A 144,179-nucleotide genomic window follows, 5' to 3' on the forward strand; every position below is an offset into this window, starting at 1 on the left:
AAACTAACACCATGTTGGCAAACTATTCAACTGTGGGGGATGCACACTCATACCTTGCAGCAAAGGGTTACTGGATCATGACCAGGAGTGATTGTTCCTTCTGGTACACCATGAGAGTAAAGGGCCAGAGCCATCCTAGGTGAGGCCAGCACGGAGTGGAGACTGAATCTGGCACCTCCCTGGTCTAGGTGGCTCAGTAACACCCCACATCTACTCAGTAAGCTGTCGGGGACCCTAACTTGGATATGTCTGACAGCGGGAGCTTACAATTACATTAAGCCACAGGCCTCCGTTACAGTGCATCTTGTCAGCGTGGCCTGTTGCTGGTCCTGCCATACACTGTGGTAGCATGGAGCAGGAGAGGTGTCGTTCTGGGAACATAGGGACAGGAGGAGGCCATTCAGCCCCTCGATCCTGTGTCGCCCCTCAATTAGATTACGACTGATCTGTATCTTAACTCTATCTATCCGACTTGGGTCCGTAACCCTTAATACCCTTTCCTAATAAAAACCTATCAATCTCAGTTTTGAAATTTTCAATTGACTTCCGGCCTCGACAGCTTGTTGAGGGAGTGAGTTACAGATTCCCACTATCCTTTGTGTGAAGATATGCTTGCTGACTTCACCCCTGAACGGCCTCGCTTTAATTTTAAGGTTGTGCCCACCTTGATCTGGACTCTCCCCACCAGAGGAAACAGGTTCTCTCGCTCTACCCGACTGAATCTTTTAAACATCTTAAACAGCTCGATCGGATCTTCACAAGCTGAGCCTGCAACAGGAGCCAGGCTGTCTGTGGGCAGGGTCAAGCAAAGATGGACCGTTTCTCCAGAGGGGCCCGGTCAGAGGGTGAGCCAGAGCTCGGTGCTTTGTTTCAGCGCTTACACCAGCAACCAGTTTAAGGGACCTTGGAACAGATCTGCAGCTCAGCTGTCAGTCCGGATATCAAGTGGTGCAGGATGGACGTTCCACCTGTTGCCACCTTTGTTTCCGCTCCGGCGGTGAGCTCTTCCAGGCGGGCAGCCAGCTTCCAGCGCCCCGCCGGGATTTTCGGTGCCGGTTTCGGCGGGGCCCGGGAGAGGCGAGCCGGTGTGTGTAACGCCCCTGGTTGTGACACCGGTTCAATTTTTGGCTCCCGCCCGATCCGTAGCGCTCCGTAGAGCCCTATGCTGGGCCTGCTTGTGAAAGCGGGCGGTTCGAGCTCTAGCGGCTGCAGTGAGGTCAGTAATGTCGACCTCAGGTAAGTGTGATGGTTTTTTAGTCTATTTCTTTTGCAATTTATGTTGTGGTGGCTTGAATTATTTATTGGGAGAGTCAGTTTTTGGTGGGGTTTTTTTCAGGTTTTAATTTTTCTCCCCCAGGACTATTTTAGAGTGTTCCAAGGTCAGCTGTTTAACTCGGGATTTTCGCTTGCTCAGCCAGCCTAACGCCCTAAGAGAAGTGTACAACGCCCCTTAGCGCTGCGCCCCACACTCAGGGCCCAGCTGATCAATTTTGCTGACTGAGACGCAAACTGTTCCCGGGCGCTAACTTTACCGCCCTGTCGCCATTACCGTCGCGAAATGAGCAAAACCCAAAATCCAGCCCCGATAGTATTGGAAAAAAATGAGGGTGGCAAAATGTAATTCAAAAAGCTAAATACTGGGTCTGAAAAGGTCACAGCAAAGTCTAAATCAGATTTTCTTCCAAGAACACAGTGGGAGGACTTCTGTTGTGGGAGGGCGTTGGTCACATTCCCTTTGGTGTGAACTTATAGAATAGTACAACGCAGAAGGAGGCCATTCAGCCCATTGTGCCTGTGCAGTGCCTTAAAAAGAATAAGAGGCAAGAATAAATATTGAAATATTTCAAAACTCTTGCGGTTCAAGTGCATTTCTTGACGGCGTGGAAATAGAGTTCAGTGCAAGACAAGAGAAATAATGAGAAGCAAAAAATAAATAGCTACCATTTAAGAAAATTACTTGGATCTGTTGAAGTGTGAAATAACACTGAGTGCAGATCCTTTACAGGTGGTAGTATGGAGCACTTGTAATGTGTCATCAATGATGAGTGAGGTTCATTGAACTGTTTGGAAATCCCATAACATATTGTTACCTCAATACCACTACTGTGAAGCTTATGAGCGAAACAATGACATGAGGCAAAATTGGAATATTACTGTTTGAAAATGTGAGTTGTGTAATCATGAGCAGCATTTCTAGGCTCAGCGCTGAAAGCAAGCTACATCCATAACTAGATTTTCTACTGAAAAATTCATGAAGAACGAGGGGTGTGTGGGCCCAAGGGAATAGCAAAGCAAAAATGTATTTAAATGAAATCACAAATTCAGAAAAGTAGGACATAATTTGTTAGGCAACTGGTATTATCTCTGGAGATCCACAGAAATATTTCTGCAGAAGGTTCAGTAAATGAATCAACTATTTTACTGTTTTGAGGCCTTTGAGTACTTCATCTCATAAATCTTATACAAAATATGGCGCACATAACAGAATTAAGGCCTCGTCTTTGGAACTGCCTGACAGAGGATGCTCCTCCCTGCTGTCGCCTGTTACTGATGCAGCAAACTGACAGCTGTGAGGACCAGTTCCCAGGCTGGCAGACGTTCGCACAGTGGGACGAGCAAAGAGGCTGGTAGCAAAATAAAATTAGGGCAAGCCAATGGATTCTAGCCGTAGATTGAGACAGCGGATCCAAGTTGTGTACCAAATGCAGCATTGAAAATCAGGCCTGTGCAATGAGCCAGCATTGGAGGGAGTGCAGAGGTCTCGGGAGGGTTGCAGAGCTGGAGGAGGTTACAGAGATTCTGGCCTCTTGCACATCACCGATTTTCATCGGCCCACCATTGGTGGTTGTGCCTTCAGTTGCCGAGCTTCGAAGCTCTAGAATTCCCTCCCTAAACCCCTCTACCTCTCTAAGCCACAGCCCCCATCCAAAGATGTTCCTTAAAACCTTTCTCTTTGACCAAGCTTTTCCTCACCTATCCTAATGTCTCCTGATGTGGTTCGGTGTCACATTTTGGCCGATAATGCTCCTGTGAAACGCCTTGGGACATTTTACTATGTTAAAGATGCTACATAAATGCAAGATGTTGTTGCCCGTGGCTGCCCATGTCCTAACTCACACCAAGTCCCGCTCACCCATCACCCCTGTGCTCGATGACCAACATTGGTTTCTGGTTAAAGAACGCCTCGATTTCAAAATTCTCATTCTTATTTTCAAATCCCACCATGGCCTCGCCCCTCCCTATCTCTGGAATCGCCTCCAGCCCCACAACCTCCCGAGATAACTGCGCTCCTCTAAGTCTGCCCTCCTGAGTATCCCTGATTATAATCGCTCAATCATTGATGGCCGTGTCTTCTGTTGCCTAGGCCCCAAGCTCTGGAACTCCCTGCCTAAACCTCTCGGCCTCTCTACCTCTCTTTCCTCCTTTAAGATGCTACTTAAAACCAACCTCATTGACCAAGCTTTTGATCACCTGCGCTAATTTCTACTTATGCGACTCGGAGTCAATTTTTATCGCCTAATACCCCTGCGAACACCTTGGGACGTACCATTACGCTAAAGGCGTTACATCAATATAAGTTGTTGAGATAGGGAGGGGGCAAGGCTATGGAGGATTTGAAAGATACTCAGTTCTACCTCTGCAACACTTCTCTCGAACCCTCCACAACCTTTGTATTATCAGACAGTATGTCTGGCATACAGACCCCGATATTGACTGGGGTGGGTTTCATCAGCTGGGGGTGAGCCGGGTGGGGGCGGGGTATTTTGGTCGGGTTTCCCCGCACGCTGTGGAGTTTGACTCCGCGGAGTGTGTCTTTATTTTTTACAGCACCCTGCCCGGAAGTCGGCCAGATTGGCAGGTTTGGCTCGCAGTAGGGTGGGGGACGACTCAGCAGGCCATGAGAGCAGGTAGAGAGCCTGCTGCTGTGTTAGTGGGAGTGGAGGGCAGGGGTCCGATCCCCGACCCCAGGGGGGGTGTCCGATCCCGGGGCTTCCGATCCCCGACTCCAGGGGGAGTCCGATCCCGGGGCTTCTGATCCCCGACCCCAGGGGGGTGTCCGATCCCAGGGCTTCCGATCCCCGACCCCAGGGGGGTCCTATCCCGGGGCTTCTGATCTCTGACCCCAACGGGTGTCTGATCCGATCCCCGACCCCAGGGTGGTCCTATCCCGGGGCTTCCGATCTCCGACCCCAGCGGGTGTCTGATCTCAGGGCTTCCAATCCCAGACCCCAGGGGGGTCCGATCCCGGGGCTTCCGATCCCCGACCCCAGGGGGGGGTGTCCTATCCCGGGGCTTCCGATCCCCGACCCCAGTGGGGGTGTCTGATCCGGGGCTTCCGATCCCCGACCCCAGTGGGGGTGTCTGATCCGGGGCTTCCGATCCCTGACCCCGGGGGGGGGGTGTCCTATCCCGGGGCTTCCGATCCCCGACCCCAGGGGGGTCCTATCCCGGGGCTTCCGATCTTCGACCCCAGCGGGTGTCTGATCTCAGGGCTTCCAATCCCAGACCCCAGGGGGGTCCAATCCCGGGGCTTCCGATCCCCGACCCCAGGGGGGGGTGTCCTATCCCGGGGCTTCCGATCCCCGACCCCAGGGGGTGTCTGATCCGGAGCTTCTGATCTCTGACCCCAGGATGTGTCCAATCCGGGGAAGGGGCTGGGGGTGGGGGTTCCAATCCACAGGGGGTTTTTGGATGGGGTTGGTCTGATGGTGGGGCGGGGGGGTGGCACCCAATGGCAGGGCAGCAGGTAGCTTGGGGGCCAGATGGACACTCTCCTGATCCTCCTGGCCTACAAGCAGTGCTGTGAAGCACTTACCTTCTCCCCGAAGCGTCCTCGCCTCCCTTGAGCTGCCGGGATTCCCGAGGCCTGGGGAACCCAGCCGGCCAGAGTTAAACAGGTAAGGCTGATTAACTTTGAGGCTGCCAGCCTCATTATAATATTTAAATGACCAGCCCGCCTCTTGCGAGTGGATTGGCTGCCTGCCCCCTATTGGCCTCTATTGAACCCAGAAGTGGGTATGTTGAAGGCAGGTTGAGGTTGTGCTTGAGATTTAAAACATTTTTACATCTCACCTGACCCCAACCCACCTGTTGTTAGAGGTCAAAGTTCTGGTGCCATCAAGCTGTTGCCTTAAAATCTGTTCCAACTCCAAAGGTTGATGATACATCAAACTGTGCTAGTTCTTCTAATATTAGTGTCAGCTGTGGCTCAGTGGGTCGCACTTATGCCTCTGAGTAAATAGTTTATGGGTTCAAGTCCCACTCCAGAAACTTGAGTGCAAAAATCTAGGCTGACACTCCAGAGCAGTGCTGAGGAAGTGCTGCACTGTTGGAGGTGCCATCTTACAGTTTAAATGCTAAACCGAGGCCCTGTCTGCACTCTCAGATGCACCAAAAAGACCCCATGGCACGATTTTAAAAAGAGCAGGGGAGTTCTCCCCGGTGTCCTGGCCAATATTTATCACAACATCATCACAACAAAATCATCATGTCATCATAACAAAAACAGATTATCTGGTCATTATCACACTGCTGATTGTTGGAGATTGCTGTTTGCAAATTGTCTGCCGTGTTTCCTACATGTGATATATTCACAGAGCACAGCACACACAGCTTCCTAACATGGCAGGCAGCTCTCTCGGAAGTCTCCGGATATCTGCCTGGGCTGTTTATTATTAACCCTGCACTTGCAGTACACAATACGTCCACATCCACAGTCTGGTGCTACAGACATTATACTTCTCCCTCCTTAATGAAGAAGCCATCATAACAAACATCATACATAACTTTCATGTTTATACATAACACAGGATATGGACTTATTTTTTTCCATATTTATAAATTTAACTTTCCCACTTGTTTTCTGTTTTGAAGAGGATACCTTCGCTCTCGAACAGAACCTTCCAAACATGGTGTCAATTTCAAACTCATTCGAGATCTATCCTGAGGAACTTTTTTCTCCACAGAATTTCCTTGATTTTCATTTGAACACACTCTAACTTCAGGCTCTTTGTTTTCCTGACTCGGACTCAAACTTTCATTCTGATTCTCTTCTGGATTTGTTTCCAGTATATTGGATTTAGGATTTGCTACTGGTATATCAAAACTATCTGATGAGTCAGAAATAATTGAATCTTTCCCACTTCAACTCCTTCCATGTCTGTAGGTAAAATATGATCAATATGAACAAACCTAACTGTCCATTATCAAACATCTTTACCAAATATGTGCGAGGACCACATATCTTCACTATTCTTCCTAGTAACCACTTTAATAATTTATGGTGATGGTTCTTCACTCTCACCTTCTGGTTTAATTTCACTCCTCTCTTTTACTCTACCTCTATCATGATTCTCTTTCTGTCTTAATTGTGTCTCTTCTACGGACTGTGCCAAATTTGGCTTTAACAACAAGAATCTGGTTCGAGGCTGTCGTTTGAGAAACAACTCTGCTGGTGTTCTATCAGTAGTTGTATGAGGAGTATTTCGATATGTAATCAAAAAATTAGCCAATTTGTGATCCAATGACAACTGTCGTCTCCTTGGATTTGGATCTAACATTAGTTTTATGAGGGCACGTTTTACAATTTTTACAGTGCGTTCTGCTGCACCATTTGAAGCAGGATGGTATGGTGAAACCTTGGTATGTTTCACACCATTTTTGCTCGTGAATTGTGCAAATTTTTCTGAATGAAATTGTGGTCCATTATCCGAAACAATTTCTTCAGGGAGGCCAAATGAAGAAAATAATTTTTGCAAAATGACCAATGTATAACTTGTTGTTATTGTCCACATTGGAAACATCTCAACCCACTTCAAATGGCTATCAATCACAATGAACAATTGTTGTCCTTCAAACACAGCAAAATCAATATGTAGCCTTTGCCACACCCTGGGAGGCTATTTCCATGGCTGTAATGGTGGTGGTTGCTTGCTTACCAATTGACATGTCGTACACTGACTCACGATGTACTCTATATCTTTATCAAGACCTGGCCACCATAAATAACTGCGTGCAAAACACTTGGTCAAGCATATTCCCAGGTGCTGGTGATGGAGGTCTCCTAATAATTTGGACCTGGATTTCTTTGGTATAAGCACTTTTGCACCTCACATGATACAATCTTTATCGACTGATAATTCATTCCTACGAATGAAGAATGGATGTGTATCTTTATCTGTTACCTGGTTTGGCCATCCATTTGCAATATACTCTTTCACCTTTGACATAACTGGGTCACGTTTGGTTGCTCTACCAATCTCTTCAGCTCTGACTGGCAGTTCATCAGTGTATGAAAAATAAAACACTTCTTCCCTATCGGGTGTAACTTGTGATGGGGAAGGCAATCTAGACATTGTATCAGCATTACTGTGATCAGCTGATCGTCTGTATTCAATATCATATGTATATGCTGAGAAAACCAAAGCCCATCTCTGCATTCGGGCTGCAGCTAATGTTGGAACTGGGGACTTTGGATGTAGGATTGCTGTTAGGGGCTTATGGTCCGTAACGATGGTAAACTTATGACCATACAAGTATTTGTGAAATTTCTTGACCCCAAAAATTAATGCCAAAGCTTCCTTTTCAATTTGCGCATAATTCCTCTCACTGGCACTGAGAGTGCATGAAGCAAAACCAATGGTTTCTCCTCCCCACTACTTAATATATGAGAGATTACTGCCCCAACTCCATATCACATGCTAGCTTCATTTCCTTAGATATGTCACAGTGAACTAACATGGTGCTTTCTACCAATTTGCTTTTACACTCCTTGAATGCTGTATCGCATTCTTTTGACCACTTCCAATGGACCTGTTTTTTCAAAAGTTCATTCAGTGCATGTAATACTGTAGCCATATTTGGCAGGAACTTCCCATAATAGTTCAAAAGACCCAAGCATGAACGAAGTTCAGTGACATTCCTGGGAGTGGGTGCATTTCTAATTGCATCCAATTTTTCCATGGTTGGATGTAAACCATCTTTGTCTACTCTGTACCCTAAGTACTCCACTGAGTTTTTAAATAACTCACACTTACGAGCAGATACTCATACTCTGTGCTTCTCTAGCCGTTTGAGGTCTTCATTCAATATGTTATTATGAATTTGCCTATTTGGTGCTGAAAATAATATGTCATCCAAATAACATACTACCCCTTCAATACCTTGCAAAATCTGGTTCATCACCCCTTGGAATATGGCAGGGACGGAAGACACTCCAAACAGTAGCCTATTAAATTGATATACGCCTAGATGAGTACTTCTAGTCAAACATGACTTGGACTCCTCATCTAGTTCAAGCTGTAAATAGGCATTCGTAAGATCCAGTTTTGAGAAGATCTGACCACCTGTCAGTGTTGTGAACAAATCTTCTATATTCGGCAATATATTGGGGACATTACCTTCTAGAACCTGGTTTACGGTTACTTTATAATCATCACACAATCTTACCTTACCATCGGACTTAGGTACAACGACAATGAGTGTAGCCCAATTACATAGATCTATCTTAGAAATATTGTTCTCAGTCTCTAGTCTTTTGAGTTCTTGCTCAACTTTCTCCTTGAGTGCATAGGGTACGGAACGTGGCTTGTAGTAAACCAATCAAGCGTCCTTCTGTACCCTGACACTCGCCTTGAAGCCTTGGATCGGACTGCCCGATTCGCAGAACACCTTCGGATACTGCTTGATAACCTCATCCGTTGATGAAAATCTCGCTTCCACACAGAAAATCTTACTCCAATCCAGCTTCAGTGAGCTCAACCAATTTCTTCCTAGTAAGCAGACTTGTCTCCTTTCACTACTATTAGAGGCAAGTTCTGAAATTGATCTTTATATTTCACCGGTACGGTGATACGGCCTACTACAGGAATTTTCTCTCCCGAGTAGCCTCGCAGCTTTATCTTGGATTTCTCCAGTTGAAAATCACGCAATTTTTCGCGATATAGTGACTCCGGTACTACACTCACGGATGCACCCGTGTCGATTTCCATTGGTATCTTGAATCCCGCAACATCTATGTGGATTTTGATGCTTTCCGAATCGCTGTCCGTTAACCTCGTGCTCCTGATGACGTGTAACTCTAACATCTCCTCGTCCTGTTGTTGTTCTTCCATGCTATGTAGTCTCTTGGGATTTCTACTCATAGCTTTGAACACTGGACTCATAGCTTTGTTAGCTGGTTTACCCTTCAGTCGGCATGCCTTCGCAAGATGCCTAGTCTTTCTGCAGAAGAAACACTCTGCCTTCACGTATGGACAACTTTGAGCAATGTGTTGTCCCAGGCACCTATTGCACGACTTCGACGCTCTGTTAGAAATACCAGTTTCTGAGACTTTGTGCCCCCACCGTCTTTTACTTTGAACCTGCAGGTGATTTACCTCGGTTGACTGACGACCATAATTATTATTTAATTCTCGGGAATATTTTCCGGCCATGCTCATCGACCTTGCTGTCTGACAAGCAATCTGAAGAGTCAAGTCATCTGTCATCAATAACTTCCTTCTGATCGCATCATTTTTCATCCCACAAACAAAACGATCCCGTAATGCTCGATTTTGAAAGTTTCCAAAATGACAGTACATCGATAGCTTTTTTAATGCTACGATGTAATCACTGATACATCCATCAGACTTTTGATTCCGAATCCCGAAACGATAGCTTTCAGCAATTTCTAATGGTTTGGGGTTATAGTGCTGCTCCAGCTTCATTAAAATCTCTTTAATCGTTGTGTCCTTTGGCTCGTCAGGCACAAGCAGATTTACAAGGGTTTCGTATAATGCCGGACCTGCCTTCGATAAGAAGATCGTTTTCTTACGTTCCAACACAGCCCGGTTCTGGACTGCATTGTCTGGAACTTCGATTATATAATTTGCAGTGAAATACATTTCTAGCCGATCCACATACACTTTAAAACGTTCCCGGTCGTGTCTATATTCACCCAAATATCCGATTACACCTGCCATTTTAATCTCTAGCTGTTCACACTGTGTGTTGTATTTTACCTCGGATTTTTGTAGCTTTTTTCAAAGACAGAAACCCCAAAGTCTTTGTCGGCTGGCTGAATCCTTCACCAATAAAATTTCAGCTTTAAATCATCCAAAAAATCCCATCTTCCGTCACCAAATGTGATATATTCACAGAGCACAGCACACACAGCTTCCTAACATGGCAGGCAGCTCTCTCGGAAGTCTCCGGAAACCTGCCTGGGCTGTTTATTATTAACCCTGCACTTGCAGTACACAATACGTCCACATCCACAGTGTGGAGCTACAAACATTACAAGCTTACAGACATTACATTATATTACAACAGTGACTACACTCCAAAAGTACTTAATTGGCTGTAATGTGCTTCAGAACATCCTGAGGCCATGAAAGATGCTGTATAAGTTATTTTCTTTCTATAACATGGCTGCTGTAACACTGCCAGCATCAAGTACATTGACTGTTATGGAGAGGGAGGGGTTGATAAATGTTCTCAGGATAATGTACAGCCATGGTCTGAAAGAAAAAAAAGCTTGCTACTGTCTGACAGCCAATCCTTCTCTTAGCTCCACCCTCCAAGATCTCCCTCTCCATTGCCAATTTTCTTCCATCTCTTTACATTAAGCTCTTCCGGCCTTTATCATCATAGGCAGTCCCTTGGAATCGAGGAAAACTTGCTTCCACTCTAAAAATGAGTCCTTAGGTGATTGGACAGTCCAATATGAGAACCACAGTCCCTGTCACAGGTGGGACAGATAGTCGTTGAGGGAAAGGGTGGGTGGGATTGGTTTGCCGCACGCTCTTTCCGCTGTCTGCGCTTGATTTCTGCATGCTCTCAGCGATGAGACTTGAGGTGCTCAGATACACTTCCTCCACTTAGGGCGGTCTCTGGCCAGGGACTGCCTTAACAGTATGTTAAACTTTCTACTAGGCACTTTACAGCCTTAAATTTGCATTGAACAACTTTGGACCTTAACCACAGCTCCCATTTTCCCTCAGACTGTAGGTACTGGAGGATGACTGCACCAGAGCCACTGGGACTGGAGGAGGTGTGGGCTGGTGCTCGGACTGGGGGAATCCCCTATCGGTACATGTTGGGCAGAGGGGTCCACACCTCTGGAGTCTCCCCGCCTTTCTTTCACCACATTCCCGGGCCACGGAAGCCTTCTCCTCTTTGCCTGATTTTCCATGCTTCCCTCCCCCTCTGCTATTCTCTGCTGTAACCATTTACAGCTCCTCTGGACCCATCACTTTTGTCTTTTATTTACTCCTGCCCTCCACTCTACCACGTCCCTTTCCCTTGTATTCTTTTTCCCTGGCAGTACTTGCTTAAAAACTGAATAGTTCTGACAAAGGGCCATTGACCTGAAACGTTAACTGTTTCTCTCTCCATAGATGCTGCCTGACCGGTTGAGTATTTCCAGCATTTTCTGATTTAATTTTGAACAGTCAGTGAACTGCCATAACTCTTACACATTGTGCCTTCCTCTCCTCCTTTACTTCCTCTCCCCTTTCTGTAAGCTGCCCTGGGATTTTTGCCACATTAAAGGCACTATGGGCTAAAATTTCACCACCCTAACATGTAGAAACATAGAAACATAGAAAATAGGTGCAGGAGTAGGCCATTCGGCCCTTTGAGCCTGCACCGCCATTCAATAAGATCATGGCTGATCATTCCCTCAGTACCCCTTTCCTGCTTTCTCTCCATACCCCTTGATCCCCTTAGCCGTAAGGGCCATATCTAACTCCCTCTTGAATATATCCAGTGAACTGGCATCAACAACTCTCTGCGGTAGGGAATTCCACAGGTCAAGAACTCTCTGAGTGAAGAAGTTTCTCCTCATCTCAGTCCTAAATGGCCTACCCTTGATCCTAAGACTATGTCCCCTGGTTCTGGATTTCCCCAACATCGGGAACATTCTTCCCGCATCTATTCTCTCCAGTCCCGTCAGAATCTTATATGTTTCTATGAGATCCCCTCTCATCCTTCTAAACTCCAGTGAATAAAGACCCAGTTGATCCAGTCTCTCCTCATATGACAGCCCAGCCATCCCTGGAATCAGTCTGGTGAAACTTCGCTGCACTCCCTCAATAGCAAGAACATCCTTCCTCAGACTAGGAGACCAAAACTGAACACAATATTCCAGGTGAGGCCTCACCAAGGCCCTGTACAGCTGCATTAAGACCTCCCTGCTTCGATATTCAAATCCAATAGCTATGAAGGCCAACGTACCATTTGCCTTCTTTACCGCCTGTTGTACCTGCATGCCCACTTTTAGTGACTGATGAACCATGACACCCAGGTCTCGTTGCACCTCCCCTTTTCCTAGTCTGCCGCCATTCAGATAATATTCTGCCTTCGTATTTTTGCCCCCAAAATGGATAACCTCACATTTATCCACATTATACTGCATCTGCCATGTATTTGTCCACTCACCTAACCTGTCCAAATCACCCTGCAGCCTCTTAGCGTCCTCCTCACAGCTCACACTGCCACCCAGTTTAGTGTCATCTGCAAACTTGGAGATATTACACTCTATTCCTTCATCTAAATCGTAATCGTACATTGTAAAGAGCTGGGGTCCCAGCACTGAGTCCTGCGGCACTCCACTAGTCACTGCCTGCCATTCTGAAAAGGACCTGTTTATCCTGACTCTCTGCTTCCTGTCTGCCAACCAGTTCCCTATCCATATCAGTACATTACCCCCAATACCATGTGCTTTGATTTTGCACAGCAATCTCTTGTGCTGGACCTTGTCAAAAGCCTTTTGAAAGTCCAGATACACCACATCCACTGGTTTTCCGTTGTCCACTCTACTAGTTACATGTTCAAAAAATTTTAGAAGATGCGTCAAGCATGATTTCCCTTTCATAAATCCATGCTGACTTGGTCCGATCCTGTCACTGCTTTCCAAATGCATTGCTATTTCATCCTTAATGATTGATTCCAACATTTTCCCCACTACTGATGTCAGGCTAACCGGTCTATAATTACCCGTTTTCTCTCTCCCTCCTTTTTTAAAAAGTGGTGTTACATTAGCTACCCTCCAGTCCATAGGAACTGATCTAGAGTTGATAGACTGTTGGAAAATGATCACCAATGCATCCACTATTTCTAGGGCCACTTCCTTGTGTACTCTTGGATGCAGACTATCAGGCCCTGGGGATTTATCGGCCTTCAATCCCATCAATTTCCCTAATACAATTTAACATAATAAGGATATTCTTCAGTTCCTCCTTCTCACCAGACCCACTGTCCCCTAGTACCTTCGGAAGGTTATTTGTATCTTCCTTCGTGAAGACAGAACCAAAGTATTGGTTCAATTGGTCTGCCATTTCTTTGTTCCCCATTATAAATTCACCTGAATCTGACTGCAAGGGACCTACGTTTGTCGTTACTAATCTTTTTCTCTTCACATATTTATAGAAGCTTTTGCAGTCAGTTTTTATTTTCCCTACAAGCTTCCTCTCATACTCTATTTTCCCCCTCCTAATTAAACCCTTAGTCCTCCTCTGTTGAATTCTAAATTTCTCCCAGTCTTCAGGTTTGTCGCTTTTTCTAGCCAATTTATATGCCTCTTCCTTGGCTTTAACACTATCCTTAATTTTCTTTGTTAGCCATGGTTGAGCCACCTTCCCAGTTTTATTTTTACTCCATGCAATTTTTTTCACGTTAAAACAAATTTTTATGTCCTAAAAATAAACTGCTTAAAATTCCACAAATCTTCAGGATGTCAAAATATCACCACTTTCAGAAATGCCATAACTAGAAAAATGTACCGCCTAAGTTTGGCCGTTTGGCACTGCCGTACTCGCTTCGCTAAACACCGTTTTGAAAAACCTTGCGTTGCAGCTTCAAGAATGTCGGTAAGTAAGAAGACCTACAAAAGAGGTAAGTTGAATTTTTTTTTAAACATTTTCAGCAATTTTGTTGGTGGTTTTGTGAATGTTTTCTCAAATTTTACTTTTTGATTTTTGAAAATGTTGGGTTTTTTTTCCCCTTGTACTTTTTGCAATATCGGCCTCGTGGTAAAGTTGGAGAGGACGGCGTTTTTTAAGGACGGGGATATTTTTTGGCCAAACTTACCCCATTAATAAAATGGCAAAATTTTTCTTCTTATTTTTTCACAAAAATGGCGCTATTTGTCAAATAAGGAGCCATGCGAAATTCTAGCCATCTGTACATTCAAGTTGCTGTTGCTGAAAATTCAAAATTGAAGATTTTCTTTTGTCTGAATGAGCACTGAACTCTGAACTCTGTACCTGTAGTGGCCTGACTTAAACCAGTTGTGGGAAGTTCACCAAATTTCTTTTGAGGTCAAGGACTCAGAGTTTTGGGAAAATTAACATTACAGGGATACCCAGTACCAAAACAAAATGGCACTAGGACTGTCAGTTATATACCTAAATTATTATTCACAGCACCGCACGTACTGAGGGAGTGCCGCACTGTCGAGGTACCATCTTTTGGATGAGACGTTAAACCCAGGCCCCGTCTGCTCTCTAAGGTGGACGTAAAAGATCTCATGGTACTATGTCGAAGAAGAGCCAGGGTACTAAACGTGTAGTATTGGCCAAAAATGTATCGCTCTATCACATCACAAAAATAAAAAACAGATTATCTGGTCATTATCACATTGCTATCTGTGGGAGCTTGCTGTGTGCAAATTGGCTGCCGTGTTTCCCACATTACAACAGTGACTACACTACAAAAAGTGCTTCATTGGCTGTAAAGCGCTTTGGGATGTTCGGTGGTCATGAAAGGCGCTATATAAATGCAAGTCCTTCTTTCATTTTTGTGAACCAAACATATGGGCATAACATCTGCATCTCTTCAGATTTCATCACTGTCCCCAATCTGTCTCCTCACTGACGCGGACTATTAATAGCTAGATCTACTAATGCAATTCAGTCTTGCAACATAATCACTTGATTATTAAACAGCAAATATTTTTAACCAAGAAAAGCTGATGCCATGTTGCATATAAATAACACATTTTTGATAGTTCAGTGCACACGCCCTCTGGTTCTGCTAATGATTTAACAACACACTGATCTCTTAACATCTTCGGTTTGTGTAACTGCTTTGAACTATGCATGAACAGATGATGGAGGGAGGTGTTCAGAGCCTCTGAAATCTCAGTTTAAGGGCATATTAGTCTTGCTGATTTTAAGTCGCTGTAAAATCTACACTTCAAAAATGTTTCATTGGTTGTAAAGCGCTTTGGGGCTTCTTGGGGTTGTGGAAGGTGATCCATAAATGCAAGACTTTTCTTTTTAAATTCTTTCTCTTCTTACCATTGATGTGATTTGTCTGTGTTCAGGCTGGTTGCAGGCTATCTTCCTTAAACTTGCATTTGATGCCAAGTGTTCTGTACCCTGCCTCGAATAGGCATGTGTGCCATGCTCATCACTGTCAAGCCAGGCTCTCTTTTGGGGCCAATCGCACTGTGATCTGACTGCGCCAAAGTCTTTCTGTGAATTTGTTTTGTCCTCTATTTTAATGAAGGCATTAAAGGTTACTGGTGTACCTTTTTTTTAAACTTTTACTACCAATTTTCTAACTTCCTTCCTCTTCTTAAGATGCTGATTCATGCTGGGCGACAATTGGAAAATCATAGAATCATAGACATGTACAGCACGGAAGGAGGCCATTTCAAAACAATCCCAACAGTGCCCGGTTGCTCTGCACTATCTCTCAAAAGTTTGTCACCATTCCCCGCCTGCTCCACGACGACATGCAAGCCATGATTCTGACCAATGGGTCCACCACAGACCTAAACCACATCGGACCGGGGTCAAGCAGGGCTCTTCTCGATCTTCCATGCTGCAATGCTCCATCTCACCCTCAGTAAACTCCCCGCTGGAGTGGAGCTAAATTATATAATAAATGGGAATCTGTTCAACCTCCGCTGCCTCCAGGACAGATCCAGGGTCATCCCATCCTCCGTCATCGAACTACAGTACGTAGACAACGCTTGCGTCTGCACATTCTCGGATGCCGAACTCCAAGCCATCGTCAATACCTTCACCGAGGCACACTAAACATCCGTAAGACAAAGGTCCTCTATCAACTTGACCCCGCCACACAGCACTGCTCCCCCGGTTATCAAAATCCACAATGAGGCCTTGGATAACGTGCACCATTTTCCATACCTCAGGAGCCTAATATTAGCAAAGGCAGACGTCGCCGTCTTCAGTTTGCCTGTGCAGCCTTCGGTTGCCTGAGGAAGAGTATTTGAAGATCAGGACCTCAAATCTGGCACCAAGCTTATGGTCTACAGGGCAGTAGTGATACCCACCCTCCTATATGGCTCAGAGACGTGGACTATAAACAGCAGATACCTCAAAACGCTGGAGAAGTACCACCAATGCTGCCTCTGCAAGATCCTGCAAATCCATTGGCAGGATAGGCGCACCAACATCAGTTTTCTCGCTCAAGCCAACATCCCCAGCATTGAAGCACTGGCCATGCTCGATCAGCTCCATTGGGTAGGCCACATTGTCCACATGCCTGACACAAGACTCCCAAAGCAAGCGCTCTATTCAGAGCTCCAACATGGCAAGCGAGCCTCAGGTGGGCAGAGGAAATGCTTCAAGGACACCCTCAAAGCCTCCTTGATAAAGTGCAACATCCCCACCAACACTCAGGAATGCCTGGCCCGTAACCACCCAAAGTGGAGGAAGAGCATCCTGGAAAGCACTGAGCACCTCAAGTCTCATTGCCGAGAGCATGAAGAAACCAAGCGCAGGCAGCGGAAGGAGCGCGCGGCAACCCAGGCTCCCCACCCACTTGTTCCTTCAACCACCGTCTGCCCCACCTGTGACAGAGACTGTGAGTCCCGCATTGGACTCTTCAGTCACCTGAGAACTCATTTTTAGTGTGGAAGCAAGTCATCCTTGACTCCGAGGGACTGCCTAAGAAGAAGACGATTATCTCACCTGAGTGACCTTTCACTTCTGTGACAGTCCCAGCAGCATGCGCTACAGAGCTGAGCAAATGTTCTTGGGATGATATATAAAACCTTTGTCCTTGCTTTGTTCTTAGAATGTGGGTGGCACTCGGCACGGCTGTGATAGTTGCCTATCCCTCGCTCGCCCTGAGAGGATTACGAGTCAACCACACAGGCCGGAGTTTTTACCGTGGAGTCGGGTCGGGTGCGTGCGGGCCGCGCAACGAGTCGGGAACGAGATGTTCTGCTCAGCGCGTTCTTCAGGGTGACTTTAACATAATGGCCCCACTTAAAGTAGCCATGAGCGTTTCATGGCCCAATAAATTGGAGCGGGTCTGATGACATCATCGATGATTCGTTTCCAGCGCATATTTAAAGCACACATCTCATTTGAAGGTTGGTAGAGGAGTGTGCAAGGTGAAATAGGAAGGTCTGAGTACTGTTCCAAACTATCAATGATGGATACTCAAAGGCAGGGGGTTATAGCCCGATTTTCTGAAGCATCCCTGCATGTTCTGATGCAGGCAGCGAGAACACACAGGGAGGGCTTGTTCCTTGCAGCCATGTGCAAGTTACCTCCCAAAGACACCGAAAGGGCCTGGATAGAGATCACAGAGGAGGTCAGCAGCAGGGATGTGGCGAGGAGGACCTGGATTCAGTGCAGGAAATGATTCAATGATCTCATGAAGCAAGGGAAGGTGCGTACAATGCTACGCTCACCCACATCCTGCTGTGCTGTCACCACAACCTTCCCAAGCCTACTCCTGCACGTCATTTCTCACTCCAACCTACCTTGCATGTCCACCCATCCCTCTATCTCTGTGTGCATATTCACATCCCCATCTGACTAACCACCCCCGACACACTCCCTCATCCTAATGCAATTATAAAAGAAAGATTTGCATTTATATAGCACCTTGCACGACCACCGGATGTCTCGAAGCGCTTTACAGCCAATGAAGTACATTTTTTTGGAGTGTAGTCCCTCTTAAAATGTGAGAAATGCGGCAGCCAATTTATGCACACAAACAGCAATGTGATAATAACCAGATAATCTGTTTTTGTTATGTTGATTGAGGGATAAATATTGGCCAGGACACCAGGGATAACTCTCCTGCTCTTTTTCACAATAGTGCCATGGGATCTTCTACGTCCAGCTGAGAGGGCAGACAGGGTCTCGGTTTAACGTCTCATCTGAATGACGGCACCTCCTGCACTGCAGCACTCCCTCAGCACTGCACTGGCATGTCAGCCCAGACTTTTGTGCTCAAATCTCCAGAGAGGGACTTGAACCCACAACCTTCTGACTCAAAAGCAAATGTGCTACTCACTGAGCCGCAGTGGACACATAGCAAGTTACACCAGCGAAGGAAGCCATATCCACCTCATAGTCACCCTCTACAGATGTAGCTCATCCATCACTCAATCCATCGCTCTCACTCAAAGATAGAAAGAAGAAAAGTAAAAGTGGAGGGCAGAGAAACCCAAGGCAAATTCAAAAAGGGCCACATTACAGCAAAATTATAAAGGGGCAAAGTGTGTTGAAAAGACAAGCCTGAAGGCTCTGTGCCTCACTGTGAGGAGTATTCGTAATAAGGTGGAAGAATTAACTGCACAGACAGCAATTAACAAATATGATATAATTGGCATCACGGAGACATGACTCCAGGGTGACCAAGGCTGGGAACTCAACATCCAGGGGTATTCAACATTCAGGAAGGATAGACAGAAAGGAAAAGGAGGTGGGATAGCGTTGCTGGTTAAAGGGGAAATTAACGCAATAGTAATGAAGGACATTAGCTTGGATGATATGGAATCTGTATGGATGGAGCAGCGGAATACCAAAGGGCAGAAAGCACTAATGGGAGTTGTTGTAGGCATTAGGCACCTGCTGAATATATCAAAACACTAGGCATTAGGCACCTGCTGAATATATCTAAACTCATATAGGTTTAAAGTGGCCACATATAAAATGGCTGCCCAAGCATGATGGGAACTCCGTTAGTCAAGTAATGAACTGGGGCTGACCGAGCAATGACCGAGCAATGACCCTGTGAGGCCCACTACCGGGAATGCCTTGGCTCACTCACTTGAGACAAGATAACTATAAACGAATCATTATAGTACCTGATGTGGAATGTCCTTTGACTAAGGACTTCACACAGCAGAGCCTGAGGAACAGAGATAAGGGTGGGGGGGGGGGGGGTGCCCACCTCACATAACGAGGTCATTAATCAGCCCGAGCTGACAAAAAACGAACATACAGCCCCTGAGGTATCAGGGGAATTCTATTGGGTTAAAGAAACCTATATGTAATCTATAATCATTATGATTGGATTGTGTCCAGCCGAAGTGGGCTGAGTAACTGTAAAGAACTATTGTAAAACAAATAAATATCGATGAATTTCTTTGTTCGTTGGAGTAGAGTGCCTGGAGTTAATCAGAGGCTCTCTCCCCCCCAGCAAAAATAAAGGCCGCTTTGGCGTTGGAACCGACTCTGAGTGTTGAGTGATTCTTCCGAGAAAACATTCACGCTAACAGGAGTTGCGTACAGACCACCAAACAGTAGTAGTGAGGTTGGGGACAGCATCAAACAAGAAATTAGGGATGCGTGCAATAAAAGTACAGCAGTTATCATGGGCGACTTTATTCTTCATATAGATTGGGCTAACCAAACTGCTAGCAATATGGTGGAGGAGGATTTCCTGGAGTGTATTAGGGATGGTTTTCTAGACCAATATGTCGAGGAACCAACTAAAGGGCTGGCCATCCTCGACTGGATAATGTGTAATGAGAAAGGACTAATTAGCAATCTTGTTGTGCGAGGCCCCTTGGGAAAGAGTGACCATAATATGGTAGAATTCTTTATTAAGATGGAGAGTGACACAGTTAATTCAGAGACTAGGGTCCTGAACTTAAGGAAAGATAACTTCGATGGTATGAGACGTGAATTGGCTGGAATAGACTGGCGAATTATACTTAAAGGGTTGACGGTGGATAGGCAATGGCAGACATTTAAAGATCACATGGATGAACTTCAACAATTGTACATCCCTGTCTGGAGTAAAAATAAAACGCGGAAGGTGGTTCAACCGAATCCAAGGAAGAGGCATATAAATTGGCCAGAAAAAGCAGCAAACCTGAGGACTGGGAGAAATTTAGAATTCAGCAGAGGAGGATAAAGGGTTTAATTAGGAGGTGGAAAATAGAGTATGAGATGAAGCTTGCTTGGAACATAAAAACTGACTGTAAAAGCTTTTATAGATATGTGAAGAGAAAAAGATTAGTGAAGACAAACGTACTCCCTTGAAGTCAGATTCAGGTGAATTTATAATGGGGAACAAAGAAATGGCAGACCAATTGAACAAATACTTTAGTTCTGTCTTCACGAAGGAAGATACAAATAACCTTCCGGAACTAATGGGGGACCAAGGGTCTGGTGAGAAGGAGGAACTGAAGGAAATCCTTATTAGTCAAGAAATTGTGTTATGGAAATTGATGGGATTGAAGGCTGATAAATCCCCGGGGCCTGATAGTCTGCATCCTAGAGTACTTAAGGAAGTGGCCCTAGAAATAGCGGATGCATTGGTAATCATTTTCCAACAGTCAATCGACTTTGGATCAGTTCCTATGGACTGGAGGGTAGCTAGTGTAATACCACTTTTTAAAAAAGGAGGGAGATAGAAAACGGGTAATTATAGACCGGTTAGCCTGACATCAGCAGTGGGGAAAATGTTGGAATCAATTATTAAAGATGAAATAACAGCGCATTTGGAAAGCAGTGACAGGATCGGTCCAAGTAAGCATGGATTTATGAAAGGGAAATCATGCTTGACAAATCTTCTGGAATTTTTTGAGGATGTAACTAGTAGAGTGGACAAGGGAGAACCAATGGATGTGGTGTATTTGAACTTTCAAAAGGCTTTTGACAAGGTCCCACACAAGAGATTGGTGTGCAAAATTAAAGCACATGGTATTGGGGGTAATGTACTGACGTGGATCGAGAACTGGTTGGCAGACAGGAAGCAGAGAGTCGGGATAAACGGGTCCTTTACAGAATGGCAGGCAGTGACTAGTGGGGTGCAGCAGGGCTCAGTGCTGGGACCCCAGCTATTTACAATATGCATGAATGATTTAGATGAAGGAATTGAGTGTAATATCTCCAAGTTTGCACTAAGCTGCATGGCGATGTGAGCTGTGAGGAGGATGCTAAGAGGCTTTAGGTGACTTGGACAGGTTAGGTAAGTGGACAAATGCATGGCAGATGCAGTATAATATGGATAAATGTGAGGTTATTCACTTTGGTGGCAAAAACACGAAGGCAGAATATTACCTGAATGGTGGCAGATTAGGAAAAGGGGAGGTGCAACGAGACCTGGGTGCCATGGTACATCAGTCATTGAAAGTTGGCATGCAGGTACAGCAGGCGGTGAAGAAGGCAAATGGTATGTTGGCCTTCATAGCTAGGGAATTTGAGTATAGGAGAATGGAAGTCTTACTGCAGTTGTGCAGAGCTTTGGTGAGGCCTCACCTGGAATATTGTGTTCAGTTTTGGTCTCCTAATCTGAGCAAAGACGTTCTTGCTATTGAGGGAGTGCAGCGAAGGTTCACCAGACTTATTCCCAGAATGGCAGGACTGACATATGAGGAGAGACTGGATCGACTGGGCCTCTATTCACTGGAGTTTGGAAGGATGAGAGGGATCTCATAGAAACATATAAAATTCTGACGGGACTGGACAGGTTAGATGCAGGAAGAATGTTCCCGATGTTGGGTAAGTCCAGAACCAGGGGACACAGTTGAAGGATAAGGGGTAAGCCATTTAGGACTGAGATGAGAAGAAAACTCTGAGAGTTGTTAACTTGTGGAATTCCCTACCGCAGAGAGTTGTTGATGCCAGTTCATTGGATATATTCAAGAGGGAGTTAGATATGGCCCTTACAGCTAAAGGTATCAAGGGGTATGGAGAGAAAGCAGGAAAGGGGTACTGAGGTGAATGATCAGCCATGATCTTATTGAATGGTGGTGCAGGCTCGAAGGGCCGAATGGCCTACTCCTGCATTTATTTTCTATGTTTCTCTCCCTCCTTGCAGGAGAAGAGGGCCCAGAACTAGCGGGAGAGGCAGAGAACTGAAGGTGGTCCTCCCGTATTCACCCAACTGACACCAGCAGAGGAGGAGGCCTGGTGATATCGCGTGTTGCCGAGCTGCTGGCAGTGGGAGATGGAGAGAGGGAGACCTCCCCAGCAACCTGGTGACAGAATTACATTTCAGACAGCCACATGGCATACAGCGGTCAGTCATAGGGTGACTGATGTCAGCAACCAGTGAGAGTTCTTCATATGCATACTGGTAATGTTACCCATTCTTAACATAACACTTCTAATTCTTCTCTTTACTCTCGCGCAGGTCCATCAAGTGCCCACCGCCCCACTGTCCAGCCGCAGGAGGAGGATAACTGCTCAGAGGTCTGAGGGTGCACCGTCAGCAGACCCAAGTGCATCGAGCACCAGCGCAGATACACACACCTCAGTGGGTCTTGTGCGAGATAGAGTAGAGTTGTCACCTGGTGTCTCACAGCAAGAGCAGGTGGTGTTAACAGGGACAGAAGTGGAGACTCCTCGCTGGAGGGCGCAGACACTCCAAGCTCTGCTGAGCTGCATGCCGATGCTGAGCTTTGGGGGCATTGAGAAAAAGGATGATCCTGGAGGGGCAGCAGCAAATGCATGAGTTTCTTTTCAGCTGCGATATTTGCAAGTGTGCAGAGAGTGGAGGACTCCATCTCCAACATGAACACCACCGTGTCACAGGCGATGGCGACGATGTGCTGTTCCATGGAAAGGATCGCCACCTGCATGGAGCAGCAAATGCGTCACTCACATGAGCACATGCTAGCTGTGGACAATCGATAGCAGGCACTCATAGATCTCCTGTCTTGGAGGGATATTAATAAAGACTCGGGCCCTGATCGCCCCACTGCTGTGCAGCACGGTGCTCTTCAGCTCCGTGCTAGCGGGGATGTGTTCGTGACCCCTGAGAGGGATGATGGTGAGAGGAGACATGGAAGTGGGGGCTCCCCTCAAAGATCTCCCACTTTTCCCCCATTGTCTCCCCCTCAGTCAGAGTCCCAGATGCTGCCTCGGATCGCTATTGCCATGTCTGTCCCTGCACAGTCGCAGGAGGAGAAAACTTTGGTGGGGCTCTCACAGGATCCAAAACCCAGAGGACGTCCGCCAAAAGTTTCTAACCAGTCGCAGCAGGGGAGTGAGCAGCCGACCTCTAGTTCTACTGAAGTCATAGGGATTGCATCTTGTCGAAGCTCTCAGAAAAGAAAAAAGACACAAAAGTAGATGCACAAGGGTATGTACATGGGTGTATGAACAAATGTTGGTGTTAAGTTTCAGTTCTTTTGATGACACAGATACATTTATATCTTTGCACCACTTTCTGGTCTTGTCCATTTTTGCCTGTGTAATGACTCAAGAGCCTTGTTACTGTAAACTGCGTCAGGTATAAACCTGATCCAACTTTATTTGCGCCCAAAGTACCCGAGTGACATAGTACCACGCTGAAATATCAGTGACCTTGCACACACGCATACAGCCCGATCACCTCCGACAGTGGCGCCCTCTGGTGTCTAGTGACCCCAAGCATCAATACATAACAGCCTGCTATTTTGGAAGTGGCTTTGTCGCTTGGAGTGAATGGTGAGAAATTACTTAGCCTTCAGCGCTGGGAGTTTGGGTGAGAGCAATGGCTTGGTCAGTGTGGGGATGCTTTATGGTGTTGGCAGGAGTGGGGGAGCTTAGTACAGCATGTGGCAGTCATATGGGGCATTGGAGCAAGTTAAATAAATCTGGCAATGATGAGGCCATTCTGGGCAGCAAGGTGCGCTACACCTCAAGTTCCTTCTTCTCCTAATCCTCGTCTTCCACCTGCTCCTCCTCTGAAGAGTCTGTGTGCTCTTCGTCTTGCTCCTCCTGCAGCACTATGTTTTGCAGCGCGGGGCAAATGACAATGATTCTGGAGACCTGGGCTGGTGCATACTGAAGGGCTCCATCAGATCTGTCAAGATATCTGAAGCACATCTTCAGCATGCTTATTGTCTGCTCTTCTTCTTCTTCGTAGGCAGTCCCCCGGAGTCGAGGATGACTTGCTTCCACACTAAATGTGTGCTTTCAGGTGACTGGAGAGTCCAATGTGGGAATTACAGTCTCTGTCACAGGTGGGGCAGACGGTGATTGGTGGAATGGGTGGGTGGGGAGCCTGGGTTGTCGTGCGCTCCTTCCGCTGTTGACGCTTGGCTTCAGCTTGCTCTCCGCGAAGAGACTCGAGGTGTTCAGCACCTTCCCGGATGCTTTTCCTCCATTTTGGACAGTCTTGGGCCAGGATTTCCAAGATGTCAATGGGGATGTTGCACTTTTTTAAGGAGGCTTTGAAGATGTCCTTGAAGCATTTCCTCTGCACACCTGGGGCTCGCTTGCTGTGTCAGAGCTCCAAGTAGAGTGCTTGTTTTGGGAGTCTCGTGTCAGGCTCATGACACAGCTGGTGGACATATGACTCTGATTATAACTCTCCTTGGCTTCAGTACTTGGCGTCCTCAAGGGTGTCATGAGTCACATCTTCAGTGGATAGTCCTTGTTTCCAAGCAACCGCCCGGTAAGTCTGTTTGGAGGTGCAAAGAGCTGAGGGAGGATGGACTGGCACAGCCTGAAAGAGTCATTACAGCTGCCAGGAAATCTGGTGCACACATGCATGATCATCTTTTTACAGTTGCAGACGAACTGCACATTGAGGGAGTGGAAGCCCATGGGGTTCACAAACACTCCTGGCTGATGAGGGGTGCCTTTATGGCCACATGTGTGCATTCAATGACGCCCTGCACCTGTGGGAAGCCAGGCAGAGCCGCAACACTGGCTTCATCAGTGGTAAAGTTCACATAAGTGGCTGACTTGTGAAACAAAGCATCGGTCACCGGGGTGATGCATCTGTGGGCGGCCGACTGCAAGATCCTGCAAATGTCTCCTGCAGATCTCTGGAAGGTGTCTGAGGTGAAAAGGTTGAGGGCGGTGATGACTTTGACAACTGCGGGTAAAGCGTGTCCACCAGGATCTCTGGGCAGCAGGTCTTGTTCCAGCAATGTGCAAATGTCTGCGATGATCTGGCACAATAGCCTGAGCCCCCTTTGGCACTGCTGCTCTGTCAAGTCCAGAAAGCCCATCCTCTGCCTGTACACCCTGTGTTGAGGGTATCGCCACCGGCGCGCTGCAGCTCTGTGCTGACTCCCTCTCCCCTGTGCGGCAATTTCTGGGATTTTTTTCTGCCGACCCCTCCCAAACCCGCCTGCTTGGCAACGGAACAATTCCGGCCATTGTGTGGAAATGAAGTCACGTGTAGGTTAGGTTGGATAGGGGTGGCAGGTTACGTTGCTTGAAGGGCATTAGGGAACCAGTTGGTTTCTTTCACCAATCCGGCAACTTTTGTGTCATTTTCTTCTGCTAGCACATTTTAAAAATGCAAATTTCATATCTTGCCCAGGTGGGATTTGAACTCACGGCCTGCAGTGTTGTATTGTCTATTACCACAATCATTAGGCAACTGCACTCAAACTTCAGACTCTGAGAATAATGATTCTTAAAAGGGGCAGTGAGATGAATCGTTAAACTGCTGTCTGTCTTGGTTCTATCTCCACACACAAGCCAACATGTTGCAGAAATCAGCCAGGACTTCAGTTTGTCTGGTTGTAGACTGGATGTCTAAGGTATTTGAGTGGGATGTCCAGGATTCTTAAAAAATATCATTAGGGCCCTTTTACGACCTCAGGACATCCTAAAACGCTTTACAACCAATGCAGTACTTTGTAGCCACTGTTGTAATGTAGAGAAACACAGCCACCAATTTGCGCACAGCAAGGTCCAACAAACAGCAACAAGATAAAGCACCAGATAATCTGTTTCAAATGTCCGTTGAGGGTTAAATTTGGGGCCAGGACACTTCCCCAGCTCTTCTAAAAAAAAGTGGCTTGAGATCTAATACATCCGCCTGAAAGGGACAGACGGGTCTCGGTTTAATGCCTCATCGAAAAAATAGCACGTCTGTCAGTGCAGCACTTCCTCAGCACTACACGGCGTGTCAGCCTAGATTACATGCTCAAGTCTCTATCGTTAGACTTCAACCCACAAGCCTCTGACTTTGAGGCACAAGTTCTACCACTGAGCTAAGGCTGACTACACAACTCTTTTCCTCCACGCATTTATTTTCATACCATGCCGCGGTGTAGTAACTAACATTTCCGATGAATTTTCAGCAGCTGCTAAGCAAGCAGCAAAAACCTAGTCACAATCAGATCCCTTGTCCTGTCCAAATTCTAAGCTTAATTTTTTTTTAATTCATTCTCGGAATGTGGACGTCGCTGGCAAGGCCAACATTTATTGCCCATCCCTAGTTGCCTTTGAGAAGGTGGTGGTGGGCCTTCTTCTTGAATCTGTGTGGTGAAGGTGTTCCCACAGAGAGTTCTGGAATATTGACCCAGTGACAGTGAAAGAACAGCAATGTATGTCCAAGTCGGGATAGCGTGTGGCTTGCAATGGAAATCTTAGGTGCTGGTGATCCCAAGCTAAAATGTGAAGTTATCCACTTTAGTCAGAAAAATTGAAAAGCAGAGTATTTTTTAAATGGTGAGAGACTGGGAAATGTTGGTGTTCAGAGGTACTTGATGGTCTTTGTACATGAATCACTGAAAGTTAACGTGCAGGTACAGCAAATAATTAAAAAAGCAAGATATGTTGGCTTTTATTACTAGAGGATTTGAGTATAAGAGTAAATACGTCACTGCAATTATATAGGGCCCTGGTGAGACCACACCAAGTGTATTGTGTACAGTTTTGGTCTCCTTACCCAAGGAAGGATATACTTGCCATAGAAGGAGTACAATGAAGGTTCACCAGACTGATTCCTGGGATGGGGGGATTGTCCTATTAGGTGAGATTGAGCAGACTAGGCTTATAGTCTCTACAGTTTAGAAGAATAAGAGGTGATCTCATTGAACCATATAACATTTTTACAGGGCTACACAGGGTAGATGCAGGGAGCATGATTCATTTGGCTGAGGCGTCTAGTACCAGGGGTCACAGTCTCAGAATAAGGAGTCACCCATTTAGGACTGAGATGAGGAGAAACTTCTTTATTCAGAGGGTGGTGAATCTTTGGAATTCTCTACCCCAGAGGTCTGTGGAGGCTCAGTCTTTGAGTATATTCAAGACAGAGATTGATAGATTTTTGAATATTAAGTGAATTAAGGGCTATGGGGACAGTGCAGAAAAGTGGAGTTGAGGTCGAACATCAGCCATCATGGCTGATCTCATTGAATGGCGAAACAGGCTCGAGTGGCCCAATGGCCGACTCCTGCTCCTATTTGTTATGTTCTTGGGACAGAAATTCCGGCCTCTCGGGTCCGTACGGAGTGTGTACGGAGTGTGTATGGACCCGGGAAGGCATCGCAAAAACCGGTTTTCAGTGCACCAGCTCCCCATGGGAAGGACACACCAGATTCACAGTCTACTGGGAATTCAAAATTTCACACATTTAATTTCAGCTTCTGCTTTCTCTCGCTGAATCATTGACAACACGGCTGCTTTAAGGGAAGCACTGAATATAGATGGTGGAAAGGCTGTGAGTTGAGAGGTTTCAGTGCAGTCTGGTGTTTGGGGATTAAGTGTATCCTGGCTCTGGGCTAACTTTAAAAAGAGCGATTAAAAATTCTCTTTCTCATGATGAAATATTCGGCATAAAAGTTTTCATCTGATGTGAATTTTTTTTTAGACAGAACTCAGATCTTTTGAAAACCTTACGAGTCAGGAATAAGTTCATGGATGCAGGGAAACTAGTGTACAGAGAATCTCTTTAGATGTTGAAATTAGACTAAGTGTGTTGGGGATTTGGTGAGCTCCTGGTGCAGACCGAGGGTGCATCAACTTTATGAGGACTGCACATTAACATGCAGACTCAGCTCCAACATTGTTTTATATTTATCGATTGCAATCTTAATGACTTGAAGACTTTGTGTGCAAAGGCACAAGCTGGGCTGCCAGTCATTGTTTGAGGCCTTCTAACCTACCACTAGGTACTTAGCATCTCCTCCTTCTCAAACAAATCTCTTTACCCGAAGATAAGTTCTTTCCACTCCGTCTCTGGAGTCCCCAGTCTTCTCTAGCTCTCATCCTCTGTCATTTTTTAAGCATAAGTGAACCTTGAACTCAAGCCAAGCAAAACAAGGCTTGGGTACTTTATTATCATCATAGGCAGTCCCTTGGAATCGAGGAAGACTTGCTTCCACTCTTAAAATGAGTCCTTAGGTGGCTGAACAGTCCAATACGAGAACCACAGTCCCTGTCACTGGTGGGACAGACAGTGGTTAAGGGAAGGGGTGGGTGGGACAGATTTGCCACATGCTCTTTCTGCTGCCTGCGCTTGATTTCTGCATGCTCTCAGCGATGAGACTCGAGGTGCTCAGCGCCCTCCCAGATGCACTTTCTCCACTTAGGGCAATCTTTGGCTGGGGACTCTCAGGTGTCAGTGGGGATGTTGCACTTTATCAGGGAGGCTTTGAGGGTGTCCTTGTAACGTTTCCTCTACCCACCTTTGGCTCGTTTGCCATGAAGGAGTTCCGAGTAGAGCGCTTGCTTTGGGATACGCAAGCCTTCATTTTTCAATTGATTTCGTCTTAATGCTTATCAAACTCCAAATGGGTTACCGCTGGTGTCAAACTGATATAGAATCAGACAGCACTAAAGGGGGCCATTCGACCCATCATGTCTGTGCCAACTCTTTGAAAGCGCTCTGCAATTAGGGACCCACTCTTGCCCCATAGCCCAGCAAATGTTTCCTTTTCAAGTATATATCCAATGCCCTTTTGTGAGTTACTGTTAAATCTGCTTCCACCATCTTTTCATGCAGTGCATTCCAGATGATAACCACTTACAGTGTAAAAAAATTCCCTTCATTTACCCTCTAGATTTTTTGACAATGATCTTAAATCTGTGCTCTGTGGATATCGACCCTTTTGCCAGTGGAAACAGTCTCTCCCCATCCAGTCTATCAAAACCCTTCATCATTTTGAACACTTCTATCATATTTCCCTTTAACCTTATCCCAGCTTCTCTCGTCTCTCCACGTAATTGAAGACCCTTATTCCTAGCACGATTCTGTTAAATCTCTTCTGCACCCTCTCCAAGGCCTTGACATTCTTCCTGATGTGTGCTACCTAGAATTGGACACAATACTCCAACTGAGGTCTAACCAATGATTTATAAATGCATGCATCAGAATATCTAAGGCTGCATCATCTAGCGTGGAGGCTGTAAATCTCCAATTGTCTTGCCCCGTCTCCTGAAGGTGCTGACCTATGCTGTTGGAACTGAACCCAGGTTCCTTGCTGATCTCCACGGGTTAGTAGATGCCAGAGAGGGCAGAGAACGATTATATTTTATGCCCTCCAAAAGGTATCTGTACCACATTACTCTTCAGCACCATCCCACCGGCTGGAGAAGCAAGACTACCAACATTCTCGAAGGACTGAGTATTTTATGCCCTGCAAAAAGCATATATGCCACACCACTCTTTCGTGATTCCAGCCTGGGGAGCAGTCATCCTGAGAGTAATGTATTACCATTTCCAGAAAGAACTGATTTGCTCCCAGCTTTTTGATTGGGGCTGTGATCGGTCCTTTTTTCAGACTCCTGGAGCCATTAATCATACCGACTGACAGTAAACCAATGATTCAAACATCTCAGGTGAAAAGGCACCTCTCCGTTAAAAGGGCTGTTTGGTTTGATTAAACTATCTGAAACTGCCTAACAATCTTGGTTAAAATGTTTCACTTAAGGTAGTTAAGTGAAAAGTAAAAAAATCAATGTTATCGACCTACTGTGTCCTTAACATCACCGCCATTTTGGATCGAGGAGCCAAGCAGGCCAGCTATCCCAGCATGCACTTGCCACAGTACAGTAGCAATTCATATTTTGAGTTTAAAAAAATGCATGCTTTAGACAAAATAAAAATGAAAAAAATAATTAATCCTACTCCTTGAACATTCTAATGCAGACAATTGACTGCTTTTTGACAAAGCTTCCATTCATGAGAGACCAAGGACTAGAATTTCATGTCAAAGGTTTGATTAACTAATCCTCGGAAAGTAAAAGTCATGTACAGTGATTAATAGTTATGAAGTATCCATTAAAAAAAGACTTGTATCACTCATGTCAGCAGCAGTACAGTTAGATACTGCAGTAGGAAGAAGATGGGATTGGAACTCCGGAAGGATGAGATCAAATGGATCAAAGATTTTCCTCGTCCAAACCGATCTTGTGATCAAACACTTCCAGCTACAGCACAGGTAAAAGAAAGAAAGACTTGCATTTATATAGCGCCTTTCACGACCACCGGACATCTCAAAGCGCTTTACAGCCAATGAAGTACTTTTGGAGTGTAGTCACTGTTGTAATGTAGGAAACACGGCAGCCAATTTGCGCACAGCAAGCTCCCACAAACAGCAATGTGATAATGACCAGATAATCTGTTTTTGTTATGTTGATTGAGGGATAAATATTGGCTAGGACACCGGGGATAACCCCCTGCTCTTCTTCAAAATAGTGCCATGGGATCTTTTATGTCCACCTGAGAGGGCAGACGGGGCCTCGGTTTGACGTCCCATCCGAAAGATGCCGATGCAGAGGTAAGATGCAGAGTAATTCTCTCTCTCCATTGTCTACTCTCCCAGGTCAGGTGCGGCACAGGTAAGATGCAGTATAAAGCTCCCTGTCCAATGTCTACTTATGGCGATAGTTTTGGGCCTTTTGGTTGACTGGTAGATGGTGCTGGACAGCCTCCTGTACCCACGGCAACGAGATGGCCAGGATTTTGAGGCCCCGGTTTGATTTGCACTGTGCTGGCGAGCTGCGGGGCGACAAACGTGCATCTCCACGCAGCTCGCCGTATTCAACAGTGGTCAATACTGGGCCGCCCCGGCCGACAGCGAGGTAAGTGTAGTGATGGGGGAGCGCGATCGGGAGGGGTGGAGGGGGGGGGGGTGTGGGAGGGGAGAGTCCCAAAGTGGCAGCCAGCCCAGACTTTGTTGTGGGGCTCGGAGGAACAATCCTGCTTCTCCGGCCCCCAAAACAATCATTTCAAAATTTCCTTCACTGGGCCTCTTCGGCTCCATCACCCGCTGAGCACAGCGCATGGATCCTGGGACCTCATTTACATGTTGAAATGGGCCTACTGCCTAAAATTGGCGGGCGCTTTGGATGCCCACTGGTCGGCCCGTTTCAAAATGGAGTCGGCCGCATTGTCGGTGTTACGGGACGGTAAGTCTGCAGACACCATTTGAGGCCATTACTGCCCTGTTAGTGCCAGTCACGACAAGTTAAAATTGACCCAGGAACTCCCAGGTCAGATACAGCGCAGGTAATATGCAAAAGTAAGCCCCCTCTGCACTGTCCACTCAAGAATTCCCAGCTCAGGTCCAGTACAGATAAGTTGTCGAATAAAGCTCCCTTTGCATTGTCCACGCAAGAATTGTCCAGGTCAGGTACGGCTCAGGTAAGATGCGAAGTAAAGCTCCCTCTGCACTGTCCCATCAAATAGAGGTGCCGAGATCTGTGCTTGAAATATATATTCAGTAATAGAGTGAATTTACAGCGCTGGCAGACTTTGCACAGATGATAATATTCAGAATGTTACTATTATGCACAGTATGGAGACCTTTCAATGCTTAACATTCTATCCCGTTATGCTTCCCATTGTCTACATCCAGGATCCGGCCTGCCCTCGACAACTCAATCAGATTCTGTAATGAATCTCTGATCAGAAGGCAGGCCATTGAAGATCTCATCAAAAATATTTCGGCATCATAGATTGTGTGACTGGGTGTTCAGAATCTCTTTCAGTCCCTGATTTTTCTGGCTGCTGTTCAAGATAAATTTTTTCTCTCCTGAAAGGATTGAGTCTTCATTGGGGATACAGTTCCACAGGTGACGCGCATGTTGTGGCCCCTTGGACAGATGGTCATTGATCATGTGCGAGCCTTGATATTAATGTCAATGAGCTATTTGGCCGCACCGGGCATCACAGCTAAACCCCATTGTGTCTTTAGTCAATGGTTAAACAGCCTCATGTCCAGCAGTGGGGATTTGGTGAGCAGGACCAATTATCCCTTCTCTATCCTACAGGCCCTGAGTTGAACTTTAACAGCATGGTTGAAATAAGGAATCTCGGCACATAAACGGGGGATTGATCCCAAGACCGGCCTGCTCCCTGATTCTCACCAAATAGCTCACTCAGCCACAGGTGGAGCCCAAGGTCCCAGCTTTTTAAGCAGCTCTTGGAAAAAGTCAAAATAGAATTCAGAATAAATGTCTGTATAATTCTGTCTTTCAGATGCGATCTTAAGCAGACGTCACATCCATCCTCTCAGCCGCACGCAAAAGATTCCACAATGCTACTCGAAGAAGAAGCCGAGGAATTCTTCCTAGTGTCCTGGCTGTTACATATGGAGAAAGAGTCAGACTGAACACTGTGAGCTCAAAGTAAAGTGTGACTTTAGCCTTTTATTGCAGGTCTCCAGAGTGCCTCTCCAACCTGTGAAGCCTCCTTAAATACCTGTGCTCCCAAGGGATTATGGGATCCCTTGGGACTCCCGGGGATGAGCCCTCTGGTGGTTGTACAGAGTAAATACAAGTATACATATATAACAACACTCTCCTGCAAAGTCAGTAGTGTAACTATTTATAATGTGAGTCGATCTGAGTCCCTTCTTGCCCTGGTTGATCGTCTCGGTGTGAAAGCTGGTGTTGTTGAATCATTTGTTGGGCCCTCGCTGGGCTGCTGTGCAGCTGGCCTTGCTGGGCTGCCTGGTATGTTGGGCCCTGCAGGGCTGCTGTGGATGATGGGTTCTGCTTCGAGGTCAACCGTGGTGCCGGTTGCCACTGGTGTGTATGTTGGGGGATCAAAAAAGGTAGTGTCCAAGGTGGGTTGCTCAGGATAGTCCGTGAATCTGAGTTTGATTTAGTCCAAGTGTTTCCAGTGAATGAGTCCATTTGACCCGAAACACCCTGCTCCCCTCTTTGGCCACGACAGTACCGGGAAGCCACTTGGGACCTTATCCATAATTTAATACAAATACAGGATCATTGATTTCAATCTCGCATGACACATTTGAGCTATCATGGTATGCACTTTGTTGAAGCCGCCTGCTCTCTACCTGTTCATGTAGATCAGGGTGAACTAACGAGAGCCTTGTCTTAAGTGCTCTTTTCATCAGCAGTCCAGCAGGTGGGATCCCAGTGAGTGAGTAGGGTCTCATGCCGTAGTTAAGCAGGACTTGAGATAGGCAAGTCTGCAGTGAGCCTTCAGTTACCCCCTTCAAGCCTTGCTTGATGGTTTGCACTGCTCTCTCTGCCTGACCATTTAAACGGAGCAGATGTGACATGTTTGGATCCCGTTACGGGTCATGAATTCTTTGAACTCAGCACTGGTAAAACATGGCCCGTTGTCGCTCACCAGGACATCGGGTAAGCTGTGTGTGGCAAACATAGCCCGCAGGCTTTCAGTAGTGGCAGCGGACGTGCTAGCCGACATTATCTCACATTCAATCCACTTGGAGTACGCATCTACAACCACAAGAAACATTTTACCCAAGAATGGGCCTGCATAGTCGACGTGTACCCGAGACCACGGTTTGGAGGGCCAAGATCATAAATTTAGTGGCGCCTCCGTGGGTACATTGATTAACTGCAAGCATGTGTTACATCTGTGAACGCAGGACTCTAAGTCCGCATCGATACCGGGCCACCACATGTGGGATCTGGCTATCGCTTTCATCATTACGATGCTTGGGTGGGTACGGTGGAGGTCATTGATGAAGGTTTCTCTGCCCTTTTTGGGGACCATTACTCGATTGCCCCACAGAAGGCAGTCTGCCTTTATAGACATTTCATCTTTGCGTCGCTGGAACGGTTTTATCTCTTCCTGCATTTCCACTGGGACACTGGACCAGTTCCCGTGAAGCACACAGCTTTTGACTAGAGATAATAAGGGGTCCTGGCTTGTCCAGGTTTTGATCTGCCGGGCAGTGATGGGTGATTGCTCACTCTCAAATGCTTCTATAACCATGGCTAGATCTGCGGGCTGCGCCATTTCCACCCCTGTGATGGGCAATGGCAGCCTACTGAGAGCAGTTTTCTGTGCCTGGCCTGTGGTGGATGGTGTAGTTGTATGCGGACAACATGAGCATCCATCTCTGTATGCGAGCCAATGCGTTGGTATTTATCCCTTTACTCTCGGAAAACAGGGATATAAGTGGCTTATGGTCAGTTTCCAATTCGAATTTTAGCCCAAACAGGTATTGATGCATTTTCTTTACCCCATAGACTCACGCTAAGGCTTCTTTTTCAATCATGCTGTAGGCTCTCTCAGCCTTAGACAGACTCCTGGATGCATAAGCAACCGGTTGCAGTTTCCTGAAATCATTAGCTTGTTGCAATACACACCCGATGCCATATGACGACGCTAGTACCAAATGCTTACATGGATCATACAACACAAGCAATTTGTTTGAGCATAACAATCTTCTCGCCTTTACAAAGGCATTTTCTTGGCTTTTTCCCCAAACCCATTCATCCCCTTTTCATAGTAAGACATGCAGTGATTCCAACAGTGTGCTGAGACCCAGTAAGAAGTTACCAAAGTAGTTCAGGAGTCCCAGAAACGAACACAGCTCCGTCACGTTCTGTGGCCTCGGTGCGTTCTCGATTGCCTCCGTCTTCACATTGGTGGGCATGATGCCGTCCGCTGCAATCGTCCTTCCCAGGAACTCTACTTCAGGCGCCAGGAAAATGCACTTCGAGCGTTTTAACCTGAGCCCCACGCGGTTGAGTCGACTAAGAACCTCCTCCGGGTGCTGCAGATGCTCGACTTTGTTCCGACCTGTGACTGAAATGTCGTCCTGGAAGACCACAGTGTGCGGGACCGACTTCAGTAAACATTCCATGTTTCTCTGGAATATCGCCGCCGCTGATCGGATTCCAAACGGGCATCTGTTATAAACAAAAAGACCTTTGTGCGTGTTGATGCAGGTGAGGGCCTTCGATGATTCCTCCAGTTCCTGCGTTATGTAGGCTGAAGTCAGATCCAGCTTTGTGAACGTCTTTCCTCCCACCAGCGTTGCAAAGAGGTCGTCAGCCTTTGGTAGTGGGTATTGGTCCTGCAGGGAGAAACGATTGATGGTTACTTTGTAATCGCCATGGATTCTGATGGTGCCATCTCCCTTGACGACTGGGACGATAGGACTAGCCCACTCATTGAACTCGATTGGGGAAATGATGCCCTCTCTTTGCAGCCAATCTAGCTCGATCTCTACCCTTTCTCTCATCATGTACGGTACTGCTCTCGCCTTGTGATGGATGAGTCGCGCCCCCGGAATTAGGTGGATCTGTACTTTTGCTCCTTGGAAATTCCCAATGCCTGGTTCAAACAGCGAAGGAAATTTGTTTAAGACCTGGGCACCCGAAGTGTCGTCAGCAGGCGATAGTCCTCGGACGTCATCCCAGTTCCAGTGTATCTTTCCCAGCCAGCTCCTGCCGAGCAGCGTGGGACCATCACCCGGTACCACCCAGAGTGGTAGCTTGTGCACCGCTCCATCATAAGAGACCTTTACGGTAGCACTGCTGATTACAGGAATCAGTTCTTTCGTGTAAGTTCTTAGTTTTGTGTGAACTGGAGTTAAGACTGGCCTTGAGGCCTTGTTGCACCACAATCTTTCAAAAGTCTTTTTGCCCATGATGGCTTGTGCCCGTGTCCAGTTCCGTTGACACCGGGAGTCCATTTAGTTCAACATTCAGCATTATTGGGGGACAATTCGTGGTGAATGTGTGCAACCCATGTACCTCTGCCTCCTCGATCTAAGGCTCTGGTTCGTTGTGATCTTCCGTGGATCTGTCCTCCTCTGCAACGTGGTGATTTGCAGGTTTAACAGGCTTTGCAGCTCGCCTGCACACTCATTGGAGGTGTCCCATTGTTCCACAGCCCTTGCAAACGTACTCTTTGAATCGGCATGACTGGAAACGATGATCACCCCCGCAGCGCCAACAAGGTGTTAATGGCCTTGCATTCATCACCCTTGATGGTGGACTCTGAGACATCTGCGGATGTGTAGCTGCAGGCATGTGTGACCTGCCCTGTACGTTACGATTCGAAAACAACATCACTTTGTTCACAGTACTTGTAGCAGCACTTGTGTGCTGAGAGATTTGCTTTGTATTGTCACTGGTGGCAATGAACGCCTGGGCTATCCCTATGGCCTTACTCAAGGTTGGGGTCTCTACAGTCAAAAGTTTGCGAAGTATGGTTTTGTGGCCAATGCCAAGTACAAAAAGTCTCTGAGCATGTGCTCCAAATGTCCTTCAAATTCGCAATGTCCTGCAAGGCGTCTTAACTCGGCGACATAACTCACCACTTCCTGGCCTTTAGCCCTTTTGTAGGTGTAGAACCAGTACCTCACCATCAGAACACTTTCCTTCGGGTTCAAATGCTCTTGGACCAGTGTGCCCAAATCGTCGTACGATTTCTCCGTTGGTTTCGCTGGAGTGAGCAGATTCTTCATGAGGCCATACATTGGTGCCCCACAGACAGTGAGAAGGATCGGCCTTCATTTGGCAGTGTTCTCTTCCCCATCTAGCTCATTGGCTACAAAGTATTGGTCGAGTTGCTCCACAAAAGTTTTCCAATCATCTCTCTCTGAGAATTTCTCCAGGATGCCCATTGTTCTCTGCATCTTTGGGTTCGCTATCTGTATCTTGTTATGGATGGAGAAATAGTCAGGCTCAACGCTCTGAGCTCAAAGTAAAGTGTGACCTTTGTCTTTTATTGCAGGTCTCCAGAGTGCCTCTCCAACCTGTAAAGTCTCTTTAAATACCTGTGCTCCCAAGGGATTATGGGATCCTTTGGGACTCCAGGGGATGAGCCCTCTGGTGGCTGTACAGAGTAAATACAAGTATACATGTATAACACTGGCCAATATTTATCCCTGAACCAACATTGCTAAAAAAGGATGATCTGGTCATTTACTGCCTTGCTGTCTGTGGGACCATGCTGTGCGCACATTGGCTGCTGCGTTTCCCAGCATTACCACAGTGACTACACTTCAAAAGTACTTCATTGGCTGTGAAGTGCTTTTGAGTCGTCCTAAGGTTGTGACAGGTGCTAAATAAATGCACATTCTATTTCTTCCTTTACAACACGTAACGTTGTACATTAGATGTACAATGAAATGAATGAAAACATTTTTGGGAAGACAAATAAGCACTGTGACCAATCTATTTTACTTGGACAAGTAAGGAACGTGAGGTAAATGTATGCAACAACCTTCAACACTGGTAGTCTTTTCAGAGTACCATTTATTATTCATCTCTTTATCTATTAACGAGTGGTGCTCATTAAGAGAACATTGAGAGAGAGCGAGCTTGTGTTTTGCCTCCAGCGACAGCAGTAAGCTTGCCTTAGGTCAGCTACAGTTTGGGTCCGTTGATGTCGAGAAGAATCGGAGGGGGAGGGCGCGGACAGTGTTGCAGAGCAGCAATAATCAGACTGGATTCCCTTTCTAATTTTGCACAGGATCCCTGAGCTGGGGGAGGGGAGACAGCGCATCGATCCATGTTGGAATGAACACGCAGGTGAATGTCGAGGGAGGACAGGATGAGGCTTGGCTGTGATGCACGCTGCAGTCGGACAGCCTGCTTATACTCGTGCCTGTTAAGATACCGGGGGGTGGGTGGTGGGCGAGGGGGTGTGGAGGGGGGAGCAGAGGGCGGTGGGTAACCACCAGTCAAGAAACTGCCCTAATATCTCCTTATGTGGCTCCTTGGGGCATTTTACTACATTAAAGTCACTATATAAATTCACATTATTGTTGTTGTATCCCAGCCAGGGTTAGCACCTTCAGGACAGGAGCGGAGGAACGGTCGGAATGTTTTTCATTTAAACGACCATTCATTGTCTTATTAAACAAATATTTGACTTTCTTCGAGGTGGGAAAAGAGCTGTCTAAACTTTCCTCATGGTGATGTCGCCTGAAGTTAGGCAAGTGTTTCTGAGTGAGCAACACCGTCATGGTCTGCATTTACAATCATGGTACTAGTTGGCTAAGCACTTTTTTTTCCTTCAAAAACGTGCCCAGTACATTCTTGGCGTGATTAGCAAAAGAATAGAAGGCTGTGAATTCAAATCCCAATCCAGAGATTTGAGCATATAATCCAGCTTGATAATCCCAGTGCCGTACTGTAGGGAGTACTGCACTATCAGAGGTGAGACGTTAAACAATCTGCCCTCTCAGAACTAACTGTGTTAGTTCTTCTAATATTAGTGTCAGCTGTGGCTCAGTGTGTAGCACTTTTGCCTCTGAGTCAGAAGGTTGTGGGTTCAAGTTCCACTCCAGGGACCTGAGCACAAAAATCTAGGCTGACACTCCAGTGCAGTACTGAAGGAGTGCTGCACAGTCGGAGGTGCCGTCTTTCGGATGAGATGTTAAACCAAGGCCCTCTAACATCTCAGGTGGACATAAAATTTCGAAGAAGAACAGGGGGGTTAATCCTGGTGTCCGGGCCAATATTTATTCCTCAACCAACATCATAAAAAATAGATTATCTGGTTATTATCCTATTTCTGTTTATGGGAGCTTGCTGTGCACAAATTGACTGCAGTGTTTGCTACACCAAAACAATGACTACACTTCAAATGTACTTCATTGGCTGTAAGGCACTGGAGGGTGTTGTGAGGTCATGAAATGTGCGATCGAAATGTAAGTTCATTTTGTCTTCTTGTACAGTAATGTCTGGAATTCCAAAATCAAGCCAAACGTTGTATAATATATCAGTCCTATTAAATGTTATCAGGACGTGATAGCTTTTAATTGTCTTCTGCAGGAAATAGGCAAATTAAACAAAGCAGAGAATTTTTAAATCATCTTGTTTCTATCTGGTATTCTTCTGCCATGAAGAGAGAAATGCTGGAAATTGGGAGCAATTCAATCAAGATTCGAAAGAGAAAAGTTAACATTAAATTTCAGCTGGGTCTCTTCAATAGTTCTGATAAAACATTTCGCCTGAAATGTTGAACTGTCTTTCCACTTCAGATGTTCACAGAATCAGAGAATGATGCAGCATGGAAGGCCATTTCGCCCATCCTGCCTGTGGTGGCTTGTTGGTCGAAATATCCAATCAATCCCACTCCCCCGCTCTTTCCCCATAGTCCTGCAAATATTTGCCTTCCAGTATTTATCCAATTCCCTTTGGAAAGTTACTATTGAGGCTGCTTCCACCATCCTTTCAGGCAGCGCATTCCAGATCACAACAATGCGCTGTGTTACCGATCCCTCTGCCACTGGAAACAGCTTCTCCTTATTTACTAGATCTAAACCTTTCATAATTTTGAACACCTCGATCAAATCTCCTCTTGACCTTCCCTGCACTAAGGAGAACAGCCCCAGCTTCCCCAGTTTCACCACAGAATTGAAGTCCCTCATCCCTGGAACCATTCTCGTAAATCTCTTCTGCACCCTCTCTAAGGCCTTGTCATCCTTCCTAAAATGCGGTGCCCAGAATTGAACACAATACTCCAGCTGGGGTCTAACCAGTATTTTACAAAGGTTCAGCATAATGTTCTTGCTTTTGTGTTTCATGCCACTATTAATAAAGCCAAGGAGCCCATATGCTTGTTTCTCAACTTGGCCTGTCACCTTCAAAGATTTGTGTACATATACCCCGGGTCTCTCTGTTCCTCCACCCATATAAAATTATACCATTTAGTTTATATTGCCTCTCCTTCCTTTTTTACCAAGATGTATCACTTCACACTTCTCTGCATAAATTTCATTTGCCACATGTCTGCCCATTTGCCCAGTCTGTCCGTATCCTCCTGAAGCCTGTTATTATCCTTCTTATTTTTTACTCCATTTCCGAGTTTTGTGTCCTCTGCAACATTTGAAACGATGCCCTGAATACCCAAGTCCAGGTCATTAATATATATCAAAAAGAGCAGTGGTCCTAATACCTACCCCTGACACACCACTCTACATTTCAGTACAATTCCAGCATTTTCTATTTCATTTCAGATTTCCAGCTTTCGTGTGTTTTTTAGCTGCAGCACCTCTGGCCAGTTTAGCTCAGTTAACAGCGCTCTCATCTCTGGATCCGAAGGTTGTGAGCTTTAGTCCCACTCTAAGGGCCTGAACTCTGTCGAAGCCAAGGTCTACCCAAGTGCCGCCCAAAGGACCGCCGATGGCCGCCGAGAGACCGGGCGGTACTTTGCCTGGAAGATTCCTGTAAAAGAGGTGGCAGTACCGCCCGGCAGCAAAACTACAGTTTACGCTGTCAATCTGGGGCGGCCGCTGGCAGGAGCACTCAATCTCGGCGGCAAATGCGCTTGCCGCTCAAGTGCTGTTGAGGATGGAATCAGGCCCAGGGAGGGTGGAAGACCTGAAAATAAAAATCATAGGAAACAAAAAATACCAGAACACCTTCAGGGGACCCCATCCAGGTAAGTCGCTGTAAAAACTGTTTTTAACATATGTTTGCTAACCTTTTTTTCTGTTCTTCGTACCTAGCGTCAGGGTTAGAACATCCTCCACGCAGCAGTCCTTCCCCCTGCTAGCGCCGACTCCCACCGACTCCCGCCCGCACCAATCTGGCAGCTCGGCGGGCGAGAGGCCACTTACGCGACTTGGCCACCAAAGGACATCAGCGGGCGGTTCCCGGCGGTGCTCCCCTCCCGCCCGCTCTAGCCCAAGTGGAAAATGGCAAAAATGGGGGAGACCGGCAGCAAAACTCGGTGGCAGTCGGCGGCGGCAGGCGGCAGTGGCGGTAAGGCCACCAATATTGGGCCCTAAGACTTGAGCACATAACCTCAGCTGATCTTCGGATTGGTACTGTCAGATGTCATCCAGATGAGACATTATACCGTACTCCCGTCTGTCTGTTCTGGTGGACGTTAAACCCGAGAGAAAAACCCATGGCACTATTCAAAGAGCAAGGGAGGTGTTCTGACCAATATTTATCCCTCAGCCAACACCACCAAAACAGATTACCTGCTCATTTATCTTATTGATGTTTGCGGGATCTTGCTGTGTCCCAATTGAGCGCCACATTTACCGACATTACCTTCAAAAGAAATCCATTGGTTGTAAATTGCATCCCGAGGGTGTGAAAGGTGTTTAATACATACAATCCCTTCCTTCCCTGGGTCAAGCAACATAAAGTAAGTTCCAAGCAGGCAATCACTATCCCCGCCAACCTGAAGTAAGATAAGAACTCAGAAGTAGTTTGATTGCTTCAGAGTAATGGTCACCAACAACACTGCGCAGCGATGTAAAATTGGAGCATTGGCTTAATTGATTATTGCTTTAGAACGATATGGGCAATAACAAGCCACTGCTGTGTGCTTGGGCAAATTGCGTGATTACGGTTTTCAGCTGTTCTGAGAAGAACAAGAGCATTCTCGTGTCAAATCATCTTAACTTCTCTGCACGTCAATTTTCTGGCATGGTTTGCTAAAGACCGATATCAGTGAGCACAGATGAATTGTGAAGTGCGTTAGTATGCCTGTAGCATGCCATGCACACCTCATTACTGAGTTACTGTCAGGAGTTTGGGTCTCTAATTGTGCAGGTCAACACCTGAACTCGATCATCTCTTTCACTTGAAAGCGTTCCCTGCGGAATTTGCAGAAAAGCAACTGGGACCAATCTGTTTGCTTGAGCCAGCTTTTTGCCCCAGTTTAACATGCATCCCTCGATCCTAAAGCAGGGGCAATTGGTCTTAAATTTGAGTGCAAAGTACGCCTCCTACATGATGTGATCATCAGGAATTAAACACTGCGGGGAGGGTAGAAGATCTTGTGTGGGGGGGGGAGTAGATCTTGAGTGGGGGGGGTGAAGATCTTGTGTGGGGGGGGAGATCTTGTGTGGGGGGGGAGTAGATCTTGTGTGGGGGAGAGAGAAGATCTTGTGTGGGGGGGAGATCTTGTGTGGGGGGGAGAAGATCTTGTGTGGGGGGCAGTAGATCTTGAGTGGGGGGGGAGTAGATCTTGAATGGGGGGGGAGTAGATCTTGAGTGGGGGGAGTAGATCTTGAGTGTGTGCAATAACGTAAGGTGGGTAATAGCAGATGGACAGCCCCTTTTACATTTCTCCCCATTTTTATTTCTGACGAAGACAGAGATGTGCATGGGGCTGGCGACCTGCAATCTCCCATTTTACAGCATTGCACAAGGTCACGATCTCCCCCAGTGAGTTTAATAGCATCAGAACAGAGACGGTACCATGCACGAGAGTTTGATGAGAATAGGGTTATCACGTGGATGGTATTAGAACTGACAGCCTTATAGTGAATGTGTGATTGTGCTGCAGATAGTGTTACAATTTAGGGGCTTTAATGAGAGTGGGGTCACAACAGATTTAGTGCCATAACTTACGATGAACATGAGGTGCATAATAACAGTGTTATAACTGAGAGCTTTGTATTGAGGGTGAGGTGTATAACGCAGATAGGGGAGGGGAGATTTTGAGGCCCCCCACATGGTGAAACAGGGTAGTAGCATCGCAAAAATGGTTGGGAATGTTCCTGTCTTCACTGTAGCCATTGCAATCTTCATCCAGATCGGAGTGTCCACTGGCTGGGCCAGACCACTCACCTGAGTCAGGCGTTAGGCCCCTTTAAATATGTAAATCTGGATCTTATGATCCATACGGGACCTTGCGTGTCACTCTAGGACAGCAGTGGACGGAGTGTGCACAGCACATATTCTGCCCAATATCAGCTGAGGTAAATTGTACTGCATTTTGTAAGGGTTGGGAGAAGCAGAAGTGCTCCTCTGGGCTCCCCAAAACAGACCTGGGCCACTACCCCACCATGTTTCCCTTCCCCCTCCTGAGATTGGGGCCGCCCCACCCGCACCCTTTCCCTGAGATGCTCATGTTCCTCCTGAAGCTCGCAGGCCGAATGGTAGTGAGACCTAACCCTCAAAATGGACCGGGCAGGGAATGGACAGGGAATATCAAGTGGCTCGTGGGCGAGTTCAGCTGGCTGTCCGCGCAAAGTCGGCACTCGGGGAAAATCTACCCCAAAGTGTTATAGGAGTGTCATAGTGATGGTAGAGTGTATATCAACATCACTGATAGAACTGAGAGCCTCATAATGAAGGTGTGATGTATAACACAGGTGGTACAATTGGAAGCCTACAATGATGGCAGAGTGTATAACAGAGACACTGTTGTAACTGAGAGCTTTAGAATCTGGTGGCATATCCTCTATTACAAAATCACTTGGCATCAGACCAGTCTCAACTTATGCGATTAGCCATGGAATCAGTTACTACACAAGCCTTCAGTCTATTGGACTCATTACATTAAGCAAGGCTTCATTCAGAAGATGCTGCCAATCTGGTCTGCTTGCTCAGAATTGGTAAAATAAGTCATGAAGTCCACACACAGTACTGCTCCTAGACACTCCCAGTGATCCTGTTCTCCTGTCAATGGTTTGAGTTGTCAAGTGATCTGCTCTCGTTCACCCTCTCAGCAGGCACTCTTCTTGCAAACCAAGATGTGGTCCGAATTTATCTGGAGGGTAGAGTGAGAAAGGAAGCGTAATGTTTTCAGATTATATCATACAGTTGCACGCATAACCGCCAGATACAGCCTTGTCATGAAGACCATGCTATCATTCATTTGATAAGCTCCTGGCTGAGAGGATAGGTGATCAACAAGTGAGAACATCAGCTCCCGAAGCAGTGACCTGAATTAGAATAAAGGCAGAGAGAGATCTTGGAAAAGGAGTGGTTTTCCTTCAATTGTATTTGTGTCAGTTCCACATGCATGACGGGCTGCATTTTACCCTCATGACTAATGGATACACACTACGTGTGTGCAAAAATACTTTCACAAGTGTGCAGTCACCAATACTGCATTGTGTACATTTCTGAATTGTGCAGTTTTCACTCATGAATGCTTGTGGATCTCCTCACCACAGGCATAACCAACCACCTGTGCATTGCCAGCATTTTCTATTTTATTACAGATTTCCAATATTCACGCTTGTTCTTATCTGCAGTGCCTCCGGCCAGCTTGGCTCCGTGGCGAGCACTCTTATCTCTGGATCAGAAGGTTGTGAGTTTGAACCCTACTCCAAGAAGTGAGCACATAATCTCGGCTGGTGGTCCAGTGAGATACTGAGGGAGCGCTGCACTGTCAGAGGTGCCATCTTTCAGCTGAGATGTTAAATCGAGGTCCCATCGGAACATAAGAACATAAGAATTAGGAGCAGGAGTAGGCCATTCGGCCCCTCGAGCCTGCTTCACCATTCAATAAGATCATGGCTGATCTTCTACCTCAACTCCACTTTCCTGCACTATCCCCATATCCCTTGATTCCCTTAATATCCAAAAATCTATTGATCTCTGTCTTGAATATACTCAAAGACTGAGCCTCCAGGTGTGTGTAAAAGATCCCATGGCACTTTCTCAAGAAGGCTAGGAGAGTTTTCCAGGTGACCTGGCCTACATTAATCCGTCAACCACCACCAAAAACAGATTATCTGGTCAATTATCTCATTGCTGTTTGTGGGACCTAGCTGTACATAAATTGGCTGCTGCTTTTCCCTACATTACGACAGTGACTTCACTTCAAAAATACATCATTGGCTTTGAAGAGCTTTGGAATGTCCTGAGGTCTATATAAATGCAAATACAGTCTTTTTCTCTTTACCAACTGACCCATCGGGGGGCCAAATTAACTTTCAATACACCAGATACAAAGAGAGCTTAAACCCATAATTACTGAATAAAATCATTTCCTGACTAAAACTGGCAATTCTAAAACATTTAAAGAAAAGAAATTGGTTCAAAAGATTAAAGTAATTCTGCTTCCCATACTTTCGAAATGGCACACGGAGTTCATTGTATTCAAAATTAATGCTCGCAAGACCGAGTGTGAATGACTGTCTGCTCCAATCATCTCGATCAGTAAATGAGATGCTCGAGACTGAAAGAACTCTCAGCTCTGGCTTTCTGTTTAGTGCCGCAGACCAAACTGAGGAATGAGGGAGACTTAACAGCCGCATAATGACAGTGCTGACATCAATGAAATCACAAGTTGCATGTAAACAGGACATTGGGCAACTGCTTGCACATACAGTGAGCTCATCTAGTGATGTGGACTTCACTCAGTATTTGTCCCAAGACTCTAGCTCGAATTACTAGCCCAGAACTAGACAGAATTGAAAAATAAAGAAAGACTTGCATTTATATAGTGCATTTCACGACCACTGGACGTCTAAAAGCAATTTACAGCCAATGAAGTACTTTTGAAGTGCAGTCACTGTTGTAATGTTGGAAACGCGGCAGCCAATTTGCGCACAAGCAAGCTCCCACAAATATAATAATCACCAAATAAGCTGATTTTGTTATGTTGATTGAGGGATAAATGTTGGCCAGGACACCGAGGAGAACTAGCCTGCTGCTCATCAAAATAGTGCCATGGGATCTTTTACGTCCACTTGAAAGAACAGACAGGGTCTCGGTTTAACGTCTCATCCGAAAGACGGCACCTCCGGCAGTGCAGTGCTCCCTCAGCACTGCAATGGGAGTGTCAGCTTAGATTCTTTGTGCTCAAGTTCCTGGAGCGGAACCTGAACCCACAACCTTCTGACTCAGAGGTGAGTGTGCTACCCACTGAGCCACAGCTGACACTAATTTTTAATGCATTCCCCTCTGACCTATTTTGTCTGTTACACCCTTTAAATCCCCCCTCCCCCCACATTCTCAGACTGGGAAGACAGATTAATAAAAAAGCAGGGAAAAGGGTGCTGGGTGGTGCAGTGGGTGAAGATACTGTCTTACTATGTGTCCTTCAGCCCAGCATGCAAAGCTCCTCCCTCCTTCAATGGTGAGCCTCCAGTGCGAGAGGAATTTGGACAATCTTAACTCCACAGGTGCTGCCTGACCTGCTCAGTGTTTTCCAGCATTTATAGGATTTATTTCTGTGCTTTTGTTGGACACAGTTCCCAGCAGGCAAGGACCCTCAGCAAGAATCTCTCATTAATTTGGCTCTGACAGATGCATAGATGGCTTCTGTAGGACATTGAAGAATATCATGTTGATTTCGAAGGCGCAGCTAAGCTGGCATCGCAGTTCATGCTCTATCCCATGCATGTGGATCTTTTCAAAGGAATCTTTTTGATTTAGGAATCATACATAGAATTTACAGCACAGAAACAGGTCACTCATGCCGGTGTTTATGCTCCACACTACTCCCACCCGACTTTATCTCACACTATCAGCCTCCCTGATGTGTTCATCCAGCTTCGCCTTAAATGCATCTCAGCTATTTGCCTCAATTACTCCCTGTGATAGTGAGTTCCATTTTCTCACCCTCTTTGGGTAAAGAATTTTCTCCTGAATTCCCTATTGGATTTATTAGTGATTATCTTAGTGACTACCAGTTAGCCTGACATCAGTAGTAGGGAAAATGCTAGAATCTATTATTAAGGATGTGATAACAGGGCACTTAGAAAATAATAATAGGATGGGTCAGTGTCAACACGGATTTATGAAAGGAAAATCATGTTTGACTAATCAGTTAGTGTTTTTTGAGGCTGTAACTAGTAGAATAGATAAGGGGGAACCAGTGTATTTGGATTTTCAGAAGGCATTCGATAAGGTGCCACATAAGAGGTTATTGAACAAAATTAGAGCTCATGGGATTGTGGGTAATATATTACCACATATTGAGGATTGCTTAACGTACAGAAAATAGAGAGTGGGAATAAATGGGTCATTTTGGGTTGGCGGGCTGTAACTTGTGGGGTGCAGCAAGGATCGGTGCTTAGGCCTCAGCTATTCACAATCATATCAATCATTTGAACGAGGGGACCAAATGTAATATATCCAAGTTTGCTGAAGATACAAAGCTAGGTGGGAATGTAATTTGTGAGGAGGATGCAAAGAGACTTAAAGGGGATATAGACAGGCTAAGTGAGTGGGCAAAAACATGGCAAATGGAATATAATGTGGAGAAATTTGAAGTTATCCACCTTGGTAGGAAAAATAGAAAAGCAGAGTATTTTTTAAATCGTGAGAGATTGGGAAATGTTGGTGTTCAGAGGAATCTGGGAGTCCTTGTACATCAATCACTGAAAGTTAACATGCAGGTACAGCAAGCAAATGCTATGTTGGCCTTTATTACAAGGCCAACATAGCATTGCAATTATACAGGGCCCTGGTGAGACCACACCTGGAGTATTGTGTACAGTTTTGGTCTCCTTACCTAAGGAAGGATATACTTGCCATAGAGGGAGTGCAATAAAGATTCACCAGACTGATTCTTGGAATAGGGGGATTGTCCTATGAGGTGAGATTGAGTAGACTAGGCCGATATTGTCTCGAGTTTAGAAGAATGGGAGGTGATCTCATGAAACATACAACATTCTTAGTGGGCTTGATAGGGTAGATACAGAGGAGGACAAGGGTTTAATTAAGAGGGGGAAAATAGGGTACGAAAGGAAGCTAGCAGGGAACATAAAAACTGACTGCAAAAGCTTCTTAAATATGTGAAGAGTAAAAGATATGTGAAGAGAAAAAGATTAGTGAAGACAAACGTAGGTTCCTTGCAGTCAGATTCAGGTGAATTTATAATGGGGAACAAAGAAATGGCAGACCAATTGATTCAATACTTCAGTTATGTCTTCACGAATGAAGACACAAATAACCTTCTGAATGTACTAGGGGACAGTGGGTCTAGTGAGAAGGAGGAACTGAAGGATATACTTATTAGACGGGAAATTATGTTAGGGAAATTGATGGGATTGAAGGCTGATAAATCTCCGGGGCCTGATAGTCTGCATCCCAGAGTATTTAAGGAAGTGGCCCTAGAAATAGTGGATGCACTGGTGATCATTTTCCAACAGTCTATCAAGTCTGGATCAGTTCCTATGGACTGGAGGATAGCTAATGCAAGACCACTTTTTTAAAAAGGAGGGAGAGAGAAAACAGGTAATTATAGACCGGTTAGCCTGACATCAGTAGTGGGGAAAATGTTGGAATCAATCATTAAGGATGAAATAGCAGCGCATTTGGAAAGCAGTGACAGGATCGGAGCAAGTCAGCATGGATTTATGAAAGGGAAATCATGCTTGATGAATCTTCTGGAATTTTTTGTGGTTGTAACTAGCAGAGTGGACAAGAGAGAACCAGTGGATGTGGTGTATTTGGACTTTCAAAAGGCTTTTGACAAGGTCCCGCACAAGAGATTGGTGTGCAAAATCAAAGTATTGGGGGTAGTATACTGATGTGGATAGAGAACTGGTTGGCAGACGAGATAAACGGGTCATTTTCAGAATGGCAGGCAGTGACTAGTGGAGTGCCGCAGGACTCAGTGCTGGGACCCCAGCTCTTTACAATATATATTAACGATTTAGATGAAGGAATTAAGTGTAATATCTCCAAGTTTGTGGATGACACTAAACTGGGTGGCGGTGTGAGCTGTGAGGAGGACGCTAAGAGGCTGCAGGGTGACTTGGACAGGTTAGGTGAGTGGGCAAATGCATGGCAGATGCAGTATAATGTGGATAAATGTGAGGTTATCCATTTTGGGGGCAAAAACGCGAAGGCAGAATATTATCTGAACGGCGGCAGATTAGGAAAAGAGGAGGTGTCATGATTCATCAGTCACTGAAAGTGGGCATGCAGGTACAACAGGCGGTAAAGAAGGCAAATGGTATGTTGGCATTCATAGCTAGGGGATTTGAGTATAGGAGCAGGGAGGTCTTACTGCAGTTGAACAGGGCCTTAGTGAGGCCTCACCTGGAATATTGTGTTCAGTTTTGGTCTCCTAATCTGAGGAAGGACGTTCTTGCTATTGAGGGAGTGCAGCGAAGGTTCACCAGACTGATTCCAGGGATGGCTGGACTGTCATATGAGGAGAGACTGGATCAACTGGGCCTTTATTCACTTGAGTTTAGAAGGATGAGAGGGGATCTCATAGGAACGTATAAGATTCTGACGGGACTGGACAGGTTAGATGTGGGAAGAATGTTCCCAATGTTGGGGAAGTCCAGAACCAGGGGACATAGTCTTAGGATAAGGGGTAGGCCATTTAGGACTGAGATGAGGAGAAACTTTTTCACTCAGAGAGTTATTAGTCTGTGGAATTCCCTGCCACAGAGAGTTGTTGATGCCAGTTTATTGGATATATTTAAGAGCGAGTTAGATGTGGCCCTTACGGCTAAGGGGATCAAGGGGTATGGAGAGAAAGCAGGAAAGGGGTACTGAAGGAATGATCAGCCATGATCTTATTGAATGGCGGTGCAGGCTCAAAGGGGCAAATGGCCTACTCCTGCACCTATTTTCTATGCTTCTATGTTTCTATGCAGGGAGAATGTTTCCTCTGACTAAGGAGTCTAGAACCAGGGCTCACAGTCTCAGAATAGGGGATCGGCCATTTAGGACTGAGATGAGGAGAAACATCTTCACTCAGAGTGGTGAATATCTGGAATTCTCTACCCCAGAGGACTGTGGAGGCTCTGTCTTTGAGTATATTCAAGACAGAGCGATAGATTTTTGGATATTAAGGGTATCAAGGGATATGGGGACAGTGCAGAATAGTGGAGTTGAGGTAGAAGATCAGCCATGATCTCATAGAATGGCGGAGCAGGCTCGAGGGTCCGAATGGCCGACTCCTGCTCCTAATTCTCATGATTTTATTTATGGCCCCTAGTTTTGGTCTCCCCACAAGCGGAAACATCTTCTCTACATCTACCTTAAAAATGCCTTTCATAATCTTAAATACCTCTATCAGGTCACCCCTCAGCCTTCTCTTTTCGAGAGAAAAGCGCCCCAGTCTGTTCAATCTTTCCTGAGAGTTATAACCTCTCAGTTCTGGTATCGTCCTTGTAAATCTTTGTTTGCCCTTCCTCCAATGCCTCGATATTGTTTTTAAAGTATGGATACCAGATATGTGCACAATACTCCTAAGGCCCAAACTTGATCTAAGCCAAGGCCCGTCCAAATGCCACCCAAAGGACCGCCGATGGCCACCGAGAGACCGGGTGGTACTTTGCTGGGAAGATTCCTCTAAAAGAGGTGGCAGCACTGCCCAACGGCAAAATAACGCCTTACGCCGTCAATCTGGGCGGCAGCGGGCGGGAGCCCTCAATCTCGGCGGCAAATGCGATCCTCGCCAAAATGCTGCCGAAGATTGAGTCGGGCCCAGGGAGGGTAGAGCACATGAAAATAAAAATGTTCACCAAAAAGAAAAGCACTGGAACACCTTCGGGGGCCCATACAGGTAAATCGCTGGGAAAAAAATAAAAGAAGTTCACTAACTCTTTTTGCAGGTCTTCTTACATACCGTCAGGGTTAGACCTGCCTCCATGCAGCGGTCCTTCCCCTACTGCCGCCGACTCCCGCCCGGAGGAATCTGCCAGCTCAGCAGCGGGAGGTCACTTATGCGACTTGCGTGCCAGCGGGCGGTTCCCGGCGGTAGTCCCCTTCAGCTGGCGGCAGACCTAGAGGAATCTGTCACCGAAAAAACTCGATGGCAGCCGGCGGCAGTGGACGGTAGTGCCATCAATTCCGGCCCCAAAATGTGATCTAACCAACGTTCTATACAGGTTTAACATAACTTTGCTGCTTTCCAATTCTATCCCTCTAGAAATTAACCTGCACTTCGACTTATAATGACTTTTTTCTGGAGCCCCAGATCCTTTTGCTCCTCTTCCCCACTTAGACACTTCCAGCTGGAGTTTACCAACCTCGGCGGGTCCGAGGCGGGGCAACGTCAGTGGCGGACCTCGGCCTCGCTGCTGGTTGCACCCAACTGCCCAAAATTATTTTCCCCTGATTGGGCTTGTTAAGCCTGCCCAATGTGTTGGCCGGCCAATTGATGGAAGCGGGTCTGATGACATCATTTGATGGTGCATCATCAGCCCATTTCCTTAAACGGACCAAGAACAAATTAATTCTGACATTTGTGCTGCCAGTTTTCTACAGCATTGAGGTTCTGCAAATACTGACAAGCGCTGCGCAAAGGTGCACAGCTACACCCAGACTCTCATATCATTCCCTCTATATGCTTACAGAGGGAGTCACAGCATGCAGGGAGGTTGTCTTCCCTTCCAATGGGCAGAATAGACGTCCCCAGGAGACCAACGCAGCCTGGTTGCACATTGCACAGGAGGGCACAAGCAAGGATGGAATCAGGAGGACCTGGCTGTGGTGGCGCAAACCTTTCAATGATCTCAGTAGATCACAAAACATTACTGCAAAGCCACACTCAACCTCATCCTGCTGTGCCTCTCATCACATCCCCATCACTCTGCCTTCCCTACCCGACCCCTGCACATCCTTACTCACACCAACTTACCTTGCACCTCCTCCCATCCCTCTCTATCTACATTATTACTTCCCCATCTCACTAGCCACCCCTCACACTTACCCTCATCATTGTCTAATCATACCAACTAACAACATACAAGGGTAGCCACTTGGTTGTTTTATGCCATGTTCATGTAAAGTTTCTGTTAATATGTTGTCAAACATTGAGATCTTTATTTTCAACACTTTGCGTTCTTGGACAGATTTGTGTACACCTTTGAAAGTGGCTTCATGAGTTGCAATGAATGGTGAGACATAACGGTACCCCCCGCAATGGTGGTGAGTGTGAAAGGAATGGTTTGGGCATTATAGGGATGCTTTATGATGTTCATGTGGGGTGGTGCCAACCTGGCGCATCATGTAGCAGCCAAGGTGTGCAGTGTCAAGTGAGGTAAATCTGGCCATGGTGAGGCCATCACTGTGGCCATCACTGTGGTGTCCCGGGCATCAATGTGGTCGGGTGCTGATGCCCTGTGTCCTGTGCAGCATCAGGTGATTGCGGAGAAGGTTGGTGTTGTTGTTGGTGCTGCTGGTGTCTCTGGTGCTGCTGGTGTTGGGAATGATCATGATCGGATTCTGAGAACCAATGTAAGGCAACATAAACCGTACCCATTCTGATGTAATAGATGGCAGTTGAACTTGACAGCGATCTGTCAATGGTGAGAGAGGTTGTTCCAATCAGGTGACACTAGATAGAGTTTGCTTCAAACACTTGCACTGCATTAAGCTCAATTTGTCTTCCAAATGCTTCTAAGCTTGGAAAGTGAACAGCTGTGAGATTGGGAGCTTTTATAGCACATTTGCATCTGTCAAGTAACGAGATGATTCCATGGCCATTCAACTCCTGCCCTGCTTACCTGATGTGATCCCCGAGTAGCGTGGACCCCGTGGGCGACCTGGAAAACACTGAAGGTGAGCTGGAAATAGTTGTTAATCCTCTGTAAACAAGGTCAGGATTGTGTGTCAGGTTTGCTCAGCGCGGACAGGCCTGACATTTGGGAAAGGTGCATGGTGGCGAGTTAACAGCGGGGTCCCGACCTACTGTCAAAAAAAAACATTTTCCCTCCCAACCCGCCACCAATCGCGCCCGCTGACCTCCCGGAAAATACTGTCCTTACTTTCCAAGCAGTATGTGGCCTCCTTATTCTTCCTACCAAATTGCATCATCTCTAGACTTATCTACATTGAAATTCATTTGCCAATTACACACCCATTCTGGAAGCTTATGAATGTCTTTGTTTAATTTGCCGCAGTCCTCCTCAGTATTAATGATACTCCCGATTTGGTGTCGTTTCCAAATTTTGAAATTGTAGTTCTGGTCCCCCGAGTCCAAATTGTTCATGTAACTGGTGAACAACAGTGGTCCCAACACCGATCCTTGTGGAGCACCAGTTCCCACCTTTCACCAGTCTGAGTAACTCTCCTTAACCCCTGACAGGGGTTAGATCATAACAAACATGTAAAATTGTGCAAGGACAAATATGGTACAGAACACCTTGATAGCACGGTGCAACCGACCACATCCGTGCACACACCCCTATTTAAAATCTGGCAACAAACAAAACACTTAACCAGTGGCCCTTTTGAAAAAAAGGCATTTCTATTTCATTTGAACTTTATCTGCCAAATACATGGAAAGAACATGACCTTGTAGTTCTGTGTCAGAATGCAGCAGAGGTTCTGGTTTTTGCAGAGGCCGTTATTCAATGGCATGTACAGCATTTCTGCTGGGAAATAATGCAGAATGGTGATGTAGTGAAGGGGTTCCTTGTGTGGGGGACATCACCCATACAGCCAGGAATGAAGGTGTTCCTGGGGTGAGGGAACATCATCTGTACAGCCGGGAATGACGGGAGTTACTTGACAATACAAATAAAAAGGAAGAAGAGTTAGAATGCTTCGGCACGTTTATTAACCTCCCAGAGACTGCACAAGAAAGAGAGACAGCTATTAATTCAGTAGTACTTCAGATTGCAAATATAACCAACTTCACAATGTGGACAGTCCAAGAGTAGAATTCCAATGGACTAAGCCAATTCCTATTCATTCCAATTGTGTGGAATACGAATGGACCAAGTCACTTCCCATTCCGTAGAACTCTTACTCCAATCACAAAATTGGAAAATTCTGATCAAAGCTTAATACATCCTGCAATTATCTAATCCTTAATGCTTAACGTGGTAAATATACTTAATCCTCTGACTAATTTTAATGAGTGATAGCACGAATTTTAGACATTTTCATTGTAATGTGAGTCTCCCTTATATATCTTCCTCCCCTGTATACGCCTCTCCCACTCTGATGATGCTAATTGTTGCTAGGCTACAGTTTCATGGTGCGAGCTACCCTCAGCTACCCTGCCCACGTGGCCAGCAAACCTGCAAAACAGATACACTGCTTTGAGTGCTGTTGAGGGAGATGACTCATCAGGGGAGAGCAGCAGCAGCCAAGTTCATGGCACATGGCTGGCTCTGTTGCACAGGAGGGCAGGAAAAAGAGTGGGAGAGCAATAGTGATAGGGGATTCAATCATAAGGGGAATAGATAGGCGTTTCTGCGGCCGCAACCGAGACTCCAGGATGGTATGTTGCCTCCCTGGTGCAAGGGTCAAGGATGTCTCCGAGCGAGTGCAGGACATTCTAAAAAGGGAGGGAGAACAGCCAGTTGTCATGGTGCACATTGGTACCAACGACATAGGCAAAAAATGGGATGAGGTCCTACGAGACGAATTTAAGGAGCTAGGAGCTAAATTAAAAAGTAGGACCTCAAAAGTAGTAATCTCAGGATTGCTACCAGTGCCACATGCTAATCAGAGTAGGAATCGCAGGATAGCACAGATGAATACGTGGCTTGAGCAGTGGTGCAGTAGGGAGGGATTCAAATTCGTGGGGCATTGGAACAGGTTCTGGGGGAGGTGGGACCAGTACAAACTGGACGGTCTGCACTTGGGCAGGACCGGAACCAATGTCCTAGGGGGAGTGTTTGCTAGTGCTGTTGGGGAGGAGTTAAACTAATATGGCATGGGGACGGGAACCAATACAGGGAGACAGAGGGAAACAAAAAGGAGACAAAAACAAAAGACAGAAAAGAGATGAGTAAAAGTGGAGGGCAGAGAAACCAAAGGCAAGAAACAAAAAGGGCCACTGAATATAAAAAGGCTGCAGAAGGGGTAAAAACTAAAAATCATGGTTTAAAAACGAGGATGAAAACACTCTACCTAAATGCACGCAGCATTCGAAATAAAGTAAATGAGTTGACGGCACAAATCATAACAAATGAGTATGATTTGGTGGCCATTACAGAAATATGGTTGCAGGGTGGCCAAGACTGGGAATTAAACATACAGGGGTATCTGACGATTCAGAAAGATAGGCAAGAAGGGAAAGGAGGTGGGGTAGCTCTGTTAATAAAAGATGACATCAGGGCAGTTGTGAGGGATGATATTGGCTCCAATGAACAAAATGTTGAATCATTGTGGGTGGAGATTAGAGATAGTAAGGGGAAAAAGTCACTGGTCGGCGTAGTTTATAGGCCCCCAAATAATAACTTCACGGTGGGGCGGGCAATAATCAAGGGAATAATGGAGGCATGTGAAAAAGGAATGGCAGTAGTCATGGGGGATTTTAACCTACATATCGATTGGTCAAATCAAATCGCACGGGGTAGCCTGGAGGAGGAATTCATAGAATGCATATGGGATTGTTTCTTAGAACAGTATGTAACAGAACCTACAAGGGAGCAAGCCATCTTAGATCTGGTCCTGTGTAATGAGACAGGAAAAATAAACGATCTCCTAGTAAAAGATCCTCTCGGAATGAGTGATCACAGTATGGTTGAATTTGTAATACAGATTGAGGATGAGGAAGTTGTGTCAGAAACGAGTGTACTATGCTTAAATAAAGGGGACTACAGTGGGATGAGGGCAGAGTTGGCTAAAGTAGACTGGAAACAAGGACTAAACAGTGGCACAATTGAGGAACAGTGGAGGACTTTTAAGGAGCTCTTTCATAGTGCGCAACAAAAATATATTCCAGTGAAAAAGAAGGGCGGCAAGAGAAAGGATAACCAGCCGTGGATAACCAAGGAAATAAAGGAAAGTATCAAATCAAAGACCAATGCGTATAAGGTGGCCAAGGTTAGTGGGAAACTAGAGGATTGGGAAAATTTTAAGCAACAGCAAAGAATAACTAAAAAAGCAATAAAGAAAGGGAAGATAGATTACGAAGGTAAACTTGCGCAAAACATAAAAACAGATAGTAAAAGCTTTTACAGATATATAAAACGGAAAAGAGTGACGAAAGTAAATGTTGGTCCTTTAGAAGATGAAAAGGGGGATTTAATAATGGGTAATGTGGAAATGGCTGAGACCTTAAACAATTATTTTGCTTTCGTCTTCACAGTGGAAGACACAAAACCCATGCCAAAATTTGCAGGCCACAGGAATGTGGGAAGGGAGGACCTTGAGACAATCACTGTCACTAGGGGGGTAGTGCTGGACAGGCTAATGGGACTGAAAGTAGACAAGTCCCCTGGTCCTGATGAAATGCATCCCAGGGTATTAAAAGAGATGGCGGAAGTTATAGCAGATGCATTCGTTATAATCTACCAAAATTCTCTGGACTCTGGAGAGGTACCAGCGGATTGGAAAGCAGCTAATGTAACGCCTCTGTTTAAAAAAGGGGGCAGACAAAAGGCAGGTAACTATAGGCCAGTTAGTTTAACATCTGTAGTGGGGAAAATGCTTGAAACTATCATTAAGGAAGAAATAGCGGGACATCTGGATAGGAATAGTGCAATCAAGCAGACGCAGCATGGATTCATGAAGGGGAAATCATGTTTAACTAACTTACTGGAATTCTTTGAGGATATAACGAGCATGGTGGATAGAGGTGTACCGATGGATGTGGTGTATTTAGATTTCCAAAAGGCATTCGATAAGGTGCCACACAAAAGGTTACTGCAGAAGATAAAGGTACGCGGAGTCAGAGGAAATATATTAGCATGGATAGAGAATTGGCTGGTGAACAGAAAGCAGAGAGTCGGGATAAATGGGTCCTTTTCCGGTTGGAAATCAGTGGTTAGTGGTGTGCCACAGGGATCAGTGCTGGGACCACAACTGTTTACAATATACATAGATGACCTAGAAGAGGGGACAGAGTGTCGTGCAACAAAATTTGAAGATGACACAAAGATTAGTGGGAAAGTGGGTTGTGTAGAGGACTCAGAGAGGCTGCAAGGAGATTTGGATAGGTTAAGCGAATGGGCTAAGGTTTGGCAGATGGAATACAATGTCGGAAAGTGTAAGGTCATCCACCTTGGGAAAAAAAACAGTAAAAGGGAATAGTATTTGAAAGGGGAGAAATTACAACATGCTGTGGTGCAGAGGGACCTGGGGGCCCTTCTGCATAAATCCCAAAAGGTTAGTTTGCAGGTGCAGCAGGTAATCAGGAAGGCGAATGGAATGTTGGCCTTCATTGCGAGAGGGATGGAGTACAAAAGCAGGGAGGTCCTGCTGCAACTATATAGGGTATTGGTGAGGCCGCACCTGGAGTACTGCGTGCAGTTTTGGTCACCTTACTTAAGGAAGGATATACTAGCTTTGGAAGGGGTACAGAGACGATCCACTAGGCTGATTCCAGAAATGAGGGGGTTACCTTATGATGATAGATTGAGTAGACTGGGTCTTCACTCAGAGTTCAAAAGGATGAGGGGTGATCTTATAGAAACATTTAAAATCATGAAAGGGATGGACAAGATAGAGGCAGAGAGGTTGTTTCCACTGGTAGGAGAGACTAGAACTAGGGGGCACAGCCTCAAAATACGGAGGAGCCAATTTAAAATCGAGTTGAGAAAGAATTTCTTCTCCCAGAGGGTTGTGAATCTGTGGAATTCTCTGCCCAAGGAAGCAGTTGAGGCTCGCTCATTGAATGTATTCAAGTCACAGATAGATAGATTTTTAACCAATAAGGGAATTAAGGGTTACGGGGAGAGGGCGGGTAAGTGGAGCTGAGTTCACGGCCAGATCAGCCATGATCTTATTGAATGGCGGAGCAGGCTCGAGGGGCTAGATGGCCTACTCCTGTTCCTAATTCTTATGTTCTTATTTATGTTCTTATGTGTGAGTTTAGGCAGCAAGTGTCGGCAGCCTATTCAAGCATGGAGTACAAAAGCAAAGAGGTATCGCTAAACGTATACAATTCATTGGTTCGGCCACAGTTAAAATATCATGTTCAGTTTTGGGAACCTTACTTGGGAAGGGTCTCAAAGCCATGGCAAGGGTACAGAAGAAATTCACTAAGGTGATCCCAGGGATGAATGGCTTCAATTATGAGAAGAAATCAGAGTGCAGTAGGTTCAGAGGAGACCTGATAGAGGTGTTTAAAATTATACAGGGATTTGATGAGTAGATCGATAAAAAATAATACCACCAATCAGTGAGTAATAATGAGAGGACATAAATTTTAGATCATCACCAAAATGATGAAGGGAGGTTATCAGATTTGTGTTAATATGTTGTTAGGGATGGAATGCTCTACCAGAAGCTGGTAGAAGCAGAATCTGTAATAGCTTGCACCAGTTAATATGTCACTAGTCCACGTCACTTTCATTTGGCCGTCAGTGGGTTGCAAAATGGTTTCCAGGCTCCAGAAAATCAGGCAGCCCTTGACCACCCACTGGCCCTAAGATAGGTTTGAGCTCCGGGGGCGGGGGGGGTCTTGTGCTAGGGAAGAGGGGGAGTCCCAGATTGGGGAGAGCTAAACTTCCCGTGTGAAGCCGGGAGTAGCACGCCTGCTCCAACTGGCCCCACAAAGTAAAAAAAACTTACGTGGATGGAGGGCCTCTTCGGCCTCCCGATCCTAGTCACCCTGTTCTAGACCTGACGGAAGTGTCACTACAGCTTCCCCATTCAGGCCGAAGTTAGAATCGCTGTCGGGGTCCGATGACATCATCGTTAGCGTATGTCAATTAGGACCCCGCAGCTTAACTGCGAGTCCAGAAGCATCTGTTAAAATCAAACCAGCAGGGTCCTGGCAGCTTTCCGACAGGTAAGCAAAACTGGGGCAACTTAATTGTATCCCTGTCCCCCCAAAGTTTCTGCGGAGGTTGTAGGGTTAAATGCCACTCTCCACACCTTCATTATTGACTTGGGATCAACCAGAGATCTTCTGTGTCCATAGGGTTCTGTAGCTACTGGCCTTATTTTCAGCTGCCGGTTATAAAAATACCAGTCCTACAAAATCAATGCATGACAGGTTGGTCATGGACCTTACACCATTCGAAACAAAACACTCCTTGATATCTGCCAAACCAACCCCAAACCAAACTTATACAGATTGAGCTGTCTTGGCCCTGATTTTAACTCCAGGTGGATTCCCCACTCAAAGCTGAGTTAAAATTACAGTCGGGTCTCAATGATGTCATCAGGCCACAACATGCATATAAAGAAGAACCCTGTTGGTTCCGGGCGACTGTCCTTGCTGCCCGCTCAGGAGAGCAGGTTAGCATAGCAGATGCTGTGATCATGGTGGCTTTCGGACAGGTAAGAGCCAGGCAATTTTAACTGCCCACCAACCAGGTTTCTGCTGAGGTAGTAGGGCTAAAATCGTACCCATGTCTCTGACCCAAATTACAGCCTGTGACTGGAAAACGTCATCAATATTGGGACGTAAATTGCGGCTTCTCCGGGTGTGTGCATGCGCCTGAAGAGACCCCGCAAGTTCTGGGTTTAGGCGTGCACTGCATGCGCACCTAAACCCAGCACTTGCGATCTGTCAACATTTATTTCGACAAATCGCACGCAACCCCAGGAGAAAGAGCCTTCACGGGTGGAGATTTGAACTATTGTAGAATTTACCAATATCTTGCAAAGATTCCAGGTACCTTTCCCCTGCAGAGGAGAAGAATCCCTTTCTGGGCTTTTAAAATGAGTTTAAAGGGGCAGACGAAACCTGCGGGGGATAAAAGGGGATGCATTCATGGAGACCCCCCCCCCCCCAGTGTTTGGACTCATAGGAAAGAGAATTCAAAATGGACCTAAATTACAGAAGCTTGAGATCCCCTAAACATCTATGGGAAGGAGCATATCAATTTTAAGATTCTACAACATTTTGGCTGCGAAAAAGAGTTACCAAATACAGGAGATGGGGCCAACCTCTGAAGCAAATTCATGCATTAAGGATCCCAGGCTATTCACCCTCTAAGAGATAATCGAATTACCCAATCAAGCACAATGGAAATCATGGTCAAGAAACTGGACAATCCTAAAACAATGCAAAACCAGTGAAAGCACATTCTCACACCCTAATCAAGTTACTGCTGACAAAGGAGACATTTGAAAATCAATGGACAGAACAGTTTAAACTGAGCCCCAGAGATTTGATGGGAAATAACGGAGCCTTTTTTTGGGATATATCTATCCCCCAGTTTTACAAGGAAAAAGTAGCAGAACACAGAACTAGCAGAACACAGACTCGAAAGGAACACAGACAGACACAAGCAGCCGGAGTGAAGAATGGAGTCGTGAAGGAACCTACAAGAAATCGTCAAGGACCAACTGAGCACGAAGCCCACGAAATGGAAGGTTGTCAGCAACCAAATTGACAAACCCGGGGTACCACAACCAGCGAAACGACCAACCAAAACCAACTCAGCAAAAACCGAAGAATCGACATTTATTTCCACTCTACAATCCACTTCTGAACGGCCAACGGGTGAGAAATTACCTAAAAGGACTAACTAAAACCAAAGAAAGTGGGTACTTATACCATACATCTGAAACGCAACTTACCGCATCAACGGACGCACCCCAACTGAAGACTATGCAGTCCGAAGTCCTCTCCTCCGCTCGGGGTACGGCTCGCCTAGAAGGTCAAGTGCAGTGAACTCCGAAACCGCGATTCACCGGCAACTGTCTAAAGGGATTGGTGAGCATAGCCCCTGAACCCCCAGAGCTATAACTTAGTTAGTTAGGGGAATTGGGAGGGGGGAGGCTGGGATAACTTGTGTAAATGTATCTGCATTCTCCTCTTTACCCCATTTAGAGTTTAAGCTGTATTCTTTTCCCCACAGGCTGTAATTTTACATTTTATTCAATGTGTTGTACCCTTCAGTGTGTATTGGTCTGTGTGTGTTATTAAAGGTGTGCCTTTTACTTATTTTTAAACACAATAAAGCCATACCTGTTTCCTACCTTGAAACCGATTGTCTGTCCAAGTCTGTCACAGTCCCTTCATAATCCCAGTGTCGAGAACCAAGGGTGTGGGAGCGATTCGGAACCGCTCATATAAGGTCAGAAGGAAAAGCTGACCCCCTGAAAACCACCCCTTACACTATTTGCCCAACTCCTGCCCAGCGAATGTTCTTAAAACTCTTATTCCTGGTAAAAGCAAGTGTTAAAGCCTGCTTCTCCCAGCGCAAGAGTTTTAAAAGATAGAAAATATTAATTTTATGACTAATATTTATATTTACAAACCCTGTCCATTAAGGTAAGTTTATTTTTTAACACTATTAAAACATATAAAGCAATTTTTTTTTAAATTCTAAAACATTTAATTTAATTCAATTTCTATGAATTTTAAATAAGCGAGTGTTTATTTTTTATTTATGCAATGTGTTTTATTTGTTTTGGGGGTATTCCCATTTATAGTAATGGCAGCTCTGTACAAACAGAATCACCATTACTACCTTATAAATATAGAAACATAGAAAATAGTTTCAGGAGTAGGCCATTTGGCACTTCGAGCCTGCACCACCATTCAACATTATCTGAATGGCGGCAGATTAGGAAAAGGGGAGATGCAATGAGACCTGGATGTCATGATACATTAGTCATTGAAAGTTGGCATGCAGGTACAGCAGGCGGTGAAGAAGGCAATGATATGTTGGCATTCATAGCTAGGGGATATGAGTATAGGAGCAGGGAGGTCTTACAGCAGTTGTAAAGGGCCTGAGTGAGGCCTCACTTGGAATATTGTGTTCAGTTTTGGTCTCCTAATCTGAGGAAGGACGTTCTTACTATTGAAGGAGTGCAGCGCAGGTTCATCAGACTGATTCCCAGGATGGCAGGACTGACATATGAGGAAAGACTGGATCGACTGAGTCTGTATTCACTGGAGTTTAGAAGGATGAGAGGGGATCTCATAGAAACATATAAAATTCTGACGGGACTGGACAGGTTAGATGCAGGAAGAATGTTCCCGATGGTGGGGAAGTCCAGAAGCAGGGGGCATAGTCTAAGGATAAGGGGTAAGCCACTTAGGACAGAGATGAGGAGAAACTTCTTCACTCAGAGAGTTGTTAACCTGTGGAATTCCCTACCGCAGAGAGTTTTTGATGCAAGTTCATTGGATATATTCAAGAGGGAGTTGGATATGGCCCTTATGGCTAAAGGGATCAAGGGGTATGGAGAGAAAGCAGGAAAGGGGTACTGAGGTGAATGATCAGCCATGATCTTATTGAATGGCGGTGCAGGCTCGAAGGGCCGAATGGCCTACTCCTTCACCTATTTTCTATGTTTTCTATGTATCCACTATGATCGTGGCTGATCATGCAACTTCAGTATCCCATTCCGGCTTGCTCTCTTTAGCCGTAAGGGCCACATCTAACTCCCTTTTGAATATATATAACGAACTGGCCTCAACAACTTTCTGTGGTAGAGAATTCCACAGGTTCACAATTCTCTGAATGAAGAAGTTTCTCCTCATCTCGGTCCTAAATGGCTTACCCCTTATCCTTAGACTGTGACCCCTGGTTCTGGAGTTCCCCAACATTGAGAATATTCTTTCTGCATCTAACCTGTCCAATCCCGTCAAAATTTTATATGTTTCTATGAGATCCCCTCTCATTCTTCTAAATTTCAGTGAATATAAGCCTAGTTGATCCAATCTTTCCTCAATGGGAATATTGCATTTTTATTGGTGGTCCAGGCCCACGTGATCCCAGGATGCTCCTGGGATGTGTGGGCCTCTGCGCTGGGCTGTGTATCTAGACCTCGTAGCGGACGAGCTCATCCTCCGGAATCACCAGGTATTTTCATAATTATTTTTGCGGTCGGGGGCATCTGTCTCTGAAGGCCCCGACCACAATTTCTGGCCCATTATCTTTTCCAAGTAAAAATCTCTCTAATTTATTCAATACCTAAAAAGAAGTCATGCTCAACAAAGGATTTCAACTTCTGTGGTTGTTGCTGATCAAACTTTACAAACCATTTGATGCAGAGAAGAACAAAAGGAACGATCCTGAGTGTAAAGTTGGTGAAGTGTGAGAAAAGATTAAAGAAGTTTTGTTTTTGTGATCTAGCTCTTAAAGGCGAGGGCTCACAGAAATGGATAAAATATTAAATGCTTAGGTGAGGTGGGTTCAGAATATGACCTCAAGGTGAGAGTGCTACCAGTGAGCGAAGACTAACAGCGAGTTTTAGTCTGAATGATATGCTCCGACAGTGTGTGGCTTTCTGCACTTTGGGGAGCATAGGAATGCATGGTGGGCTGCCCTCTGACCTCCAGGAAGAAATGTCTCTGTTGAAAGGGTAATTGTTAATCCTGCTGCTCCCACTCCTGACACATGCACAGGTTTAAGATTCAGACACAGGGCTGACTGTGCAAACTCTACTCTCCAATTAACACGAATAAAGAGAAAACCTCAAACCTCTGAAAACCTCTGAGAATTCTGGTGGCCATTTTAGTGCAGTGTGTACATGTGCTCAAGAATCCGTGGCAACAGGCTTGAGGGGTAGAATACAAGTCCAAGACTGAGGATAACGGAGTAAGACAGAGAGGCAAAGAGAAACATCAGAGGCAGCTACAGATAAGAAACAAAGGGCTAGAATTTTGGGTTTTGGTGATTTCGGCAGTTTTCGGGCGAGAATCGCGGCAATTTTTTTTTTAGACCGCTGAGTTATCATTACCGCCAGAGCTCGCAAAATTCGGCACATGGTGAAGATTGTGAGTGATAATGATGAATCAGGCATTGCACAACTAAATTTGTGCGCCGGAGCCGAACTTTGTGACTGAAAAAAAAAATCGGACCTTCTGCGCATGCGCAATTTTTTTTAAAATTTCTTCTTCCCGCGCTTGCAGTCAGCTGTCAGAGAGTGCCTGCGCATGTGCAGTACACCCAGGGCTGAATCAGCCATTTTTCGATTGCATTCACAATGGAAGGAGATGGGAGCAGGCAGAGAGCTAGAAAGTTCAGCAGTGAGGCAAACGAGGCCTCTGTCACTGCTGTTGAATGGAGATGGGCAGAATTAAACAGGAGGGGGGGGGCAAGTAAACCCCTCCCAGCGGTTTTTTGTAGAATTTGGACCAGCATAGCTGAGGAGGTCTCCTATATTGACGCCATCTGTAAGGACCACACACAGTGCCGCAAGAGGTTTAATGCCCTTTGCAATAGTCGTTAGAGTAAGTCATATTTTTATTGATGCACTTCTTCATTACTTAAATTATAAATCTGACACATTATTTGTTCTCATCGGTAGGCTTAGTGTTGCACCTTAGTTGCCATGATGATCTTTACACATTATTAAGATTGCTTTCTGAGATCTTAAAAAATGTTTCTGCACTTCGATATCTTCCTCATGAACCACATGCAACTTCCAGGGCCATTAAACAGAGGACTGTATTAAATGCACACAGTGTGAGATAAGTGCTTTGATGTCTATCTGTGTATGCTACAGGAGCAAATAAGCCTCTGGTAACCACTCCCATTGTCATCTTTGCAGGGAAAGATGTCCCACAACTGCCGAGAGCAGCGGCGGACAGGCAGCGGTCCTGCCCGAAGCATGAGTCGGACAGACCTAGAGGAGGGAATGGCCGATCTGATCGGTTACAAAGGCAGATAGGGAATGGTTGAACATCAGGCAGAGCAAGAGTAGGAAGGTAGTGCAGGGATCCTCTGCGGTCATCGCCCACCAAAACAGATATACCACTTTGGATATTGTTGGGATGATGGCTCATCAGGGGAAGGCAGCATCAGCCAAGTTCATGGCACGATGGGTGGCTCTGCTGCACAGGAGGGCAGGAAAAAGAGTGGGAGAGCTATAGTGGTAGGGGATTCTATTGTAAGGGGAATAGATAGCCACTTCTGCGGCCGCAATCGAGACTCCAGGATGGTATGTTGTCTCCCCGGTGCAAGGGTCAAGGATGTCTTGGAGCAGCTGCAGGGAACTCTGGAGGGGGAGGGTGAACAGCCAGTTGTCATGGTGCATATAGGTACCAACGGTATATGTAAAAAACGAGGTGAGATCCTACAAGCTGAATTTAGGGAGCTAGGAGTTAAATTAAAAAGTAGGACCTCAAAGGTAGTAACCTCAGGATTGCTACCAGTGCCACTTGCTAGTCGGAGTAGAAATAGCAGGATAGATAAGATGAATATGTGGCTTGTGGAGTGGTGCAAGAGGGAGGGATTGAAATTCCTGGGACATTGGAACCGGTTCTGGGGGAGGTGGGACCAGTACAAATCGGATGGTCTGCACCTGGGCAGGACCGGAACCGATGTCCTAGGGGGAGTGTTTGCAAGTGCTGTTGGGGAGGGTTTCAACTAATATGGCAGGGGGATGGGAATCGATGCAGGGAGACAGAGGGAAGTAAAATGGGGGCAGAAGCAATAGGTAGAAAGGAGATAAGGAAAAGTGGAGGGCAGAGAAATCAGGCAAAAATCAAAAAGGGCCACATTACAACATAATTCTAAAAGGACAAAGAGTGTTCAAAAAACAAGCCTGAAGGCTCTGTGTCTCAATGCAAGGAGCATTTGTAATAAAGTGGATGAATTAACTGCACAGATAGCTGTTAACGGATAAGATGTAATTGGGATTACGGAGACATGGCTCCAGGGTGACCAAGGCTGGGAACTCGACATCCAGTGGTGTTCAATATTCAGGAAAGATAGACAGAAAGGAAAAGGAGGTGGGGGAGTGTTGCTGGTTAAAGAGGACATTAACGCAATGGTAAGGAAGGACATTAGCTTGGATGATGTGGAATCTGTATGGGTAGAGCTGTGGAATACCAAAGGGCAGAAAACGCAAGTGGGAGTTGTGTACAGACCACCAAAGAGTAGTAGTGAGGTTGGGAATGGCATTAAACAGGAAATTAGGGATGCGTGCAATAAAGGTACAGCAGTTATCATGGCTGACTTTAATCTACATATAGATTGGGCTAACCAAACTGGTAGCAATACGGTGGAGGAGGATTTCCTGGAGTGTATAAGGGATGGTTTTCTCGACCAATATGTCGAGGAACCAACTAGAGAGCTGGCCATCCTAGACTGGGTGTTGTGTAATGAGAGAGGATTAATTAGCAATCTTGTTGTGCAAGGCCGCTTGGGGAAAAATGACCATAATATGGTAGAATTCTTCATTAAGATGGAGAGTGACACAGTTAATTCAGAGACTAGGGTCCTGAACTTAAAGAAAGTTAACTTCGATGGTATGAGACGTGAATTGGCTCGGATAGATTGGCGAATGATACTTAAAGGGTTGACGGTGGATAGGCAATGGCAGACATTTAAAGATCACATAGATGAACTTCAACAATTGTACATCCCTGTCTGGCGTAAAAATAAAATGGGGAAGATGGCTCAACCATGGCTAACAAGGGAAATTAGGGATAGTGTTAAATCCAAGGAAGAGGCATATAAATTGGCCAGAAAAAGCAGCAAACCTGAGGACTGAAAGAAATTTAGAATTCAGTGAAGAGGACAAAGGGTTTAATTAGAAGGGGGAAAATAGAGTATGAGAGTTCATTGCCCACTCCCCTAACCTGTCCAAGTCACCCTGCAGCCTCTTATCATCCTCCTCACAGCTCACACTGCCACCCAGCTTAGTGACATCTGCAAACTTGGAGATATTACATTCAATTCCTTTGTCTAAATCATTAATGTATAATGTACATGTAAATGTTGGAATCAATTATTAAAGATGTAACAGCACAGCATTTGGAAAGCAGTGACAGGATCGGTCCAAGTCAGCATGGATTTATGAAGGGGAAGTCATGCTTGACAAATCTTCTAGAATTTTTTGAGGATGTAACTAGTAGAGTGGACAAGGGAGAATCAGTGGATGTGGTCTATTTGGACTTTCAAAAGGCTTTTGACACGGTCCAGCACAAGAGATTAGTGTGCAAAATTAAAGCACATGGTACTGGGGATAATGTATTGACATGGATATCAAGTTCATTGGATATATTCAAGAGGGAGTTAGATATGGCCCTTATGGTTAAAGGGATCAAGGGGTATGGAGAGAAAGCAGGAAAGGGATACTGAGGGAAGGATCATCCACGATCTTATCGAATGGTGGTGCAGGCTTGAGGGGCCGAATGGCCTACTCCTGCACCTATTTTCTATGTTTCTATGTAAGTTTGCAGCGAACATAAAAACTGACTGCAAAAGCTTGTATAGATATGTGAAGAGAAAAAGATTAGTGAAGACAAATGTAGGTCCCTTACAGTCAGAATTAGGTGAATTTATAATGGGGAACAAAGAAATAGCAGACCAATTGAACAAATACTTCACTAAGGGAGACACAAATAACCTACCGGAAATACTAGGGGACTGAGGGTCTAACAAGAAGGAGGAACTGAAGGAAATCCTTATTAGTCAGGAAATTGTGTTAGGGAAATTGATGGGATTGAAGGCTGATAAATCCCCAGGTCCTGAGAGTCTGCATCCCAGAGTACTTAAGGAAATGGCCCTAGAAGTAGTGCATGCATTGGTGGTCATTTTCCAACATTCTATAGACTCTGGATCAGTTCCTAAGGATTGGAGGGTAGCTAATGTAACCCCACTTTTTAAAAAAGGAGGGAGAGAGAAAACAGGGAATTATAGATCGGTTAGCCTGACATCGGTAGTAGGGAAAATGTTGGAATCAATTATTAATGATGTAATAACAGCACATTTGGAAAGCAGTGACAGGATCGGTCCAAGTCAGCATGGATTTATGAAAAGGGAAATCATGCTTGACAAATCTAGAATTTTTTGAGGATGTAACTAGGAGAGTGGACAAGGGAGAACCCAATGGATGTGGTGTATTTGGACTTTCAAAAGGCTTTTGACAAGGTCCCACACAAGAGATGAGTCTGCAAAATTAAAGCACATGGTATTGGGGGTAATGTATTGACATGGATAGAGAACTGGTTGGCAGACAGGAAGCAAAGAGTCAGAATAAACAGGTCCTTTTCAGAATGGCATTCAGTGACTTGTGGGGTACCGCAAGGTTCAGTGTTGGGACCCCGGCTATTTACAATATACATTAATGATTTAGACAAAGGAAATGAATGTAATATCTCCAAGTTTGTAGATGACATTAAGCTGGGTGGCAATGTGAGCTGTGAGGAGGATGCTAAGAGGCTACAGGGTGACTTGGACAGGTTAGGTGAGTGGGCAAATATAGAAACATAGAAAATAGGTGCAGGAGTAGGCCATTCGGCCCTTCGAGCCTGCACCGCCATTCAATGAGTTCATGGCTGAACATGCAACTTCAGTACCCCATTCCTACTTTCTCGCCATACCTCTTGATCCCCCTAGTACTAAGGACTACATCTAACTCCTTTTTGAATATATTTAGTGAATTGGCCTCAACAACTTTCTGTGGGAGAGAATTCCACAGGTTCACCACTCTCTGGGTGAAGAAGTTTCTCCTCATCTCGGTTCTAAATGGCTTACCCCTTATCCTTAGATTGTGACCCCTGGTTCTGGACTTCCCCAACATTGGGAACATTTTTCCTGCATCTAACCTGTTTAAACCCGTCAGAATTTTAAACGTTTCTATGAGATCCCCTCTCATTCTTCTGAACTCCAGTGAATACAAGCCCAGTTGATCCAGTCTTTCTTGATATGTCAGTCCCGCCATCCAGGGAATCATTCTGGTGAACCTTCGCTGCATTCCCTCAATAGCAAGAATGTCCTTCCTCAAGTTAGGAGACCAAAACTGTACACAATACTCCAGGTGTGGCCTCACCAAGGCCCTGTACAACTGTAGTAACACCTCCCTGCCCCTGTACTCAAATCCCCTCGCTATGAAGGCCAATATGCCATTTGCTTACTTAACCGCCTGCTGTACCTGCATGTCAACCTTCAATGACTGATGTACCATGACACCCAGGTCTCGTTGCACCTCCCCTTTTCCTAATCTGTCACCATTCAGATAATAGTCTGTCTCTCTGTTTTTACCACCAAAGTGGATAACCTCACAATTATCCACATTATACTTCATCTGCCATGCATTTGCCCACTCACCTAACCTATCCAAGTCACTCTGCAGCCTCATAGCATCCTCCTCACAGCTCACACTGCCACCCAACTTAGTGTCATCTGCAAATTTGGAGATACTACATTTAATCACCTCATCTAAATCATTAATGTACAATGTAAAAAGCATGGCAGATGCAGTATAATGTAGATAAATGTGAGGTTATCCACTTTGGTGGCAAAAACAGGAAGGCAGAATATTATCTGAATAGTGACAGATTAGGTAAAGAGGAGGTGCAACGAGACCTGGGCATCATGGTATATCAGTCATTGAAAGTTGGCATGCAGGTACAGCAGGCAGTGAAGAAGGCAAATGGCATGTTGGTCTTCATAACACGAGGATTTGAGTATAGGAGCAGGGAGGTCTTACTGCAGTTGTACAGGGCCTTGGTGAGGCCACACCTTGAATATTGTGTACAGTTTTGGTCTACTAATCTGAGGAAGGGATTCTTGCTATTGAGGGAGTGCAGTGAAGATTCACCAGACTGATTTCCGGGATGGTAGGACTGACATGTGAAGAAAGACTGGATCGACTAGGCTTATATTCACTGGCAATTAGAAGAATGAGAGGGGATCTCATAGCAACATATAAAATTCTGACAGGATTGGACAGGTTAGGTGCAGGAAGAATGTTCCCGATGTTGGGGAAGTCCAGAACCAGGGGTCACAGTCTAAGGATAAGGGGTAAGCCATTTAGGACTGAGATGAGGCGAAACTTCTTCACTCAGAGAATTGTGAACCTGTGGAATTCTCTACCACAGAAAGTTGTTGAGGCCAGTTCATTAGATATATTCAAAAGGGAGGTAGATGTGGCCCTTACGGCTTTAGGGATCAAGGGGTATGGAGAGAGAGCAGGAATGGGGTACTGAAGTTGCATGATCAGCCATGATCATATTGAATGGTGGTGTAGGCTCGAAGGGCCGAATGACCTACTCCTGCACTTATTTTCCATGTTTCTACATGCCTCAGGGAGTGCAACTGCCTGTGGGGATGCTGACCCCCCCGTTCAATAGTGAAGATAAGTCCTGCACCTCCCCGGCCTGTGTTGGGGCAATGTGATGTCGGTTCTGTGGACTAGGGTTGGAGCAATGTCATGCAGTGTCTCTGGACTATATATAATAGGGTAGCAGCGGTCCTTCAAATGAGCCTGTGCTATGTGACCTTACCCATGTCACCCTGCCCCCTCCCCTGCTGCTAACCACTCATCTGTTGTTTTGTATTTCCAGATGAGGAGTCACATCGCCAAATCCTTCAATGGAAGCCTCCACCTCAGGCCGTCATGTGGGGGGTGGGGGGATGGGTTTGAGCAGGAGGATGAGGCTGAGGGCGAGGACAAAGAACTTGAAGGAGAGGAGCTGATGGAGCAACCTACTCCGGGGGGGCGGGGCCGATGCACTCGACACCTCTTTTATCTCCGGACAGCATCGCGTCCGAGGATGAAACATTCTCGGGCTTTCAGCCATCCGAGGCCCTGGGTCCAAGTGGCGTGCAGCAATGCACTCCCAGGGTTGAATCCCATATGCCGTCTCTCCGAAGGGTGAGTCGGCAAAGCTGATGTGCTGACAGACATGCGGATGCACAACTGGACATGGTGGGACTGTCCAAGGAGAGCGTCTAGCTCACCCAACAGCTCCTAGAGGTATTGGGTAGGATTCCCGCAAGCATCATGACACTATCAGTGAACATGATGGAGGTTGGATCACAGATTGTTCATGCGAGGCTGTCAATGCCCATGTGCTATTGATGGCCTCCATCTGTGAAACTGAAGTCCCCAGTATCATCATCATCATTGGCAGTCCCTCGGACTCAAGGAACACTTGCTTCCACTCTAAAAGGGAGTTCTCAGTGACTGTACAGTCCAATACGGGAATTACAGTCTCTGTCACAGGTGGGACAGACAGTCATTGAAGGAAAGGCTGGGTGGGTAGTCTGGTTTGCCACACACTCCTTCTGCTGCCTGTGTTTGATTTCTACATGCTGTCGGCGACGAGACTCGAGGTGCGCAGCGCGCTCACGGATGATCTTCCTCCACTTTGGGTCATGGGCCAGGATTCCCAGGTGTGGGTGGGGATGTTGCACTTTATCAAGGAGGCTTTGAGGGTGTCCTTGAAGGGTTTCCTTTTCTGCACCTCGGGCTCACTTGCCATGTCGAAGCCCTGAATCAAGCATTTGCTTTGGGAGCCTCGTGTCGGGCACGCGGACGATGTAGCCCATCCAATGGAGCTGATCAAGCGTGGTCAATGCTTCGAAGCTGGGGCTGTTGGCTTGAGTGAGAACACCTATGTTGGTGCATCTATCCTGCCAATGGATTTGTAGGATCTTGCGGAGGTACTTCTCAACCGTTTTGAGGTGTCTGCTCTACATGGTCCACGCCTCTGAGCCATATAGGAGGGCGGATATCACTACTGCCCTGGAGACCAGCTTGGTGCTACACCCACACCTTCACCTGAGTAAGAGGCTCGCCACTCAGAAGCCGGGCCTTCCATACCACGAGCTTCTCCATCCACACATGGCGTCTCCATTTTCTCTCCCCCCCAATACAGCAGGACTCTGGCTGTCATGTATTCAACCAGCATTGTAACCCATGTATAATCTGACCTAAGTTGTACACTGTGAGAACAATGACCACTAGGTGATGAACTTGTGGGAGACACTGCTAACCTGGACCTTCGGGTAGAAAAGGGGAAGCTCCGCCCACCTTCATCACTTGAGTGCTAAGGAATAAAAGACAGGTCACAGACTGACCTTCTCTCAAGCATGGGCCCTGTGTGCATTTATACTGTATAGTAAGGATGTATCAATGGCGATGAGAAACTGGGATTTAAACCACGCGAGCATGGCCACTAGCAGAACAGACTAGTGGTACTGTGTTAAGGAATGGTTGCGACAGAGATTCAACATTGTTAAAGCAGCACACAGTTCTCCAGGCAGACAAGGGCAATCGGGCATGCCCCAACATGTAGTCGAACCCAGAGGGGGAGTTCGACAGAGACAATGGCAAGCTGAACAGCGATTCACGCCATTGCAAGGGACAATGCGGCCAGTAATGGGGCCATCAACACCTGTTAATGGCGCACTCAAGGACAGTCACAGGGGCAGTCAGGGACGATCGACTGGCAAGGGACCTTTTGTTTCCAACAGCAGCTCATGTTGGAGGTGTGGAGGCACACACTCAGCCGGAGTTTGCAGAGTTGAGCAAAATACCTGCAGAAATTGCAGAAATGAACGCTGGGGGAAATCGCTGGAAGCTGAAGTTCAGCGAGTTCATGTGGAGCACGTGTACAGTTCATACACCAGGACGCCACCGATAATGATGAAAGTGCTCCTCAATAGCATCCCAGTATCAATGGAGCTAGACACGGGGGCCAGCCAGTCCCTGATGGGTAACAAACAGTTTGAAAAGTTGTGGGCGTCCAAGGCCAGGAGGCCAAAATTATCGCCGATTGACGTACAGCTACGGACATACACAAAGGAGATCATTCCGGTGCTCGGCAGCGCCACGGTGGTTGTGACTCACAAAGATTCGAAGAACAGGTTGCCACTCTGGGAAGGAGTTGGCTTGCTGTCATGAACTGGAAATGGGGCGATGTCAATGCAATTTCCTCTGTGGAGCGAGTATCATGCTCACAGATCCTGGACAAATTTGACTCATTATTTCAACCCGGCATTGGCACTTTCATGAGGGCCAAGGTAGTGATTCACATAAACCCGGACACCAGGCCAGTACACCACAAGGCCAGAGCGGTGCCGTACATGATGCGGGAAAGGATAGAAGGCGAATTGGACCGACTGCTGAGGGAAGCATCATCTCGGCAGTCGAATTCAGTGACTGGGCGAGCCCGATTGTGCCGGTGCTCAAGGCGGATGGGTCGGTCAGGATATATGGTGATTACAAGGCCACCATCAATCGGGTGTCACTCCAAGACCAGTACCCACTACCGAGAGCGGAGGACCTCTTTGCGACGCTATCCGGTGGCAAACTTTTTTCAAAATTAGACCTGACCTCTACTTACATGACCCAGGAGCTGCTGAGTGAGTCGAAGAAGCTGACTACCATCACGACATACAAGGGGTTGTTTGAGTACAACAGATGTCCGTTCGGGATTTGCTCAGCCGCCGCGATCTTCCAAAGAAATATGGAAAGCCTCCTCAAGTCGATTCCAGGGACGGTGGTTTTTCAGGATGACATCCTCATCGCGGGTTACGATACGGAAGAACACCTCCACAACCTGGAGGAGGTGCTACGCAGACTGGACCGGGTAGGGCTGCGACTGAAAAAGGCGACGTGTGTCTTCCTAGCTCCAGAGGTAGAATTCCTGGGGATGAGGGTAGCAGCAGACGGGATCAGACCTACTGCGTCCAAAACGGAAGCAATCCAGAGAGCACCCAGACCCCTAACACGACGGAACTGTGTTCGTTCCTGGGGCTCCTGAACTATTTTGGTAACTTTCTTCCCAAATTGAGCACGCTGCTAGAGCCGCTACACGTGCTCCTATGCAAAGGTCGCGAATGGGTCTGGGGGGACAGCCAGGAAAGGGCTTTTAATAGGGCACGCAATTTGTTATGTTGCAACAATCTGTTAACGCTATATGACCCATGTAAGAAACTTGTGTTAATGTGCGATGCGTCGTCCTATGTTGTTGGGGGTGTGTTGCAGCATGTCAATGCGAAGGGTCAGTTACAGCCGGTAGCTCATGCCTCCAGGAGTCTGTCCCAGGCAGGAAGGGGCTACGGGATGGTAGAAAAGGAGGCGCTCGCATGTGTATATGCGGTAAAGAAAATGCACCAATACCTGTTTGGCAGGAAATTTGAGCTGGAGACAGATCACAAACCCCTAACTTCCCTTTTGGCCGACAATAAGGCCATAAATGCAAACGCATCGGCCCACATACAGAGGTGGGCACTCACGTTAGCCGCCTATGACTATACAATTCAGCACAGACCGGGCACCGAAATCTGCGCCGATGCACTCAGCAGGCTCCCACTAGCCACCACTGAGGGGGCTACCGAGTATGCTGCTGAGATGGTCATGGCTGTTGAATCTTTCGGAAACGAAGGCTCACCCGTGACAGCCCGTCAGATTAAAGTCTGGACAAATAGAGACCCGCTATGGTCTCTAGTCAAGAAATGTGTCCTGAATGGGGACTGGGCAGCCACGTACAGGGCATGCCCTGAGGAATTTAAACCATTTCACAGGCGCAGGGATGAACTCTCGATTCAGGCCGATTGCCTACTGTGGGGAAACTGCAGATGGGCAGAGAGGTGTTCATGAGAGAACTACACAATGAGCACCCGGGCATTGTCATGATGAAGGCAATTGCCAGGTCACGTGTTTGGTGGCCAGGGATAGACGAAGATCTGAAACTTTGTGTTCGCAGGCGCAACACGTGTGCCCAGCTGGTCAACGCACCCAGGGAAGCCCCCCTTAGCCCCTGGTCCTAGCCCGCCAAGCCTTGGTCACGCATCCATGTGGACTACGCAGGTCCTTTCATGGGAAAAATGTTTTTGGTTGTAGTAGACGCCTACTCCAAATGGATCGAGTGTGAAAATTTAAATTCAAGCACATCCTCTGCCACGGTAGAATGTCTACGGGCAATGTTCGCCGCCCACGGTCTACCGGACGTCTTGGTCAGTGACAATGGCCCGTGCTATACAAGCATTGAATTCCAGGACTTCATGACAGGCAATGGAATTAACCATGTCAGAACGGCGCCATTCAAGCCGGCCTCAAACGGCCAGGCAGAATGAGCAGTGCAGATAATCAAACAGGGAATGCTCAGAATCCAAGGGGGTTCCCTACAAAGGTGCTTATCACACCTCTTGTTGGCCTACAGATCCCGACCACACTCACAGGGTTTCACCCGCAGAGCTGCTAATGAAAAGGATGCTCAAAACCCGGTTATCCCTTATACACCCCACCATGAAAGAAATTGTCGAGAGCAGGCACCAGTCACAATATGACTACCATGACGGGAATGCGAGGGCGCGATGTATTGATGTAATTGACCCTGTTTTTGTCCTCAACTACGCTGCAGGGCCCAAATGGCTCGCAGGCACTGGGGTTGTCAAAGAGGGAAATAGGATTCTGGGAGTTAAACTGACCAATGGACAAATCTGCCACAAACATGTGGATTAAACAAAAAGGAGGTTCAGCAACCCTGTAGAAGAAGCAGAGGAAGAACACGACATAGAGTTCACTCTACTACAGGTGACCGAACACCAGAATCAAAAGGGAGGAGAGCCCAGTCACGGTGGACAGTCCGGATAGGCCTGAGGCATTGCAAACAGCAGACACTCAGGCCAGCGCCCAACAACCAGAGCCCCAACTCAGGCGCTCTACAAGGGAGCGTAAACCACCAGAGAGACTCAACCTGTGATCCCAATGAGACTTTCGGGGGCGGGGAGGTGATGTCGTATTCAACCAGCATTGTAACCCATGTATAATCTGATCTAAGTTGTACACTGTGAGAACAATGACCACTAGGTGGTGAACTTGTGGGAGACACTCCTAACCTGGACCTTCGGGTGGAAAAGGTGAAGCTCCGCCCACCTTCATCACTTGAGTGCTAAGGAATAAAGGACGGGTCACAGACTGACCTTCTCTCAAGCATGGGCCTCGTGTGCATTTATACTGTATAGTAAGGACATATCACTGGCCACCTTGCTGCACGAACTCTTGGTGCCAACTTGGGTAGGGTCATGATGTGAGGGAGGGATTAGTGTGAACGGGGGGGAAGAGCCGGAGGTAAATGACATTCAGTGCAGGGGTTGTTGGTTGTTTGTTGTTATTTTCTAAAAGCTTGAAAAGTTTACAAATTCTTTTCAAGTTCAAATTATATTTAAGTTTCAAAATTATGTTTAACATGTTTACGATGTTTAATAAATTATTTTGTTCACCTTAATCATTCCTGTATCATGTCTCATTTGCAGAATAAGAGGGGGAATAGTCAACATGGTGTGATAGAGTGGCCAGGCAACGCTCAAATGTGCCGATCACTATTCAAGCAAAGCGTTGAATTATAAGCTGCTGACATAAGGCTTTTGCAGTGGCGAAAGCTCCATGAGGTTTCCCCTGTGGTGGTGGTGGTGGTGGCATAGGTTCCTCGCCAGGCTCCTCATCTGTTCCTCCTCCCCTCTCTCCTGAGGTGGTCCTGCAATCCCCAGTGGCAAATCCTGTCCCCTCATGATGGCTAAGTTGTGTAGCATGCTGCACACTACAATGAACTCAGAGACCTGCTGAGGGCAGTATTGCAAGCAGCCTCCAGAGTGGTCCAGGCATCGGAAGCGCTGCTTGAGCACTCCAATTGTCTGTTCGACGATGTTGCATGTGGCTGCATGGCTCTCATTATAGCGATGCTCGGCTTGTGTCTGAGGGTTCCAGAGCGGGGTCATGAGCCAGGTGGCAAGGCCATAACCTTTGGCCCCCACCATCTAGCTCCGGCCTTGTGGTTGGCACTCGAACAGGTCTGAGCCAGTGCTCTCACGCAAGATGAAAGCATCATGGATGCTCCCTGGATATTTGGCATTGACTGCCCTGATGCGCTGAGTATGGTCGCATACGATCTGTACATCCATGGAGTGGAATCCCTTTCAGTTTCAGTAAACCTCTGGCTCCTCTAAAAGTGCTCACAGGGCGATATGTGTACAGTCAATGGCACCCTGATCCTTGGGGAAGCCAGCAATTCATCCAGAACCTACAGCCCTCTCATTCTGTGCCTCCCTGGTCATTGGGAAGTTTATGAAGTCCATCCTCCGTGAGTACAGTGCAGTAGTCACCTGGCGAATACAGCAATGTGTAGTGTACTGTGAGATGCCTGAAAGGAGCAGGTGGCATAGAAGGAAAGTGCTGCAGTCACATTCACCTCGATGGGCAGTGCAGTCCTGTTGCCGCTGGTAGGCTGTAGGTCTTTATGAGCTGGCGTATCTCGGTGACCATCTCTTTTCAGAAGCGCAGCCTTCTAACGCACTGTGCCTCAGACAGCTGCAGGTATGAGCGCTGTTCCCTGTAACCTCGTGGGGGGAGGGGGGGGTGGTAAGGCCTCCTCCCCATATGTCTGTGACCTCTTCGATTACACTCAAAATAATCATCAATAAGTCTTCTTTCAGCTTGACGCTGTATAAATATAGCAGACAGGAATAATGGCTGACATAGTATAGCCCCCATTCTTTTAAATGTTCTTAAATATTCTTTAAAACGAACTATAAACTCACATAAAACTTCACTCTGTAAAATGCAGCCTTCTTCTCCCAATCCTTTTATGCACTGAACTTCTCCGTTTTCAAGATGGTGCCATTAGCGCTGGCTGTGCCCTGGGTCCGACCAAGTTCCTACTGGTTTTTTCTGGCGAGTTCCCGGACAGACGGTAAATCGGGCGATATTGCCGAATTTTCCTCCCAGGGTAATAGCGCAGTGTTACACGCTGATTGATGTCATCCAAACGGTGAAAACATTGGGTGGGCACTAAGTTTTGGCGCCACCTCAAAACCACTGCCGAAATTTCCACCCGGGTGCAAAATGATGTACGGCTCGTTTAACGCCAAAAAAAGTAGTATTTGTGCTTCGCCCAGGCGAAAAACCAGTCGCAAATCTGTGGAAAACTAGCCCAAAATGTGAGTCAAGAGTAAGTTACAGATGTTGTAGAATGTTTACTCACATGACCGAAAGATGAAAAGAAAAATATGGGAACGGTTTTTCCGTTTTGATGCTATTGGCCCTGAAATCCCAGCCTCCCCGGGTCCCTACGGAGTGTGTACAGACCCAGGAAGGCATCGCAAAAGCCGTTTTCCAACGCGCGATGCGCATGCGCTGAAAACCGGCTTTTCCGATCTGTCAAGTTCTGGCTTGACAGATCCAATGCATCTCGGCAGCCAGGACATTCGCATGGGCAAGATTGCGGTATTTGTCCATCTCTTGTGCCTGGTAAAAGCAGGCGCATAGCCTACTTTTACCAGCGTAAGAGTTTTAAAACATATAAAAAACATAAAAAATAATGTTTAAAAACAGATTTTTATGTTATAAACCCTGCTTAGTTTAAACTCGAATTACAAAACTTTAAAAACATTGGAAAAATATATTTTTTTCTAAGACATTTAATAATTTTAATTTCAATTAATTTTAATTATGTGAGGTGTGTCTTTTATTTTTTATTATGGTGTTTAGTGTGTTTGTTTTTTTCTTCTCATTAATAGCAATGAGGACTCGTAGATACGGAGTTCCCATTGCTAGTAATGAGAATACTGTACCTGATTGGTTGAGCAGTCACACGTGACAGCACCGTCTGCGTTGGAACCTCCAGGACGGGAGCGCACTCCGCAGTGTGGGAAGAGAAGGCCTCTCCAACGCAATCGCAGGCGCCTCCGGGACCACCCGGTAATTTCGTAAAAATTCTCCGGTCGGAGGCGTTCGGCCGAAAGAAGCCCACGATCGGATTTCAGGCCTAATAAACTTGCTGCAGTCACACACACTGAGGAAAACAGACCGAGAAACACAAGAACATAAGAAAAGTCAGAGCACGGGGAACACGGAGTATTCAAACAGTCAGATAGTCCTGAGGTTGGGAACTCATGCTTCTTATATTAAGAATGCAGAAATCATGTTATCCATTTGGACGGCCACTTCTTCACGCTCTGCTCCATTATCTCATTGAATACAGTGACATGCTGAAATGCTGTTGTCAGGTTCAAGACATGGCCGAATATGAAGGGTGACTCCTTACCTGCTGCAGCCATCAGCAGAGACAAAGCTCACATCAGTTACTGGGACAGTCGCTGCCTCGGTTGAATCTGCAGACATTTCTGCCTCAGTTCGCAGTGAACTGTGCAGAGAGATGAACATTCATGGGTTCACATTTCATCCAGTGTTCGACTTGAAATCTATGATTGCATGCGTATTAAGCTGTCTCACTGAAAAACTGTGGGGAGAGAGAGAGAGACAAACTGGGAGAGAGAGAGAGAGAGTGAAATGACTCAAGATTCTGGTTACTGTAAACTCACTCGGGTGCAACCTGATCCATCTTTATTCCAGCCCAAGAGTGCCAGTGTGACAAAGACACCCAGCTTATATACAGGTGACCAAGCACACATGCCACATGCGTACAGCCCAATGACCTCCAACCGCAGCGCCCTCTGGTGTCTGGTGAACCCCAAGCATTAATACATAACAACATCCCCCTTTTAAAATCTTAGCAACAGTCTTTTTACAAATTAAGATGGTCTGGGGCTTTCCTCTCACGAGTTGATCGTCTCAGTTCAACTTTGGCTCTGGGCGAGCGTTCTGAGTCCGTTGAGACTGAGGGCTGAGTAGCCAATCTGATGGGAGTGGTCTTGACCACATCAGAGACTGAAGGTTCAGAGTCAGTAATGTCAGCAGAGTCCTCTGATGAGTGAACAATGGTTGGTTGGTCACTGACTGCATCTTCCTCACTCGGTTCCAGTTCATCCATGTGCCGCAGTTTAACCTGGTCAAGGTGTTTCCTGCATGTTTGCCCATTCTTGAGCATGACAATAAACACTCTGTTACCCTCCTTGGCTGTAACAGTGTCGCCGATCAACTTTGGAACTTGACCATAGCTCAGTACATAAACCGGATCGTTGACCAAAATGTTACATGACACGGCAACATGATCATGACACCATTGCTGACTTTGACATCTGTTTTCAACCCGATATTTCAAATCAGGATGAACAAGAGAAAGCCTGGTCTTGAGATTTCTCTTCATCAGTAGTTCAGCAGGAGGAACCACAGTAAGTGTATGAGGTTTTGACCTGTAACTGAGCAATATACATGACAACTGTTTCTGCAGTGAGCCCTGAGTTACACGTTTCATACTTTGCTTAATCGTTTGAACGGCACGTTCTGCTTGATCATTAGAAGCAGGCTTGAATGGAGCTGATCTCACATGTCTGATGCCATTGAGTTTCATGAACTGCTGGAACTCAAGGTTTGTGAAGCAAGATCCGTTGTCGCTCACAACAATGTCAGGCAAACCATGAGTAGCAAACATGATACAAAGGCTCTCAATGGTAGCTGTAGATGTACTGGATGACATAATAACACACTCTATCCACTTAGAATATACATCTACTACGACAAAAAACATCTTTCCTAGGAATGGGCCTGCAAAATCAATGTGGATCCTCAACCATGGTTTGGATGGCCATGACCAAAGACTCAGCAGAGATTCCGCTGGTACTTTACTTAGCTGTATGCAAGTATTGCACTGATGCACGCATGATTCCAGATCAGAGTCAATTCCAGGCCACCATACATGAGACCTAGCAATGGACTTCATCATGACAATACCAGCATGAGTGCTATGAAGTTCACGTACAAATTTTTCTCGACCTTTCTTAGGCATGATTCCACGATTACCCCACAGTAAACAGTCTGACTTAATGGACAGCTCATCCTTGCGACAGTTGTAAAGTTTGGTCTCCTCACATTTCAATAGGTATGGCAGACCAACCACCACTGAGTACATACCGTTTCACAACCGATAAAATAGGGTCATGGCTGGTCCAGATCCTAACTTGTTGAGCAGTGACAGGAGTTCCTTCACTTTCAAAAGTATCCATTATTAACAGTAGATCTGCAGGTTGAGGTGTCTCCATCTCAGTTGTGGGTAAGGCAGACGGCTCAGTAAATCCGCACAATTCTTAGTACCAGGTCTATGACGGAAGACGTAATCATAGACAGACAACGTCAGCGCCCAGCGGGACGATGCATTGGTATTAATACCTTTGTTTTCCGCAAAAATGAAATGAGTGGCTTGTGATCTGTTTCTGGTTCAAAACAAAGACCAAGCAGGTACTGGTGCATTTTTTTTACTCCATACACACAGGCCAAAGCTTCTTTCTCTACCATACTGTAAGCTCTTTCCACTTTAGACAGACTTCTCAAAGCATACGCAACAGGTTGTAGCTTGCCCAATTCATTTGCTTGTTGGAGTATGCAGCCAATCCCATATGATGAAGCATCACATGCCAATACAAGAGGCTTACATGGATCATAATGAACAAGCAACTTATTTGAACAGAGCAGATTCTTGGCTTTCTCAAAGGCTCTACCTTGAGACGGACCCCAGACCCAGTTGTCACCTTTTTTTAGTAACACATGCAGTGGCTCTAGTAAAGTGCTCAATCTGGGTAAGAAATTACCAAAGTAGTTGAGTAGCCCAAGGAACGAACGCAGCTCCATCACATTCTGAGGCCTTGCTGCATTCTTGATGGCCTCGGTTTTCGAATCAGTAGGCCTGATGCCATCAGCAGCAATCTTCCTCCCGAAGAATTCGACTTCAGGTGTCATGAATACACACTTCGAACGTTTCAGCCTGAGTCCCACTTTGTCCAGATGCCATAGGACTTCTTCAAGATTGTTCATATGTTTAGCAGTATCGCGACCTGTGACCAGAATGTCATCTTGAAACATGACACTTCTAGAAACGGACTTCGGTAAACTCTCCATATTCCTCTGAAATATGGCCGCAGCCAAACGAATCCCAAAAGGACACCTGTTGTAGATGAACAGTCCTTTATTGGTGTTGAATTTCTTCGAAGTGTTGACAAGCTCCTGGGTCATATAGGCCGACATCAGATCCAGTTTAGTGAATGACTTTCCACCAGCTGGCATGACGAACAGGTCATCAGTCTTCGGTAACAGATACTGATCCTGTTTCCAAAATTGGTTAATCGTAACCTTGTAGTCTCCACAAATTCTGACAGTGCCATCACTCTTCAACACAGTAACAATGGGACTAGCCCATTCATTAAACTCAACCGGTGATATGATCCCTTCATGCTGGAGTCTGTCAAGCTCAATTTCAACCTTCTCCCTCTTCATGTACGGAATAAACCGAGCTTTGTGATTGACAGACCTTGCATTGGAGTCCAAGTGAATTTGCACCTTGGCTCCTGTAAAATTACCAATGCCCGGTTCAAACAAAGAAGGAAATTTTTTCAATACTTGAGCACACGAAGTATCATCCAACAAGGACAACATCTTGACATCATTCCAGTTCAGCTTGATTTTCTTGAGCCAATTCCTGCCGAACAGCGTTGGACCATTACCTGGGACGATCCATAATGGTAGCTCATGAGCCACACCGTCATATGACACCTCGATTGCTGCACTGCTGAGCACCGCTGCTCAGAGTCCGCCAACTAGTTCAAACCATATTTCACCTATATTTGACGTTGTGGCGGCAATCATCGGCCTCATCAGTGTTGGTTTAGACAATACTCATGCAATGGATGTTCAAAAGTGGGGCATCTTCACAGGACGCTTACACAGATCATAATGAACAAGCAACTTGTTTGAACATAGCAGATTCTTGGCTTTCTCAAAGGCTCTATCTTGAGAAGCACCCCAGACCCAGTTGTTGCCTTTTCTTAGTAACACATGCAGTGGCTCTAGTAAAGTGCTCAATCTGGGTAAGAAATTAACAAAGTAGTTGAGTAACCCAAGGAACAAATGCAGCTCCATCACATTCTGAGGCCTGGGTGCATTCTTGATGGCCTCGGTTTTCGAATCAGTGGGCCTGATGCCATCAGCAGCAATCTTCCTCCTGAAGAATTCGACTTCAGGTGCCATGAATACACACTTTGAATGTTTCAGCCTGAGTCCCACTTTGTCCAGACACTGTAGGGCTTCTTCAAGATTGTTAGATGTTCTGCAGTGTCGCGACCTGTGACCAGAATCTCATCTTGAAACACGACACTTCTAGAAATGGACTTCAGTAAACTCATTCCCGAGCAAGAGTTCCTTAGTGTATTCATTCCTAAGCAAGAGTTCCTGAGTGTAAGTACGCAACCTGGCATTAACTGGACTCAGCTTTGGTTTTGCAGCCTTAGCGTCCCACAGCTTGTCGAATGTCCTTTGGCTCATTATCGACTGGCTCGCACCCGTGTCCAGCTCCATTGATACAGTCACGCCATTCAGCTTCACATTAACGAGTATCAGCTGGCTCTTGTTCAGGAATGAATACAGTCCATTCACTTCCTCTTCTGGTTGCGTATCCGGGCCATCACTGATGTAGTGAGCTGCATCACACTTGCTCTGTTGTGGACACATCCTGTGAAGATGCCCACTTTCGAACATCCATTGCATGAGTATTGTCTAAACCGACACTGATGAGGCTGATGATTGCCCCCACAACGCCAACAGAGTGAAATCTGGTTCGAACCAGTTGGCGGGCTCTGAGCAGTGGCGGTTTCGCGTAAGCAGCTCTGCCTGAAAACTTGCCATCTTGGTTACAGTTCTTGCTGTGGAACTCTGACTCAGCGATGATATCTGTCTCAAATTATCATCCGTCGTCATGCATGCCTGGGCAGTCATGGCCTTTTTCAAATCCAGCGTCTCTGCAGCCAACAGCTTCCTGAGGATCGCATCATGACTGATGGCTATGACAAACACATCACGTAGCATATCTTCCAGCATGTTCCCGAACTTACACGGCTCAGCAAGAAGTTGCAGGTCGGTGACAAATCTGGACACGACCTGGCCCTCAGCACAAACATGCGTATAGAAATGGTAGCGTGATATGATGATTCCCTCTTATGGCTTCAGATGGTTACCCACCAACATACACAATTCCTCATACCCTTTTTCCGCCGGACATACAGGCGAGAGAAGATTCTTCATAAGGCCGTAAATTTTCGGACCACAAATGGTGAGGAGAACTGCCCTGTGCTTAACTGCTTAGGCCTCTGCCTCCATACCATTGGCCACAAAATACTGATCCAGGCGGTCGACAAAATCTACCGAATCCTCGCCCTCCATGAAACTCTCCAGGATTCCAACCATGCCCATTGTGCATGCGAAGGTTCTTAAATTACCTCATCACCAATTGTAATGACTCAAGATTCTGGTTACTGTAAACTCACTCAGGAGCAACCTGATCCATCTTTATTCCAGCCCAAGAGCGCCTGCATGACAAAGACACCCAGCTTATACACAGGTGAGCAAGCACACATGCCACATGCGTACAGCCCGATGACCTCTGACCACGGCGCCCTCTGATGTCTGGTGACCCCCAAGCATTAATACATAACAGAGAGACACACACAAACTGGCAAGAGAGAGAGAGAGAGAGATAAACTGTGGAAAGAGAGAGAGATAGAGACAAACTGGGAGAGAGAGACACACACTCAAACTGGGGGGAGAGAGAGAGTAACAGAAAGTGGAAAGAGAGAGAGAGAGAAACACAAACTGTGGAGAGAGAGAGACACACACACACAAACTGGGAGAGGGAGAGAGAGAGAGAAACACAAATTGTGTGTGAGAGAGAGAGAGAGAGAAACATAAACTGAGAAAGAGAGAGAGAGAGAGAGAGTGTCATGTATTCAACTATCATTGTAACCCATGTAGAAGCTGACCTAAGTTGTACACCTTGAGAACATTGACCACAAGGGGGTGAACTTGTGGGAGACACTCCTAACCTGTACTTTCAGGTATAAAAGGGGAAGCTCCACCCACCTTCATCACTTGAGGTGTTGGTAATAAAGGTAACTGGTCACAGAGTGACCTTCTCTCAAGTATGGGCCTCGTGTGCATTTTTACTATATAGTAAGGACCTTTAATTGGCATCGAGAAACTGGGATTTAAACCATGCGAGCATGGCCACTAGCAGCACAGAAGAGAGATACTGTGTTGGTGATGATTGGGACGACTTTGTTGAGAGACTACAGCAAAGTTTTGTCACTAAGGAATGGTTGGGACAGGATTCGGTCAAAAAACGCAGGGCTCATCTCCTGACGGTTTGTGGATCCAGAACCTACTCCCTGATGAAGTACTCCCTATTCTAGCGCCAGAGAAACGGCAGACAAGACGTTCGAAGAGCTCAGTGACATGATGGGGGAACACCTTAAACCGGCGAGCAGCATGCACATGGCGAGACACCGGTTTTACACGCACCGGTGGCAAGAAGGGCAAAGCATTCCTGACTTCGTGGCAGATCTCCGGTGACTGGCGAGCCTATGTAAGTTCACAGATGCATGCAGAGCGATGATGCTGCGAGACTTTTTTATTGAGGGCATCGGGCACGCTGGAGTTTCAGGAAACTGATTGAGACCAAAGACTTGACCTTGGAAGCGGTGGCTCTGATAGCCCAGGGGAGGAAGAGACCAGAATGATGTATGACAAGAATCTTGGCTCAAATGTGGCTAACGACCAGGGAGTCAACATTGTTAACGTGGCACACAGTTCTCTAGGCAGACAAGGGCAATCGGACATGCCCCAGCATGTAGTTGAACCCAAAGGGGGAATTCAACAAAGACAATGGCTAGCTGAACAGCGATTCATGCCATCGCAATGGACAATGTGACTAGTAATGGGGCCATCAACACATGTTAATGGTGCGCTTAAGGACAGTTACAGAGACAGTCAGAGACGATCGACTGGTAATGGATCTTTTGTTTCCAACAACGGGAGCCTCCAGCTCATGCTGGAGGTGTGGAGGCAAACACCCAGCCAGAGCTTGCAGGTATCAGCAATACACCTGCAGAAACTGCAACATCAGCGGTCACTTGGCGCATATGTGCAGAAAGCCTTGATGTACGAGGAGGACAGGCCCGATGTAAGCCCTACGAGGCCAAATGAATACTGGGGGAATTCGCTGGAAGCTGAAGTTCAGCGAGTTCATGTGGAGCACATATACAGTTCATATACCAGGACGCCACCGATAATGATGAAAGTGTTCAATGGCATCCCAGTATTAATGGAGCTAGACATGGGGGCCAGCCAGTCTCTGATGAGTATCAAACAGTTCAAAAGGTTGTGGGTGTCCAAGACCAGGAGGCCAAAATTATTGCTGTTTGACGCACAGCTATGGACATATACAAAGGAGATCATTCCGGTGCTAGGCAGTGCCATGGTAGTCGTGACCCACAAAGATTCGGAGAACAGGTTGCCACTATGGGTTGTCCCGGGGGATGGTCCCGCACGACTGGGGAGGAGTTGGCTTGCTGTCATGAACTGGAAATGGGGCGATGTCAATGCAATTTCTTCTGTGGAGCAAGTATCATGCTCACAGATACTGGACAAATTTGACTCAGTATTTCAACCCGGCATCGACACTTTCATGGGGACCATGGTAGTGATTCACATAAAGCTGGATACCAGGCCAGTACACCACAAGGCCAGAGTGGTGCCGTACGTGATGTGGGAAAAGATAGAATGCGAATTGGAACGCCTGCTGAGGGAAGGCATCATCTCACCAGTCGAATTCAGTGACTGGGTGAGCCCGATCGTGCCGGTGCTCAAGGCGGATGGGTCGGTCAGGTTATGTGGCAATTACAAGGCCAACATCAATCGGGTGTCACTCCAAGACCAGTACCCGCTACCGAGAGCGGAGGACCTTTTTGCGACGCTATCCGGTGGTAAACTTTTCAAAATTGGACCTGATCTCTGCTTACATGACCCAGGAGCTGGCGAGTGAGACGAAGAAGCTGACCACCATTACGACACACAAGGGGTTGTTTGAGTATAACAGATTCGGGATTCGTTCGGCCGCCGCGATCTTTCAGTGACATATGGAAAGCCTCCTCAAGTCAATTTCAAGGACGGTGGTTTTTCAAGACAACATCCTCATCATGGGTCGCGATACTGAAGAACACCTCCACAACCTGGAGGAGGTGCTACGCAGACCGGACCGGGTAGGGCTGCGACTGAAAAAGGCGAAGTGCGTCTTCTTAGCTCTAGAGTTAGAATTCCTGGGGAGGAGGGTAGCAGCAGATGGGATCAAACACACTGCGTCCAAAACGGAAGCGATCCAGAGAGCACCCAGACCCCGTAACACGATGGAGCTGTGTTCGTTCTTGGGGCTCCTGAACTATTTTGGTGACTTTCTTCCCAAATTGAGCACGCTGTTAGAGCCGTTACGCGTGCTCCTACGCAAAGGTCGCGATTGGGTCTGGGGGGACAGCCAGGAAAGGGCTTTTGATAGAGCACACAACTTGTTATGCTCCAACAAACTGTTAACATTATATGACCCGTGTAAGAAACTTGTTCTAACGTGCGATGCATCATCCTGTGGGGTCGGGTATGTGTTGCAGCATGTGAATGCCAATGGTCAGTTACAGCCGGAAGCTTATGCCTCCAGAAGTCTGTCCCAGGCGGAAAGGGGCTACGGGATGGTAGAAAAGGAAGCGGTAGCATGTGTATATGCAGTAAAAAAAATGCTCCGGTACCTGTTTGGCAGGAAATTTGAGCTGGAGACAGATCACAAACCCCTAATGTGCCTTTTGGCCGACAACAAGGCCATAAATGCGAATGCATCGGCCCGCATACAGAGGTGAGCACTTACATTACCCGCCTATGACTACACAATTCGGCATAGACCGGGCACTGAAAACTGCGCCGATGCACTCAGCAGGCTCCGACTTGCCACCACTGAGGGGGCTACCGAGCATGCTGCTGAGAAGATCTTGGCTGTTGAAGCTTTCGAAAGTGAAGGCTCACCTGTGACAGCCCGTCAGATTAAATTCTGGACAAATAAAGACCCATTACTGTCTTTAGTTAAGAAATGTGTCCTGAATGAGAACTGGGCAGCCACGTACGGGGTATGCCCTAAGGAATTTAAACCGTTTCATAGGCGCAAGGATGAACTCTTGATTCAGGCCGATTGCCTACTATGGAGAAACCGAGGAGTCATGCCCCAGATGGGCAGAGAAGTATTTATCAGCGAACTTCACAATGAGCACCCGGGCATTGTCATGATGAAGGCAATTGCCAGGTCACACGTTTGGTGGCCAGGGATAGATGCAGACCTGGAACTTTGTGGTCGCAGGTGCAACACGTGTGCTCAGCGGGGTAACGCACCCACGGAAGCCCCCCTTAGCCCCTGGTCCTGGCCCGCCAAGCCATGGTCACGCATCCATGTGGACTACGCAGGTCCTTTCATGGGAGAAATGTTTTTGGTTGTAGTAGATGCCTACTCCAAATGGATTGAGTGTGCCATTTTAAATTCAAGCACATCCTCTGCCACAGTAGAAAGTCTTTGGACAATGTTCGCTGCCCATGGTCTACCAGATGTCTTGGCCAGCGACAATGGCCCGTGCTTCACAAGCACTGAATTCCAGGACTTCATGGCAGGCAATGGAATCAACCGTGTCAGAATGGCACCGTTCAAGCCGGCCTCAAACGGCCAGGCAGAACGAGCAGTGCAGATAATCAAACAGGGGATGCTCAGAATCCAAGGGGGTTCCCTGCAAAGCCGCTTATCACGCCTCCTGTTGGCAAATAGATCCCGACCACACTCGCTCATAGGGATTCCACCCGCAGAGCTGCTAATAAAAAGGACGCTCAAAAACAGGTTATCCCTTATACACCCTACTATGAAAGAAATTCTTGAGAGCAGGCGTCAGTCACAATGTGACTACCATGACAGGAATGCGAGGGCGCGATGTATTGATGTCAATGACCCTGTTTTTGTCCTTAATTACGCTGCAGGGCCCAAATGGCTTGCAGGCACTGTGATTGCCAAAGAAGGGAATAGGGTTTTGGTAGTTAAACTATCCAATGGACAAATCTGCCGCAAACACGTGGATCAAACTAAAAGGAGATTCAGCAATCCCATAGAAGAAGCAGAGGAAGAACACAATGTAGAGTTTACTCCACCACCAGTGACCGAACACCAGAACCAAGTGGAGGAGAGCCTAATCACTGTGGGCAGTCCGGACAGGCCTGAGGCACCGCAAACAGCAGACACTCAGGCCAGCGCCCAACAACCGGAGCTCCAACTCAGGCACTCAACAAGGGAGCGTAAACCACCAGAGAGACTTAACCTGTGATCCCAACAAGACTCTGCGGGGGAAGTGATGTCATGTATTCAACTATCATTGTAACCCATGTATAAGCTGACCTAAGTTGTACACGTTGAGAACATTGACCACAAGGGGGTGAACTAGTGGGAGACACTCCTAACCTGGACTTTCAGGTATAAAAGGGGAAGCTCCACCCACCTTCATCACTTGAGGTCTTGGTAATAAATGTAACTGGTCACAGAGTGACCTTCTCTCAAGTATGGACCTCCTGTGCATTTATACTGTATAGTAAGGACATATCCGAGAGAAACACAAACTGGGAGATAGAGAGAGAGAAACATAAACTGGGAGAGAGAGAGAAACACAAGCTTTGGAGAGAGAGATTTTGTTTATACTGCCTCTCCTCATTTATCCTAGCAAGATGTATCACTTCACACTTCTCTGTGTTAAATTGCACCTGCCATGTGTCTGCCTATGTCTTCCAGATGTCTGTGACTATCCTCCTCACTGTTTATTACATTTCTGAGTTTCTTGTCATCTGCAAACTTTTCAATTATGCCGTGACTACCCAAGTATGTATCAAAAAGAGCAGTGGTTGTAATAGCGGCCCCTGCGGAACACCACTCTATACTTCCCCTCAGTCCGATAAACAGCCGTTCACCACTACTCTATACTTTCTGGCCCTTAGCCAATTTTGTATCCACATTGCCGTTGCACCTTTAATCCCTTGGGCTTTAATTTTGGTTACAAGTTAATTATGAGACACTTTTATCAAACATCTTTTGAAAGTTCATATACACAACTTCATCCATCCTTTTCGTTCCTTCATCAAAGAACTCAATCAGGTTAGTAAAACACAATTTGCCTTTAACAAGTCAGTGTTGGCTGCCATTTATTAACCCATATTTTTCCAAGTGACAAGTAATTTTGTCTTGATTATGCCTCCTAAAGTTTTCCAACTACTGACGTTAGGCTGACTGGCCTGTAGTAGCTGGATTTATCCTGGTCCCCTTTTTTGAACAGGGGTGTAACATTTGCCATTGTCCAGTCCTCTGATAACGCTCCCATATCGAAGGAGAAAGATTGTGTATTTTTACTGGCGCTTTTGGACACCCGAAAGAAGCTAAATACTGAGAAGGGGTTAATGTATAATTGGCAGCGCTGGAATACTCTCTATCCAAAGGATAGAGTCTACTGATTAATCCAGCTCTGCAGACAATATTTTACACAGAGTATAAATTGTATAATTCTAAGTACTTTTCACTTAATCAAAAAGTATAACATTTTAAGACAGTAATCACCCTTAATGCTCCTTTTGGGGAAAGTAAACCTTTGTTGTTTATTACTCTCGTAAATGCCACATTATTCCTAACTAATACTGACTGCATCCGTTGGAGACTTATGGTTCACCACTAAGGTGATTAGATAAAGTGTGTTTTTGCTAGAATTAATTATATTGTGTGTACATTCAAAATTCAGTTATAAAGAATAATATGGAATTCCCCAAGCTCATGTTGGACTGTAGGCAGAATTTAAAGCATCTTTGAAATGTGTGCTGTTTCTACAATAATCATGCGGCCATTCGTAATGGCAACTTTGGGATTCCAAGCATTAGCATTAGAGATGTGCACTCCACTGTAAAGTAACCCTGTCTGCAATCCAGGGCACTCACTGCCAGGCTTGAGGAGCGCTCCGTTTATCCTGCAAGTACAACTAACCCATTAGTGGCAAAATCAAGTTGCAGAGTTTCCCCTTGAATGTGGGATTCATTTCTTACGCAGTGACTTCTGGCCACGGCACAAACACACTTGTGGTTAGGTTTCTATTTCTGAACACTGTTTGCTGTGTTTTAGATGGTGTATCAGGTAGTGCCTACATTAGTGATGTCCAAATATCACCACGAGTGCAACTATTCGCACCAGGGAGCCAATAGTGCAGCAGCCTCATCAGAAGACAACATTTGAATTTGCCCAGTGGCTGAGCAACTGCTGTAGGATATATTATTTTTTACGCCTGTAAATAATATCCTTCCAAGCGTGTGGATCTGCCTTGCATGATTCATACAGGACCCGTGAATGAAAGCATTTTGTGGTAGATCTCAATAATTTGCTGATAATTATTTCATAACTCTAATGACATACTGCCCATCTATTCCAATTTTATGATATAAATTGTGAGACTTGGGGCTCTGTGGGGCAATTGGTCAACTCACTGACCTTTCTCCTTTGGATCTTGCAATGATATGTCACCCAAAGTGAAGGAATGAAAGTCTCCTGTCTCTAAAATAGTCCTAACCCGAGAACCACGGGCCCAGTTATCAGTGGGTGCGGAGTCACAGCACAAAACTGTCCAGAATATGGAATAAACTGGCAAGCTCATCGTAATATAGCTCCACCTAGTGGACTGCTGCCCCACCCAATGGACTACTGTGGTAATGCAACTACTGATATAAATACAATGAAAGCAGCATGTAACAAGGTCACATGACAAGTTCCTGTAGCGCCATCGTGTATGTGTATGTTTGTGATGTCATAAAGAATATATCACATTGGGGATGAAGATAGGATAATCAGATTCTCTCGCTGAAATTTTTGTTGGTGGATGATCCAGCCAAACAGAGAGACTTTGAGCGGTTCTTTGTTTTGCAGCACAGCTAAAAATCCAAAGTAAATTACAAGCACACTTGGCTGAACTGAAGAGTCCAGATGGCTGAGTCTATGGGAATAATAGGGCATGTGGATGGATTCCATCATGACTGAGAGACTTTTGGAGTATACGTGGAGCGGCTAGAAATGTTTTTCACCACAAATATTTTCGTCAAAGTCCCTGATGATGAAAACCGTAACTGGGTGGTTTTAGAAAGAAAATTGACTATTTTCTTGATTGAAGCAGGCCTGAAAGTGTATGAAACCCTGAAAATTGTCCTTGTTCACCACAAACCAAAGGGCACATCACTGACGGAGATTCTAAGCAAGTTAGAACAGCACTACAGTCCTGAACCCCTGGAAATTGCTGAAAGTTATTGTTTCAGAACACGAGATCAGTTCATTGATGAGGGTATCAGTGAATACATTGTAGCTTTCAGGACTGAGCATTGCGTGATCGCTTTGTGGGATGAAAAATGAAGCGATCAGAAGAAAGTTGTTGACAATCCCTAACTTGATTTTTGATTTAGCTTGTCTGAAAGCTATGTCAATGGATATGGCTGACTAATACTCCTCAGAATTTCATACCATTTCAAGTTGTCAGGCAACTGAGGTGAATCATCTGCAGGTTAGAAGTAAAAGGCAGTTGGGCCCCAAGACCTCAGCAACTGGCCAAGGTAACAGAACATTGAAGTCATGCTATTGGTGCCTGGGACAATAGATTGCACAAAGTTGTCCATATGTGAAGGCAGAGAGTTTCTTCTGCAAGAAAACTGGGCATCTTGCAAAGGCATGCCGATTGAAGAGTAAACTGATGTTCAATGCTATAAGTAGAAATCACCAAAGACTACATAGCATTGAAGAGAAGCAACAGGATGAGGAGGTTTTGTAGATACATGTCATCAGGAGAACAGGGGTACCTAACAATGATTCGCAAAGTATCATCATCCAAGTAGATGTTGCAGGTACCAGGATACCCATGGAAATCACACTGGTGCACCCATGAGTGAAGTACCAGAATCACTATATCTCGACAAGTTAAGTGATTTTTCACAGGAGAAGTCGAAAATAGAGCTTCGGAGCTACTCGGGAGAGCAAATCCGTGTGGTAGGATGTATCACCGCACTGGTGAAATACAAGGATCAGTTTCAGTGCTTGCCTCTCTTAGTAGTGGCAGGAGACAAGCCTGCCTTAATAGGTAGAAATTGGTTTGGATCACTGCAGCTTGATTGGAATAAGATTATTTGTATTGAAATGAGATTTGCATCAAAGAATGATGTCATCAAACAATATCCGAGGTGTTCTCCGAAAAAAGGAAGTCCAATCCAAGGTTTCAAGGTGAGTGCCAGGGTACAGAAAGATGCTAGACCAGTTTACTGCAAGCCACGTCCCATATCATATGGACTCAAGGAGAAAGTTGATCAAGAACGCAAAAGACCAGAAATTGAGAACATTATCTCTAAGATAGATCTAAGTAATTGGGCTACACCCATTGTTGTTGTACCTAAGTCAGATGGTAATGGTGATGCTATGTCCAGGTTGCCATCCCCATCAGAAGCTACACCCAATAGGGAAGAAGTGTTTTATTTTTCATACATTGATGAACTGCCAGTCACAGCTGAAGAGATTGGTAGAGCAACCAAATGTGACCCAGTTATGTCAAAGATGTATGATTACATAGCAAATGGCTGGCCAAACCAGGTATCAGAGAAATATATTCATCCATACTTAATTCATAGGAATGAATTATCAGTGGATAAAAATTGCAAGAGTAGTTATTCAAACTAAATTCAGGCCCAAATTGTTAGGAGATCTTCATGACCAGCACCTGGGAATGTGCTTGACCAAGAGTTTTGCATGCAGTTACTTATGGTGGCCAGGTTTAGATAAAGATATAGAGTACATCATTAGTCAGTGTACAACATGTCAATCGGTAAGCAAGAAACCACTTTCAGTACTGTTACGCCATGGATATTGCCTGCCAGGGTGTGGCAAAGGTTACATGTAGATTTTGCTGAGCTAGAAGGATAATTGTTAGTTGAGATTGATAGCCATTCAAAGTGAGTAGAGGTGTTTCTGATACAGAAAATAACAACAAGTAAAACATTAGATAATTTGTGAAGATTGTTTTCTTCATATGGCCTCACAGAAGAAATTGTGTCAGATAATGGGCCACAATTTTGTTCAGAAGAATTTTCAGAGTTCATGAGCAGAAATGTGTGAAAGTTCCACTGTAACACCCTACTTCAAATTGTGCAGCAGAGCGCATAGTACAACTTGTAAAATGTGCCCTCATCCAGCAAATGTTGGATATGAATCTAAAGAAATGGCAGTTGTCGATAGACCACAAACTAGCAAAGTTTCTACTTACTTATTGTAATACTCCTCATACAACTACTGGTAGAACACCAGCAGAGTTGTTTGTCAAATGACAGCCACGAACCAGGTTCTTGTTGTTAAAGCCAAACCTGGCACAGTCAGTAGAAGTGAAACAATTATGACAGAAAGAGAGTCATGATAAAGGTGGAGTAAGAGAGAGAATTATGAAAGTGAATCAGAAGGTTAGAGTGAAGAACCTTCAACATAAATGGTTAAAATGGTTACCAGGAAGAGTGGTGAAGATATGTGGCCCTCGCACATATTTGGTCAAGATATTTGATTATGGATAGGTTAGGTTTGTTCACATTGATCATATTTTACCTACAGATGCAGAAGGAGTTGAAAGTTGGAATGATTCAATTATTTCTGATGAGTCAGATAGTCTTGTTACAAGTAGAGTACCAGTAGCAAATCCTAGATCAGATGTACTCGAAACAAGTTCAAGAGAAAGTCAGAATTTAGGTCTGAGTCCGAGTCAGACAGACAAAAAGTCTGAAGTTGTAGAGAGTTCAAATATAGATTAAGGGCTGCCCTTGGAGAAAAGCTCTCCTCCAGCTCAGCCTAGAATGAGTCTAAGTTCGACAACAAGTCTGAAAAGTTCTGTTCAAGAACGAAGGTATCCTCTTTGAAACAGAAAACCAGTGGTTAAGTTTGATTTGTAAATATGGCAAAATAGGTCCATAACTCCATGCAAGTTATGTATGATGATTAGTTTGTTATGATTACTTCTTCATTAAGGAGGGAGAAGTGTAATATGGAGCTCCTACTAGTGGACTAATGCTCCGCCTACTGGACTACTGTGTTAATGCAACTGCTGATGTAAATACAATAAAAGCATCATTTGACAAAGTCACATGACAAGTTCCTGTAGAGCCATCTTGTAGGTGTGTGTTTATGATGTCATAAAGAATATATCGCATCATTCATATGGGGAAAATAGAATAATTCATATTAATAATTAAGGTGCTTTTCTGAGGTTGGGGTTAAGGCACATTTTAGGAGCAAAATAAAGGGAGCTTTACTGTACTATTGCCCATCCTATACTCAGTCTGAAGGTTGGCACTGGCACTGAGGGACAGAAGTAGAACAGCCTTCTATTCACAGCACTGACGAACTGGTGCCAGTGATTATTAAGGTTTCTCCAATGTCAGTGACTGAAAGACACGACCAAGGCACTTAAGAAGATGACATGCCTCTCAGAATTTGGCCAAGTTAGCACCTTGCGTGCTCCTTATATAATACATAAAAAGTTAGTGACTTTATAGATACTACTTGACCCATGTGATCTCCTGGAATGGGTTTGATTGCTTAAAGGTGTCGGAGAGGATTGTTCAAAATTATTTTTCCCTTATTGCCGCGGAGGTTTTTCTGTTTTTTTGCCCGTGATGCCCATATCCTAAGGATGAATATTTTAAAAATCCGGAATTGTCAGTACCTGTAACTAAGAAATTATTTTTGAACAGAGGAACTTAGTAACATGAATAGGCCCTTCAGCCTCTTGAGCTTTTCCCCCATTCAATTAGATCCTGGCTGATCTGTATCTTAACTCCCACGTCAGTTTCGTGGCCATTAACACCCTTGCCTGACAAAAATCTATCAATCTCAGTTTTGAAATTTTCAATTGACCCCCAGCCTCAACAACTTTTTGGGGGGGAGAGAGATCCAGATTCCCACTACCCTTTGTGTGAAGAAGTGCTTCCTGACATTAGCCCTGAATGGCCTGGTTCTAATTTTAAGGTTATGCCCCCTTGTTCTGAACTCCCCCCCAGGGGAAATACCTTCTCACTATCTACCCTTTCAAAATCCTTCAATCATCTTAAACACCTCAGTTAGATCACCCCTTAATCTCCTGTATTCAACGGAATAATGTAAGTCTAGTCTATGCAACCTGTCCTCATTATTTAAACTTTTTGGATCTGGTATTATTCTGGTGAATCTGCACTGCACCGCCTCCAAGACCTCGCTCCTGAGGTACGGTGCCCAGAACTGAACACAGTGCGCAAGATGGGGTTTAACCAGAGCTCTGTGCAGCTGTAACATAACTTCCAACCCTTTGTTTTCCAACTCTCTTGAGAGAAAGGCCAACATTCCATCAGCCTTTTCAAATTTTTTTTTGTAGCTGTCCACTAGCATTTAGTGATTTCTGTACCACTAAATCTCTCTGCTGATCCGTAGTTCTTAGTCCCAGCGTTTAGAAAATACTCTGATCTATCTTTCTTAGGTCCAAAATGGATGACCTCACATATTCCCCACATTAAACTCCATCTGCCATCATCATCATCATAGGCAGTCCCTCGGAATCGAGTAAGACTTGCTTTCATTCCTGAAGTCCAATACGAGAGCCACAGGCTCTGTCACAGGTGGGACAGATAGTCGTTGAGGGAAGGGGTGGGTGGGACTGGTTTGCCGCACGCTGTTTCCGCCTGATTTATGCATGCTCTTGGCATTAAGACTCGACCTGCTCAGCGCCCTCTCAGATGCACTTCCTCCACTTAGGGCGGTCTTGGGCCAGGGACTCCCAGGTGTCAGTAGGGATGTCGCACTTTATCAGAGAGGCAAAATTTCGTCAACATCCTCCGCCTGCTCCACGACGACATGCATGCCGTGATCCTTACCGACGGATCCATCACAGACCGAATCCATGTCTGGACCAGGGTCAAACAGGGCTGCGTCATCGCCCCAACCTTCTTCTCAATCTTTCTCGCTGCCACGCTCCACCTCACAGTCAACAAGCTCTCCGCTGGAGTGAAATGAAACTACAGAACCAGTGGCAACCTGTTCAACCTGTGCCGTCTCCAGGCCAGATCCAAGACTACCCCAACCTCTGTCGTTGAGCTACAGTACGCGGACGATGCCTGTGTACGCGCATATACAGAGGCTGAACTCCAGGACATAGTTGATGTTTATTACTGAGGCATCCGAAAGCATGGGCCTTACGCTAAACATCCGTAAGACAAAGGTCCCCCACCAACCTGTCCTCACCCCACAGCACTTCCCCCCCATGGCACGGCCCTGGACACCGTGGATCACTTCCCATATCTCGGGAGCCTCCTATCAACAACAGCAGGCATCAACGACGAGATCCAACACTGCCTCCGGTGTGCCAGTGCAGTCTTCGGCTGCCTGAGGAAAAGAGTGTTTGAAGACGAGGCCCTCAAAACTGCCACCAAGCTCATGGTCTACAGGGCTGTAGTAATACCTGCCCTCCTGTATGGCTCAGAGATATGGACCATGTACAGTAGACATCTCAAGTTGTTGGAGAAAGGTCACCAACGATGTCTCTGCAAGATCCTACAAATCCCTTGGAAGGACAGGCGCACCAACATCAGCGGCCTCGTCCAGGCCAACATCCCCAGCATTGAAGCACTGACCACACTCGATCAGCTCCGCTGGGCAGGCCACAAAGTTCGCATGCCAGACACGAGACTCCCAAAGCAAGTGCTCTACTCGGAACTCCTTCACGGCACACGAGCCAAAGGTGGGCAGCGGAAACACGACAAGGACACCCTCCATCTGCCACGGCTTTGCCCACTCACCTTATTGATCAATGTCCTATTGCAACTTTATGCTCCTATCTACATTATTTACTGTGCTGTCTAACTCAATGTCATCAGAAAACTTGGACATGTGGCTCACTATTCCTTCTCCTAAGTCATAGTGAAAAGCTGCAGCCCCAGTGCAGATCTCTGGAGGACACCACTAGACACATCCTGCCAATTTGAGTGCATCCCCATTATCCTTTCTCTCTGTCTCTACCTCCTAATCAATTAATTATCCAATTCCATGTGGTCTCATTTTTCTTAAAATTAAAATCAAATTATGACTGTTGCAAAGGAATATGGGGCTAGACTTTCCATTATTGTGCAGATCGCCCAAAAATGGGCATTATTTCCAGCGCTGATGTTTATTATGGGTTTTGAGATCACCGGATTATCGTCCATTTTCAAAACCCCTAGTTTCCATTTTATAAAATGGCCGTTAGCGGGAGAGATGTGAAATGGGCGCCAGCGATAATTCTTTTGCCCTTCTGCCGTAAAATGTCGGCGTGCATAGCAACGCCATGGCAACACTCTTTTCCCACGTTTCAGGAAGTCAGGGGTCACCAATACATGTGCAGAAGAGGAGAGAGAGAGGGAACAGAGAGGAACAGAAAGAATGTGTGGGCATCTTGTCTGGTTCTTTGTCGTTTGTATGGCTGTCATGGGAGGTAGGAAAGATATTTTGGAGGAGTAAGAAGAATTGAGAGCACTATTTAGTTTGTTTACATCAAAATTAGGGGGAAAAAAATGATTTACATGGAAAGCATAGTGGAGGCGAGACAGTAGCAGGGGGCGGAGGCTGGTGACAGCAGTGAAGTAGAAGGACGAAAACGAGCTTAGAGATTCTCCGACAAGGCAAATGCTGCCCTCCTGCAGGAGGTGGAGTCACGCTGGGGTGGTTTCGTCGGCGACGCATGAGGTGCGTGAGGGCAACCAGTGCCGCAAGCGTTGGAACAACCTTGTCGGATCCGCCAGAGTAAGTATTACATTTATTTACATTTACATATATACAGTAAATTCTCATTTACCCAGATTGTTTGGGGATTTGGCAACTCAGTTAAACTAATTTTCCGATAATGCGAGTTTACATTTTAAAGTTAATATTTTAAGGTGATAGAACCACCCATGAAATATTTTATACATCGTATCGTATAGATCTTGATCCACTCTTTCCAATGAGCTATTCAGATTGAAAATCGATTCATAACTTTTCAAAATATAAAACAAATAATTGACAAGTGCTAAATTTATACGGTCAAATTAAATAAAAGAAAGATTTAGTTCATGTTATTTGAACGTGAACGTAATTAAATAAATGAAAATTGATTCAGAACTTTTCAAAATTAAAAATAAATGTCTAATAAATGAAACAAAATATTTAGTTCATGTTATTTTATTATTTTATTCTGTTAAATGTGCTACTTCTGCCAATGTTTCTTTGTCTGCAGATGCTCCTTTTTCTGCATTGACATTTGAGATTGATTTTTAAAATAGCGATCTTATATCTTCTTGTTTAAATGAATTCATTTTCTTCTTAATTAAAATGTTGTAGATATGAGTTTGCAGAACCTCGTGAGAAGTAAAATGAGAATTCTCCTCAAAAAAACCAACAACATATTTCATTGCTTCTTCAGCATGTGTCCAAGTCTTTTTTGATTTTCTTCAATTTCATTGTCTGAATCGCTCATCTCTTCGTCAGATTTGTCTATATTGGTGACTATGCCGATAAGTACCTTTTAAGTATAATTTTGTGTTAAATCTGTTTCAATGTCAACATCTGGCCACTTAGCAATGTCATCTTCTGCTAAGGATGTAAGTTTTGTGTGTGTGATATATTCAGAGAGCACAGCACACAGCTCCTAACATGGCATGCAACTCTGTTGAAAGCCTCTGGAACAGCCTGGTTCTATTTATTATTAACTCTGCAGTTGCAGCACACAGTACGTCCACATCCACAGTGTGAAGCTACAAATATTACAAACTTACAGACATTACACTTTCCCCTCCTTAATGAAGAAGTTATTATGACAAACATCATACATAATTTTCATTTTTATACATAACACAGGATATAGACTTATTTTTTTCCATATTTACAAATTTAACTTTTACATTTGTTTTCTATTTCAAGAGAATACCTTTGCTCTCGAACAGAACCTTCAAAACAGGGTTTCAATTTCACACTCGTTCGAGGCTCATCCTGAGGAATGTTTTCCTCCACGGAATTTCCTTGATTTTCATTTGAACTCACTCTAACTTCAGGTTCTTTGTTTTCCTGACTCGGACTCAGACTTTCATTCTGATTCTCTCCTGGGTTTGTTTCCAGTACATTGGATTTAGGATTTGCTACTGGTGTATCAAAACTATTTGATGAGTCAGAAATAATTGAATCATTCCCATCTTCAACTCCTTCCATGACTGTAGGTAAAATACGATCAAATATGAACAAACCTAACCTGTCCATTATCAAACATCTTTACCAAATATGTGCGAGGACCACATATCTTCACCACTCTTCCTAGTAACCACTTTAACCATTTATGGTGATGGTTCTTCACTCTCACCTTCTGGTTTATCACCCCTTGGAATATGGCAAGGGCGGAAGACACTACAAATGGTAGCCTATTAAATTGATATAGGCCTAGATGAGTATTTATAGTCAAACATGACTTGGACTCCTCATCTAGTTCAAAGGAGTTAGATGTAGTCCTTACTACTAGGGGGATCAAGGGGTATGGTGAGAAAACAGGAATGGGGTACTGAAGTTACATGTTCAGCCATGAACTCATTGAATGGCGGTGCAGGCTCGAAGGGCCGAATGGCCTACTCTTGCACCTATGTTCTATGTTTCTATGTTTCTAAGCTGTAAGTAGGCATTCGTAAGATCCAGTTTTGAGAAGATCTGACCACCTGTCAGTGTTGTGAACAAATCTTCTATATTTGGCAATGTATTGGGGACATTACCCTCAAGAACCTGGTTTACGGTTACTTTATGATCACCACACAATCTTACCTTACCATCGGACTTAGGTACAACAACAATGGTGTAGCCCAATTACATCGATCTATCTTACAAATAATGTTCTCAGTCTCTAGTCTTTTGAGTTCTTGCTCAACTTTCTCCTTGAGTGCATATGGTACAGAACGTGGCTTGTAGTAAACCGATTTCGCGTCCTTCTGTACCCTGACACTGGCCTTGAAACCTTGGATCGGACTGCCTGTTTCACAAAACACCTTCGGATACTTCTTGACAACCTCATCCGTTGATAAAAATCTCACTTTCACACAGAAAATCTCACTCCAATCCAGCTTCAGTGAGCTCAACCAATTTCTTCCTAGTAAGGCAGACTTGTCTCCTTTCACTACTGTTAGAGACAAGTTCTGAAATTGATCTTTATATTTCACCGGTACAATAATATGACCTACCACAGGAATTTTCTCTCGGGAGTCGCCTCGCAGTTCTATCTTGGATTTCTCCAGTTGGAAATCATGCAATTTGTCGAGGTACAGCGACTCCGGTACTACACTCACGGATGCGCCTGTGTCGATTTCCATTGGTATCTTGAATCCCGCAACATCTATGAAGATTTTGATGCTTTCCAAATCGTTGTCCATTAACCTCGTGCTCCTGATGACATGTAACTCTAACATCTCTACGTCCTATTGTTGTTCTTCCATGCTATGTAGTCTCTGGGGATTTGTAGTTTTGAACGCTTTAAAAACTAGTTTACCCTTCAGTCGGCATGCCTTCGCAAGATGCCCAGTAGAAGAAACACTCTGCCTTCATGTATGGACAACTTTTAGCAATGTGTTGTCCCAGGCACCTATAGCATGACTTCACCGCTCTGTTAGAATTTCCAGTTTCTGAGACTTTGGGTCCCCACCGTCTTTTACTTTGAACCTGCAGATGATTTACCTCGATTGACTGACGACCGTAGTTATTATTTAATTCTCGGGAATATTGTTCGGCCATGCCCATCAACCTCGCTGTCTGACAAGCAATCTCAAAAGTCAAGTCATCCATCTTCAGTAACTTCCTTCTAATCGCATCATTTTTCACCCCACAAACAAAACAATCCCATAATGCTCGGTTTTGAAAGTTTCCAAAATTACAGTGCATCGATAACTTTTTTAATGCTACGATGTAATCACTGATACATTCATCAGTTTTTTGATTCCGAATTCCGAAATGATAGCTTTCAGCAATTTCTAATGGTTTGGGGTTATAGTGCTGTTCCAGCTTCGTTAAAATCTCTTTAAGCGTTGTGTCCTTTGGGTCATCAGACACAAGCAGATTTCATACAATGCCGGACCTGCCTCCGATAAGAAGATCGCTCTCTTACGCTCCAACACAGCCCGGTTCTGGACTGCATTGTCTGGAACTTCGATTATGTTATTTGCAGTGAACTATATTTCTAGCCGATCCACATACGCTTTAAAACGTTCCCAGTCATGTCTATATTCACCCAAATGTCCCATTACACCTGCCATTTTAATCTCTAGTTGTTCACACCGTGTGCTGTATTTTACCTCGGATTTTTACAGCTTTTTCCAAAGACAGAAACTTCCAAAGTCTCTCTGTCGGCTGGCTGAATCCTTCACCAACAAAATTTAAGCTTTAAATCATCCGAAAAATCCCATCTCATCGCCAAATGTGATATATTCATAGAACACAGCACACACAGCTCCTAACATGGCAGGCAGCTCTGTTGGAAGCCTCCGGAACAGCCTGGTTCTGTTTATTAATAACTCTGAAGTTGCAATTGCAATACGTCCACATCCACAATGTGGAGCTACAAACATTACAAGCTTGCAGACATTACAGTGTGCACTGCTGACAATCTCCACGATTTATTTTACAGCCTGCTTTTTATTAGCCCGTACATGAAATCATGCCCACATTTGTGATAGTTGAAGTGAGCCATATATTCATGTGTGTGACAGTTAAATTGCTGAATCTCGCAATATTTTAAATTCTGTTACGGCGGGTTTTCCGTTACATTCGTATCCGGGTAAACGAGAGTTTACTGTACTTGTATAATTGGAATTGTAAGTGTAATGAGTAATTACATTCAGATCTGATATATAGCAGTTCGACCGGGAATGCTTAACTCAAAGCCTACGTTGATGGTGTACATCTTTAGGTTAATAATGATAGTAATAATCATTATTATAACATCCATCGGTTTTGTGTTATCTCATTATCTGTGACAGTACCTAGCAATGATCTTACGCAATGATCTTATGCCATATCGTGCTGTTGTTACCTTTGGAGAAGAAGCTTTGAAAGAATATGGCCGAGTAGCGGCGCACGGGTGATGGGCCAGCAGTGATGTGCAAGCTGTCCGACCTTGAGGAGCGGGCTCTGGCAATAGTGGGGATCCATCCCCGGTAGACCACACATGCAACAGCAGAACCTGATGTGATGACACGTGAGTAAAGTATATACCATTGCATGATGTAAAGGCAATAGATGCAACACCCACTCATATCAGAACAATATATGATAGATGATTGATGAAAGTATAATGATGGCCTCATGAAAATCATTGTAATGCAGAATTTGGTTATGTTCATTAAATGTGATCACTGTGAATAATTTGATAGTGGTATTGCTGTTCTCGTGTATATGCTGTGTGTAGCATTTGAATCACCCTGTGACCCTAGCACCCCCTTCTACTCTAATAAGCTCATTTATGTTTTGTAGCTCAGCTAAGAGCGCCATCACAGACAACACCATCAAGGCAAGATGTGGATCCGGCGTCGGCGGTGGATAGTCCGTCTGGTCGTCAGGAGCCCCGATTCTCGCCCATTGAGCTGCAGGGTGCCAGCTCCACTGACGACAGTGAGAAGTTGGAGGAGCCTGAACCAACAAGCTCCATGTCAACTACACCAATCATATTTAGTGCTCCTGTGGCCATATCATACTCCACTGTGGAGGTAGCGGGCCCAAGCACTTTGCCTCAGGGCACCCATGCTGGCAATGACCCCGCCGAGGTTGCTTCGACGCAAGAGGACTGCTCCATGATCATCAGAGCTCAGCAGGAACATGGTTACTTTGTCTAGGAGGAGTGTTGACATAGGTCAATAGATCCTCCAGACAATGGGTGGCATATTCCAACAGCTGGCTACAATATCCGCGATCATGATCGAGTACATGCCGCAGATGGTGGTTGCCATGGAGGTGATAGCCAGGATTGCTAGTGCCAGAGGGCTATCAGTGGTCCCGGAATGCCGTCCTCAACCCCAAGGTGCCACCCCCTCCCCCCCCATTGCCAACGACACATGAGCTCTTGCTTCTGGCTCTCAGGACATTCCCTCCTCGGGACCATCCTCTCCAGCACCCGGCCAGCCAGACATTCTGCTGTCACCGCCCCCACCCCCAATGAAGCAGCGCCTGAAGAGCACTGCGGCAATGTGACTTGAAGTTCTGAGGGGAAGGGGAAGGGGTAGAGGTGGGGAGAAGATGCGGGGGGGAAAAGGAAAGTGAGGTGCATGGCCGCAGGAGTTGTAGTTGTGACAGTATTGATGTTGCTTTTGTTGCTACTGAATAGATGTTGGGAGGTTAGCGGGGAGGGGGGTACCTTGTTTTTTTACATTTGTGTTCTCTGTGTTTGTCGTCTTTTTGGAAATGTTAACATTTTAATAAATGATATAAATGTTATAAATTTGTGGTGGGGTGGGTAGGGGTGGGGTGGGGTGTTTTTTCAAGTTATAATTAGGATTTTATACAAATGTTCTCATTAAATGTTTTTTATTTCACATAACATTGTTGTGCATTTTCTCAGATAACTGGACTGTTATACACTGATGATTCCTTAACATGAAAGGGGATAATTCAACCTAACTTGAATCAACTTAAACTTTAACTGTCAAGGTAATGCACACCATTCATGTATGAGCTGCAGACACAGCAGTCTTCCAGCTTTGTAATTAGCACCAATTTTATTTCAAGCAAAGCGCTCATTTATGAGCTGCTGACATAAGAGTCTTGCAGCTATGTAGCCACCATGGGCCCTTTCCTGCAGTCTACAAGGGGGTCAGGGGCATGGTTTCATCGTCAGCCTGATTGTCTGTCCCGAGCTCATCGTCCACCTCCTCATCCTCCTCTTCCTCTCTCTCCTGAGGTGGACCGGCAGTCCCTTCTGGCAATTCTTGTCCCCTCCTGATAGCCAAGTTGTGAAGCATGCAGCACACCACCATGAATTGAGCTACCTGATCAGGGTGGTATTGTAACTCGCCTCCTGAGTGATCCAGGCATCTAAAGCGCTGCTTAAGCACTCCAATGGTCTGCTCGACGATATTGCGTGTGGCTATGTAACTCTTGTTGTATCGCTTCTCGGCTTCTGCCTGGGTGTTACACAGCGGGGTCATCAGCTAGGTGGCGAGGCCATATCCTTTCAGAGAAGACCGCTTCTCCCTGTAAGTGCGTGGGGTGTAAACTCTCGTCCTCCTCAGCAGTCTGCCACCTCTTTGATTGGGCACACAATGCTCCTCAATATACTTTCTGCCTACTGCAGCATGTGCGTAGTCATCAAGGCAGGCTGAGAAATTACAGGCTCCATTACAATAACAATCAGAATTATACCGATTGTTCACAAACAATAAATTTCCCTACTAAAATACATAAAATAAATTCAAATCGTCTAAAGTATGATAAGATGCTTGTTTAGATTTTCAAATCACCTTAAAATAACTCCAGAGTACATCAAAACTCCCCAGAAGTTGAAGCAGCCTTTTATATGAAACGACCTCTGATTTACAGCCCTGCTCTCTCTTCGCCCCACCAATTGGCATCTATGTCTTCAGCCACCTAGACCCCAAGCTCTGGAATTCACTTCCTCTTCGCCACCTCCCTCCTTTACAACCCTCCTTAAAAACCACCCTCTTTGAGTAAGCTTTACTTCCCTCGGCTCAGTATCCATTTTATTTAATGATTGCACTCCATTGAAGCTCTTTGAGATGATTTTCCATGTTCAAGTTGCTATGCACATGCTAATTGTATTTGTTTGCTCCAGATGCAACGCAATCATAAATAAGGAAAAGTAAACCAGACATTTTATGCTGAGTTCTTCTTACCAGCAGCCTGGAATTTACAGACACTTTACTGGTCTCGAATTCACCTCATAGATTTTCCAGGGTATTACAATCACCTGGATTCCCACAAGGCATTCTGGAGGGGGAGCCTTAAAGGCATCGCTCAGGTCAGCAGGTAAACATCATAACCTTGTTCCAGACCTCAGGCTCCCTATGAGCAATGCCTCAGAAGATATCGGGCTGGATTCTCGGCTTTGCTGATTTCGGGGCAGTAATGGCGGCGGGGCGGTAAAGTTTGCACCTGGAAACAGTTTGTGCCTCAGTCAGCAAAATTGGACAGCTGGGCCCCGAGTGGGGCGGGGCGCTAAGGGAGGCATTACACACCTCTCTTAGGGCGCTAGGCCGGCTGAGCAACTGAAAATCCCGAGCTAAACAGACGGCCTCGGAGCGCTCCGAGAGAGGCCTGGGGAGAAAAAAGAAAATCTGAAAACAAAACTCTAAAACCATCCTGAATAAATAACTCGAGCCACCACAACATAAATGGCCAAAAAATAAAAATATAAAATAATCACACGTACCTGAGGTTGACATTACTTACCTCACTGAAGCCACTGCAGCTCGGGCTGCCCGCTTTCACAGGCGGTCCCAGCAGGGGGCGCTCTACAGATCAGGCAGGAGCCAAAAATCGAGCCGGTGTCGCAACCCGGGCGGTAATGCTCCACGCCCGGCCGGAAATCCCGACGGGGCGCTGGAAGCTGGCCTCCTGCCGGGAAGAGCTCACTGCCGCCATTGCCGCCCCTCCAGGGCAAAAACAGAGGCGGGCAACAAGACGAAAATCCAGCCCAAACTATTTAAAATAAACAAAGCCCTTACAAATACTCAGGGCGTTCCTCAGCAAGCAGGACTTCACAAATAATCTGGTTAATTGATTTACTGACGGGTTAAACAATCCAACACATTACTGTGCTGCCTCTATTAATTTTTTCTTTGATCTTGTTAATGCAGACAGTCAATTAAAATATGTATATGAAGGCCTTCTCATCCCGAGTGAAAAACAGAAGGGGCAGACACCCTGGTCACCCAACCAAGCATCGGACCCAGTATGGTTACTCAAGGTTTCAGTCAATCATCGTTCGTATCCTGTAAAACAGTGGAAGTCAAGGTTACAAAATTCCTTTACCAACCTTTCTTTATCAAATTTCAGAGGCAGACGGCCAACACGCAGCAGCACTGCACCTAACTCTTGGATTGACAAGGTTAATGGTGCACTCAGTAAACTAGAGAAATGCTTCCCCATCACATTTAGCCTGATGGGCTCAGAATTGTGCACTTGACACTCAAAGGAATAAAACTTAATATCACAGTCAAAACAAAGGTCTCTACAGCACAATTTTATTACCCAGCCCACAACACCTGACAGAATTTGATTCTTTTTAAGTCTGTTCCATTATTGCATTTATGAAACTTCAGGCATGCTGTTGGACACCTTCGCTGTTACCTAAAACATATTTGACTAGGAATATCAACATCAGAATATAACTGATACAATTTATTGCAGCAAACATGGAATGTTTTCTTCCCCTCTCAAAGTGCATGGATTATTGAAATGTCACAACAAATCGTCACTCACTGGTTGTGGTACAAAAAGAATCAGCACCTCAGACACTGCGGTGAGGGAGCGTCAGAAGGGGCCTTAGTGTCTATGGACTGGGGGAGTGGGACAAATCCATCAGGATTCCCACTCCTGATGACTGTCCAGTGACTCCTGCATTGTGTAACATGTTGAAGGATTGAGCTTGGTGGTAATCCGCCTCCACCCCAACACCCAATACAGCTGAGTAGCCCTCTGACATTTCCTGTTTTGGCTCACGTAAGAACATAAGAAATAGGAGCCGGAGAAGGCCACATGCCCCCTCTAGCCTGCTCTGCCATTCATTAAGATCATAAGAACATAAGAACATAAGAATTAGGAACAGGAGTAGGCCATCTAGCCCCTCGAGCCTGCTCCGCCACTCAATAAGATCATGGCTGATCTGGCCGTGGACTCAGCTCCACTTACCCGCTCGCTCCCTATAACCCTTAATTCCCTTATTGGTTAAAAATCTATCTATCTGTGATTTGAATACATTCAATGAGCTAGCCTCAACTGCTTTCCTGGGCAGAGAATTCCACAGATTCACAACCCTCTGGGAGAAGAAATTCCTTCTCAACCTTTTAAATTGGCTCCCCTGTATTTTGAGGCTTTGCCCCCTAGTTCTAGTCTTCCCGACCAGTGGAAACAACCTCTCTGCCTCGATCTTGTCTATCCCTTTCATTATTTTAAATGTTTCTATAAGATCACCCCTCATCCTTCTGAGCTCCAACAAGTAAAGACCCAGTCTACTCAATCTATAAGGTAACCCCCCCATCTCCGGAATCAGCCTAGTGAATCATCTCTGTACCCCCTCCAAAGCTAATATATCCTTCCTTAAGTAAGGTGACCAAAACGGCACGCAGTACTCCAGGTGCGGCCTCACCAATAACCTGTACAGTTGCAGCAGGACCTCCCTGCTTTTGTACTCCATCCCTCTCGCAATGAAGGCCAACACTCCATTCGCCTTCCTGATGGCTGATCTGATGAACACAAATGAAGAACAACCATTCAGGACATGTCCAAGAAGGTAGCAGAGCACCATCAGAAGTGTAGTATCATGATTCACTGCCTTTGAAAGAGGAGAAAAGAATTGTGTGGAGGGGAGAGGGTGGAGGGGAGAAAATTGTTGGGGAGCAGGAGGGAGGGGTGAAAGTTTTGGGGGAAATGGAAGAAAATCTCTCTAGACTTTAATTTGAGAAACAAAAGGTGCTATTCACCTCAATAGAAACATTCTAAAATATAATTTGTGCTCATAATAATCTAGAGCCTGATATTGTTTCCACGGTGATCTGTTCTCTTGTGCCCAATTAGAGATATGGTAGAACTCCTGCCTCAGCTGTAGAAACCCACAACTATTTTGTGGCAAACTTTAATACAAGTGCCCCTTTTTTTTAAGGGCACAATCAACAGGTCTACAACTCTTTTAGTTGAGACATTCAATTTAATCAAATCAAATCAAATGCTTCCTTATTAGAGAGGCACTAAGATCGACAAATAAACAAATTAAATTTCGGCTATCAACTGAATTCAAATTAAAATTTAGTTGCCGGGGGTGATGATGCACTCTGGTCCCTCCGGTGCGCATCTCTTGCAGGAGGCCGCGAGCGTACCGGTGGACACCGCTTGCTCCATCTCCGGGAATACCCTGGCTTGGATGTAACTGCGGAAGAGAGGCAGGCAGTCGGGCTGAACGACCCCGTCGACTGCCCGCTGCCTGGACCGGTTGATGGCCCCATGTATGTACATAAGGTCTGCCCACCACCAGGGGGCACTACCGTCGAAGTCCTAGGGTCATAGGCACACTCGTGCTGGGCCCGGTATATAATCTGAATTTCACCTTTGTATCTTCACTTCTGTAAGCCATTAAAGACTGACCAGGTTACACATGGTCACTGGCTCACAGTACGGAGTTAATTGTATTATTTCATACACTACAACTGGCAATGACGCAACTACGAACCCAAGCACAGCACGATCGTGTACTGTTGGAATTCTCTAGAGATTCATTGAGGAAGAGGATTGGGGAGATTTCATGGATCGTCTTGACCAGTATTTTGTGGCAAACGACCTAAACAAAGACGAGGATGCAGAGAAGCGCAGGGCAGTTCTTCTCAGCATCTGTGACCCCACGATCTATGCACTCATCAAGAATCTGCTCTCACTCTCTCATCGTACAGAAAAGGATTACAAAGAACTGTGTGCTCTAGTTCAGGAACACCTTAAACCCACGGAAGGAATCCTCATATCCAGATATCGCTTCTATACGCTCGTTCGTCCAGAAGGCCAGGACGTAGCAGCATTTGTTGGCGACCTGAGACATCTTGCAGGGCCTTGCAAATGTGGGCCTGCATTGGAAGACATGCTACGTGACTTTTTCGTGATCGGGGTCAACCACGAGGCGATCTTAAGTAAGCTGCTGGCTGCGGAGATGCCAGACCCCAGCACCATCGCCCAGGCTTGCATGTCTACGCAGAAAAGCACGAAGCAGATATCGCAACAAAACAGGGACTCCACGGCAAGTATTGTGTACAAAATTGTATTGATAGTCGGCAGAGCTGCACATGGCAGGGCCTACTCGACTGCGTCTGCAAGACCGAGCGGCGCTCAAAGTTCACCATCAAGGGCCTACTCGACTGTGTTTGTGAGAACGGGAGCTGCTCAAAGCCCGCCATCGAGCACAAATCCGAGCTCAATGTGTTGGTGTGTTGTGGAGGCAATCACCGACCCCATCAGTGCCGCTTCAGGCAGTATGAATGCAGAGGGTGTGTGAAGATGGGGCTTCTTCAGCGGACATGTCCGCAGAGGAGCAAGCGAGCTGCAACACACCACGTGGATGATGATCAATTTAGCGTGGATTTGGCGATGCAGCCTGAGACATTTGAGAGCTCCGAAGAGGAAGTGTATAGCATACGTGCGTTCCTAACAAAGAGCCAACCAATAATGATGGAGGTAAAATTAAACAGCGTGCCGGTATCCATGGAATTAGACATGGGTGCGAGTCAATCGATAATGAGCCAGAGGACCTTCGAAAAGCTGTGGGAGACCAAGGCAGAGAGACCCAAGCTGAGACCGATAAATGCGAAGTTGCATACCAACACCAAAGAGCTCATACCAGTGATCAGTAGTGCAGTAGTAAGAGTGTCATACGAGGGAGCAGTTCATGATCTACCGTTATGGATTATCCTGGGCAATGACCCATCGTTATTCGGCAGGAGTTGACTCATGAAAATAAAATAGAAATGGTACGATATCAAAGCTTTGTCATCAACGGATGATGATTTGTGTGCTCAAATGCTGAGCAAATTTCCCTCACTGCTTGAACCGGGAATTGGCAGCTTCAAGGGAGCCAAGGTGCAGATTCACCGAGGCCCAGACACAAGGCCCATCCATCACAAAGCCAGGGTGGTTTCGCACATGATGAGAGAAAAGGTCGAGCTCGAATTGGACAGGCTACAACGTGAGGGGTTCATCTCACCGATCGAATTTAATGAATGGGCCAGTCCCGTTGTTCCAGTGTTAAAGAGCGACGACACGGTCAGGATTTGTGGAGACTACAAGGTCACGATCAACCGAGTTTTGAAACAAGATCAGTACCCGCTACCGAAAGATGATGACCTGTTTGCAATGCTAGCCAGGGGAAAATCATTCACCAAATTTGATCTAACGTCAGCCTACATGACACAGGAACCGGTTGAATCATCAAAGAAACTTACGTGCATTGACACGCACAAAGGAATGTTTATTTACAACTGGTGCCCTTTTGGCATTCATTCGGCGGCAGCCATATTTCAGAGAAACATGGAGAGCCTATTGAAATCCGTCCCCAGGATCATGGTATTCCAAGACAACATCCTAGTCACAGGTTGTGACACTGCCGAGCACCTGCACAATCTGGAAGAGGTTCTGCATCGTCTGGATAAAGTGGGACTCAGGCTGAAACGTTCGAAGTGCGTTTTCATGGCACCACAGGTCGAAAACCTTGGACGAAAGATTGCTGCAGATGGAATCAGGCCTACGGACGCAAAAATGGGGGCCATCAAAAATGCGCCCAGGCCCCAGAATGTGACGGAGCTGCGTTCATTCCTGGGTCTTCTCAACTACTTCGATAACTTCTTACCCACAGTATTAGAGCCTTTACACAAGCTGCTCAGCAAAGGAGATGACTGGATGCGGGGTGAACTTCAAGACAGAGCCTTTGAAATGCTAGAAATCTATTGTGTTCCCACTGGTACTGTATGACCCATGCAAACGTCTAGTTTTGATCTGTGATGCATCGTCCTATGGAGTCGGCTGCGTACTCTAACAAGCCAATGAGTCAGGCAAACTACAACCAGTTGCATACGCGTCTCGAAGCCTGTCCAAGGTGGAAAGACCCTACGGCATGCTAGAGAAAGAGGCTTTAGCATGTGTTTATGGGGTAAAAAAAAATGCACCAGTACCTGTTTGGGCTTCGCTTCAAGCTGGAAACCGATCGCAAGCCACTTATATCATTGTTCTTGGAACATAAAGATATCAATACCAAGGCGTTGTCCCGCATCCAGAGGTGGGTGCTGACATTATCTGCCTATGATTATGTAATTTGCCATCGACCAGGCACCGACAACTGCGCTGATGCAGTGAGCCGGTTAGCGTTGCCCACACCAGAGGTGGAAACGCCAATGCCTGCAGAGCTACTCATGGTCATGGATGCCTTTGAGAGTGAAGGGTTGCCTGACACTGCTCAACAAGTTAAGCCCTGGACTAACCAGGATCTGACCCTATCAGTTGTACAACATGCTTTTAATGGGGACTGGTCGACCATCCCCAAGGAAATGGGTGAAGAAACCAAACTGTACAGCTGTCGCAAAGATGAGCTTTCCATAGAGTCCAACTGTTTACTGTGGGGTAATCGTGTTGTATGCCCAAGAAAGCAGGGCGAGATTTGTAAGGGAATTACATAGTACGCATCCCAGTATTGTCATGATGAAGGCAATCGCCAGGTCCCATGTTTGGTGGCCTGGCATTGACTCGAACTTAGAGTCATGCATGCATCAGTGCAGCACTTGCATGCAGTTAAGCAATGCCCCAAAGGAAGCTCCGCTCAGTCTGTGGTCATGGCCATCCAAACCTGAGAGCCATGATTACCACACATTGTCTGCCAGACATCGTTGCCAGCGACAACGGACCGTGTTTTGCGAGCCTGGAGTTTCAAGAGTTCATGAAATGCAACGACATAAAACATGTGAGGTCAGCCCCGTTCAAACCCGTGTCCAATGGTCAAGCAGAGCAGGCAGTTCAAACCATCAAGCAGAGCCTGAAATGCGTATCTCATGGTTCCTTGCAGACATGCTTATCATGCATACTGCTCAGTTACAGGACAAGGTCACACACACCCACCGAGGTCCTGTTGCAGAACTATCGATGAAGAGAGGCCTCAAAACCAGGCTCTCTCTAGTCCATCCTGACCTTAACGATCATGTCGAAACCTGACGTCAATGCCAGCAATGGTATCACAACCGCGCCGCAGTGGCATGTGACATATCTGTAAACGACCCAGTGTACGTACTTAACCATGGTCAAGGGCCCAAGTGGCTCCCAGGCAATGTTATGGATAAGGAGGGTAACTGGGTGTATATGGTTAAGCTCAAGAATGGGCAGATGTGCAGGAAACACAATCAAGCTAAGACACACTGACAAACCAGAACAGTTGGAAGAAGACACCGCGAGCTTAGACGACCAACCAACTCACGTCCAGTCATCAGAAGAACCCACTGTGGTCAACACCCAGCCCCAAGTCGTGATAGACTCGGAAAGCACTGTGATTATACTGAAACGGTCAACCAGGGAGTGAAGTGCTCTGGACCATCTAAACTTGTAATACGGACTTGTGCCAAGAACTGGGGGAATGATGTAATGTATGTACATAAGGTCGGCCGACCACCAGGGGGCACTACTGTCGGAGGTACACTCGTGCTGGGCCCGGTATATAATCTGAACTTCACCTTTGTATCTTCACTTTTGGAAGCCATTAAAGACTGGCCAGGTTACACCTAGTCACTGGCTCACAGTACGGAGTTCATTGTATCATTTCTTGCACTACAGCCTCCTTGGCCATGCCCAGGAACAGTCCTCCGAGGAGGCCTTCCAACCTGCCCGCTCCCCTCCGCACAGGGTGCCCAAAGATCAGGAGTGTGGAACTGAAGTGCAACCAGAATTTGAGGAGCAGCCCCTTCAAATATTGGAAGAAGGGCTGCAACCTCACACACTCAACATACACATGGAACATGGACTCCTCTAGACCGCAGAAATTATAGGGAGCCCGTGAACCGACTTAAAAACATATTGCACGGCACTGCTCTGTGCAACACCCTCCAGGCCACCCATAAAGCTGGTTCAGTGATCAGGGAGTTAAGAGGTTGATTGACTCAAATGACTGAGCTTTGAGGGGTTTCAGGCTCACGAGAAAGGTGTGTCATTCCGACTGTCAGTGAGCCCAATGGACTCAATGCCCCACAACAACTTGTGTTTATATAGCGCCTTTAGTATAGTAAAAAATCCCAAAGTGCTTCACAGGAGCATTATCAGACAAAATTTGACACTGAACGGCATAAGGAGACACTAGGACAGCTGACCAAAAGCATGGTCAAAGAGGCAGGGTTTAAGGAACGCCTTAAAGGAGGAGAGAGAGGTAGAGAGGTTTTGGGAGGCAGTTCCAGAGCTTAGGGCCTAAGATGGATGAAGGCACGGGCTTCAATGGTGGAGCGAAGGAAATCGGGGATGCACAAGGGACCTGAATTGGAGGAACACAGAGTTCTCGACAGCTGCCAAGTTCAGCACATTACCGAGAATCAGAGTGCTGTGAGCATGAAAGGGTGACAGATTGCAAAGCTATTTAAATATATTGAGCTGTGATTACTTTCAGAAGAAGGAATCAGAAGGCAAGCTTGCTTTGCTTCAACTGAAAACAGTGAGCCTTACTCAGAAATGGTTAGACTTGGCAGGACTACAGAGCAATATAACTCATCTTATTTTGAAGATGTGCTTGGCTCGAGTGCAATCCAGACTACATTCCCAAACTTGTTATTTATTTTATTTGCTAGATCCATGTTACCGAGTAAATTACATCTCTATCTCAGGAGTGCGGTGTGATGTGCACTCCCGGTTGTAGATTTGGTGTTGAACTATGTAATTAAGGATTGGGGGGTGGGGGGGACGGCGTTGGATAGAATCGTTGTCAGAAACCAAGGCTGATGCAAACACACATCAACCAAAAGCACATTTGAATAACATCAATCCTGATTATGTGACGCAGCCACGCTTGGCTTAAAAACACAAAACACACAAAGAAAGTAGGAGGGAGAGACTTATCGATTGCATAGCTCAACTGAAAATCACACAAAGAAACAGCAGAATTTAAACACAGAAATCCTTGGCGTGCTGCTCATTGCTGTGCATTTTGATCAGCTGGTAGCAATGCCATTGTGCAGGTCACCACCGTTTTATGTCAGACTGCTGCTGTTCATAGCTGGCCCGTGGCCAAGTCTCGACACCCGTCAACACAAAGCTCTCTCATTGCTCAATACCAACAGTTTCTCTATTTACTTTCACTTCCTGAAATTACACAGCCAATGGTAATGTTGATCAGTCAGTGTTTGGTCATGTTTCTCAAACTTCCCCCGGTCTTCAGTCCCTCAACACTTGACACCGAGGCTTTTCATCGAGATATTTTTCTTCGGTGTTACTGCCAAACTCTCAAAGTTTGGCACGTAGTCGTGAGCTGATTCTGTGCTCTTTGTGCCATTCTGCAATCAACTAACTGCCTTTCTTTCTTCATTAGACCACCTCTGTTGCTAGGCAGCCCAGCCCCAAGTTGATAATTAGGGACATTGGCACTCTCGACTGTTGCTCTCTTAGTGGAAAATAATATGTAGTTGTCAACGTTCTCCGTGTTGTAGTGTCTCTGAGGGACCAGTGGACCCATTCCAATAACCTGACAGTTGACACAACTGTCACAATCAATAGCAGTAACACAGTGAAAGCTCTGTGAGCAGGTGGCCAAGAAGCTGACTACCACACAACCACAATAAACCTGTGTGTAACACCTCACCTCGCATCCCCAAAGTCAGTAGCTATTGCTGTCACGCGAAAGCCATGGCCAGTTCTTTTGCTCTGCTCATGCCATCCCAAGAAGATTCCAAAAGGAAGAGGAACAAGAATGAACTCTAAGGCCGGAATCGTACCTGTGAGTGTGAGTTTAGAGGGGGTCCGCTGTCAAAATGGCCGTGATTGCCATCTGGGTGAAAAACTGCTCTGAACCCGCCCCCTTGTGAATTTCCCAAGTGCCGGCTCTCTGCGATTAGCAGATCCGGCACTAAGTGACGGGTTAGGCAACTGAGATACTTAAGAAGCTGTTTAAAGGTATTTAAGCAGCATTTTACCATGTCCCAACAATTTTTCCAGGTTTTTTAGAGATTCCTGGCGTTCGGGGATCACATCAGGAAAGCATATCGGGTTCCCAATTACTCTCCATTGTTGTGAATAGCTGACAGCTGCAAAAGTGGAACCAAATCTACCATTTCACAGCTGTTCAATTTCCAATCTGAGAAGCTGGAGCCTTCAGGATTTGGAAGATACTTTTCAGCTTTATAGAGGTTTGAAGTGTTTACAGTAAACTCTCTATCCAGTGACATCTCATTCAAACAACCTCTCTCACCATTGACTGATCGCTTCTGTCATCTCAACTTCACCTGCCATCTATTACATTTATGTCTTTACACATTTCTTGAGTAAAGAGTACTGTCTTTACTCAAGAAATGTGTCCTTAATGGGGACTGAGCAGCCACATACGGGGCATGCCCTGAGGAATTTAAACCATTTCACGGTGCAAGGATGAATTCTCGATTCAGGCCAATTGCCTGCTATGGGGAAACCGAGTAGTCATGCCCCAGATGGGCAGAGAGGTGTTCATCAGAGAACTCCACAATGAGCACCTGGGCATTGTCATGATGAAGGCAATTGCCAGGTCACACGTTTGGTGGCCAGGGATAGATGCAGACCTGGAACTTTGTGTTCGCAGGTGCAACACGTGTGCCCAGCTGGGCAATACGCCCACGGAAGCTCCCCTTAGCCCCTGGTCCTGGCCCGCCAAGCCATGGTCATGCATCCATGTGGACTATGCAGTTCCCTTCATGGGAAAAATGTTTTTGGTTGTCGTAGACGCCTACTCCAAATGGATCGAGTGTGACATTCTTAATTCAAGCACATTCTCTGCCACGGTAGAAAGTCTACGGGCAATGTTTGCTGCCCATGGTCTAGCGGACGTCTTGGTCAGTGACAATGGCCCATGCTTTACAAGCATTGAATTCCAGGACTTCATGGCAGGAAATGGTATCAACCATGTCAGAACAGCACCGTTCAAGCCGGCTTCAAATGGCCAGGCGGAACGAGCAGTGCAGATAATCAAGCAGGTGATGGTCAAAATTCAAGGGGGTTCCCTACAAAGCCGCTTATCACGCCTCCTGTTGGCCAATAGATCCCGACCACATTCGCTCACAGGGGTTCAACCCGCAGAGCTGCTAATGAAAAGGATGCTCAAAACCAGGTTATCCCTTATAGACACCACTATGAAAGAAATTGTTGAGAGCAGGCGCCAGTCACAATGTGACTACCATGACAGGAATGCGAGGGCGTGATGTGTTGATGTCAATGACTCTGTCTTTGTCCTCAACTACGCTGCAGGGCCAAAATGGCTCGCAGGCACTGTGATCGCCAAAGAGGGGAATAGGATTCTGGTAGTTAAACTTACCAATGGACAAATCTGCCGCAAACACATAGATCAAACACAAAGGAGGTTCAGCAATCCCATAGAAGAAGCAGAGGAAGAACACGATGTAGAGTTCACTCCACCACAGGTGACTGAAACACCGGAACCAAGTGGAGGAGAGCCCAGTCACTGTGGGCAGTCCGGACAGGCCTGAGGCACTGCAAATAGCAGACACTCAGGCCAGCGTCCAACAACCGGAGCCCCAACTCAGGCGCTCTACAAGGGAGCGTAAGCCACCAGAGAGACTTAACCTGTGATCCCAATAAGACTTTGCAGGGGGGAGGTGATGTTATGTATTCAACTGTCATTGTAACCTGAGCTAAGTTATACACCGTGAGAACATTGACCACTAGTGAACTTGTGGGAGACACTCCTAACCTGGACTTTCAGGCATAAAAGGGGAAGCTCCACCCACCTTCATCACTTCAGTGCTGACGAATAAAGGTTACTGGTAACAGAGTGACCTTCTCTCAAGTTTGGGCGTCGTGTGCATTTATACTGTATAGTAAGGACATTTTAATATAAACCGTAGCCATTCATGGGTGAGCCTTCACTTTCAAAAGCTTCAACAGCCATGACCATCTCAGCAGCATGCTCGGTTGCCCACTCGGTGCATCGGCGCAGTTTTCAGTGCTCGGTCTGTGCCGAATTGTATAGTCATAGGCGGCTAATGTGAGTGCCCAACTCTGTATGCGAGCTGATGCATTTGCATTTATGGCCTTATTTTCGGCCAACAGGGATGTTAGAGGTTTGTGATCTGTCTCCAGCTCAAATTTCCTGCCAAGCAGGTACTGGTGCATTTTTTTTACTGCATATACACATGCAAGCGCTTCCTTTTCTACCATCCCATAGCCCTTTCTGCCTGGGACAGACTTCTGAAGGCATAAGCTACCGGCTGTAAGTAACCCTTGGCATTAACATGATGCAACGCACACCCGACCCCATAGGACGACGCATCGCACGTTAAAACAAGTTTTTTACATGGGTCATATAGCGTTAACAGATTGTTGGAGCATAACAAATTGCGTGCTCTATCAAAAGCCCCGCAGACCCAATCGCGACCTTTGCGTAAGAGCATGTGTAGCGGCTCTAACAGCGTGCTCAATTTGGGAAGAAAGTTACCAAAAGAGTTCAAGAGCCCCAGGAACGAACGCAGCTCTGTCGTGTTACGGGGTCTGGGTGCTCTCTGGATCGCTTCCGTTTTGGACGCAGAAGGTCTGATCCCATCTGCTGCTCCCCTCATCCCCAGGAATTCTACCTCTGGAGCTAAGAAAACGCACTTCGCCTTTTTCAGTCGCAGCCCTACCCAGTCCAGTCTGCGTAGCACCTCCTCCAGGTTGTGGAGGTGTTCTTCAGTATCGCAACCCGTGATGAGGATGTTGTCTTGAAAAACCACCGTCCTTGGAATCGACTTGAGGACGCTTTCCATATTTCGTTGAAAGAGCGCGGCGACTGAGCTTTTCCCGAACGGACATCTGTTGTACTCAAACAACCCCTTGTGTGTTGTGATGGTGGTCAGCTTCTTCGACTCACTCGCCAACTCCTGGGTCATGTAAGCTGAGGTCAGGTCCAATTTTGAAATAAGTTTACCACCGGATAGCGTCGCAAAGAGGTCCTCTGCTCTCGGTAGCGGGTACTGGTCTTGGAGAGACACACGATTGTTGGTGGCCTTGTAATCACCACATATCCTGACCGACCCGTCCACCTTGAGCACCGGCACAATCGGGTCACCCAGTCACTGAATTCGAATGGCGAGGTGATGCCTTCCCTTAGCAGACGGTCCAATTCACCCTCTATCTTTTCCCGCATCATGTATGGCACTGCTCTGGCCTTGTGGTGTATTGGCCTGGCGTCCGGGTTTTAGTGAATCATTACCTTGGTCCCCATGAAAGTGCTAATGCCGGGTTGAAATAATGAGTCAAATTTGTCCAGTACCTGTGAGCATGATGCTCGCTCCACAGAAGAAATTGCATTGACATCGCCCCATTTCCAGTTCATGACAGCAAGCCAACTCCTCCCCAGTCGTGCGGGACCAACTCCGGGACAATCCAGAGTGTTCTCCGAATCTTTGTGAGTCACGACTACCATGGTGCTGCCTAGCACCGGAATGATCTCCTTTGTGTATGTCTGTAGCTGTGCGTCAATCGGCAATAATTTTGGCCTCCTGGCCTTGGACGCCCACAACTTGTCGAACTGTTTGATGCTCATCAGGGACTGGCTGGCCCCTGTGTCTAGCTCCATTGATACTGGGATGCCAATGAGGAGCACTTTCATCATTATCGATGGCGTCCTGGTGTATGAACTGTATATGTGCTCCACATGAACTCGCTGAACTTCAGCTTCCAGCGATTTCCCCCAGTGTTCATTTGACCTCGTAGGGCTTACATCGGGCCCGTCCTCTTCGTACATCAACCTGGCTGCAGGCTTCCTGCACATACGCGTCAAGTGACCGCTGACGTTGCAGTTTCTGCAGGTATATTGCTGATACCTGCAAGCTCTGGCTGGGTGTTTGCCTCCACACCTCCAACATGAGCCGTTGTTGGAAACAAAAGGTCCATTGCCAGTCGATCGTCTCTGACTGTCTCTGCAACTGTTAAGCACACCATTGACAGGTGTTGATGGCCTCATTACTGACCGCATTATCCCTTGCGATGGCATGAATCGCCGTTCAGCTAGCCATCGTCTCTGTTGAATTCCCCTTTTGGGTTCGACTACATGCTCGGGCATGTCCGATTGCCCCTGTCTGCCTGGAGAACTGTGTCCCACGTTAACAATGATTACTCCCTGTCCATTCGCTGCATTTAAGCCACGATCTTTGGCAAACATCATTCTGGTGTCTTCCTCCCCTGAGATGAATGTCTGGGCCATCAAAGCCGCCATTTCCAGGGTCAAGTCTTTGGTCTCAATCAATTTCCTGAAAACCCCAGCGTGCCCGATGCCCTCAATAAAATAGTCTCGCAGCATCTCCGCTCTGCATGTATCTGGGAGCTTACATAGGCTCACCAGTCGCCGGAGATCTGCCACGAAGTCTGGAACGCTTTGCCCTTCTCGCCGCCGGTGCATGTAAAACCGGTGTCTCGCCATGTGCATGCTGCTCGCCGGTTTAAAGTATTCCCCAATCAACTTACTGAGCTCTTCAAAAGTCTTGTCCACCGGCTTCTCTGGCGCTAGAAGGTCCTTCATCAGGGAGTACGTCCTGGATCCACAAACTGTCAGGAGATGAGTCCTGCGTTTGTCGGCCGAATCCTGTCCCAACCATTCCTTGGTGACGAAACTTTGCTGTAGTCTCTCAATAAAATCGTCACAATCATCACCAACACAGTGCCTCTCGTCTGTGCTGCTAGTGGCCATGCTCGCGCAGTTTGAATCCCATCCTCATTGTCAATAATATGTCCTTACTATACAGTATAAATGCACACGAGGCCCATACTTGAGAGAAGGTCACTCTGTGACAGTAACCTTTATTCGCCAGCACTGAAGTGATGAAGGTGGGTGGAGCTTCCCCTTTTATACCTGAAAGTCCAGATTAGGAATGTCTCCCACAAGTTCACCACCTAGTGATCAGTGTTCTCACGGTGTACAACTTAGGTCAGTTTATACATGGGTTACAATGACAGTTGAATACATGACATATACTGTCTCAACTTGGTCCTCAGAATCCCACCACGATCAGCCCCCACACCAGCAGCACCAGGCACACCAGCATTACCAACAACAACACCAAACTTCTCCGCAATCACCTGATGCTACACAGGACACAGGGCATCAGCACCTGACCATATTGCTGCCTGGGACACCAGGGATGTCCTCACCATGGCCAGATTTACTTTACTTGATGCTGTACACCCTGGCTGCCAGGTTGGCACCACCCCGCACCAACACCATAAAGCATCCCTACAATGCCCAAGCCATTCCTTTCACACTGATCACCATTAAGGGGGTACTGTTATGTCTCACCATTCACTACACAGCTCACTAAGCCACATAAAAAGGTGCACACAAATCTGTCCAAGAACGCAAAGTGTTGAAAGTAAAGATTTCAATGTTTGACAAAATATTAACAGAAACTCTACTAGAACATTGGCTAAAAGACCTAAGTGCCTACCCTATGTGTTGATCGTTGGTATGGTTGGACAAGGATGAGGGTGAGTGTGAGGGGTGACTAGTGAGATGGGGATGTGATAAAGTAGATAGAGAGAGAGGGATGGGTGGAGGTGCACAGTAAGTTGGTGTCAGTAAGGATGAGCAGGAGTAGGGTAGGGAAGGCAGAGTGATGGGGATGTGATAAGTAGAATCTGTGAAAAAACAAGGAGATTTGGGTGTCCATGTACACAAATCACTAAAAACTAGTCGAAAGGTGCACAAAGTGATCAACAAGGTAAATGGAATGTTGGACTTTATCTCAAGAGGTTTGCAATACAAATGGCGGGCGAGAAGTGATGCTTCAGTTGAATCATAGAATCATAGAAATTTACGGCACAGAAGGAGACCATTCGGCCCATCGTGTCTGAGCCGGCCAAAAAAGAGCTATCCAGCCTAATCCCACATTCCAGCTCTTGGTCCGTAGACCTGTAGGTTACGGCACTTCAAGTGCACATCCAAGTACTTTTTAAATATGGTAAGGGTTTTTGCCTCTACTACCCTTGCAGGTAGTGAGTCCCTCTGGGTGAATATATTTTACTCCTCAACTCCCCTCTAATCCTTCTACCAATAACTTTAAATCTATGCCCCCTGGTTATTGACCCCTCTGCTAAGGGAAATAAATCCTTCCTATCCACTCTATCCAAGCCCCTCATAATTTTATATTTTTTATAAATTTCCCCTCAGCATTGGTCAGACCCCATCTGGAATATTGTGTTCATTTCTGGGCACCACCCCTCAGGAATAATATATTGGCCTTGGGGGGTGTACAGGACAGATTCATCAACATGATAGGGAGCCTTGCAGAGCTAAGTTATGAGGGCAGGTTGCATAAATTTGACTTGTATTTCCTTGAGTTTGGAAAGTTGATGGATGATCTACTAGGGGACTGTCAGCACTGTGTTACCATACCCCAGCGGCAGTCACCAGCTTGAGGAGAAGATTGGGGGGGAAAGAAAAGAGACGTAACTAGAACTGAAGCTGCCAACGCCAGAAATAACTGGCAAAAGGCTGCAAACAATAAATACAAAGACCCATCCCATTCATAAGCCAGCCGATGTCACCATGCAGCAATTGCCTTACAACAGTTCATTTTTTTGACTTTGAGCTATGTTGTCCCTTAAAGTGTCAGCAAAGAATGTAATCTGCTTAACGGATGGTTGATGAACATTTCGGGAGATATTTCACAACTCTCAGGAAAAATATATTCCAGTGAGGAGGAAAGGGTGTAAGAGAAAAGATAGTCATCCATGACTAACTAAAGAAATAAAGGACGGTATCCTATTAAAAGCACGGGCATACAAAGTGGTCAAAACTAATGGGAGGACAGAAGATTGGGAAGCTTTTAAAAGCCAGCAAAGAACGACTAAAAAAATGATTAAGAAAGGGAAGATAGACTATGAAAGTAAACTAGTGCAAAATATAAAAACAGATAGCAAGAGTTTCTATAGGTATGTAAAAAAGAAAAGGGTGGCGAAAGTAAATGTTGGTCCCTTAGAGGACGAGACCGGGGGATTAGTAATGGGGAACATGGAGAAGGCAGAAACTCTGAACAAATATTTTGTATCAATCTTTACGGTCGAGGACACTAACAATATTCTGACAGTGGATAGTCAAGGGGCTATAGGGGGGGGAGGAATGTAACACAATCACAATCACAATCACAAAGGAGGTGGTACTCAGTAAGATAATGGGACTAAAGGCAGATAAATCCATTGGCTTTGATGGCTTGGATCCTAGGGTCTTAAGAGAAGTAATGGCAGGGATTGTAGCTGCATTGGTTGTAATTTACCAAAATCCCCTGGATTCTGGGGAGGTCCTAGCAGATTGGAAAACTGCAAATGTATTTAAAAAACGAGGCAGACAAAATGTAGGAAACTATAGACCAGTTAGCCTAATGTCTGTGGTTGGGAAAATGTTGGAGCCCATTATTAAAGAAGCAGTAGCAGGCCATTTGGAAAAGCAAAATTCGGTCAGGCAGAGTCAGCATGGATTTATGAAGGGGAAGTCATGTTTGACAAATTGGCTGGAGTTCTTTGAGGATGTAACGAACAAGATGGATAAAGGGGAACCAGTGGATGTGGTGTATTTGGACTTCCAGAAGGCATTTGACAAGGTGCCATATAAAAGGTTACTGCACAAGATAAAAGTTTACAGGGTTGGGGGTAGTATATTAGCATGGATAGAGGATTGGCTAACTAACAGAGAACAGAGAGTCGAGATAAATGGTTCATTCTCTGGTTGGCAACCAGTAACTAGTGGGGTACCGCAGGGATCAGTGCTGGGACCCCAACTATTTACAATCTATATTAATAACTTGGAATAAAGGACTGAGTGTAAAATAGCCAAGTTTGCTGACAATACAAAGATGGGAGGAAAAGCAATGAGTGAGGAGGACACAAAAGATCTGTAAAAGGACATAGATAGGCTAAGTACGTGGGCAAACATTTGCCAGATGAAGTATTATGTTGGAAAGTGTGAGGTCATGCACTTTGGCAGAAAAAAATCAAAGAGCAATTATTATTGAAATGAAAAAAAATTGCAAAGTGCCGCAGTACAGCGGGACCTCGGGGTACTTGTGCATGAAACACAAAAGGATAGTATGCAGCTACAGCAAGTGATCAGGAAGGCCAATGGTATCTTGGCCTTTATTGCAAAGGGGATGGAGTATAAAAGCAGGGAAGTCTTGCTACAGCTATACAGAGTATTGGTGAGGCCACACCTGGAATACTGCGTGCAGTTTTCGTTTCCATATTTAAGAAAGGATACACTTGCTTTGGAGGCAGTTCAGAGAAGGTTCACTAGGCTGATTTCGGGGATGAGGAGGTTGACTTATGAGGAAAGGTTGAGTAGGTTGGGTTTCTACTCATTGGAACTGAGAAGAATGAGACATATATTATCGATACGTATAAGATTATGAGGGGGCTTGACAGGGTGAATGCAGAGAGAATGTTTCCACTGATAGGGGAGACTCAAACTAGAGGGCACGATCTTAGAATAAAGGGCCGCCCATTTAAAACAGAGATGAGAAGAAATTTCTTCTCTCAGAGTGTTGTGAATCTGTGGAATTTGCTGCCTCAGAGAACTGTGGAAGCTGGGTCATTGAATAAATTTAAGACAGAAATAGATGGTTTTTTAATTGATAAGGGTATAAGGGGTTATGGGGAACGGGCAGGGAAGTGGAGCTGAGTCCATGATCAGATCAGCCATTATATTATTGATGACGGAGCAGACTCGAGGGGCCATATGGCCTACTCCTGTTCCTATTTCTTATGTTCTTATGTTCTTACAATAGATTTGAGACAAATCACCTCCTGCCCTTGCAACAGGAAAAGCAGATTAGATGACATGAGTGATTCTGGCCCAGGACGATGTTCACTCGAAATCTCAATTGTTCTCTCTCTGCCTTTGATCGTACAGATGGTGTGACTGTCATGGTTAATTAACAGTTCATAGAAGCATAATGCCATGCTGAATAATGGAGCCCAGAGCCTGGGGCCTTCCTATCCTTGGGAGTAATCAAACTCGCCTAAGCCCACTCCCCACCTCCCATTTAGATATTTATTCACCTTCAGTGATTGTTTGTTCCAAATTCAGAGATTGTCAATTTGATACAGCACTTTTGTGGTCAATTAAAACTATCTGAGAAAGTCATGCTCGGTAGTAGCACTCTCGCCTCTGGGTCAGAAGTTTGTGCGTTCAAGTCCCACTCCAGAGACTTGAGCACAAAAATGTAGGCTGGCACTCCAGTGCAGTGCTGAGGGAGTGCTGCACTGTCGGTGGTGCTGTCTTTCAGATGAGGCATTAAACCAAGGCACCATTTGCTCTCTCAGATCCCATGGCACTCGCTTGAAGAAGAGCAGGGGAGTTATGTCTGGTGTCCTGGCCTTTATTTATCCCTCAATCAACATCACTGAAACAGATTATCTGGTCATTATCACCTTGCTGTTTGTGGGAGCTTGCTGTGCAAATTTGGCTGCATTACAACAGTGACCACACTTCAAAAGTGCTTCATTGGCTGTAAAGCGCTTTGGGACAATGTGAAAGGCACTATATAAATGCAAAGTCTTTCTTTAAATGTACTTAGACACATGCAAAGTAAACAGGGTGATTGCCATTTATATATTCACCAACCTTTGCAGTGTTCTCAAAAAAACAGTAATGTTCTTTTCCCCTTCGATTGTAATGCTTTATGTTCTTGTGCACTTACTTTACCTTGTGTATCCAACCAGATCCATTGACATCTGGAGGGATGTTCATACATATGCACTGAGAAACATAAGTGTCTGTAGCAGACAAGTGCACAGTTGCAATTATTATAGTCTCCTTTCTAGCCTCAAGCTGTAAAGAGGTTTGGGGGGGATGAATCCTTTACCATGACTGAAAAATACTTACCATTTTATGCACAAGATGGCATCTTTTTTTCAAGCAATAATAATGTCCCCAATAATCTCCCAGGAGATATATGGGTTCGGGTGGGGTGGAGAGCAATGTTCCCTTTAAGAGGCTGTGCGGCCCATTCAGAATACCGCGCACGGGCGGTTTTTCCTGTTTAAAAGCCGGAGAGGCGGCTGGGCGGGAGCTGCAGACCTCTGCGCAGCTGTGCAGCTTAAAGGGAACATTGGTAGAGGGTATATATTGGGCTGTAAACTGCGGCCTCTCGGGGTGCGTTCGATGTGTGCACAGATTTGGCGAGGCCTCGTAAATGCCGGTTCTCGGCGCGCGGTGCGCATACACCGAGAATCAGCTTTTCCAATCTGTCAAAATGTCTTTTGACAGATGGCATCTATCCCCATAGGAAGGACATCTGCGAGGCAGAGATTGGGCTATTTGTCCAACTCTCACCCAGCGAATGGCCTTCAAACTCTTACACCTGGTAAAAGCAGGTGTCTAGCCTACTTTTACCAATGCAAGAGTTTTAAAACATAGAAAAATGTAATCATTCATTTTTATATTAAAAACACTGTCCATTAAGGTAAGTTTATTTTTAACCCTATTAAAATACATTAAAAAATAATTCAAAAAAACAATTTTTTTTCTAAACATTTAATTTCAATTAATTTTAAATATGTGAGGTGCTTTTTTATTTATTGTGTTGTGTTTTTTGTTTTAGGGGGTTTTCTCATTGATAGTAATGGGAGCCCATACAAACAGAGCTCCCACTATTATCAATGAGAATACTGCACAGTGATTGGTGGTCCAGGTCCACATGATCCCAGGATACGAATACGTACCTGGAGGACATGTTCCTGTACGATGCACAGCGAATGGAGGCCTCCGACTTTCTCCCGGGACCACCAGATATTTTCGTAAAATTTCTTCGGGTTGGAGGCGGTTATCCAAAGGAAGCCTCTGACCGTGATTTTCCCCCATTGTGATGCACACGCTATCAGAATTGCGTGGGACACACTCGATGGACCAGAGTGTCTTTACCTGTCCATCATTCTTTGTATGTTCGTAATTCTCAAGTTGTCCACAATAAATTTTAAAACCACTTAAAGCAGAGAATTTATTGCGCTCGTCGAACCAGTCTACACATTTTCCACAAATTTGAAATTTCTTCTTGAAAATATGACAGTAATTCGATGGTAACGTCAAAGCGATTAATGAGCTCAGGATTCCTTTGAATGTCTCACTGGCTTTTGACAGATGCATTTCTAAAAGCTGAAATGGAGATGAATGGTCAATACCATTTTTGCTGCACTAAATTTGTGCTGCCCATGGAACAAGCAACAGCATAACTGTCTCCCGTGGACAAGATGACCAGCTCCCTAATATCCTCCAGCCACCTGTAAAGTCCTTACACAAGATCACAAATCCACATGAGACACATTCTATGGACAAGGTCACTCTGTGACCTGAACCTTTATTCACAGGACCAAGAAGTGATGACCCTGCGTGGGACCTCCGTTTATATACGTGGATGACGAGGTGAGGAGTGTCTCCCACAAGTTCACCCCCTATGGTCAAGGTGTGCATTTCTTACGTATATACAGTATTGCAGTGTTGTTACATAAAGGTTACATACATGACATCACCTCCCCCTCAACATCTTATTGGGATCACAGGTTAAGTCTCTCAGGTGGTCTGCACTCTCTCGTGGAGCGCCGCAGTTGGGGCTCTGGTTGTTGAGCCTTGGTATGCGTGTCTGTCACCTGTGGTGATTCCGGCCTGTCCGGGCTGACCGCAGGGACTGTGCATGCTGCTGAATGTTCTTGTTGCTCATTCACTGGCGGTGGTGTGAATACCATCTCATGATCTTCCTCAGGTTCCTCAGTGTCCATGCTGAGCCTTTTTTTTTACTTGGTGCAGATGCTTGCGGCATATCTACCCATTGTTAAGTTTAACCACTATGACCCTATTCCCCTCTTTGTCTATTACAGTACCCTCAAGCCATTTGGGCCCTAAAGCGTGATTGAGAACAAATACGGGGTCATCAATTTCTATACATCTCCCCCTTGAATTTCGGTCATGGTACTCATTTTGGGACTGGCGCTTGCCCTCAACAATGTCGGACAGGACTGGATGAATGAGGAACAGCTGAATTTTGAGTGTTCGTTTCATGAATAGCTCCACGGGCGGGACCCCCATGAGCGAGTGCGGTCGGCACCTATAGGCCAGCAGGAGGTGTGATAGGCGGCCATTGAAGGGGGGGTCCTTGAACCCGGAGCATGCCTTGTTTTATGATTTGGACCACACGTTCCGCCTGGCCATTGGAGGCCGGCTTGAACGGTGCCGTCCTGACATGGTTAATGCCATTACCCGACATGAACTCCCGGAATTCGTAGCTTGTGAAACATGGGCCATTATCGCGAACAAGGATGTCCGGCAAGCCGTGGGTCGCAAAGACCACGCGTAGACTCTCCACAGTGGTGGATGTCGTGCACGAATTCAAAATGATGCACTCGATCCATTTCGAGTACGCATCAACCACAATGAGAAACATTTTTCCCATGAACGGGCCCACGTAGTCTACGTGCATACTTGACCATGGCCTGGTGGGCCAGGGCCACGGGCTGAGCGGGACCTCCCTGGGGGCATTACCTACCTGGGCACACGTCGTGCACCTGCGAACACAGTATTCCAGGTCTGAATCAATTCCCGGCCACCACAAAGGTGACCGGACAATGGCCTTCATCACATGATGCTCGCTGTGGAGTTCCCTGATGAATGCTTCCCTACCTCTCTGGGGCATGACTACCCGGCTGCCCCATAGTAGGCAGTCGGCTTGGATGGAGAGCTCATCCATCCGTCTGTGAAACAATCTGACCTCCTCAGGGCATGCGCCGTGTGCGGGCGCCCAATCCCCAGTCAGGACACATTTCTTAATCAAGGATAGGAGGGAATCTCTGTTGGTCCAGATTTTGATCTGGCGGGCTGTGATGGGGGAGCCTGCGCTGTCAAAGGCATCGACAGCCATGACCATCTCAGCGCTTTGCTCTGCTGCCCCCTCAGTGGTGGCCAGTGAAAGCCTGCTGAGCGTGTCAGCGCAATTTTCAGTGCCGGGCCGGTGCCGGATGGTATAGTCATACGCAGCGAGCGTGAGAGCCCATCGCTGTATGCGAGCTGATGCATTGGCATTGACAGCCTTGCTGTCTGACAGCAGTGATGTTAACGGCTTGTGGTCCATTTCTAATTCGAACTTCCTACCAAAAAGGTACTGATGCATCTTTTTCACCCCATAGACACATGCGAGTGCTTCCTTCTCAACCATCCCATATCCCCGTTCAGCTTGAGAGAGCGACCTGGAGGCATAAGCCAAAGATTGTAGTTGGCCCTCAGCGTTACCCTGCTGCAACATGCACTCAACCCCATAGGATGATGCATCACATGTCAGAACCAATTTCTTACGGGGGTCATAAAGGGTCAACAACTTATTTGAACAAAGTAGGTTCCGCGCCCGATTGAATCCTCGTTCCTGACAGTCCCGCCAAAACCAGTCGCAACCCTTATGCAGGAGCACATGTAGCGGCTCCAATAATGTGCTTAAGTTCAGCAGAAGGTTCCCGAAATAGTTCAAGAGTCCAAGAAATGAACACAACTCCGATGTGTCGCAGGGCCTGAGCGCTTATCGAATCGCCTCCGTTTTGGATTCGGTAGGCCGAATCCCATCTGCAGCAACCCTCCTGCCCAGGAACTCAACCTCAGGAGCCAAAAGCACACATTTAGACTTCTTTAGTCGCAGGCCTACCAGGTCCAGTCGGCGTAGCACCTCCTCCAGGTTGTGGAGGTGTTCCTCGGTGTCACGACCAGTGATGAGGATGTGGCCCTGAAATATGATTGTTCCGGAAATGGATTTGAGCAGGCTTTCCATATTTCTTTGAAAAATTGCGGCCGCTGATCGAATGCCAAATGGACACCTGTTGTAAACAAACAGTCCCTTGTGCGTGGTGATGGTGGTCAGTAGTTTAGATTTGTCGGCCAGTTCTTGGGTCATGTAGGCTGAAGTGAGGTCCAACTTGGTGAACAGATTGCCACCTGCCAGCGTAGCAAAAAGGTCCTCCGCTCTCGGGAGCGGGTATTGGTCTTGTAGGTGCACCCGATTGCTCGTGGCCTTGTAGTCACCACAGATCCTGACCGAGCCATCCGCTTTTAGGACGGGAATGATGGGGCTCGCCCAGTCGATGAATTCAATGGGCGAGATGATGCCCTCTGTCAGCAACTGGTCTAACTCGCTTTCAATTTTCTCCTGCATCACATACGGTTCTGGCTTTGTGGTGCACTGGTCTGGCGTCCGGGGTGATGTGTATCACTACTTTGGTACCTTTGAACATCCCAACGCCAGGTTGAAATAGTGATTCAAATTGCTGTAAGACCTGTGAGCATGAACTTCGCTCCACAGATGACATGACGTGCACATTCCCCCCATTTCCAGTTCATCTCAGCTAACCAGCTCCTCCCCAACAGTGCGGGACCATTGCCCGGGACAATCCAGAGCGGCAGCCGGTTCACCGATCCATTGTGTGTGACCGGCAACATTGCACTGCCTAGCACTGGAATGATTTCTTTGGTGTTCATCCGTAATTGCGTCTCAATGCGTTCTCATTTGGGTCTGCTGGCTTTGAGTGGCCACAGCTTTTCGAATTGTTGAACACTCATGAATGACTGGCTGGCCCCCGTGTCCAGTTCCATGCATACAGGGATGCCGTTTAATAGAACTTTCATCATCATGGGTGGTGTTTTGGTATATGAGCTGTGAATGTTTGCCACATGAACCCGCTGAACTTCAGCGTCCATTGATTTGCCCCAAGCATCATCCTGCATCGCTGACCCCTCATCTGGTTCATCCGCCTCGTATATTAGCCTGGTTACAGGCTTTCTGCACATTCTGGCTAAGTGGCCACTGAGATTCCAATTTCTGCAGACGAACTGTTGAAACCTGCAAATCCTGGCAGCATGTCTGCCCCCACACCTCCAGCATGAACTGAGATTCCCATTGTTGTTACAAGGCATTCCTCGCTGATTGTCCCTTTGACTGCTCTTGAGCATCCTGTTAGTGGGTGTCAATGGCCCCATCCCGGGCCACATTGGCCACTGGGGGGCGTAAATGTCCGGTCAGCCTATCATTGTCTCTGTTGGAGACTTACTCTTGGGTCTATTGCTGCCTGGGGTGTGTCAAACTGCCCTTGCCTGCCTGCGAGGCTCTGTGTCGCGTTTATGATATTGACTCCCTGATCCATCGCCACGTTGGAGGCAGAATTGCACGCGTGTATTATCTTGGTTTCGTCCTCCCCGCCATAAAAGTCTGAGCCATCAACGCCGCCACTTCCAAGGTCAAGTCCTTGGTCTCAATTAGCTTTCTGAAAATCCCAGCATGACCGATGCCCTCAATAAAGAAATCCCTTAGCATCTCCCCCCTGCAGGCTTCTGTGAACTTACAGAAGCTGGCCAAGCGCTGAAGGTCCGCAACGAAATCCGATATGCTCTGTCCTTCCCGACATCAGTGTGTATAGAATCTGTGTTGGGTCATGTGTACGCTGCTCGCCGGCTTGAGGTGCTCCCCGATTAGTTTGCTGAGCTCTTCAAAGGTTTTGTCCGCCGGCTTCTCGGGTGCTAGCAGGTCTTTCATGAGCGCGTAAGTCTTAGGTCCACAGCTGGTCAGCAGATGAGCCCTTCGCTTGTCGGCCACTGTGTCTCCCAGCCAGTCCTTCGTGACAAAACTCTGCTGGAGCCTCTCGATGAAATCGTCCCAGTCCTCACCAATACAGTACCGTTCATCTGTGCTGCCGGTGGCCATTCTCGTGGGTCGTTGATTCCCGTTTCTCATCGCCAATGTAAAGTCCTTACATAATACCACAAATCCACATGAGGCACATTCTATGGATAAGGTCACTCCATGACCTGAACCTTTACTCACAGGACCAAGAATTGATGACCCTGCGTGAGACCTCCCTTTATATACCTGGATGACCAGGTGAGGAGTGTCTCCCACAAGTTCACCCCCTGTGGTCAAGGTGTGCTAATCTTACGCATATACAGTATTGCAGTGTTGTTACATAAAGGTTACATACATGACACACACTAACCCCCCCAACGTGTCTCTCTGATAATCCACAATCTCGACTATATATTGTGATGGTCGTAGTCAGTGCTGCAGGGGAAAGAAGCAACTCCCTTTTTATTCTGGTACCCAGTGTCGGCATCAAGAACTTCCAGACAAGTTGAAACACGTCTGGGGGAGATTAGGAAGAGAGAAACATAGGAACAGAAGTAGGCCATTTAGCCCCTTGAGCTATTCTGCCATTCAATGGGATCATGGCTGATCTGTAACCGAACTCCATATACCCACCTTTGCCCCATATCCCTTAATACCTTTTGTTAACAAAAAGCTAACAATCTCAGATTTAAAATTAACAATTGATCGAGCATCAATTGCAATTTGCGGAAGAGTTCCAAACTTTTACCATCCTTTGTGTACAGAAGTATTTCCTAATTTAACTCCTGAAAGGTCTGGCTCTAATTTGTAGACGATGCCCCCTAGTCCTAGACTGCCCAACCAGTGGAAATCATTTCTCTCTATCTACCCTATCTGTTCCACTTTATGGGCCCAAGTTTCTGATATCCGCTAGAAGGGCGCACCTCCGAGAGGCCTGCCTATTTTGTAGAATGAAAAGCGCGTCAAAAACTTACCTCGCGATTCTCCGAGTGCAGCAGGCCTGTTCAGCAGTCAGCGCGATGCAGCACAACAGCTGGGGGGCAGAGCTACAGGCCTGGGCCAAAAGGAGTGCCGGCAGCTACTCATGTGCACAGTGGAGTCTGCGCGCGTGCATAGTAGCTCCTGGCCCCCAGATTCTGTGTGCGTGTGCTGCTGACTGTGTGGGAGGGTCCTGAAGCACGCCACCCTGAGCCCTGGCTGAATGGGTTCCCTGCTGCAAGTAAAGCTGACTGGATATCTCCCCAAGGCAAGAAATAGTGGAGGGGTTTCACAGTGGAGGAGAAAGTTAAGAGTTCAGCACCATCTCTCCCCGCCACCACCCCACTCCACCCCTCCGCCCCGATGCCACATTGAGCCTAGCCTCCTGGAGTGCATCTTACCACACCTAACCCTGCCTGGCCAAATGGGCTCCCTCATCGTGACCAGAGTACTGATTTCCAGCCCACAGCTGCAGCCCCTAGCCCTGGCTGAATGGGCTCCTGGAGCGGGCAGAGTGGCGATCTCCAGCCTACAGTTGCAGCCCCTAGCCCTGGCCGGGCTCCCGGTGCTCCTGAATGGGTAGGTGAGGTAGGACATTTTTATTTTTTATTTATTGATTTATTGATTTATTTATAATTTATTATTGATGATGGTTCTTTATTTTTAAAAGTGAAGTGTTTAGTACTTTGGAAAATCCCCTAACTTCCCCCAAACTTCCCTTTCCCCCACCCACCCCCCGGCCCATCTCTGGCTACCTGCGCCGAATTCTAAATTGGACGCAAGGTTTTTCTGAGCGTACAAAAGTCGACACTTACTTCGTTCTAAGTAAGTTTGGAGTAACCTTTTGGTGTCTAAACTTGCAAAACAGGTGTAAGTGGCTGGTAACACCCCACTTTTGAAAAAAAAACGGAACTAAAACGAAAGTTATCAAACTCACTAGAACCACTAGAACTGGAGCAAACTAAATGCCGATAATTGAAATTTCTAAGATACTCCAAACTAAACTAGTTGCTCCAAAAATATAGGAGCAACTCTACCCGAAACTTGGATCCAATATCTTGAAAACTTCGATCAGACCCCCCCTTAACTTTCTAACTTCCAGGAAATACAATCCTGGTTTATGTAATCTCTCCTCGTAACTTAACCCCTGGAGTCCGGGTATAATTCTGGTAAACCTATGCTGCACTCCCTCCAAGGCCAATATATCCTTCCTAAGGTGTGGTGCCCAGAACTGCTCAGTCCTGACATGTGCCCACTCAACACCTGACCACATTTGGGTTGTATTTCAGTTTCCCACACTCACCGTCCTTGAGCTTCTTTCTATAAGTTTGGAAAGTGTGGGCAGTCCCACGGTTCCTAGGTACTGTGTGTTGGGAACCCACCCTCAGGCCGTGATATCGCCGGCACTCAGTGGGTGGGACTCGGGTGGGGTCAGCTGGGACAAAGATTGACAGTGGGTCGGGACCCCACTGTCAACCCGCTGCCACACGCCTTTCCCAAATGTCGGGTCTGCCTGCGCTGAGCAAACCCGACCGGCAGTGGCGGGGGAGGCAAGTGAGCCAATTATTGGCTTGTTTAGAAGCCTTTAACAGCGATACTTTACTCACCTTTCATAGATACATAGAAACATAGAAAATAGGTGCAGGCGTGGGCCATTCTGCCCTTTGAGCCTGTACCACCATTCAATATGATCATGGCTGATCATGCACTTCAGTACTCCATTCCTGCTTTCTCTCCATACCCCTTGATCCCTTGAGCCGTAAGGGCCACATCTAACTCCCTTTTGAATATATCTAACGAACTGGCCTCAACAACTTTCTGTGGTAGAGAATTCCACAGGCTCACACCTCTCTGAGTGAAGACGTTTCTCCTCATCTCGGTCCTAAATTGCTTACCCCTTATCCTTAGACTGTGACTCCTGGTTCTGGACTTCCCCAACATTGGAAACATTCTTCCTGCATCTAACCTGTCCAGTCCCGTCAGAATGTTGTATGTTTCTATGAGATCCCCTCTCATTCTTCTACATTCCATTGAATATAAGCCTAGTCAATCCAGTACTCGGTCGACCACGGATTTCACGCTACTCCAGGACCCCATCTGAGGCAGAGGTCGAGTGGCCATTGAAGCAGCTGATTGGTAACAGCATTAAATCTTGTATATAACCTCACAATTTACACCTGCACACTTTCCACACCCAGAGACCCTTTGGTTTCTCCCCTTGGAAGACAGATTGAGCTTTATGCAGGCTGCAAGTGTTTGTAGAAAACTCTCCAGCCAGGCTCACCTCATTGCAGCAACCTCTCTCACCTTTGACGGAGTGCTTCTGTCGTCTCACCTTCAAATGGTATCTCCTCCATCAGGATGGGAACAATTTACACTCTGTCACCTCGGTCCTCAGAATCCCACCACGACCAGCCCCCACACCAGCAGCACCAGGCACACCAGCAGCATCATCAACAACACCAACCTTCCATGTCAGTGTCTCTATCTGTCTGTCAGTCGGATTGTATGCTGTGGGGCAATCGTGTTGTTATGCCCAAGAAAGGGAGAGAGAAATTTGTATGTGAGCTACATAGCACACATCCCGGCATTGTAATGATGAAAGCTATCACCAGGTCTCATGTATGGTGGCCGGGAATTGACTCTGAGCTGGAATCATGGGTGCATCAGTGCAACACTTGCATGCAGCTCAGTAAAGCACCAGCGGAATCGCCGCTGAGTCTGTGGTCGTGGCCGTCCAAATCATGGTCCAGGATCCACATAGACTTTGCAGGTCCCTTCCTGGGGGAAGATGTTTTTAGTTGTGGTGGATGCATACTCGAAGTGGATAGAGTGTATAATCATGTTATCCAGCACATCCACAGCTTCCATTGAGAATCTCAGTGTCATGTTCGTGACACATGGTCTGCCTGACATCATTGTTAGCGACAACGGATCGTGCTTCACCAGTCAGGAGATTCAAGAATTCATGAAACTCAATGATATCAAACATGTAAGGTCAGCACCATTCAAGCCTACATCCAATGGGCAAGCAGAACGTGCTGTCCAAATCATAAAACAGAGTATGAAGCGAGTAACCCAAGGGTCGCTGCAGACCTGCCTGTCATACATACTGCTTAGTTACAGGACAAGACCACACATGCTTACCGGGGTCTCACCTGCTAATCTAATGATGAAGAGAGGTTTTAAGACTAAGTACACCCTCTTGTACACCATGACTTGAATAATCATGTTGAATATAGAAGACAAAGGGTATCACAATCGCGCAGCTATGTCACACGATATTTCTGTAAATTATCCTGTATATGTTCTGAATTATAGTCAGAGTCCCAAGTGAATTGCTGGTACTGTCATGGCCAAGGAGGTCAACAGATTATTTATTGTCAAGTTCAAAAATGGCAAACATGCAGGAAATACATGGATCAGACAAAGTCGGAGGAAGAGACAATCGACGACCAACCAACCTACCCGCAGTCATCCGAGGACTCAGTGGTCATCAGTGAATCGGGACTTTCAATCACTGATATGTTCAATTAAAATGGACTTTCAATCCCTGACATGGCCATTGCCACTCCCACCAGGTTAGCCACCCAGCCACCAGTCACAACAGGCTCTGAACACTCACCCAAGGCTGGAGTTGAACTGAGATGGTCAACCCGGGAGCGTAAAACACCGGACCGGCTCAATTTGTAAAATACTGTGTTAATATCTCAGAGGGGGGTATTGTCATGTATGTACTTTTGGGATCACTAGCCACTTGTGTGCAGCTCATGTATAAAAGGCCAGCCATTTTGTATATTAGTCACTTTGCGCCTTAATAAAGCAGAGCCAAGGTCATACCTCTTGGAGGTAAACACTACTCAGTCTAACAGTTATTGCATACACAACAGTAAGGAACCCCTAGACCTATTAAAACATGTCAACCTGTATTTGGGGAGCTCTAGATTATGCTCTAGTTGTCCCCTGGCTCTGACTGTGCCTGAGTTGTTCAGGCATGGTGGAGTTGAGGAGGGGAAATCACGAGCCGTGTATGTATTGTAGTGTCTCCCAATAACCATCCCGTCAGGCTCCTGGAAGGATCGAATACTGGGGGGATAGTTGTGTGCCGCAGGATAAAAGCAGCCTGGGAACCTTGCACAGACTTACCGTATCCTGCTCCTGTGATGGGGGACGAGTTGCACATTAATTGAGCGTGAGCCAGTCCTGCTCACCACTGGCTGCTCTTCTGGTGTCCTGATGGCAATATGTGTGTGGAAAATGACGCGCTGACGTGATTGAAGCCAGCCACTGCTGCAATTCCCCGAGCTCCCTGCTGTTGACTGCTGATGTCAATGGAGAAAGTGCTGTACTGCAGGCCCAGGCGAACTGAGCTTAATGCAGCACTGCACTGCAGACAGGGACACACAAGAGAGTTCCCTGCCAGCAGCCTGTGAAGGAGCCTGTGGCAAAGAGTTAAGGGCTGCAGTGACTGTGACCGCCAGTGGCATAGCACGGCCACCAGCTCCAGCAGGCAGCAGGTCCTGTAGCAGGAGGCCGCAGAGGTATAGGACAGCCTGCCTGGAGAAGCATTGGCTCCTGCTGCACTGTTCCTCAGATAGATGCAGAAACGTAGACCACAGACCCCGTGTGCTGGGTAAAGCCTCCTACAAGAAGCCCCCCCCGCCACCCCTTACCTTAACTGCTGAGTTCAAAAAAGCCCACCTGCTGCTTGTACTGGCTGCTACTCTTCTTACTCTTCTTCGTCGTCCATTCGACTCAAATCCGACTCTCTCCCGCAGACACGCACACTCATTCCCATACACACTCACTCCCACACACTCACCCCCACAGATACACTCACTCCCACACACACTCACTCCCGCAGAGACGCACACTCACTCCCTCAGATACACTCACTCCCACACACGCTCACTCCCACACACACTCACTCCCACAGATACACTCACTCCCACAGATACACACACACACTCCTACACACTCTCACTCCCACACACACTCACTCCCGCAGACACCTATTCCCGCAGACACTCACACTCAGTCCCACACACATTCACTCCCACAGATACACTCACTCCCACAAACACACATACTCACTCTCACACACTCTCACACTCACTCCCACATACTCTCACACTCACTCCCACACACACTCACTCCCACAGACACGCACACTCAGTCATAGACACAGATACAAACAGAACAGACACCTCTCTACAGATAAATGCTCGCACACAAGGATACACTTAGACACACATTCACATGCAAACACGCTCATTAAGGAGCACTCTGAGACACGTAGCTACTCTTCATGTAATTGGACCCTCCCGAAGAGAGAGATCTCTAATAAATTACAGATACAAGGGAGTGATTACAGTTCTGTAGTAACTAATGAAGGGAATCTGATGATGGTTATAATCTGCTGGAGCCTTCTTTTTTTCTCTCTGTGTCTGGCATTATTACAGCCCCAATCTGCTTAGAGCACTCTGCTGGGCCTCTCCATTCTGTAAATGAGACCATCTACCAGACAGTGGAATTCATTGATGTTCTCGCCAATAGGATCTAAAATCATTTGAATTATTTTCGTCTTTGCCCTGTCGATGAAGAGGAAGCAAATAGCAACATCATTGGTGTGTCTAAATTTGGGCTGGATTGGGCCTACCTTTGGCAGGTGATCATTGCTTCATCCCCAGCACCTGCACTTGATTTTATTCTGCAGCCTCACTCCCCTCCCCGCCACAATGTAAAACTTTTTCCTCCTCATTTTCTCTCAGAGTACCAACCCATCTTGAAATGTATTACATCTGCCAATCTTCCAATGTAATGACCAAGTAGTCATTCTTGGGGATGGGGGTGACTGTCCTATGATGAGAGATTGCGTCGACTAGGCCTAAATTCACTGGAGATTAGAAGAATGAGAGGTGATCTCATTGAAACATACAAAATTCTTACAGGGCTTGACAGGGTAGATGCAGGGAGGATGTTTCCTCTGGCTGGGGAGTCTAGAACCAGGGGTCACTGTCCCGAAATAAGGGGTCGGCCATTTAGGACTGAGATGAGGAGAAACTTTTTCACTCAGGTGGTGAATCTTTGCAATTCTCTATCCCGGAGGGCTGTGGAGGCTCAGGGCTCGAAATTGGTGAAGGCCCCTGCCCACCCAAGTGCCGCCCAAAGGTCCGCCGATGATCTCTGAGATACCTGACGGTACTCTGGGCGGGTTTTTTGTCAAAAAGGTCCTTGAAAGGGCGGCCGGCAGCAAAAAAGGGACTTTCACCGCCAATCTGGGCGAGAGTGGGTGGGAGCTCCCAATCTCGGTGGCAGAGGTGCTTGAAGCCCAAGTGCCACCGAGGATGGACTCAGGCCTACGGAGGGTTTAAGATCTGAAAAGGAAAATCAATGAAAATAAACTATCAGAACACCTTCAGGGGACCCCACCCAGGTCAGTCACTATAAAGAAAAAATAAAAAAAATGTTTACTCTTTTTTTTCAGCTTTTCATATTCACCGGCGGGGATAGAACAGCCTCCAGCCAGCGGTCCTTCCCCATTCTGGCGCCAACTCCCGCCGACTCCCGCCCACATCAATATGCATCACAGCAGGCAGGGGGTCAGTTGACGTCAGCGGGCGGTTCCTGGTGGCTCTCCCCTCCCGGCGCTCCAGCCCAAAAGAAAAGTGGCACGAGCGCAACTTCAAGAGGAATGTTGGCGGCAGTGGGCGGCAGTGGGCAGTAAGGCCATCAATTTTCGGCCCTCAGTCTTTGAGTAAACTCAGGACAGAGATCGATAGATGTTTGGATATTAAGGGAATCAAGGGATCTGGGGATAGTGCAGGAAAGTGGAGTTGAGGTAGAAGATCAGCCTTGATCTCATTGATTAGCAGAGTAGGCTTGAGAGGCTGAATGGTCTATTCCTGCTCCTAATTCTTATGTTCTTCCTGTGTTGGCCTCGACAATGAGTGATGAGCATGCTTACTGACAGTAGTTCCTCCAGCTACATTGCCCAATATCTCCAGATGCACATGCACACTTTGCAGCAGACTTAATTGGTTGTCCATCAGTAGCAAGAATCCTGCTCTATTTCATAGAATTATAGAATCATACGGCACAGAAGGAGACCATTCAATCCGTGGTATCTGTGTTGTCTCTTTGCATGCACTATCCATTTAGTCCCACCCCCTGTTCTTTCCGCCCTGCACATTTCTGCTTTTCAAATATATATCCAATTCCCCTTTGAAAGTTACTATTGACTCTGCTCCCATCATCTCTTCAGGCAGTGCTTCCCAGATCATAACAACTCGCTGCGTTAAAAATATTCTCCTCGTTTCCCCCCTGAATTTTTTGCCAAATATCTTGAATCTGTATCCCCTGATTACCGACCCTCCTTCCAGTGAAAACTGTTTCTCTCATGTGCCTTGTCAAATAACCTCCTGATTTTGAGAACCTCGATCACATCTCCCCTTAACTTTCTCTGCTCAAGGGAGCACAACCCCCAGCTTCTCCAGTCTCTGAAGTGCCTCACCCCTGCTACCATTCTGGTAAATCTCCTCTGCCCCCTCTCCAAGACCTTGACATCCTTTCTAAAGTGTGCACAATACTCCAGCTGTGGCATAACCAATAATAATTTCCTTGCTTTTGTACTCTATCTAATTATAAAGCCAAGGATCCCATGTGTTTTTTTAACAGCCTGATCAACTTGTCCTGCCACCTTCAATGATTTGTGTGCGTACACCCCCGGATCTCTCTGTCCCATCACCCCCTTTAAAATCGTACCATATTGGCCCTTGCCTTGTTTCCTTCCAAAATGAATCACTTCACACTTCTTTTCATTAAATTACATTTGCCATGCGTCTGCATATAGCACCAGTCTGTCTATGTCCTCCTGAATTCTGCTACTGTTCTCCTGACTGTTTACTACATTCACAAGCTTTATGGTCTCTCGATGCTTCCCCACCACCGACGTTAGACTGACTGGCCTGTGGTTATGTGATATATTTCTCTCCCCCTTTTGGAACAGGAATGTAACATTTGCAACACTCCAGTCCTCAAGGACCCTTACAATGCATGGGCAATACACGGGCAATGCACTGACAACACACTGGGCAATACATGGGCAATGCACGGGCAATGCACTGGCAATGGACTGGGCAATACACGGGCAATGCACTGGCGATGCACTGGGCAATACATGGGCAATGCACTGGCAATACATGGGCAATACACGGTCAATGCACGGAAAACATATGGGCAATACACAGGCAATGCACGGGCAATACATGGTCAATGCATTGGGCAATATGAGGGCAATGCACGGGCTGTACACTGGGCAATACACTAGCAATCCACAGGCAATTTACTGGCAATGCACTGGGCAATACACAGGCAATGCACTGGGCAATATACGGGCAATACACTGGCAATACTCGGGCAATACACGGGCAATGCACTGGCAATGCACGGACAATACATGGGCAATGCATGGACAATACACGGGCAATACACATGCAATGCATAGGCAATACAGGGGCAATACACAGGCAATAAACGGGCAATGCATGGGTAATACACGGGCAATGCATGGACTATACAGGGGCAATATATGGGCAATGCACGTACAATACACGAGCAATACATGGGCAATACATGCGCAATGCACAGGCAATGCTTGGGCAACAAAGAGGTAAAACGCACGCAATGCACAGGAAATACACGGGCAATACACGGGCAATATATGGGCAATGCACTGGTAATGCACAGGCAACACACGGAAAATACAGGGGCAATGTACTGGCAATATATGGGCAATATAAGGGCAATACACGGGCAATGCATGGGCAATGCACCAGCAATACACGGGCAATACACGGGTAATGTACTGACAATACACGGGCAATGCACGGGCAATACACGGGCATTACACAGGCAATGCACGGGCAATGCATGGTCAATGCATTGGACAATATGAGGGCAATGCACGGGCAGTACACTGGGCAATACACTGGCAATGCATGGGCAATTTACTGGCAATGCACTGGGCAATAAACAGGCAATGCACTGGGCAATATACGGGCAATACACTGACAATACTCGGGCAATACACAGGCAATGCACGGACAATACATCGGCAATGCAGAGGCAATACACGGGCAATACACGGGCAATACGCGGGCAATACACAGGCAATGCATGGGCAACAAAGAGGTAAAACGCATGCAATGCACAGGAAATGCACAGGCAACACACGGAAAATACAGGGGCAATGTACTGGCAATATATGGGCAATATACAGGCAATACACGGGCAATGCACGGGCAATGCACCAGCAATACACGGGCAATACATGGGCAATACACGGGCAATACACGGGTAATGTACCGGCAATACACGGGCAATGCACGGGCAATACACGGGCATTACACTGGCAATACATAGGCTCTACACGGGCAATAGATGGGCAATTCACTGGCAATGCATGGGCAATAAACTGGCAATGCATGGGCAATGTACGGGGCAATGCATTTGCAAAGCAATGACAATGCACTGGCAATAAACGGGCAATACACGGGCAACAACAGGCAATACACGGGCAATACATGGACAATGCACTGGGCAATGCACTGGCAATAAACGGGAAATGCACTGGCAATTCACAGGCAATACATGAGCAATAAATGGGCAATGCACAGGCAATGCACAGGCAATACACGGGCAATACATGGGCAATGCACTGGCAATATCTGGCAATACACGGGAAATGCACTGGCAATGCACTGGCGATACACAGGCAATACCCGAGCAATACATGGGCAATGCACGGGGCAATGCATTTGCAAAGCAATGGCAATGCACTAGCAATAAACGGGCAATACACGGGCAAAAACAGGCAGTACACGGGCAATACATGGACAATGCACTGGGAAATGCACTGGCAATAAACGGGAAATGCACTGGCAATGCACAGGCAATACTTGAGCAATAAATGGGCAATGCACTGGCAATGCACAGGCAATACACGGGCAATATATGGGCAATGCACTGGCAATGTCTGGCAATACACGGGAAATGCACTGGCAATGCACTGGCAATACACAGGCAATACACGAGCAATACATGAGCAATGCACTGGCAATGCATCGGCAATGCACTGGCAGCACATGGGCAAAGCATTGGCAATCCACGAGCAATGCACGGGCAATACACCGGCAATACACCGGTAATACGCAGGCAATACACGGGCAATGCACTGGCAATGCATGGGCAATGCACTGGCAATGTACGGGCAATACACGAGGAATGCATGAGTAATACACGGGCAATGCATGGGCAATGATCTGGGCAATGCACTGGGCAATGCACTGGCAAAGCAATGACAATGCACTGGCAATAAATGGGCACTACACAAGCAATACATGGACAATGCACTGGCAATGCACGGGCAATACACTGGCAATACACGGGCAATGCACGGGAAATACATGGGCATTGCATGGGCAATGCACTTGGCAATGCATTGGCAATGCACTGGCAAAACACGGGCAGTTAACTGGCAATGCGCGGGCAATAGACGGGCAATGAACTGGTGATGCACTGGTAATACACGGGAAATGCACTGGGCAATGCACTGGCAATACACGGGCAATACAAGGGAAATGCACTGGCAATGCACTGGCAATACACGGGCAATACATGGGCAATGCACTGGCAATGCACAGGGCAATGCATTGGCAATGCACTGCCAATGCACGGGCAATACACGGGCAATGCACTGGCAACACACGGGTGATTCACTGGGCAATGCACTGGTAATACATTTGCAATACAGGGGCAATGCACTGGCAATACAAGGGCAATGCACTGCCAATGCACGGGCAATACACGGGCAACGCACTGGCAGTGCACTGGCAATACACAGGACAATGCATTGGCAATGCACTGCCAATGCACGGGCAATACACGGGCAATGCACTGGCAATACACGGGTGATTCACTGGGCAATGCACTGGTAATACATTTGCAATACAGGGGCAATGCACTGGCAATTCGCTGGCAACACATGGGCAACACACGAGCAATAAACGGGCAATGCATGGGCAATACACGGACAATACACGGATAATGCACTGACAATACAAGGGCAATGCACTGCCAATGACCGGGCAATACACGGGCAACGCACTGGCAGTGCACTGGCAATACACGGGCAATACACGCGCGATTCACTGGGCAATGCACTGGCAATGCATTGGGCACTGCACTGGCAATAAAATGGCAATGCACGGGCAATTCACGGGCAATACACGGGCAAGCACGAGCAATACACTGGCAACGCACGGGCAATGCATTGGCAATGTACGGGCAATATATGGGCAATGCACTGACAATGCACTGGCACTACATGGGCAATACAAGGGCAATACACGGGCAATGCACTGGCAATGCACAGGCAATACACCGGCAATATACCGGCAATATGCAGGCAATATATGGGCAATGCACTCTCAATGCACTAGGCAATACAGAGGCGATGCACGAACAAAACACTGGCAATGCACAGGCAATACACAGGCAATGCACTGGCAATATGCGGGCAATGCACTGGCAATACATGGGCAATACACGGGCAATACACAGGCAATACTCGGGCAATACAAGGGCAATGTACTGGCAATGCATTGGCAACACACGGGCAATGCTCTGGCAGTGCACTGGCAATGATCTGGGCAATGCCCTGGGCAATGCACTGGCAATGCACTGGCAATACACGGGCAATGCACGGGCAATACACTGGCTATGCACTGGCAATGACTGGCAATACATGGGAAATTAACTGGCATTGCATTGGCAATACACAGGCAATACACGGGCAATACATGGCCAATATACGGGTTATAAACGGGCAATGCACTGGGCAATACACAGGCAATGCACTTGCAATGCACTGGCAATACACGGGCAATACACGGGCAATGCACTGGCAATGCACGGGCAATGCACTGGCACTGCATGGGCAATGCACGGGCAATGCACGGGCAATGCACGTGCAATACAGAGGTAATGCACGGGCAACGAACGGCCAATACACTGGCAATACACGGGCAATGCACAGGCAATACACCGGCAATATACCGGCAATATGCAGGCAATATATGGGCAATGCACTCTCAATGCACTGGGAAATACACACGCAATACATGGACAATACACAGGCGATGCACGGGCAAAACACTGGCAATGCACAGGCAATACACAGGCAATGCACGGGAAATATGCGGGCAATGCACTGGCAATACACGGGCAATACACTGGCAATGCACAGGCAATACTCGGGCAATACATGGGCAATGTGCTGGAGAATGCATTGGCAACACACGGGCAATGCACTGGCAGTGCACTGGCAATGATCTGGGTAATGCCCTGATCAATGCACTGGCAATACACGGGCAATGCACGGGCAATACACGGGCTATGCACTGGCAATGA

The sequence above is a fragment of the Pristiophorus japonicus genome, chromosome 14 (genome assembly GCF_044704955.1).
Source record: "Pristiophorus japonicus isolate sPriJap1 chromosome 14, sPriJap1.hap1, whole genome shotgun sequence".
Classification (NCBI taxonomy): Eukaryota; Metazoa; Chordata; class Chondrichthyes; family Pristiophoridae; genus Pristiophorus; species Pristiophorus japonicus.